The sequence below is a fragment of the Microcebus murinus genome, chromosome 16 (assembly GCF_040939455.1).
Source record: "Microcebus murinus isolate Inina chromosome 16, M.murinus_Inina_mat1.0, whole genome shotgun sequence".
NCBI classification, from domain to species: Eukaryota; Metazoa; Chordata; class Mammalia; order Primates; family Cheirogaleidae; genus Microcebus; species Microcebus murinus.
The window spans coordinates 40,971,492-41,090,618 of record NC_134119.1 but is presented as its reverse complement, the minus strand read 5'-3'; the positions used below and the strand labels follow the sequence as shown (position 1 = coordinate 41,090,618).

Below are 119,127 nucleotides of genomic sequence, written 5' to 3'. Positions count from 1 at the left end.
CTGTAGTCCCGGCTACTCAGGAATGCAGGAGGATCACTTGAGCCAAGGAGATTAAGGTTGCTGTGAGCTATGATGGCACCACTGTACTCCAGCCTGGGCAACAGAGAGAGACCCTGTCTCAAAAAATAAATAAAAATAAAAAGCAAATCAGAGCATTGAGCTACAGCTCCCTGTTAAGACTTTTTGGGTGACATTTGATTTCAGGTTATTGGGGTGGGGGCTTGAATATTTTGTGTTAGTGGGGTGGGTTTGAAGAATAGCTGGCTGATTGGGGGGAAAACCCACACTGAGGGGCTGGCAGGTTGGTGGGCAGAGATGCCGGGGTGATGTGGTGTGTTTTTAGGGCCCTGGGGTTTCTGCAGACGTCTCGACCCACTGGCTGGAGGCCCTCCATTGGGTAAGGTGTGTGGGCTCGCTTTCTTGCAGGAGGGACAGCAGCGTCGGTCCCACGGGGTACGTGACTGCTGAGTGCAGTGACCTCTTGGTGCCTCCATCTCACCATGAAGGTCGGTCCCAGTGGTGCGGGAGACCGACATAGGGCAAAAGGATGGCCGCTTGCTCAGAGGACGAGGGTTTCCACGGTCCCTCCCCTCACTGGAAGGGCAGCAGAAAGGGCCTGGGACCCTCTTGCTGGTCAGCTCCACCCCGTTGTCCTGTTGCCTGCTCCCTGTGCCCTGGGCACTGCCTGGCCACTTTCTGGCCCAGGGAAATGTGGATAATGAGGCCATTTTCTCATGTCCTCCCTCCCTCCCTCCACTCCTTCGCTTTCCTATCCTTCCTTTCCTTCTATCTTCTTCTCTCCTTACTTCTTTCTCTCCCACACCATGGGCGTTATACCAAGATTTGGGCATTTTAAGTAGCATATCTTATAGCTTGAATCAACAATTTTCTTGCAAATCGGCAGTTTTCTTTTGGAAGGAAGGAAACGAACCTTTTTGAGCACCTACGATGTGCCAGGCGCTGAGCTGGGCATCCCTCCCTGCACTGATGTTTTCTGGGACAGTCCTCAGAGCACCCCCAGCTCAGAAGCCCTGTGCCCCGAGAGCAGATGAGGCACCTGCAGGGGCTGTCTGCTGGCGACCAGAGAGAGAGGCCGGGAATCCTAAGTCCAGTCAAAAAAGCCCTGTATTTTCCTCTCTGTCCCCACCCTCCCTTCAAAAAGGAAAGAAACGGCCTCAGGTTTGACTGGGACCCTACTGAGGTAAGTATGAGACCAGGGCCGACTTCGAGGGATCCTCACGCCTCTGGCTCCTCTGACTGGCAGGGTTCAAGTGCCATCGGACCAGCTTGTGGGGCCCACAGAGGTCCTGTTCTTCGTCATCTGAAGCTCCGGTGCTTGGGCCAAGGCTGCAGCACGACAGTCTCCAAGTGGCACAGGGCGCAGCCTCCTAGGACCTCCAGCCCTGAGGGCTCGATCTGACACCGGAGGGCCGACTTGGTGCGGTCTCCTAGCACTTGCCACGTGGGAGAGAGAAGCTGGAAGGCGGTTGGTTTGCTTTCTCCACAGCTATCCGGGTTACGTAGACAATAAAAATGAGCATTCTTAGAAAGGAATATCCAAATGTTTGCCCGGAGCATCTGGCTTGTGGCCTATTTTGCACAGGGAATTGTGAACCAGCTAACGTTTTCTTTAGGGTCAGATTTTTTACTTTATTAAACAGAACTCTTTGGGTCGCAAGTGACAGAAACCTGGTTTAAATTGACTTCAGCAGAAAAAGGAATGTATTACCTGAAGAGTCTGGGGTTCCAGTTTCAGGGGTGGCCGGATCTAGTGCTTAAATAGTGTCATCGTCTCTTACCTTTCCATCTGTTAGCTCAAGTTTTCTGCATGGTTGCTTCTTAGATAGGCTCAGATAGAGGCCGGAAGACTCTGGACGCCTGCCCCACAGTGCAGTAGCTCAGCAGGAGGGTTTCTCTTTCAGCCTGAGATCATGGGCTGACTCTGGGGCCTGCTCTCAGTCACTCGCCATGTCCTGGGAGGTGTGGTGCCCTCTTGCCCCGGGTCTGAGCCATCTCCTGCCTCCCCTGACATGAGTGGAGAGAGCAGGGCAGCTGTCCCCCTGGCCTGGGAGGGATGGGAGGGTGGTTCCCCAGCAGAAAATCAAGGCATGCTGGCTAAGATAAGGCACAGCTGGCCAGGCATGGTGGCTCACGCCTGTGAACCTAACATTCTGGGAGGCTTAGGCGGGCGGATTGCTCAAGGTCAGGAGTTCAAAACCAGCCTAAGCAAGAGCAAGACCCCGTCTCTACTATAAATAGAAAGAAATTAATTGGCCAATTAATATATATAGAAAAAATTAGCCAGGCATGGTGGTGCATGCCCGTAGTCCCAGCTACTTGGGAGGCTGAGGCAGTAGGATTGCTTAAGCCCAGGAGATTGAGGTTGCTGTGAGCTAGGCTGATGCCATGGCACTCACTCTAGCCTGGGCAACAAAGTGAGACTCTGTCTCAAAAAAAAAAAAAAAAAAAAGATAAGGCACAGCTGCTGCCACAAGATTCCCAACAAATTCTGTGGCCTAAAGGAGAGAGAGGGTTTTCTTGTCCCGTGGCAGCTCCAGATTGGGTGGTTCTCCTCCATGCCACCAGTCGGGGACCCAGATTTCTCTCCCTGTGCTGCTCTGCCATGCCCTAAGACATTGTCAGTGTAGGCATGGTTGAAGCTGGGTTTCTGTGGGTCTCAGCTCATAGGGGAGTTCTTTGCTTTGATTTCTCCAGAAGCCAATTTTGAGGCAAGGGTTCAAGTTCAAGAAGATTGCTTAGGAGGTGATCCCAGGAAGCATCTGTAGGGGAGTGGGGAAGTGTGACAGGAAAGAATGAGCCAATAAAGCAAACAGAATCAAGGAAGTTATTGCTGTGGGCAACTGGAGCTTAATCCTCCCAGGGACCTCCAGGAGGCAGTATGGAACGTTCCTCGGTGTTATCCCACGGAGGGGCATAGGAAACTGTCCACTGAGTCCCCATCCATCATTGGTTGAGGGCTGCTGACACTGGGGCTCTTCCAGCTTGCCCTGTGCACCGGCTGAGCAGGCTCCTAGGGCCAGGAAAACCCCCAGACAGAGGTGCAGAGGTTAGCCATGAGCAACCTTCAGCAGATAGACCCGAAGGCTTATCAAACCCAGGCAGGTGATGACTGTATCAGGTACGGGTGTGGAAAGGTCATGCCCCCTACCTGAAGCTGCTAGCCAGCACGTGGCACATAGCCCCTCCACTCTCATTCCATGGAGAGGATTTAGCAGCATTCACCTGGGGGAGTGGAGAAAAGCAGCCCCAGCACATTTATGTGGCAGAATGGGGAAAGGCTTATTATGGTGGCCAACTCAAAGTCTCTAGGATGACAGGCAAAACCAACGGATTTCCACTCTAGCCTTTTGACCCACTCCTCTTCCCAGCCCCGTTGGCCTGTCCTGCTCTCAGCCAGTTTCCAGGAAATCCAGCTGACACGCCCAGGACCATGACTTAGGGCACCTGTTCTCAGGCTGGCAGCCCGGGAGCCCTGGGTCTGCGGGTAGCAGAACAGAGATCCATGAACTGCTGGCCTGTACTGCGTGCGCCCAGCAGTAGCTGCTTTGGGTTGGTGGGAGGTCAGTACCTGATCAGTGTGGAAACGCCGGTGCTCCTGCTAGTCGCAAGTGCCTACCAACCGTTCATTTTGGAGAAAGGAATCTGTCATCCATCGGTGTGGTTCAGACTGTTGATGTCTAAGGTTGGGTCCTAGACGCAGAGCCTGAGATAGGGACTCCAAGGTAAGTGAATCATTGAGGGGGGCTCTTGGGAGAAACCAATAAGGAGGTGAGGGAAGCCAGGTACAGCAGAGGAAGGAACTAGGCAAAGGTGTAGGGTCTGTGGAAGTCTAGCCTCAGCCTGAGCCTGGGGGTGCTCTGGAGTGTGACTGGCACCATAGAAGTTGTCCCCACCTTGAGACAAGGAGGCAGCCTAGTCGTCACCTGTGAGTGGACCTGGTGGGAGAGGCTATAACCACTAGGCATTCTCAGCTGCATCTGAGAGCCTTTTAGTAGCCACTGGTCTAAGCAGCAAGGGGGCCGGCTCACTCAGAGGTCAGGGAGAGAGAAGTCACAGGGACAGAGTCTTAGAGGTCCAAAGAGATTGAGGCCCACAGGCTCTGGCTTTTGATAAAGGACCTGCTTTAGGAGCTAAATGAGTGAATCACTTATTGCAAGCCATGTGGCGTTTTCAGAAGAAATAAAAAAATATATAAAAATGTATGCAAAGAAAACTCTTCTGTCCAAACCAGTCCCTTATCTGCCAAGCATCTCCTCTGCCCTTGTAGTTAAGCATATTATTAGCTTCTTCTGTAACTTTCCTGAGTTTCTTTACTCATATATAAGCAAATATGAATATGTGTATTCTTGCTCTCCACTGTTTCTTCTTAAATAAATTGCAATTAGCAGAGAGCATACTATACATACTGTTCAGCACCTTGCATTTTTTCTTTTAATAATGCATCTAGTATTTCTTTCCAGAACAATACAAAAAAGGTTCTCATTCTTCTTTACCGAGCGTGGTGTTGTATGGACGTACTGTAACTTAGGTTATCAGCCTCATATTGATGTTGTTTTCAATGCCATGCTACTATGGAGAATGCTGTAATGAGTAACTTCATGCATGTGTCATTTCACATATGTGCAAGCATATCTGTGGGAGAAATCCCCAGAAATGCAATTGTTAGAGCTAACAATTTCATACGATCAAGGGCCGTTTGTAGTTCCTTGTTCTGTGAACCGCCCATTTTTTCACTGGGGTGTTGGTCTTTTTTTCTGCCTAACTTCGAGAAGGTTTTTTTTGTTTTGTTTTGTTTTGTTTTTTGATATGTCAGGAAGTTTAGCCCTTCGTGATGTAAGTTGGTATCAACATTTCATAATGTTGATAGATACGGCCCAATGACCCTGCACGGAGATTGTACCAATTTGCAATGTGTGAAAGTGTCCAAATCCTCCTCATCGCTACCGACATTGTCTTGCTGTGGTTGGGAATTTTTGCCAATCCGATAGGGGAGAAATTGTTTTTCAGTTTAGTTTTTTTTTTTTTATTTGGAGACAGAGTCTCACTTTGTTGCCCAGGCTAGAGTGAGTGCCGTGGCGTCAGCCTAGCTCACAGCAACCTCAATCTCCTGGGCTCAAGCGATCCTCCTGCCTCAGCCTCCCAAGTAGCTGGGACTACAGGCATGCACCACCATGCCCGGCTAGTTTTTTCTATATATATCTTAGTTGGCCAATTAATTTCTTTCTATTTTTAGTAGAGACGGGGTCTCGCTTAGGCTGGTTTTGAACTCCCGACCTTGAGCAATCCACCCGCCTCAGCCTCCCAGAGAGCTAGCGTGAGCCACCGTGCCCGGCCTTCAGTTTAGTTTTATTCCACATTTCTCTTATTATATGTGAGAAAAAGAGAGTGAATGCCTTTTTATATGATTAAGGGCCATGTGTATAGTAGTCCCTTGGTAACTGAGGGAAATTGGTTCCAGAACCCCACTCAGATACCAAAATCTGTAGATGCTGAAATCCCTGATATAAAATTGCATAGTATTTGCATATGACCTATGCACATCCTCCTGTATGCTTTAAATTATCTCTAGATTATTCATATTACCTAAATACAATGTAATGCTATGTACATGGTTGTTATACTGTATTGTTTTTTCATTTGTATTTTTTTCAATTTTTGTTTTCAAATATTTTCAATCTATACGGAGGGCTGACTGTAGATCCTTTTTCTGCAAACTGCCTGTCTGTCCATTTCCCCACGGCGTTTCTGCCTACTTTCTTGGTCTTTTTTTCTGCCCAACTTCTAGGAATTCTTTGTTTCTTTGTTTTATCATATCAGGAAGTCTAGCCCTTTGTGATTTAAATTGCCGGTTTTCCTCCCAGATTGTCATTTATTTTTTGATTTGGCTCTTGCTGGAGTGTGTGTGTGTGTGTGTGTGCACATGCATGCATCTTTTTAAAATTTTTGTTTTGGCCAAGCAGAAGTTTTAGATTTTTAGGTAGTTCAAATTGATCGATCTATCACTTTCTTTCATGGCTGCTGGAGACTGAGTCGTAGTTTGAAAGGCCTTCCTACTCTGAGGTTCTGTCAGGATTCTGCCATGCTTTTCTCTAGGATTTGAATGGCTTCATTTTATCATGTAAAAATCTTTGATCTGTTTGGACTATTTCCTGGTGTGTAGTGGGAGGTATGGATCCAACTTTATCATTTTCCAGATGGCTGACAAGAGATTTTTTTTTTTTTTTTAACAGGGAGCTGATCCAAAACACACCAGAGAACGCTTTCTTCAGGAAAAGGTCGCATGCCTCAGCAGAAGGTGTTGCGAATTATAGTAAGGAGCGGTTTTCTTTAATTAGCAGTTTTCTTTAATTCATTTGTTCAACAATATTTCTCAAGTGCTCACTGTGTGCTGGGTACTTTTCTAGATACTGAGGTGCAAAAAAATAGACAAAGTTCCTGTCCCCCAAGGAGCTCACATTCTCTTGGGGGAAGACGGCCAATAAACAAATAAATACTATGTTAGATTCGATAGAGAAAAATTGAATGAGGTGTTCCAATTACTATGGCCGTGCAACTAATTGGGCCAAAACTTACGCGTTCTATGGGTCAGGGATTGGACAGGGCCTGGCAGAGTGACAGAGGGGACGGCTTTTCTGTGCCCCATCATGTCTGGGGCCTCAGCTGGAAGACTTGAAGGCAGGGCCTAGGATTCATCAGAATTCATCAGAGGGCATGCGCCTGGTGGTTAGTGGGGCTGTTGGCCGGGGGCCTGGATTCCTCTCCATGTGGACCTCCCCTCATAGTCTCTGCGCGTGGGTTAGTTTGGGCTCCAGCGACATTGTAGGTTATGAGGGAGAATGTCCTAAGCAGGAGAGTCAGGCAGAGCCTGTATCGTCACAGATGAAGAGCCAGCCTCTGGAGTCCTGCAGTGTCACTTCTGCCAGTTTACCTGTTAGAAGCGAGTTCCTAGCCGGGCGCGGTGGCTCATGCCTGTAATCCTAGCACTCTGGGAGGCCGAGGCCGGCGGATCGCTCAAGGTCAGGAGTTCAAAACCAGCCTGAGCAAGAGCGAGACTCCGTCTCTACTATAAATAGAAAGAAATTAATTGGCCAACTAAAAATATATAGAAAAATATAGCCGGGCATGGTGGCTCATGCCTGTATTCCCAGCTACTCGGGAGGCTGAGGCAGCAGGATTGCTCGAGCCCAGGAGTTTGAGGTGGCTGCGAGCTAGGCTGACGCCACAACACTCACTCACTCACATTGTAGCCTGGGCAACAATGTGAGACTGTCTCAAAAAAAAAAAAAAAAGAAGTGAGTTCCTAAGGCTGGTCTGTATTCAAGAGGGGGCAATTAAGACTCTTGATGGGAGGAGGGTTCTAGAAGAGCTTATGGACCATACGTATCTCTATGGCCATTTTTAGAAAATGCAAGTTGCCACATAAGGCAAGGAGGGCTGGGAGGAGGTGGAGGTGATGTTGTTGGAGATGGTGTCATTTTCTATCAGGGACCTGTGACCAGACAGAAGTCAGGAAGGAGCCTGTGGTTACCTGGGCGAGAGTTCTGGGCAGAGGGAACAGCAAAGGCCAAGGCCATGTGGAAGGAGGCGTGTGCTTGGCTTGTTGGAAGAGCACGAGGACTGAGTAGCTTATTCGGAGTGAGAGGAGATGGGGAGCGCGTGGACAAGGCCAGAGAGGCTACGGGGAGCAGATCGCTGCTGGAGGCTATCGTAAAGACTTTGGTTTTTCTTCTGAACGAATTGTGAAACCATGGAGGGTTTTGAGCAATAGTAACACTATCTCACTTATGTTTTAATGGGCGTGCTCTGGCTGCTGTGAACACAGATTTGGGAGTGAGAGACAAGGCTAGAAGTAGGAAACCAATTAGAAAGCTGCTGCAAAAATAAAGGTAGGACACAATGAATGCTGGGACCATGATGACAGCGAGGAGGTGGTGAGAAGTGGCCAGATGCTGGGTACGTCTTGTAAAATAGAGCTAACGTGGACTGGATATGAGTTAATGGACAGACTGTAAATCCTTATTTGTCTGGGGCAGTTCTGGTTTACATAATGAATTAAAGTCATCCAGGTATTGAGAAAAAGAGAGGAGTCAAGAATGAGTCCAGGCCAGGCGCGTTGGCTCACGCCTGTAATCCTAGCACTCTGGGAAGCCGAGGTGGGCAGATTGCTCGAGGTCAGGAGTTCGAAACCAGCCTGAGCAAGAGCAAGACCCCGTCTCTACTATAAATAGAAAGAAATTAATTGGTCAACTAATATATCTAGAAAAAATTAGCCGGGCATGGTGGCGCATGCCTGTAGTCCCAGCTACTCGGGAGGCTGAGGCAGGAGGATCGCTTGAGCCCAGGAGATTAAGGTTGCTGTGAGCTAGGCTGACGCCACGGCACTCACTCTAGCCTGGGCAACAAAGCAAGACTCTGTCTCAAAAAAAAAAAAAAAAAAAAAGAATGAGTCCAAAGGTTTTGCTCTGTGCAACTAGGATATTTGAGGTGCCATTACCTGAGATGGAACAACACGGAGGGGAGCTGGGATTGGGGAGGTGGAAATCCAGAGTAAGGCTCGTATTCGTTCAAGTCACTTATGAGACATGCCAGGGTGGAGATGGGCATCTGAGCCTTGCTGGGATGTAGAAGCCAGAAGCCATGGGGCTGGATGCCATGGTGCTTCCTGAGGACAGAGCCCTGGGCATGCCAGTGTAGAAGCAGGGGAGTTAGGGAGGAATCAAAGAGGGACAGTAAGAAGGAGCTGCCTGTGGGCAAGGAGGGAAGAGGTGGGAGTCAGTAGGGGTCCTCTCACTTGGAGCTGTGTTTTCCGTAACAGGGTAGGCGCCTGCTCTCATGGTGCTATTGTCTCATTGCTTTGAATGAGAATTTTTCTTAAATATGTGTACTTCCTCATCTTAAACAGAGGACAATGAACACAATTTGGTCTTTTAAAAGTATTGTAGGGGCCGGGCGCGGTGGCTCACGCCTGCAATCCTAGCACTCTGGAAGGCCGAGTGGGTGGATTGCTCGAGGTCAGGAGTTCAAAACCAGCCTGAGCAACAGCGAGATCCCAGCTCTACTATAAATAGAAAGAAATTAATTGGCCAGCTAATATATATATAGAAATAATTAGCCGGGCATGGTGGCGCATGCCTGTAGTCCCAGCTACTTGGGAGGCTGAGGCAGGAGGATCGCTTGAGCCCAGGAGTTTGAGGTTGCTGTGAGCTAGGCTGACGCCATGGCACTCACTCTAGCCTGGGCAACAAAGCGAGACTCTGTCTCAAAAAAAAAACCAGCCTGAGCAAAAGCAAGACCCCTGTCTCTACTAAAAATAGAAAGAAATTAATTGACAGGGCAGGTCCAGTGCTTCAGTAACGCCCACATCCCTTCCCGTGGCTGCAGGCTATGGCAGTCTGGCCCCTGCCCCCCCCCCCCCACCTGGTGGCTCACTCAGCTCCTGCCACAGTGGCTCCTTTCCTTTCCTCCCAACCCCCACTGCCCTCAAGGACGTCCCCACCTCAGGGCCTTTGCGTGCCCCTCATACTGTGTGGCCCACTCCTTCCCTTTGTTCAGGTCTCTGCTCAACTGTCACCCAGTCAGTGAGGCCTTCTGGGGGGCTGGCCCCAGGACTCGCATCAACTGGCAGAATGTGCCCGAAGTGCGGCTGTGCCACTTCCAGGCCTCGGCCTTGAGACAGCCTGGCAGCTTCCGCTTTTGAATTTCGGGAGCCCCGAGCTGCCATGTAAGAAGTCTGGCTACCCTGCTGGAAAGGCCACGTGGAAAGAGCCCGTGAGAGGCCACGTGGACCGGCCTCACCGAGAGGGAAAGGCGCTGAGACCACCTGGAGGGAGGGGCCCCGTGTCCCAACACCCAGCAGGCCCACCTTCCAGCCATCCCTGCCAGGACGCCAGACACGGGAACGAGCCACCCTGGACGTTCCAGCCCAGGCAAGGCCCAGATGACTGCAGCCCCAGGAAAAATCTGTGTGGAACAAAAGAACCACCTAGCTGAGCCCAAGTTAGTCCACAGGATCTTGAGAGATAGTAAAATGATTGTCACTTAGTTTTTTGTTTGTTCGTTTGAGATGAGGTCTCACTTTGTCACCCAGGCTGGAGTGCAGTGGCACGATCATTGCTCGGCACAGTCTTGAACACCTGGGCTCAAGCGATGCTCCCACCTCAGCCTCCTGAGTAGAGTTGGGACTATAGGTATGTGCCACCATTCCTGGCTAATTCTGATATTTTTTTTTCTAGAGACATGGTCTTGCTCTATTGCTCAGGCTGATCTTGAACTTCTGGCTTCCAGCGATCCTCCTGCCTCCACTTCCCAAAGTGAGCCACCACACCCTGCTAAGTCACTTAGTTTTGAGGTGGTTTGTCATGGAGCAGGAGGTAACAGGAACACCTGTCCTGACCATCCCAGCTCAAATTGCAGCCTCACTCTCTCACCATTTTCTGTCCTCTGCCGTGCCTTTCTGCAGAGCAATTAAAATTTCCTGACATTTATACACGTATTTGTTTATTGTCCACCTTTCCCACTGGACTGTAATCTCCATGGGGTGGGGAATTTTGTTTGTTCTGTTTCCTGCTTCATTCCTGGAGCTCAGGACAGTGCCTAGCTCAAAACAGGCACCCACTAAATATTTGTAGAATGAATGAATACATAAGTATCTAATCCTCTAAGATCAAAATAGCCTTGCTTTTAGAATGATCCTTTTCATCTGAGGAAAAAAACATCCAGTCCCCAGCTCCTAAGGAACTGCACGTGCCGTTCCCTGAGGTGCATCCAGCAACTGACCTTAGGCAAGAAAACCTACAGTTTGTGTTGAACTGTTACGTGAAAGACTGATTGGAAAAGTGAATGATGAACATTTACCAGTAAACAACACCTTTACACACATTCAGTTTTATATTTGGAGCATGCCCCGCATTCTTGCAGCGGGGACAAGCAGCCGCACTGGTGCAAGGTCAGCTGGAGGAAGGGTGGAGAACACCCCAGAACCGAGCAGGAGATGATGGGGGGACCCTGACCTAGCTGCTCAGGATCCCCAGGGCCCACCCTCTCCCTGCCCCGCTACGCCAATTCCCCTACGAGGGGCCGCCTGGCTTCGGAGTCCTGCCTTCCACACAGAGGGGCAGAGCTGTGTCGCCATCACGTCCGCACAGTTGCTATTTGGGTCCTCTCCTCTGTTCTGTCGGCCTGACATTTCCTCAGCCGCATCCAAGCCCAGTGTACCATTTTAGCTGACGTGGGTGTTTCGTGGGGACAGCAGATGGGCGGAATGACAAATAGCAGGATGGTGGGGCCGGCCGAGAAGTGCTTTTTCCTGTGTGGGAACGGTTGTCTGTGCACGTGGTCCGCAGCCGTCTAGACACGCTGTGGAGGCAGCAGCGAGTGCTAGGGCCCCGCCGGCCAGCGCGGACTTCCATTCCTTCTCTGCTGCTACCCGGCGGCTGCTACTCGACTGTCTGGGGGTCCCCGACAAGCAGAGCCACAGACAGGAGTTTCTTTGCCCCCAGGAGGCATGAGAACGTATTGGGGAAGTGAAACAAGGAAGAGAAGAAAGGGTGGCTGGTGAGCAGGTGACAGACAGCTGTGGGCTCCTGGGGTGCACGGGGCCCTCTGGGCGACTTGGCAGAATGTGCTGCAGCGCTGTCATCGGGTGACTCCGTTTTTCACTGGTTAAGGGTTGCCCCAGGTGGTAACTCCAAGGCACTTTGGCCTGACCTGCACCCAGACAAAACCTTCAGAAGGCAGAAATTCTCAGGTTCGTAGTAAGAAGCCATCATTGGGAACAGGGACTGCTAAGGGAATGGTCGTTTGCAACACTAACCTGTGCGTCTGCCGCATGCCAGGAGCCGAGGCAGGGCTGGGGCAGAGGACAGATAAAATTGGAGCCTTGCTCGGAGTCCAGTAGGGGTGGGGATGGGGGATGGGGGGGTGAATCTACCAGTGTTTCCCTGAAAATAAGACTTACTCATAAAATAAGCCCTAGCAGGACTTCTAAGCATTTGCGCAATAGAAGCCCTACCCCGAAAATAAGACCCAGTGATGGGCGTGGCCACGCAGCGGATCTGCACAACCCATGCATCTCGTCGCCGGGCAGTAAAGAAGACGAGCAGCCCTTCTCATCTGCCCCATGAGAGCTCTGTTGCTCGACATGAGAGACTGGGGCCAATGGTTCTAAAGGAAATAGAGTCGCAAGAAATTCAGGATGGAATTCAGGGTTTGGAGAGTTATGATGATGTTCCAGAAGAAGACGACTTAACTATATTTGAATAAATGTAGATTGTTGTACCGTACTTAAAAAAAATAAGACATCCCCTGAAAATAAGCCCTAGGGTGTCTTCTAGAGGAAAAGCAAATATAAGACCCTTTCTCATTTTTGGGGGAAACATGGTACGAGTAGTTGTGAAGCCCAAGGGCAGAGGCCCCGTCAAACATGACGGGAGGCACAAGGACCGCTTAGGGTTCCTAGGAAGCTTCTCAGAGCAGGGACCACGAGCCGTGTCCTGAGAGCCAGGGTTACACATGTGTAGCTAACAGTTCCCAGAGTCTCTCCACGCATATGGTGGCTGCCTTCTGTGATGTGGGACAGCTGGGACGCCTTGTCAGGGAGGTGCGTGGAATGGCTAACTAGGGAGCTGTCCCCGGGCATTCAGCAAAGAAAGCTACATCCGAAGTGGGGCGGAGGCCTCTCAGTCAATTGCACGTCTTCGGTGACCCCTGAGCTGCTGTGCTGGGAGCGAGGGTCAGCTGATGGCCCTGGTGACAAAGCAGAGGTCCTGGAACTGGAAGGTGGGTGGAGAGGCCGCCAGTCCTCTCCTTGCTAGGGTGCTACAGCTGGCTGGCTCCTGGAGGTCAGTATCGTCACTTCGTGATTGGTTCCGGGATGCCACCTTCCTCTACGCTCACCTCTTCCCGCCTAGCCTCAGGGAATGTCCTTACAGTGTGCTCTGTTGTTCAGTATTTTACAGATTACGAAGCACTGACACAGGGGCTCACAGTTTGTTCTTACAGGGACTCTGTGAGGCAGGTGAGATGTCGGTAACTGCAGTTTTCAATGGAGGAAACTGAGGCCTCCATATGTCAATGGGATGGGCCATACGGGATGGGCTCAGGGCTGCACGGACAGGACGTGGCAGGCCCTGAGGGACCACGCCATAGCCCCGTGTCCTGTGTGTGTCCCACTCTTCATGAGGGTGGAAAATTTTTACACAGGCAATTTTCTCCCTCTTGTTTCTGGTCCAGTTTCAGCGTTTCCTAAACAACTTGGATAATTTTATGTACTGTGCTGTGCCGCTCTAAATAACACTGGAGCACACAGTGAAAAAGTCCATCCTTTTTCTGTCTCTCTGAGTATATTGAGAAGAAAACCTCTGTAGGTAATAGCCTTTGTCACCCGCCTTTCACTCAAATACTCTCTTTTCATTGTATTTATTTTTACAGTTACCTTCTATCTAGGGCAAATGATAGCCATTTCCCATTGTAGTAGTGAGATAAGCTTATTTTTGAAACCAATTACTTTGAATAAAAAGACTGAGCCTCTTTAATGAAAAATATTGTATAAATAACACTGTAGGCTGGGTGCAGTGGCTCACACCTGTAATCCCAGCACTCTGAGAGGCTGAGGCAGGAGGATCATTTGAGCTCAGGAGTTCAAGGCCAGCCTGAGCAAGAGCAAGACCCTATCTCTACAAAAAACAGAAAAATTAGCCGGATATGGTGGTGCGAGCCGGTAGTCCCAGCTACTCAGGAGGTTGAGACAGAAGAACTGCTTGAGCTTGGGAGTTGGAGGTTGCAGTGAGCTATGATGATGCCACTGTGCTCTAGCCTGGGTGACAGAGGGAGATTGTCTTAAAAAAAACAAACAAAAATCTAAGTGGTCCTCAGATACGGCAAAAACAAAGATTTTTCGTGGCGCACTTACCCAATAGGGATTAAAGCTTTTCATTATGATAACAATAAAACAGCTACTATTGAGTATCTGTTATGTGCCAGGGACTTTAACTTTATTTCTAGCCTTTATAAAAACCCTGTGAAGCAGTTGTTATTTTGCCCATTTGCAGATGAGGAAACGGAGGCTCAAAAGCTTTAGGTGACTTGCCTGGGTCACGCTGTTAGTGTGGTAGGTTATTAAAGTGGCCCCGTTTCCTCTTCCCTGGATCCACACACATTTGCAATGTGATTTTTCAGCTCTTTTCAGCAGCAGGTGGAATTTATTTCTCCACCCCTCTCACTTGCCTTGGCCATGTGATCTGCTTTGGCGAATGGGACACCAGTAAACATGGCCTGAGCGGAGGCTTGTGAAGTGCTGTGCACTGGGGTTCCTTCTTTCACTGCTGCTGGGAACCCTTCTGCCACTGCTTCGTGAACAGGCCCAGGCTAGAGGACAAGAGTCACAGGCCCAGGCGTCTCCATGGCCTCAGCGGACACTGAGCCAACCAACCCTCAGAGATGTCAATGGGCCATCTTAGATCATCAAGCCCCAGCCAAGCCAGTCCAGCCCCTAAGTGCCCAGCTGAACCTCAGAATCATGAGAAATAAGTTTGAAAGCACCATTTTGGGGTGTTTTATTACACGGCAAAAGCTAGCTGATAGAGATAGTGAAGAGAAGAGCTAGGACTGGACCTGGACTGCTCTTCCTACAGTCTTTCCCATCTCAGCAGGTAACACTCACGCCCTAAACCTAGAAGTTGCCATCCATTTCTACGTCTACTCACCCAAACCATCAGGCAAAGCTCCCAAAATACTTGAATCTGCTTTCTTCCACAATACCTCACTACTCTTCTAGACTGGGAGTTGGCCAACCTTTTCCTGTAAAAGTGGATCTGGATAGTAAATATTTTGGGCTTTGCAGGCCACGTGGTCTCTGTTGCAGTTACTTAGCCCCGCCGGGATAGCACGAGAGCAGCCATGGACAATACGTAGGCAACTGGGGAATGCTGTTCCCTGATAAAACTCTATTTATGGATGCTGAAATTAGAATTTTTATAATTTTCATGTGCCATGAAAGATTCTACTTTTGATTTTGTTTCAAGCATTTAAAAATGTAAAAACAATTCTTAGCTCACAGACTACACAAAAACAGGCAGGAGGTGGGATTTGATCTGTGGGCCATAGTTTGCTGACCCTGATCTAGACTATTACAACAGCTGTCCAACCAGCCTCTGCCTTGACTCCTGCCCCTGCATTCTGCTCCCTTCTTGAAAGGGAATGGAAGGACTTTATTCCCCTGCATGGCCCTGCCTTTCCATCTTACTGAGGATAAAACACAAACTCCTTACCATGGTGTATTGTTTGGCATAACCTGGCTCTTCCACCTGCCCCCCATTCTGCAATTCCTTCCTCTTTCTCACTGCTCTCTGGCCACCCTGTCTTCTTTTGGCTCTTCCACGTAACAAGTTACTCTCTTTCCTCCCTTGGGGCCTCTGAAAGTGCTGAACCTCCTGCTGGAATATTCTTCCTGGGGCTCATTATGATGCTGGCTGCTTTTCATCCTTCGGCTTCCATCTTACACATACCCCTCAGAGGAGCCTTCTCTGACCACCCAGTCCAACATTGCGATTCCCACCCTGGGTCGGTGATTCTCTGTTTCTTCATGGCACATTTCCTTCCCTGCTAATTGTTTGCCCCTCCCTCCTCTAGACCATAAACTCCATATCTGTCTTACAGCCCCAGTGTCCTGCACAGATAATAATAAACAGTTTGTTGGGTGAAGGAATGAATTACCACCTGTCATGGGTAACTTTAGGTGTCAACTTGACTGGATTAATGGATACCCAGATAGCTGGTAAAGCATTATTTCAAGGTGTGTCCGTGCGGGTGTTTCTGGAAGAGATTGGCATTTGAATCGGTAAACTGAGTAAGGAAGAATCACCTTCACGGAAAGTGTGTGGCTGGGGGCCAGGATAGAACAAAAAAGCAGAGGAAAGGCAACTTTGCCCTCTCTCTCTTCTGGAGCAGGACACCCTTCCTCTCCTGCCCTTGCACATCAGAACTCCAGGTTTTCTGGCCTTCAGACTCTGGGACTTGCACCAGGGGCCCCCAGTGCTCTCAGGCTCTTGGCCTCAAACTGAGAGTTATCAGCTTCCCTGGTACTAGGACTTTGAACTTGTTCTGAGCCATGCTACCAGCTTTCCTGATTCCTAGCTTGCAACAGCGGGCCGTGGGACCTCTCAGCCTCCATAATTGTGTGGGCCAATTCCCCTAATAAATACCCTCTCATATATCTAGTTCTACATATCCTATTGGTTCTATCCCTTTGGAAAACTCTAATACACCATCCAACTCATGATGCCATGGATTTTTTCAGCGTCATATCCTTCCCTGTACTGCCTCACAAGTCCCATTTTGCAAGTCTGACTCTGTTAATTCTACACATACCTTTCAAATCACTGAACTTGCAAGTGAACCCACAGCCTCTTAGCAAAGAACTGACTAGCACTAACCGTGATTACTCTGGTTAGCCATTCTGACCCCCAGCTCTTTTTCTGCTATTCTGGGAAATGGCAGTTTCCTGTGTCCCTTTACTTATCTCTCTTAAAATGCTCTTCTATTAATACATGGCTTTTTCCTACTTCACTTTCTTGACTTTGAATTCAAGATGTACCCAATTCTTTCAGCCTGTGACCACCTGTGTCATGTCCTGTGGTTACTACTCAGGTGTTGGATTAAAAAGCAACAATACACACACATCTAACTGCTGATCATGGTAATGGAAAATGAAGCATTCATAGGTAGGATAGTTCATTTAACAAGCAGTATGTATGTACTGAATGTTTCACATTTGTCCAGCATTGTAGACATTTCCCATGAACTGGGGAGATGATAATATATATACGTCTGAAATGGTGAAGTAACAGAAAAAGGTAGAATACTATAATGAGAATCAAAGTGGTTGGTAAAGGCCGGGCGTGGTGGCTCAGGCCTATAATCCTAGCACTCTGGGAGGCCGAGGCAGGCAGATTGCTCGAGGTCAGGAGTTCGAAACCAGCCTGAGTGAGTCCTTGTCTCTACTAAAAATAGAAAGAAATTAATTGACCAACTAAAATATATATATACAAAAAATTAGCCAGGCATGGTGGCGCATGCCTGTAGTCCCAGCTACTCTTGAGGCTGAGGCAGTAGGATTGCTTGAACCTAGGAGATTGTGGTTGATGTGAGCTAGGCAGACGCCATGGCACTCACTCTAGCCTGGGCAACAAACTGAGAGCCTGTCTCACAAAAAAACAACAAAGTGGGTGGTAAAAACAAAGGCACCATAGGAGTTCAATGAAGGGTGGAGTCAGTTCCAAGGAGGAAGAAACTAATATTTGCCCAGTGCCTATTCCATGTTCAGCATTTGTCACACATTTTCCTATGTTAATTTTTCTAGAAACATTGAGGTCAGTACTATCCCCAAATTGCTAATGAGGAAACAGGCATAGAGAGGCGAAGTGACTCTCCTAGCATTGCAGAGCTGGGGTTTGAACCCACATCTGCCTGGCTCTGAGACTCCTCATTTCTATGCTCCACCATCTTGTTTCCGGTGGAGGAGGTTAGACTTGAGCTGGGCATCAGTAGGACTGGGGTTCGGGTCCAAGCACTTAGACAATTAAGATACGGCTGAACAAAGGGAGGAAGGGAAGTTATTTTAGGCAAAGGTATCTGCACAAACAGCAGCTTAGAAATGGGTGTGAGCCTGGTGCTGTGGGACAATTTAGATTGGCCTGAATGGCTGTTTCTAATCAACATTGACCTTTGCTTACTCTTAGACTTTTTTTTAACTTTCAATATCCCATTAATTTAGTGACAATATTATACTTACTTAAAGATGTTATATAACATTTCAGCAACATTGCTTTTTTCTTGAGAATTATTTTTATTTTATTATTATTTTTTATTTCAGCGTATTATGGGGGTACAAATATTTAGGTTACATGTGTTGCCTTTCCTCTCTTCCTCCCGGAGTCAGAGCTTCAAGCGTGTTCGTCCCCCAGATGGTACGCATCATATGTACGTATATACCCTTCCCCTTCTCCCCCCTCCCATCTGCCTGACGCCCAATAAATGTTATTCCTATATGTCCACTTAGGTGTTGATCAGTTAATACCAATTTGCTGGTGAGTACAGGTGGTGCTTATTTTTCCATTCTTGGGATACTTCACTTAGTAGAATGGGTTCCAGCTGTACCCAGGAAAATACAAAAGGTGCTATATCACGATTGTTTCTTATAGCTGAATAGTACTCCATGGTATACATATACCACATTTTATTAATCCACCCATGTATTGATGGGCATTTGGGTTGTTTCCACATCTTTGCAATTGTGATTTGTGCTGCTATAAACATTCGAGTGCAGGTGCCTTTTTCATAGAGTGTCTTTTGTTCTTTTGGGTAGATGCCCAGTAATGGGATTGCTGGATCAAATGGTAGATCTACTTGTATCACTTTAACGTATCTCCATATTGCTTTCCACAGAGGTTGCACTAGTTTGCAGTCCCACCAGCAGTGTAAGAGTGAGCAACATTGGTTTTTTTACACAATTACCTTTCATGAATATTTTTTGTACAGATCTTTAAAAATGTATCTGTCTTTGATGATTAATATCTAGCATTTTCACATCTCTTAAATCCTTTTAGACTATGAGTTTATTTATGTTATTTAATTATTTTTTGAGACAAAGTCTCACTCTGTTGCACAGGCTAGAGTGCTGTCCTGTCAGTGTAATTCACAGCAACCTCAAACTCATGGACTTAGGTGATCCTCCTGCCTCAGCCTCCCGGGTAGCTGGAACTACAGTGCTTGCCACCACACCCAGCTAATTTTTTGTTTTTATTTTCAGTTGTCCAGCTAATTTTTTCTATTTTTAGTAAAGATGAGGGGGTCTCACTCTTGCACAGGCTGGTTTCGAACTCCTGACCTCAAGCAATCCCATCTCAGCCTCCCAGAGTGCTAGGATTACAGGCGTGAGCCACCATGCTTGGCCTAGACTATGATTTTAGAAGTTTTCGAGCACAGTCCATGGCTGATTTGGAAAGACATTAATTGGGACTCTCAGAAGCACAGTCAGCTCAATCCTCTGTGATGGTTCACGTGACCAGCACCAATGTGCACATTACCATCTCTCCTGCTAGAGATTTAGCATGGCTCTGGGAAAGCCTGCTCTGGTTGGAGCTGCAGTCTCCTGCCAGTTTGATAAATGCTCTCTCACTCCTAATTTCTGCCACTCCACTTTTCTGAGCCAATGACCCAGATGCATTTGGCTGTAAGAGGCCTCACTGGATTGTGCAGATGGGTCTTTTGTCTTGGTCTTAGAGAAAAGGCTCTATGTCACTGTAATAGAAAAAGTGAGAAGAGCTGCCTGAAGACGGGGAGTAGATAATGGGAGAACTTTCACGTAGTTGACGTGATTGAAAGCTGACTAACATTAGTGACCATAATGCCCAAATTGCCCTCAGATACACGGAGGTCTGCCCATTTTTGGCTTCTGCTCCATAGCTGCAGTGCACTTCTCCTGCCACTAGATGGCAACCCCGTTTTAAAGCAGATTTCATCCAAGCAACAATGCTGTTCCCAGTAACAAATGAACTACTTTCATCCCATCAGTGGGGGAGGGAAATCTCAAAACTCTTGTGTTAGTGAGTACGTGGAAACTGAGGAAATTTCAGGCACCACCACTGGGAGTGTAAGTTGATATCACCATTTTGGAGAGGAATGTCACAGTCGTGTTCAAGCTGTGACCCAGCAGATACATCCAGGTTTGATCCCTTGGTAATGATGGTTCACATTCTGTTCCCACTATGTCAGGCACTGTTCTAAGTGCTTGCTTCATTTAATCCTCACAACTCTTAGAAGTAGATACTATTTTCCTCCAAATTACAAATGAGGAAATCACGGACAGAAAGGTCAGGTAATTTGTCCAAGGTTACAGAGCTAGTAGGTGGCAGAGCCCATGTGCCTTGTGTGCTGCTCTGTCTGTTCCAGCAAAGCACTGTTAACCTGACAGTCCATTCGCATGACAGTAAAATATGAGGGCATACCGCAGAACAGGTAAAAGTAACGCACTAGGTGTAGAAGTGGGCAACCTGGAGACAGCTCAGAAACAAATTCGGAGACCAAGTAAAATCTAAAAACACAGAAAGCAAAACTGTATCATTCATGGCAACCAGTACATGTAGTAAAACTATAAAAGGATACACAGTACATGGGGAAAAGTACACACCAAATTTATGATGGTGTTTGTCTCAGAGGAGAGGGAAATAGGATTAGGGAGACAAAGAAAAGGCCTTTGAAGTTTATTGGTGATGTTCTATTTATTTTATATCTATCTTTCGTTTTATCTATCTGTTCAGTAGAAAGGAAGTAGCTCAAACCCAAACCTAGAACAGGATTTTATGACTAGATCCTCACAAATGCATTACTCAAACTCCACAACTGTTACTGTTAAGGCAACATACAAGCCTATGGCTCAACCAGGGGCTTCTTCCCAGAGATTCTCTCAAGTTCCCTTCCATAGTATAAATAATTTAAATGATCAGTAGGTTAGACTTTCAGGAACAGCAAGTCTCTGCTTAACTTTTAAGCCTCTGCTGGAGGAAGAGAGGGATGGAGGAAGGAAGGGTGAGTGCTACCTTTTATTTAGCATTGATTGGCTTAAGACACAATGTTGCTCTTTAGCTACCAACTCCAAATAACTTGTTTCTTTAAAAATAGAAGTCCCAACTATCCCTTTTCTTTCTTTTTTTTTTTTAAGAGACAAAGTCTCACTCTCTTGCCCAGATTGGAGTGCAGTGATGCAATCATAGCTCACTGTACTCTAAAGTGATCCTCCCACCTCAACCTCAGGAGTAGCTAAGACTACAGGCACACACCTGGCTAATTGTGCTTCTTTTTCTTGTAGAGACGGGGTCTCCAACTCCTGGACTCAAGCAATCCTCCCGCCTGGGCTTCCTAAAATGCTGCGATAGGCTGGGCACGGTGGCTCACGCCTGTAATCCTAGCACTCTGGGAGGCTGAGGCCGGCAGATTGCTCCAGGTCAGGAGTTCGAAACCAGCCTGAGCAAGAGTGAGACCCCCGTCTCTACTAAAAATAGAAAGAAATTAATTGGCCAACTAATATATATAGAAAAACTTAGCCGGGCATGGTGGTGCATGCCTGTAATCCCAGCTACTCGGGAGGTTGAGGCAGCAGGATTGCTTGAGCCCAGGAGTTTGAGGTTGCTGTGAGCTAGGCTGACGCCACCGCACTCACTCTAGCCTGGGCAATAAAGTGAGACTCTGTCATAAAATAAAATAAAATAAAATGCTGCGATATCAGGCTTGAGCCACTATTCCTGGCCTATTTTTTTCTTAAAAAAAGATTTTTCCCCTAACTAATCCCTTGCTTCACTTTTTTGTTAGGATGGGAAGGTGAGAGCATAGGGTAGGTTATAATCAAATGTTTAATTGCTCAGGTGGAAAGCTGCAGTGATTAAAACAAATTACTCCTGTCTAACTCCTTTTAAGGCTGGTAGGCAAATTGGTTACCTAGAAACACACTGACTTATGTCTAAACCTCTTCCTATATTTACCTGGGTCAACACATATGAAACCATAGGTCATATGGTGACATGTTTTCCCAGAATTATAATAGATTTATAGAGGTTAATGTCCTTAGATTATCAGGCTCTGAGGAAGAGGCCAGGTGTGAGAGGGGGAAGCCATAATTGGGGGCAGAGTTGAAAATTGGTTTTTGTGTCAGCACAGAGCTTTTGTTAGATGTTAAATGCATTAATAAAGATGGGCAGAACTGCAGAGGAAAAGAGAATGCAGTTAGCTTTGAATCTAGTAGAGTGTCTCAAAACTAAAGACTATATTCTGCACTTCTGTGAGGAAGCCTCCTCAGAAGAGCAATATACACCTCCTTTTAAAAACATTTAATTAAGCCGGCTGCAGTGTCTCACCCCTGTAATCCTAGCACTCTGGGAGGCCAAGGAAGGAGGATCACTCAAGGCCAGGAGTTCCAGACCAGCCTGAGCAAAAGCGAGACCCCCTCTGTACAAAAAAAAAAAAAAAGAAAAGAAAAAGAAAGAAATTAGCTGAACAACTAAAAATATATAGAGAAGAAATTAGCCAGGCATGGGGGTGTATGCCTGTAGTCCCAGCTACTCGGGAAGCTGAGGCAGCAGAGTGAGACTCTGTCTCAAAAATAAAAAAAATTATAAATAAAAAGTTAATTATACTTAATTAGACTCTCTTCTTACTGTGAATCCTCAGTTTCATGTCACTGGAGTCTAATATGCCATATAGCACTCAGGGGAAGTGGTGGTACCTGATAATTAGTGATATACACCTCAATTCTTGAAAAATTTCAACTCATTTAGGAGTTCAAATTCGACTTTCTCCTCCTATGCCTCTGTAGTGACAGTATCTGTTTTTCCTTGATGTTTACCTCTCAGGAGATTGATACTTCTTCATTTGGTGAAATCTGAGGAGTATCAGGATTCTTATGAGAAAGTGGTGAGCTCTTGAGCAGTTCAAGAGAACCTGCCCGGGATTTACCTTCATTGTTCTCATACCAACCACATCTTCCTGGTCAGCTTCTTCTGAGGAAGTCTTCAGGTGACCGTTAGCTTAGGAGACTCATGGTACAAAGTGACAGGTCTGAGTTGAATTTGTATTAACACTAGAGAAGAACTCTATAAAAATGAAATTTTGCTGGGTCTAGTCTCCTAAATTCTAAGGGTTAGTGAGGCTTCCTCAGAGCAATGGGGCAAAATCTGTTAGTACAACTTTTAACTGTCTCACTTCATTTTTGACTTTGGAAATTACAGACTACAGGAATATATGCTGTTCAAAAAAACAAAACAAAACAAAAACCCCATATAAATTCAGAAGTATACAGAGTTAACACAAAGGTCCCCCTAATGTTCCTGCCTCCTATCCGAACCTTGCTTTCTTTGCCAGGTGACCATAGTGGAGAGCTTAGCAAGGACATCTTCTTTTATGCATTTACACAGAACACATACCAAAGCCACAAAGTCCATAGCTTGGGCACATAGTGATATCCCCATCTCTACAGAATAATAATAAGAAAAGCTGGTATAGTGTCATACACCTATACTCCTAGCTACTGGGTAGGCTAATAAGGTAGGAGAATCACTTAGGCCCAAGAATTTGAAGCTGCAGTGAGCTGACTGTACCACTGCACTCCAGCCTGGGCGACAAGATGAGACAAAAAACCCACAAACAATCAAACAAAAAAAAAACCTAAACCAAAACCAAAACACAAAGTCCAAACCTCTTGTAGGTTTATGAAATTATCCTATACACACACAAATGGAAATAAAAAGAAAACTAAAAGCCTCATTACTCATTTCTTATATTTTATTTCTCACAAATAATGGCTAATAAAAAAGTCATTTAGGCTGGGCGTGGAGGCTCACGCCTGTAATCCTAGCACTTTGGGAGGCCGAGGCGGGCGGATTGCTCAAGGTCAGGAGTTCGAAACCAGCCTGAGCGAGACCCTGTCTTTACCAAAAATAGAAATAAATTGACCAACTAAAAATATATATACAAAAAATTAGCCGGGCATGGTGGCACATGCCTATAATCCCAGCTACTCGGGAGGCTGAGGCAGTAGGATCGCTGAGCCCCGGAGATTGAGGTTGCTGTGAGCCAGGCTGACGCCACGGCACTCACTCTAGCCTGGGCAACAAAGTGAGACTCTGTCTCAAAAAAAAAAAAAAAAAAAAAAAAAAAGTCATTTAGCACCCTACTATTTTAAAGCAGCAACTTTAAAATAAATGCTAACAGACTCACTCCATAAAATAGGAAACCCTCCCTCAAGGCTATAATGGGCATTTATTTAAGTTTCCCAAACCAAATGATAACTAATAATTTTTATTATGTGTCAAACAGAAAACAATGGATATATTATTGTTCCCCTATAGCTGAAAACGTCTACATACAATAAATTTTCTCCATATACATGATCCTTTGACTCACGCCAGAAATAGCTACCAAAACACCTGTAATTATGATTTGCAAACATGGGTCTGGCTACTTCTGGGGGTTATTTGGTGGTATGCCAAGGCGTACTGCCAACGGCTTGGAATATGTCCATCTTTTCCAGACAGCAACATTTACGTGAGGCTGAATATTTATTTTTAAAAAAGGTCAAATTGTTAGTTGTTTTCCCCAACTGAAATATATAGACAACTCCAACATATGAAACAAGTTTTAGGAAGTTGCACTGGTAGTGGTAGTTGGCCAGTGTCTTCTCCTTCCACACACCCTAGGGCCGTGCGGCCTCTCTCCTCCCGGTGAACCCTGGGGACAGGCTTGGCACACTCAGCCTCACTGCCTTCCAATCTCAGTTCAAAGACTGGGCATCCTGCCCAGGACACAAAACGGTCTACCAAGGGAGCATAAGAGTCCCCAGCATGACCGCCCATCCCGCTTGCCCTCTTTTCAGGTAAATAATAGATGTAGAATAGTTGGTATGCTACGTGCTGAAGTCCAGCTCTTTAAATCTAGACTTTCCTGGCTTTTCAGATTTTTGGTAGCAATACATTTCAACAAATTAATACTTCTGTTTGCGTTAATGTAGCACTCAGACCCGGTGGCACCTATGCACGTTTTCAGATTACAGTAACCAGAAATCTTATCTTCCCAACTGCTGAATGTTCTCACACAGCATCTGCTCCCCCATCTCATTTCTGCATATTCTGATTCTTTTTCTTTTCTGTGTATTCTTCTAGTCGAAGAAGCCACTTGGCCCAGTACTGGGAACAAAGCTCCGCATCCATGAGATGTGAGTGGGCAGGTGATCCGTCTTTATAGGCCACCACAATTAAGCCACACTGAACCTGGAAGAAACAGAGGGCAATTCTAGTATTATTACAGTAGGTCCAGAGTTTAGGTTCATTTCCTTCTTACTCCAGGGCAAACTCAGTCAGTACAAAATAATCTACAGTAATATCTCCTAACTTAGAAATTAAGGTGGGTTGATGAAAGACTGCACTAGGACACATAGGAACACAAAGATGACAGATAAAAGAATGGACTGTGATCATTAAAGAACTATTTAAAAAAACAAAGCCCAGGAATAGGGGGGAAGATGCTTTTTAAAGTGGGAAGTGGACAAGGGGCAGAGTAAGCAGTGGGATAAAAATAGAGTGAAACCCCCAAGAACTTAAGTAGCTTTAAGCACTGAGCAAAGCTTTAAGTAAGTAGAGGCTCAGTGTCCTGACCTGAAAGCTGTAGTTGGCATCATGGTTCATGGCACCCATGTATGCCACAACTTGCAGTGGGTTGTCAAATGTATTTCGGATAAAAGGTTTTGGTTTCTCTGATGTCTTCCAATCAATCACACACAGCTTACCCCTAAAGAGAAAACAAACGAAGTCTTTGTAGATAATAGTTCAAACTGAAAAACTCTATTAGTATAACTCTCCTCTTACACATAAGTTTACTACTTGTCACCCAATGACCATTGCTTCTATTCTCTACTTTTTTTTTTTTTTAAGAGACAGGGTCTCACTATTTTGCCCAGTCTGGACTCAAACTCTTGGACTCAAGCATTCCTCCCACCACAGCGTCCTGAGTAGCTGGGACTACAGGCATGTATCACCACATCCAGCTCTCCATTATTTAAAATGGGTTTTACTGGCTGGGCGCGGTGGCTCACGCCTGTAATCCTAGCACTCTGGGAGGCCGAGGTGGGTGGATTGCTCGAGGTCAGGAGTTCAAAACCAGCCTGAGGAGTCAGGATCAAGATGGCGGACGAGAAACACCGCCAGAAAGAGTGTCTCTGCAGAAAAGACAGATTCTAGCAGAAATTAGAAAAAAGAAGCAAGAAGGCGAGCATACAGCAGACGAGGGCCAGAAGGAGGGTTACCTGAGACCCCGGGAGACTCCACGGGAGGAGGCTGCGGAGGAGAACTGGAGGCTGAGAGCGCCGGAGCAGCCCGGAGACCAGCGGGAAGGGTAGGTGGATAAATCACCTTTCCCCTCCCCTGCATTTGGGACTGCTGGTGGGCTTCCCAGCGGGTGGAGAGACCTGCGGACACCAGCCCAGAGACGGCCGCCCCCAGCTAGCGGTGAGCCTGTAGCGGACACGGCACCAGACTCCCAAATCCCTCGGGGCACCTCCGTGTGCACAGACCCGAGCCTCACGGCAGGCGCCATATTGCCTCCGCCTCCCCTCCGCCGACCCTACCTACGGCTGCCCAGAGAGACAATACAGCCACCAGCCGGAGGCACCTCCAGGGAACGGGACCTTCCCTTTTGGGACCCTACAGCTGACTAAGGGGAACTCAGACTGTGAGCGCCCTACCCGCCAGCCCTCCCAGGTGCTGCTAGCACAGTGTTCCCAGGAGAACGGTGCCGACTCAGAGGCTGAGAGACACAGACACAGCTTGGGCTCCCTGTGGGTGAATTGGGACCGGAACTCCTCTCTCTGGTGGGGATACAGTTTGAACTCTGGGACCCAGAGGTCGGACCTGCAGACCAGATCCCGGGCACCGAGGTCTAGCATTCCCCGGGGCACAGAAGGGATATTTGTGAACAGCCCGCTGAGGTGTGTGTGCCTCCAGGGGCAGATCAGCGTCCTAGAGGGCAACCCTCCCACCAAAGGGAGGCTGTGCGCCCAGCCCAGGCAGTGTTTCTGCGCAGGGAACCTCCCCGCCGGCATCACAATCCGGGGAGGACTGGTGGCGTGTGGTCTGGCCTGCTGGCAGAGGCCCAGGAGTAGCTGTGGAGTTGGGGAGGGTGGAAAGAAGCGAGGCCTGCTCCAGACTGCGGGTCTCAGACAGCCTCACCCCCACAAGCAGACTTTCTGGCTGAGCGGGACCATTCCAGCCCCGCCCTGACAGCTTTTCCTGGAAGGTGGAAGCAGAGAACAGAACTTTGACCCCTGCTAACTGCCTGAGGGCAGGCTTACCCAACTCAGCTCCGCCCATAACAAGAGCTGATAACAGGACACAAAATCAACAGCATAGCCTGTTCCTCCAAGCAAACGCCACCTACTGACAGGGACGGCATCTTGCACAGCCTTTCCACGGCACCCACTGACTCAATACACAGGGAGTGGTCCAATCTCACCCACAGACACCACCTAACGCCTCAGAAACTAAACAAGGTGTGTGAATACCCAAACAATAACCTAAAGGAAAGAAACAACAACTGTCGACATGGGAAGAAATCAGCGAAGGAACTCAGGAAATATGAAGAACCAAACGGAAAACACACCCCCAAAGAGGAGCACCAGCCCCCTAGAAACGGACACCAACCCAAATCAGGCAACCAAAATGACAGAAGAGGAATTTCGTATGTGGATCATAAGAACACTCACTGAGCTGCAACAACAACTCAATAACCAACACAAAGAAACCACAAAAAGCCTCCAGGATCTGGAAAAAGAAATGGACACAATGAAGAAAAGTTTAACCGAACTCCTAGAAATGAAGAATCAATTCAGGGAACTACAAAATACAGTGGAAAGTCTCAAGAACAGGGTAGATCAAACAGAAGAAATAATCTCAGAGATTGAAGAGAACACCCTCCAACTAAATAAAACCATCACAGAGATAGAGCAGAGAAACAAGAGAAAAGAGCACAGCCTACAAGAGCTGTGGGATTATGTGAAGAAACCTAATGTGAGGGTCATAGGGTTACCAGAAGGGGAAGAGGACAACAACTAAGGGTTGGACAAGCTATTTGAAGATATAATAGAGGAAAATTTCCCAGGCCTTGCTCAAAATCTCGATATATAAGTTCAAGAAGCTCAGAGGACCCCTGGGAGATTCAATGCAAACAGGAAGACGTCACGACATGCAGTCATCAGACTGACCAAAATATCAACTAAAGAGGCCCTTCTAAGAGCTGTAAGACAAAAGAAGCAAGTGACATACAAGGGAAAGCCAATTCGAATAACACCAGATTTCTCTAATGAGACTTTATAAGCAAGGAGAGACTGGGGCCCCATTCTCACTCTTCTGAAACAAAACAATGCCCACCCTAGAATCTTTTTCCCTGCAAAACTAAGCTTCATATATGAAGGAGAAATAAAGACATTCTCAGACAAGCAAAGTCTCAGAGAATTCACCAAGACAAGACCAGCCCTACAAGAAGTACTCAAAACAGTGTTACGCACGGAAAACCATAATAAAAACTTACGAATATAAAAACAACCAAAACCCAAAGATTAAAGGCCAGATAGTACAATGGCTCAAGAGAGAAATCAAAGCAACAACATCCAACCCAACAGAATGAACAGTAATTTACCTTACCTATCAGTTCTCTCAATAAATGTGAATGGCTTAAACTCTCCACTCAAGAGATATAGGTTGGCTGAATGGATAAGAAAATACAGGCCAAGTATATGCTGTCTTCAGGAAACACATCTAACCTGCAAGGATGCATATAGACTAAAAGTAAAAGGGTGGAGATCAGTATTCCAAGCAAGTGGAAGCCAAAAGAAGGCTGGTGTGGCAGTTCTAATTTCAGACGATTTAGTTTTTAAACCAACAAAAGTAGTGAAAGACAAAGAGGGTCATTATATAATGGTGAAGGGCACAGTTCAACAAGAAAAGATAACAATTTTAAATATATATGCACTCAACTTAGGTGCACCCAGATTCATAAAGCAAACTTTACTGGACCTAAGCAAATGGATTAATAGCAACTCCATAATCACCGGAGATTTCAACACCCCACTGACGGCACAAGACAGATCCTCCAAACAGAAAATTGATAAAGAAATAATGGACTTAAACAAAACTCTAGAACAATTGGGTCTGACTGACATTTACAGAACATTCTACCCAAAATCCACTGACTATACGTTCTTCTCATCAGCTCACGGGACATCTCTAAGATTGACCATATCCTAGGACACAAAGTAAACCTCAAGAAATTTATAAAAATAGAAATCATACCATGTATCTTCTCAGATCACAGTGGAATAAAAGTAAAAATCAACCGTAACAGAAACTCACATTTCTACACAAAAACATGGAAATTAAACAACCTCCTACTAAATGATTACTTCATAAATGAAGAAATCAAGATGGAAATTAAAAAATTCTATACTCCTACACTGCTGGTGGGACTGCAAATTAGTTCAACCTCTGTGCAAAGCAATATGGAGATACCTTAAAGCGATACAAGTGAATCTACCATTTGATCCAGCAATCCCATTGCTGGGCATCTATCCAAAAGATCCAATGACACTCTACAAAAAAGACACCTGCACTCAAATGTTTATAGCAGCACAATTCATAATTTCAAGGCTGTGGAAACAGCCCAAGTGCCCATCAATCCAAGAATGGATTAATAAAATGTGGTATATGTATACCATAGAGTACTATTCAGCTCTAAGAAACAATGGTGATATAGCACATCTTATATTTTCCTGGTTAGAGCTGGAACCCATACTATTAAGTGAAGTTTCCCAAGAATGGAAAAACAAGCACCACATATACTCACCAGCAAATTGGTATTAACTGAGTAGCACCTAAGTGGTCACATAGGTACTGCAGTAATAGGGTATTGGGCAGGGGGGAGGGGGGAGGGTATATACATATATAATGAGTGAGATGTGCACCATCTGGGAGATGGTCATGCTGGAGACTCAGACTTGTGGGGGGAGGGGGGAAATGGGCATTTATTGAAACCTTAAAATTTGTACCCCCATAATATGCCGAAAAAAAAAAAAACATAACAGTTCACAAGTACTTAGGAAATCAAAAGGACTCTGGGGAAATTATAATTCTAAAGGACCACTAATTCCTGTGGTATTTTTAGTTTCAACACTTAAAAAACGTTCTGTAAAGGAAATACAAGTCTATCTTAAAATAATTTTGAGATAAGTAACTAGTCTATAGCAAAAGTTAGTACTGTCATTTAGATGAATATACTAAAATGAGAAAACACAATTTTTTGTTAAACATTTTGCTGTCTTTAGAATCTATATCTAGTGTTTGTGAAGGGTGTTGGATATGTTTATTTTATTGTTTGAATATATTGTAATAGATTAAAACATGTTTTTATTATCATTTTCAAAAAAAAGAAAATGTAGTAAACAAAAAGTGGGACAACACTTTGTCTACTCTAGAAAAATGTAGAAGAAATAAAAACATCATAAGCCATAAAAAAAAAAAAAAAAAACCCAGCCTGAGCAAGAGCGAGACCCCGTCTCTACTATAAATAGGAAGAAATTAATTGGCCAACTAATATATATAGAAAAAATTAGCCGGCCATGGTGGCACATGCCTGTAGTCCCAGCTACTTGGGAGGCTGAGGCAACAGGATTGCTTGAGCCCAGGAGTTTGAGGTTGCTGTGAGCCAGGCTGACGCCATGGCACTCACTCCAGCCGGGAAACAACTTTTCTGCTGTTTAAGTCTTTAATCTTTCTCATAATTCCTTTGGATCTCCATGACCTCCTTTCATGTCACTATAGCTCTAGACAGAGTACAACTTATATAAGATCAATCTAGAGCAGCACTGTCTGAAAAAATAAAATTTGAGCCATGTCATTTTTTTTTTTTTTTTTTTTTTTTTGAGACAGACTCTTGCTTTGTTGCCCAGGCTAGAGTGAGTGCCATGGCGTCAGCCTAGCTCACAGCAACCTCAAACTCCTGGGCTCAAGCGATCCTACTGCCTCAGCCTCCCGAGTAGCTGGGACTAGAGGAATGCACCATCAACCCGGCTAATTTTTTGTATATATATTTTTAGTTGGTCAATTAATTTCTTTCTATTTTTAGTAGAGACGAAGTTTCGCTCAGGCTGGTTTTGAACTCCTAACCTCGAGCAATCCGCCCACCTCAGCCTCCCAGAGTGCTAGGATTACAGGTGTGAGCCACTAAGCTCAGCCTGAGCCATGTCATTTTAAGTTTTCTAGTAGCCATATAGAAAAAAAAAAAGAAACAGGTAAAATTTTAATATTTTACTCGACCCAACATATCTAAAATATTATCATTACAATATATAATCAATATAACAAGTTATTAATGGGATATTTTACATTTTTTGTACTAAGTCATTGAAATCCAGTTTGTGTATCAATATAGCACACCTGAGTTTGGACTGACCATATTCAAGTGCTCAATATCCATATGTGATTAGTGGCTACTCTATTGAACAGGGCAAGTCTATAGATAATTTTGTCTTTCTAATTGTTTTGTAATGTTGCTGAGTTTGACAATCTGCGTGAGTTAAGGGCCCCAGTTACTCCAGAGGCTGCTGTTCCTGATTCTTTCACTTGAATAAATGAAAATACCTTAAAAATAGATTTCTGCCGTAGACCACTGTTTATAGCAATGTAGTATAGTTGTAGCACTTAAAAATGTGAAAAAAATCTTAGTAGCATACTGAAAGCTGTAAAACATTAATGAAAGAAATTGAAGATGATACAAATAAATGTTAAGATATCCTGTGTTCACGGATTGGAAGAATTAATATTGTTAACATGTCCATATTACCCAAAGCAATCTACAGATTCAAATGCAATCTCTATCAAAATTCCAATGGCATTTTTCACAGAAATAGAAAAAAATCCTAAAACTCGTATGGAACCACAAAAGACTCCAAATAGCCAAAGCGATCCTGAGCAAAAAGAACAAAGCTAGAGGCATCACACTCCTTGATTTCAAAGTATAGTCACATACCGGTTAACAACGAGGATATATTCTGAGAATTGGGTTGTTAGGCAATTTCATTGTTGTCCAAATAACATAGAGTGCACTTACACAAACCTAGACAGTACAGCCTACCACACACTTACAAGCTATGGTAAAGCTTATTGCTTCTAGGCTACAAAATTGTATAGCATGTTACTGTACTGAATACTGTAGGCAACTGTAACCCAGTGGTAAGCATTTGTATATCTAAACACATCTAAGCTTAGAAATGGCATGGTAAAAATACAGTATAAAAGATAAAAAAAGGGCCGGGCGCGGTGGCTTACGCCTGTAATCCTAGCACTCTGGGAGGCCGAGGCGGGCGGATTGCTCGAGGTCAGGAGTTCGAAATCAGCCTGAGCAAGAGCGAGACCCCGCCTCTACTATAAATAGAAAGAAATTAATTGGCCAACTAATACATATAGAAAAAATTAGCCGGGCATGGTGGCGCATGCCTGTAGTCCCAGCTACTTGGGAGGCTGAGGCAGCAGGATCGCTTGAGCCCAGGAGTTTGAGGTTGCTGTGAACTAGGCTGACGCCACAGCACTCTAGCCTGGGCAACAAAGCGAGACTCTGTCTCAAAAAAAAAAAAAAAAAAAAAAAAAAAAGATAAAAAAAGGTATACCTATATAGGGCACTTACCATGAATGAAACCTGCAGGACTGGAGATTGCTCTAGTGAGTCAGAGAGTGATTGGTGAGTGAATGTGAAGGCCTAGGACATTACTGTACACTACTGTAGACTTTATAAACACTGTACACGTAGGCTACACTAAATTAAAAACCTATTTTTCTTTCTTTCTTTTTTTTTTTTTTTTGAGACAGAGTCTCACTTTGTTGCCCAAGTTAGAGTGAGTGCCGTGGCATGAGCCTAGCTCACAGCAACCTCAATCTCCTCTCCTGGGCTCAAGCAATCCTCCTGCCTCAGCCTCCCAAGTAGCTGGGACTATAGGCATACGCCACCATGCCTGCTAATTTTTTTGTATATATATTTTTAGTTGGTCAATTAATTTCTTTCTATTTATAGTAGAGACGGGGTCTTGCTCAGTCTGGTTTCAAACTCCCGACCTCGAGCAATCCGCCCGCCTCGGCCTATTTTTCTTTCTTTAATAAATTAATCTTTGCTTACTATAACTTTTTTTACTTTATAAAGTTTTTAATCTTTTTAACTTTTTTAGTCTTTTGTAATAATAGTTAAGTAAAACACACATAGTACATACATTGTAAATTAGTATAGCCATTTTGGAAAGGTTGCTCAAAAAAACTAAAAATAGAACTACTGTTTGATCCAGCAACCCACTTCTGGGTATCTAGACAAAGAAATTGAAAACAGTATGTTGAAGAGACATCTGCACTTTCATATTCATCAGTGGATAAAGAAAATGTGGTATATCTACAGAATGAAACACTATCCAGCTTTTAAAAACAAGAGAATTCTGTCATTTTTGACAACACCAGTGAACGTGGAGGATATTATGCTAAGTGAAATAAGGCAAGCACAGAAAGACAAGAACTTCATGATCTCACTTACATGTAGAATCTAAAGAAGAAGGCCGGGCACGGTGGATCACACCTGTAATCCTAGCACTCTGGGAGGCCGAGGCGGGCCGATTGCTCGAGGTCAGGAGTTCGAAACCAGCCTGAGCAAGAGGGAGACCCTGTCTCTACTATAAACAGAAAGAAATTAATTGGCCAACTAATATATATAGAAAAAATTAGCCAGGCATGGTGGCGCATGCCTATAGTCCCAGCTACTTGGGAGGCTGAGGCAGTAGGATTGCTTGAGCCCAGGAGTTTGAGGTTGCTGTGAGCCAGGCTGATGCCATGGCACACACTCTAGCCTGGGGAACAAAGTGAGACCCAGCCTCAAAAAAAAATAAAAATAAAAAATAAAGAAGCTGAACTCAGTAGAAGAGAGAGTAGAACGGTAGTTACTAGAGGCTTGGCGGGCAGGGGAGGAGAAAGGGGAGATGATGGTCAAAGGGTACAAATATTCAGTTAGGCAGGTGGAATAAGTTTTAGTGATCTGTTGCACAGCATAGTGACCACAGTTAATAATAATGGATTATATATATATATATACACACACATATATACACACATATATTTTTTTTGAGACAGAGTTTCACTCTGTTGCCCGGGCTAGAGTGCCATGGAGTCACCCTAGCTGACAGCAACCTCAAATTCCTGGGCTCCAGTAATCCTACTGCCTCAGCCTCCCGAGTAGCTGGGACTACAGACATGCGCCACTATGTCCGGCTAATATATATGTGTGTGTGTGTATTATTATTATTTTTTGGTTGTCCAGCTAATTTCTTTCAATTTTTTTAGTAGAGACGGGGTCTCATTCTTCCTTAGGCTGGTCTCAAACTCTTAAGCTCAAACAATCTACCCACCTCAGCCTCCCAGAGTGCTAGGATTACAGGCATGAGCCACCGCGCCCAGGCTGGACTGTATATTTTTAAACTACTAAAAGAGGCCAGGCATGGTCGCTCACGCCTATAATTCCAGCACTTTGGGAGTCCAAGGTGGAAGAATCACTTGAGTTCAGGAGTTCAAGACCAGTCTGGGCAACATAACGAGACCCCATCTCTAAAAAAATATTTTAAAAATTAGTTGGGCATGGTGGTGCACACCTATAGTCCCAACTACTCAGGAGGTTGAGGTGGCAGGATAACTGGAGCCTAGAAGTTACAGCGAGTAGGTTTTAAAAGCTCTCACCACCAAAAAGTGGTAAGTAGGTGAGGTATCAGGAATGTTAATTAGCTTGATTTAATCCTTCCACATGTGCACAAATATCAAAATATTATATCCCATAAATATATACAATTATTATTTGTCAATCAAAAAAAATTTTAAATTCTTAGTAGCATAAACTCAAAATTGCAATAGACAGTTTACAAATTGCTCTTAGGCAAATGAAAAGATGCTCAGCCTCCTTGCTTATGCAGATTAAAAATACAATGCTATCAAAATTACCAACATCGTGTTGTTAAAAGTGTTCACAAATCAGCACACTTACATCTTTTATAATTTAAAATGCACATACCCTTGACCCAGCAATTTCCCTTTTAGGTAAGTACTGGGAGAACAATGGCTTGATATCCTGGGTGTAAGTGAGAAATGCCTGGGAGATTTAAGAAGTATTCATGTCCAGGTCTACTTCAAACCAGTTGAATTTATTCCAACTACATTTATCATCCATCAAAATCAAAAAACAAATGCATCTGCCCAGAGAAGCTCTGTAGTATACAAGGAAGCACATTCACTGCAGCATTGTTTGTAATTGTGAAACATTTTGATAGAAATAACCTAAATGTTCCCAATAGGGAAATGGATATGGCTCAAAACAACACCAAACACCAGTCAAGAGGAGAGAAGTGGGGGCAAACATTAGTGCTAACATCTATTGAATAGATAATATGCTTTTTTTGTTGAGACAGTCTCACTCTATTGCCCGGGCTAGAGTGCCGTGGCATCAGCCTAGCTCACAGCAACCTCAAACTCCTGGGCTCAAGCATTCCTTCTGCCTCAGTCCCCCGAGTAGCAGGGACTACAGGCATGCACCACCATGCCTGGCTAATTTTTTCTATATATTTTTAGTTGACCAATTAATTTCTTTCTATTTTTAGTAGCATCAGGGGTCTCGCTCTTGGCTCAGGCTGGTTTTGAACTCCTGACCTTGAGCAATCCACCCGCCTCAGCCTCTCAGAATGCTAGGATTACAGGCATGAGCCCCCACACCCAGTGATAATATGCATTTTAAGTACTGTTCAGGGAATATCTCACAACCACCATATGAGATAAGTACTATCATTTGTCTTATCTTATAGATGAATAAACTGAGGTACACAGAGACTAAGTAACTAGCCTAAGCTTAGATGAAAAGCCAGAATCTTATCCTAGGCAGTCTGGCTCCTGAGCTCAGTATCTTAACAGCTTTGTGATACTGTGTGCCTAGAAATTTCTATATAATGTGACTCTCACAGTTCTGAGAGTAACAATACATAAGTGCTGTGTGCAGTATGTGTATTATACATAGTGTGGTGTGTGTTAAAGAGGGTAATAAATAGACTAAAAGGACATGGCACCAAATTTACAACAGTGAATGCCTTTGGCCAGGGGATTGGGAGAGAAGGGAGGAGGTGACTCAAGGAACTTGAGCTTAATTTGTAATGTTATATAAATTTTTTTTAAAAAAAGAAGCAAATATGACAGTGCTACTAACTAATAATTCTGGGTAATGGAAAATTATTAAACCAGAAAAGAATGTCGCAGATCTATATAAACTAATAAGGAAAGATGTCTAAAATACTCTAAGTGGAAAAAAGCAGGGTATAGCATCTGTGTTAAGAAGTATAGGTAGGGGACAAATGATTATACATACAGTTATAAAATATCTCAGGAACACAAAAACCTTCTAAACAGAAGTTAAAAGCAGAGGGGTGTGGGGGATTCACTTTTAATTGCTTGAATTAGCAAAGTGCATAATTATCCATTAAATTCCTTTTAAATTTCTAAAATGTTAAGTTTCAAAAATGTTCATATTGTCAATGTTGATGCTCTGATTTAAAGAACAAGAAAACAAATAAACAGCAGTGCTATGGACATATAATCCCTATGAAAAGCATATGGTGTCAGGAGCTTCTTGTAGGCCTTGGGTAGAAGTGATTGTATGGCTCCCTTGGTAATCTAAAGGGCAGCCCAAAACAGCCTATTACATTTCTTGGCACACAGGGCTCTTCTCAGATAGGAAGCTATTATGGCATAAAACTGATAGGTGGTTCTAAAATAGTTTCCAGACTAATAAATATTCTGTCAGTTTTCTTTAACTACAGCTCCAGGATTTATACACACAGATTTTTCTCCCTGTCCTGTTCTTGTTGCTCCCTTGCTTTATTTGTCATAGGGATACCTCCGGGTTACAGCTACCTTTGGAATCTGGAGTACTGGGAAAAACAGTAACACAGCAGCAATTTAAAAACCTGCAAATCCCAGGATGGTCAAACTGAAATGAAAAAAGAAAAGAAAAAAAAAAAAAAAAAACCGCAGGAAGCGTTAGTGAGTTCAGAGTTCCTATCCATGTCAACCATTGCTTGGAAGCCAGGAAAAGACGTGATTTTCAAAACCAACAGTTCATGATATAATCTTTAGGAAAACAGGAAAGAAAGAGCAGAAATTATGGATCATATGCCTGGTATCTTGCTTGGGAGGAAGGGAGGAAGCACACCAGGCTGGAAAACAGGCCATGCTAGGGATATTGAAAAGTATACCTTTTCTCCACCAAACAGTTTAATTTTGGAATATTGGTTGACAAGGATTGTGTGGCTCTTCCCCCTGTATCTGTCCTCACCTCCTGCCCCGTACCCAATTGTTTTACCTGTCACTTAGGTTTTGACTGGAAAGACATAGGGGCAGCAGTATCTACAGGCATTCCTTAAAGCAGGAGTTAAGAGGAAAACGTACATTTTGACAGGCATCTGTCCCGACCTGCACTAATTCACCTCCACACTGTGATGGAAACAATCTCATACTTACTGATATTCAGCCACACAGTCCAGCAGACCTATATACTTTAAGGTTTCATGTTGAACGGCACTTTCAAGAGCTCGAACTCCACTGACATCTTTCAGAATATGCTGGATGCTTTCGACATAACCAGATTTGAGATTTTCATCTGTCTCTTTTAAGTCTCTCTGGGGTGAAAGTATGCTTTCCAAGGCTTCATGGAACCGTTTCCCTTGTAAAAAGATGTCTGAAAAGAAAAGAGGGGAAAAGAGGCAGGAAACAACCACAGCTAGTACTGAAAAACAGATATCAAAAAACCTCTGGGCCGGGCGCAGTGGCTCACGCCTGTAATCCTAGCTCTCTGAGACGGGCGGATTGCTCAAGGTCAGGAGTTCAAAACCAGCCTGAGCAAGAGCGAGACCCTGTCTCTACTATAAATAGAAAGAAATTAATTGGCCAACTGATATATACATAAAAAATTAGCCAGGCATGGTGGCACATGCCTGTAGTCCCAGCTACTCGGGAGGCTGAGGCAGAAGGATCGCTTGAGCCCAGGAGTTTGAGGTTGCTGTGAGCTAGGCTGACGCCACGGCACCACGGCACTCACTCTAGCCCAGACAACAGAGCGAGACTCTGTCTCAAAAAAAACAAAAAAAAAACCTCTGAATTATAAAATCAAAAATCAAGTAAAATTATATCAATATATAATATATAAAAATATATTATATAATTATAAAAATTATATAGCATATAAAATGATAATAAAAAAGTTTAAATTACACAAGTTATTTTATTTTATTCTGAGACAGAGTCTTGCTTTGTTGCCCAGGCTAGAGTGAGTGCTCAGGCATCAGCCTAGCTCACAGCAACCTCAAACTCCTGGGCTCAAGTGATCCTCCTGCCTCAGCCTCCTGAGTAGCTGGGACTACAGGCATGTGCCACCATGCCCGGCTAATTTTTTCTATATATATTAGTTGGCCAATTAATTTCTTTCTATTTATAGTAGAGACAGAGTCTCGCTCTTGCTCAGGCTGGTTTCAAACTCCTGACCTTGAGCAATCCACCCACCTCTGCCTCCCAGAGTGCTAGGATTACAGGCGTGAGCCATCGCACCTGGCCAAATTACACAAGTTATTAAGTGACAACCCTAAGAAACCAAATTTTAGCCTTGTGTGAAACCTAAGGATGTACTTTTTTTTTTTTTTGTAAAAATATCTTCAACCTCAAGTACAGGAAATAAGCATGCACTTTGAAAACTAAAGGTATTAGAGTAGTTTAGACAATAAGATGCATTAAAATGAAGTATTTCTAGTAGAATTAGGCCAAAGCTACAACTAGATGTTATAGAACTAGGAGCTGTAAGACCATACCTAGTTTATGGTGCTATGTATTTATTCAATTTAATAAGTTAACTGGTTGTGATAAAAAAAAATCAATAGAAATGTAGGGAACTGTGCTTCCGTTTATGGTTCTTTTTTAACCACAACTTAATTATGAACATAGGTGGGAGAATCCATTTACTAATAGGATTAGTGACAAGCAAGGAATGAAAGTCAAGGCACATACAAATTAAAAACAATGAATTAGATATCGTGCGATTTGGAGGGAGAGAAAAATATGATATTCTTATGCACTTTATTTTATTTTTATTTATTTATTTATTTTGCTCTTTTTTTTTTAAGTGTTAGAACAGCCTGAGATGGTTGCTATGTCCTGAATTTCTTTCCTTTATATATTTTTAAGAAAAGGGAACACAGATTCAACAAATGCAAAAAATACTATATATTCACTTGTTTCTTGGTAAGGGAAGGAAAGGAACAGGGCACATTGTTACGAGGGCTAACCAGTGACCTCTGTGCTTTCAAAACATTATTTAATTTTCAAACACATCAACCTAGCAAGATAAGGGTCATTACCCCTATTTTAATGATTGAGGCCCTGTGGGCCTATGCAGTGCTGTTAACTGGCCTAAAAGCAAAACGCTGGACAGGCAGCCTGGCACCAGAATGTGTTCTTTCGAGTCCATCAGATTAAAGATGCAAACTCAGAGACTACCATTTAGATACACACAGAATCAGGGGAGGAAATACACATGCTTGGAGACAGATCCAGAAAAGGAGGAAAACAATGCATTTAATGAGGTAACATTAAACTATGTTACCTATGTCAAGTATTTTTTACAAAGATTTTGAAAAGTCAGTTATATCACTGGCAAAAAACTGAATCTCTTCTGGGAAATTACTTGAAGAGTTAAATGAAATTCAACTTAGGAACTAAGTTATTCTATTCCAGATTTACTTGGTTCAGTTGGAATCATTAACACATAAAATATCTACAAGAAATTTAAGACTGATAGAATTAAACCCTAGGGAAAAGTGCAATATTCATCTATAAAGTCGCTTCAAGAAGCAGAAGACAAACATGTTAAAAACAGGAAGCAAAAAAAAACTTGCTTTATCAACAGTGACATGCACACAGACAATTCATTTCTCACTGCAAACTTTACATCAGAAATGTCATTAGAAAATAAACATACATTTTTCCCATAGAGTATATTTTATTTTAGTTAAAAATAAAAGTTTGCAGTGAGCTATAATAAAGCTACTGGACTCTAACCCAGGTGACAGAGGTAGACCTTGTCTCCAAAAACAAATCAGTATAGCAAAAAAATTAAAAAACAAACACAGCCATATCCACTATGATCAACACAAATATAGATCAGAGTAAATCAGACTTTCTCATTCTTGCCAATTTTCAAAAGGTGAACTGCTGCTTAGGAAATTGCTCAGTGTTTGCAAGAATGCCAGCTCTGGGCACATCTTCTGGGCTTTGACAAGACCAGGAAGAAAGGAATTTATTGATCCAATATTTTTCAGCCTACCTCCCCAGACCTATTTAGTCAGTTATATGTTTTTTCTCTTTTTTTGGCCATGACTCTAATCTGTATGTGATTTTTCTCTTTATTTATTTACTTTTTTAAAGCAATTCTGCTCATTTCTTAAGGTTAACTGAGTTAACTGAGAGACACAGCACAGCCCTAATTTAGATCAACAAAGCTGACTCTATGAAAAAACAACCATAGTTTTTTCAAGGCCTGGGCTGTTAGGGCTCATTCACATTCCAAACAGAAATTCCTCTATCTATCTAGAGGGCCCCAGGCATAGGGGCATACTTCCTTACTTTGTGCTGAAAGCTACAGACCCTATGGTCCCACAAGTCCCAGCAGGCTTCTGCCTTTAAATTTTTTTTTTTTTTTTTTTTTTTGAGACAGAGTCTCACTTTGTTGCCCAGGCTAGAGTGAGTGCCGTGGCGTCAGCCTGGCTCATAGCAACCTCAAACTCCAGGGCTCAAGTGATCCTTCTGCCTCAGCCTCCCGAGTAGCTGGGACTACAGGCATGTGCCAATTAATTTCTTTCTATTTATAGTAGAGACAGGGTTTCGCTCTTGCTCAGATTGGTTTCGAAGTCCTGAGCTCAAAGGATCCCCACCCTCCTCGGCCTCCCAGAGAGCTAGGATTACAGGCGTGAGCCACCACACCTGGCCTGCCTTTACATTTCTTTTCAGTAATTTCACCTGTGACATTCCGGATATAAGGAAAATCAAAACAATTTATGAGAAAATTATCAATTCTAAATTCTAGTGGTAGAAATAAAAGCTACGATGTCATTAAAAGATTTTTATGCTGCTTGCTTAGAAAGTAGAGAATAAACTGCTGGGCATGGTGGCTCAAGCCTATACTCCTAGCACTCTGGTGGCTGAGGCAGGAGGATTACTTAAGCTAAGGGGTTCAAGACCAGCCTGAGCAAGAGACCCTGGCTCTACTAAAAACAGAAAAAAAAAAAAAAAACTTAGCTGGGCAACAAAAATAGAAAAAATTACCTAGGCATGGTGGCTCCTGCCTGTAGTCCCAGCTATTTGGGAGGCTGAGGCAGAAGGATTGCTTGAGTCCATGAGTTTGAGGTTGCTGTGAGCTAGGCCAATGACAGGGTACTCTAGCCTGGGCAAGGGTGAGACCCTTTGTCTCAAAAAAAAAAAAAAAAAAAAAAGAAAGGAACTATAGTTTGGTGGTCGTTACTAATTAACTATCCTAAGAAAGCAGTTAGCCCTTGCATGTTGTCCTTGGCCCATACAGCTGAGGAACATTATAAGGAGCTAAGTCCTAATCTTGACCATTTTTTGCCAAATCCAGTACCACCTATATATACTATTTTTTAAAAAAACATTTGACATGTTTAATATGTTACATTCTTACATACACAAATGCAATTTTTTTATGGTGCTTGAAAATAAGTACACTAATCTTAAAAATGCTTTATGTACCACTAGGGGTACATGTACTGCTCTCTGGGAAGCATGGGCTAAGGAATGATAGATGTAAAACTTAGCTTTAACTAAAGACAACCTATATAAGCCTTATGGGACCAGCTAATTCACCTGTATCAATGGTCTTTTTTTTTCCATAGAATCTGTTCTCCTCACTTGTCTAAGTTAGTAAATTAGAAGTTGAAGGCTAAAATTTATTCTCAGATCCTTATCAAGAGCATTTGATTATCTCAATTTACCAAGATCAAAATACAGATGATGTGTTCCGTTGCCAGGGTCTTTAAATTTATCAGTTTACACTCATAAGTAGAGCAATGAGTATTTATTTACTAAATTTGGAACAGAATTCTGTTTTCAGGTGACTTTTTCCCATAATCAAGGAAAACAAGCAATTCTAATATTAGGTTCGTAGCTTATAAAACAAATTAATTTTATGCATCATTTAGTCAAATTATTTGATCTCTGTGCTTCTTTCATCTGTAAAATGGGGATAATACTATCTGTGCTTCATAGGACTGTCATGAGGGTTAAGTGAGTTAATACACATAAAGTGCTATTTAATGCTAATTACCATTATTTGACAGTAATTCTTCACTAGTAAGTTTTAAAAAATACCTCATTCTTTTGACACCAGTGCTCAATAGTCTAGAAAATAGTGACTATACAGAAGTAGAATTGAATTACTTGAAGTATATTCTTTAAAGCCATTTTCTCCCAGTTCCAGAATCATTCGCTGTTTCCACCTCTCCAAATAGAAAATCTGTTGTTTTGTCATGGTCTCCTGAAGGATTCGGGTCACGCTCGGTACCACATTCCTTTGCAAAGGGATTTTCAAAGGAATGGAAAGATCGCTTGTATCTAGTTTAACATTTCTCTCTGGATTGAAGATAGGAAACCAATTTTGTGGAACTCTTGATTCCTCTTCTTGTTTTTGGGGTTTTTGCTTACTCACAGGTCCATATAGTAAAGCATCTTCATCGAACAGTGATTCTGGGGTGCGGGCAAGGCCTCTGAATGACAAGACAGACTGTACTAAATGAGAGTATTTTTCTTGGTCCACTTCTTCATATGGGTTCATTTTTTTGTTTCGGCCACATGAATAACAGGAAGTAGAGAAATGAACAAGGGCAGCTGGTTCCACTGAAAACCGCTTTGAACGTCTGAGCTGCCTGCAAATGGTCTGAAATGCCTTCATCTTTAGATTTGTTTTCACTTCTTTCTAGTCTTTTTGCAATGTCGAGGGCCTTTTTTATTTTTGTAATCCTATTAAAAAGAAAACCATCAAAGTGAAAGCCTTATCAGAATGATATCGCACATCAAAACTGTATTTCATAAACTTTTTGGACATAGCTATTTCCCAAAAAAGACTCTAATCAATACCTGAAGCACCAGCACTCACTAAATGCGAATTAGTAGACTGCTTGGAGCAAGACGTCCCCAATCTTTAATCTTAAGAAATGTGACGCCAAGGAAGGGAGGCCTGTGCGTGAGACACAGAACAAAACCAAGGAGTGGGTCCTATAGCTGCCATGGCAGTCACAGTTAACAACCGATTGGTAAACAGCAGGTTCTTTGCTAAATATTCTGTATAGATATTTCTCATTGATCCTCACACTCTTTAATGTAGGCACTATTATAACCCCGTTTTACAGATGAAGCTGGCAAGAGGCGGTCAGCAGGACCCACCTTCGCGATCCCCACAAAGTTGCCTCCCGCTCCGCCGTAGGTGTGGAGCCCTGGGTCGTACAGGACGGCCGTGGCCCCTGTACAGAGCGGGAGTATGGATTGGGGAAAAGACGGCTTAAATAGAAGCCTAGACTACAGAAGGGGTCGGTACCTCAAGAAACCACCAAGCTTCGCTTAACTCCCAGCGTATGAATCACCTCTCGGGACCCGTACTTTCATCCGTCCCGCGCTTTGGGCTTGAGTTACACTAGGCGTCCCGGCATGCACAGCGGCGCTCAGGCCGGAGGCCCTTGCTTGTTCCCCTCCGGGTATGTGCGATGGGTAGGGAGTCCCTCCCCTGAGGCGGAAGCGCGGACGCCTCCAAATCGCGCCCTTTTGTTCTCACGAGATCTTGTTACGTCACCGCTCGTCGCCATCTTGGACCCGGGTTGAGTAATAAATTATCCCGCGCTGAGGTGCGGTCTTTCTTGAGAAGCGCCTCATCAGGATAGTGTCGTGGCTCCGCGTCCCCGTAGCGGTCCTGCGAACTGCATCCTCCGCGTGGTGCGGAGCAAGGGTAGGCCCCGCGTTGCATCTTTGCCCGGCTCCAAGATGGACGGCAGCGGGGACGGGGAGGCCGCTCTGGGGGAGCACGTGGCGCCCTGCTCGCCAGCTCCCGGGGCTGCTGGGATGGTGGCGGAGTCCCGAGGCCTCCTGCCGCCGTCGGGCAGGGAGGCCAGCGGAGGCGGGGCTGTGGCCGCCCCTGAGAGGCGCCCTGGCGGCGGCGGTGCAGCCTCTTCTTTCCTCGCACAGCCAGGAGGCCCCTGCTCGAGTCCCGCGTCGCCATGGCCGCGGTTCCCGAGTTGCTGCAGCAGCAGGAGGAGGATCGCAACAAGGTGAGCTCCGTCCTCCCCGCCTCAGGCTCCAGGACTGGAGGCCCCGCCGAGCTCCTGGACCCCTACATTCTTCTCTTACCCTTGTGCAGGGCCCTGGCTGCTCGCGGGCTCCTCAACGCGGGAAGCACCCGCGAGACCCCGAGCATCCTGAGGGATTACATCCTTCTCGAAGGCTGCCTTAGGCAGCCCCTGCGCACCCTCCTATTTTGCTAAGGAGGGAACCAGGGACCGAGATTTTACTCAGAAGCCTTCACCCCGGTGCCCAGTACCGAGCGGACGCTCGGCCAGTCTCAGGCTAATCCCTGGGGAAACCAGAATGTGTTATATTAAACCTTTTTAAAACTTACTTTGGCATCGTGGTGTCTGGTAGGCGAAAGTGAAATCCACTTAACATGCAATAATCGACAGAGTTTGGGTTTTTGCCTCCAAAATTTCCTGCTCCCCCGCTTTGAGAAAACGGTCTTTTTGGCCCAAACAACTGAGGAAATTCCACCAAGTCAGCTATGTGAAGCATTTTTCTTAGAACTTCATAAATGCTAAACGCTCCTTTGTGGGATTTGTGTAATTTTTAGTAGGTGGTCAAATACTTGGCTATCTTGGTATTTATTTTTAAAGCTTGTCTATTTATGTAAGTTATCCTGAGGCCACGTATATCTTGAGGTCTAAAAGATTATTAGTGCAATAAACTGTGGTTATCATAGTCGATTAAAGATTCAGTGAGAAGTCTCCGTTCTTTTATTGGTCTTTTAAATTTAAAGTCTTGTTAGTTTTGCTGTGATACAGGTTGCAAGCCACAACCCTGTGTGCAGGATGTCGACATGTAAAATCTGAAAGTACAGGGCTGCCTAAAATTTAAGTAGCTTGGAACCATCTTAAAAATTTATACCTCTTTGAAAGTGAAAAGCACCATGATAGAATCTTCTAGTTATTAAAACGAAAGTTCCAAAGTGGCTAGACTGTTCCAACAAGAAAATCCGTTGTTTTGTTAGTTGCTGAAATAGAGTTTTATACATGGGCGATCTTGGTTGGGATATCTCTTTAAAAGTTGAAGTTTCTTACTAAAACTGAAGGTGAGAACTTGAGACTATTATTCTTTAGGTAGTTTCTCCCTAAAGTGTAGATACTGGGTAGGAATTTTGATAGCAGTTTGTTTTCTGGTGGATTCTTTTTTCTAGCTCTCTTGATCCAGAATCAGCTTCGTAAAAGGACTTGATTGCCTCAATCTACCTCCTTGTTTATTAGTACAGTATATTGCAACTGGTTTTTAGAATGATTTCCCCATCCTGACCCTCCAGGAAAATTGGAGGAAGGTTATGAAGGCTATTTCCTGCCTCCTAGTTTTAGAGGCTACCAGAACTTTGTCCTTATCTGTAGTGAAGAGGACTATGTAGCATTGTTTTCCTTCTGATTTTTTAAATTACATAAATAAGGAGATAAAAGTAAAATATTACCCTAACATGTGGCTTCATTTTATTTCTTCTCTGCTGATACTAATACTGTGCTGTGGTGGATCATATCTCTGGTTTTACAGTTAACCAAAAGAGTTTGGGTCAAGTATGAAATAATAAGAGGAGGCCAAGTCTTGGACAAACTCTTCTAGCTGTAATACAGTTTTATTAGTTAACTGAAGTCGTTTTCATTTCTACTTAAAATGTTTAAGTTTAAATGTTCTGATTATTTACTTTGGTTTGCGATTCTTATGAGGATGGGGTTAAGACCTGGCAGCAAGGTAGAAAGCATAATTGATTAAGATTTTGAATGCTAGTACAATACTCATTTTGACTAATTCTGCAAAACTGAAGAGAGCTGTGTCTGGTAGCAGGACACTTCCATTTTGTAACATCTTTTAGCCCAAGATGTTGGAGTTTCTCAGAAAACAGTTCCATGTTTGGTTTGGTTCTTATCTAGTCCTCTACTAATGGGAAAAATTGTATTTTGAACTTCAAATGTAGAAAACTTGGGTTTTACGAAGTCTGGCACCATTAGGTTCCACCTTTGTGGTACCTAAGAAACTGCCCTCTCTCATGTTGACAGGATGAGAGTTCTCATATGTCTGGGATTTTTAGTGGGTAGGCAGAAATCATTGGGGATTAGGCAGAAAGAACCTTGTTCTAAAAATAAGTTACCTCTATCTCCAGTCATCTTTTACTTTCTGGGTTCTACAGGCCGCCTCTTTCCCAAAAGTCATTAAATAGTTGGGCACTGTATTTAGGTACCCACTCACAAATTTACTGTGTGTCTTGGGGGTCTTTCTCTGGGGTTGAGTCATGTTCCCTTTAGTCTAACAAAACCTGTGGCGAATTGAGCACAACAGCATTGTTTGTAGGTGTTGGAGACCTGACTGCCTCCTGGGACTTTTCTTTGATTCTAAAGATTCTTTAGATTCCTCTGCTTTATGACTGTAAATGGACTGAAGTAAATTGAGCACATGGAAGGGAAAAGTCCTGCAAGGAGGTTGAAACCTGTTCTTACCTTTCCCAGCACTTGAAAAGGCTAGGTGGTAATCCTTCCCAGCATAGTGCAATTTTTTTTTTTTTTTTTTTTGAGACAGAGTCTCACTTTGTTGCCTAGGCTAGAATGAGTGCCGTGGCTGTCAGCCTAGCTCACAGCAACCTCAAACTCCTGGGCTCAAGCAATCCTTCTGCCTCAGCCTCCCAAGTGGCTGGGACTACAGGCATGGGCCACCATGCGCGGCTAATTTTTTCTATATATATTATTTTGCCAATTAATTTCTTTCTATTTGTAGTAGAGACGGGGTCTCGCTCTTGCTCAGGCTGGTTTCGAACTCCTGACCTCGAGCAATCCGCCCGGCTCGGCCTCCCAGAGAGCTAGGATTACAGGCGTGAGCCACAGCGCCCGGCCATAGTGCAATTTTTAATGAGGGGTTCTTCCTTGACAATAACAACCTGGCCTTAACTTTTACTAGTTGGTTACATGGGTTTTGTTAGATGGTGTCTGTCCTTCTCATACCCAGTCATTAACGTTATCACTTAAATGCTGCTGCTCTGTTTTGCAGGTAAAAAGATTTTTGTGGGTTTTTATGCTGATGGAAGCTGCCTCAAGGGGCACTGGTGTCTCTATCAGCTAGGATGAAAGAGTGTCCTGCAGTTTGTTAGCAAATCCAAATAACCAAATATCGTAGACTGAAGTTTTATGCTATACTCGTGATTTTTTTCTTTTTTAAAATAAGGAAGTATAACTTACCAAAGCTGCCCACACCTTGGTTCTGGTTCAGTAACTTGCACACAGTGTCTTAAGGTCCCCATTTGTGGAAACTACTTTAGCAGGTCGTGATCTGCTCACATTTTTTGGCTGTAGGTAGAAATGGCCAAGAGGCTATAAGGATTTTCTAGATTTTACTTTTAAGATCTAAATTCGTATTTGGTGAGATCTAGTGTTGACTAACTAATCTAGAGCTGTAGTTTAAAAGAGGGTTTCCCAATCTAAGCACTGTTGACATTTTGGGCCTGACCATTTTTTCTTCTTGGGGATTATCCTGTGCAATGTAGGGTGTTTAGCAACATTCCTGACCTCTATCAGCTGACCATCTCCTCCCTTCCTGTTGTTGGAATAGTCAAAAATATCTGCAGAGATTGTCAGAAATGTCCTGGGGGGCTGGTGGAGAGACTATGGTCCCTGTTTGAAAATCACTGGTTGACTTGTAATCCTAGCACTCTGGAAGGCCAAGGCAGGTGGATCGCTCAAGGTCAGCAGTTAGTTCGAAACCAGCCTGAGCAAGAGCAGAGACCCTGTGTCTACTAAAAATAGAAACAAATTAATTGGCCAGCCAAAAATATATAGAAAAAATTAGCCGGGCATAGTGGCTGTAGTCCAGGTACTCGGGAGGCTGAGGCAGAAGGATCACTTGAACCCAGAAGTTGGAGGTTGCTGTGGGCTAGGCTGACTCCATGGCACTCTAGCCAGGGCAACAGAGTGAGACTCTGTCTCAAAAAAAAAAAAAAGAAAGAAAGAAAGAAAATCACTGGTTGAAACTGACTTCTTTCTAAAATGGTGTGGTATGGGTGGGGTCAAGTTGTGGTATTATGCCAGTTACAAATTTTTCCAGGTCTGTGATCAATAATTTCTTGCCTAAAGAAATGCCACATGAAATAAGCATTGTTGAATATTTTACACCAATATTGAGGAACCTTATCAAGAGGAGATAAAAGGGTTTTCATCAGGGAGTTCTGGGCAGTCAGGGTTTTAAGGGGCAGCTGTGTACTTACTGTGCTTGTGAGTGAAGTGCCAGCTATGGACATAAGAAACCTGAGCTGCTTGTGCCACAGTACTTGTAAAGCATGGTGGGCTAGAATTGAAGTTCACTGAGAAACATGCTATTGAGAGGAACTTGATTTAAAATTCTGTTTTTATTATCAGAGCCTTGTTGCTTTAGCAAATTAGGTGAGAACAATTGTGTAGGTCGGGACCCTTGATTTCTCAAATGGCCAGTGGTCAAAGAAAGGTGCAGTAAAATTAGTATTTAGTGAAACAATGTAACTTAACGATCCCAATTTTTAGAAGAGACTTATTTCAGAGGTTTGTAAGGTTCTGCCTTTTCTTTTTTTTTTTTTTATTTTTTTCTTTTTTTTTTATTTTGGCATATTATGAGGGTACAGATTTTAAGGTTGCCTTTTCTTTTTGAAACTACAAAAGAAGATGGCTGCAGGATGTCTTGTCTCATGTGAATGTGGCAAACAGGCTTTTTTAAAAGCATAAATTGAGAAGTTCTTTGCATGATCTGACTTTCCCCCAAAACAATTTCTTTACCTTCGATACCTTATTATTTTCTGATAGGCCGTCAAGGTACTCTTTTATTTATTTATTTTATTTTTCTTTGATTATTTTTTTAATTTTTTTAAAGAGACGAGGTTTTGCTTGTTGCCCAGGTTAGGGTGCAGTGGTGCAATCATAGCTCACTGCAGCCTTTTTGTATAGATGGGGTCTCGTGTTTCCCAGGCTGGTCTCAACTCCTGGGCTTGAGCTCAAAGCAGTTGTCCTGCCTCAGCCTCCCAAAGTGCTGGGATGATAGGCATGAGCCCTCAAGCCCAGCCTCTGAGGTACTCTTAAGAAAAGATATCTCTCTTAAAAGAGAGACATGGAAAATAGTCTTAACTGTTCAACAACTCAGGGCAAACCATAAATAAGAAGGAAAGAAAGTGTTATTTGCAGTATGAGGGGTAGAGGGATGGGACTGAACTTAGAAATTGGGTCCTTGGCTTTTTTCCATTTTACATATTGGCATAACTTTTTCAGGCAGTCAGTCCTGTGTGGTCTGGAAAGAAAAGTGTAATTTTCTCAAAATAGCTGCTTATGTTAACCTGTGGTTTGCAGTTTTTGCCCAAAAAGTTCAGTTTCTGAAGGGCACACTCCTAAGCATTCTATGCAGGATAAATGGTGAAGAGTACAAATGCAGATGGCTCTGATTTCAGGGCTTTCACTTGATCTTTCAAGATGAGCACTACAAAGCTGAGACATTGTGCTGATAGGTACTAGGTGGCAGCTGGTGGGTGATAAAATGACCATTGGGGTTTGTTTTTGTTTTTTTAAAAGAGAGGTGTCATGTTGCTCAGGCTAACCTCTAACTTTGGAGCTCAGGTGGTCCTCCTCCCTCAGACTCTGGAGTAGTAGCTGGGATTACAGGTGTGTGCCACTACTCCCAGTTTAAAAGAACATCATGATCCTGTTTCCTCAAATACTCAACTCTTAGATCAGCCCCCATTTAATCAAGCTCTATTTTTTAACATTCTAAGTATCTTTTTAAAAACATGCTTAGTAGTAACCATCCTCCAAAGTAGAATGAGAGAAGTATGGAAACCCACATTTACTATAATAAGTATATACTGCTACTTTGTTTTTTTTTTTCATAAACAAGTTTTTTAACTTAAAGTAGAAACATTTTATGGGATTAAAAAATTCTTTGCAATTTCCACAAGTAATATTCAGCCTTCTGAGTGCTACACCTGAATGATCTGGAACATTTGCTATTTGCTGTACCTCAGACTCAAAACAAATGTCCAACCACAAAACAGCCTTCTCTCCATACTGCCATTTGTGCCTCAAACTGAGATGACCAGCAAGTTTAATTTCAGATAACTCTACCAATGTTGCAAAACCTCTTTCCATCTCAGGGTGATGATAAAGGGCAGGCCATGAATCTTCTTAAGTACCCTCATCCACATGAGTAATAAGGAACATGTCAGCTTTGTGGAGAACAGCTTGTCTGGTTGATATAGGAGGGAACTTTTGGGAGGGGCCTTCATGGAGTTCGATAGTGGGTGAAGGGCTTCAGTGCTAAATGAGGGTGATTGATGTTTCTGGTTTTCATCATGTGTTGGTGCTCTTTCCCTGTAGCAGTGGTGTGTTGATTCCCAATGGGATTTCTCTGCTAGGAGGTCTTTACAGATCATAGACAGCTTAACCTTTTTGCTTTATGAATTCATTTGAAAATAATTTAGGTGCCTAGTAATGAGATGAATTTAAGGCAGTAATTCAACTTAATCTCTCTGGTTCCTTGTTGAGATTCCACCAGTGCATGGACCTGCAGCCTTGTGAAATGATGATTCAGTTTATCCATTCGCTGAGTGCGCTGCACTGACCTCCTTCCAAGCCTCAGTTCCTGTTCTAGAAACTTGGGGCTACATAGCCTCCAAATGCCCTGCTCTCTGCAGTGTTCTACTGTCGACTGCTTGGGTCTTGGTAGACTATTGGTAAGGATGGTTGGTGTCAGCAGGGATAGGTCCCTCTGGGTCCCATCTCACAAAGATGAGTGGTGCAAATCTGATCACTTGCTGCAGCCCTTTGCCTAGCATTTTATTAAGCTTGTACCTGTGTGACTTTTATAGCTATTATCTATGATAGTAGACTGAGATCTTTTGGAAGTCCTTAGTTCTGTTGAGGACTGAGATATGATATTGCTGCCTGGATGAAAAGAAAGGGAGAACCAATTGGGGGAAGGGTGGTTGAGAGGGTATACCTGTAAAAGCAGAAATAATATATTGCTTATAAGTTAGTTCAGCTGTTTTTCTGGACCCATGCCACAATGAAAAGCTGGGATTGAATACAGATACTGGTTTGGTTATCTTCAGGATGGAAGAAAACAGTAGCAATTGAGAGCATCAGTCCCTAACGTTTTTGGCACCAGGGACTGGTTTCATGGAAGACAGTTTTTCCATGGACTAGGGTTGGAGTGTCGGTGGGATGGAGAGCTCAGGCAGTGATGCATGGCCCATTTACTAACAGGCCATGGACTGGTGCTGGGCCTCAGGATTGGGGGCTGCAGATTTAGAGTACCAATACTAGAACCATAAAAGCAGGGTTTGGGGAAGGATGCGGTATTAGAATTTCCTAGAGCACTTTTTCCTGTGAGTTAAAACAGTAACCAAGTAATACATGTAAATATGTATCCTGTAGGTCTTTAATATTTGCAAAAATTAATGCAAATCTTGAGTGTAGTGTAACATTTTTTTATTTCCTTGCTAATGAGTATTTAACCTAGCAAGGTGTGAATACCTTGCCAGCAGAAATTGTTTTGCTGTAATCAAAGTGAAAATCTGATCAAGGAGGCAGGGTTCTTGGCTCCATGCTGTGAACAGACCATTCATGGATGATTTGTTATATTGGCCCTCTCCCTGGGAGAAGTTTTCATTCCCTAGGCGGTAGGATGAAGGATAACAAAGCAAAAATCCTTAGAGGGGAGAGTAACAGTTTGAAGGAAGACATACTGTTGTAGCTTACTGGCTGAGTACATGTCTTCTGCTTCTGGAATGGCAACTAGAAGATTTTTAAATATATATAAGGTTACTGGGGAGGCTGGAGTAGGAGGATCCTTTGAGGTTGGGAGTTTGAGACCAGCCAATATATCAAGACCCTGTCTCTTAAAAATGTGTATGAGTAATCTTTTTTATCTGTAGTAGTTCCTTTGTGATATGTGAATAAACATGGAAATATAGGGGCAGGGCTAGTATCGTGTATTGCATAAACTTCTTACATCTTGAAATAGTTTTGTATTAACTGATTAAATAGATTTAAATAGTTATTCAACTAGCTCCCATCCTGGCAGATCGGAGTGACTGGAATTTTTTTTTTCCCTGTGTCTTGTCATTTTGGCTGCTGTCACCATAACAACTCAACATTAATTGCATTTTTGTATGCATTTTTTTTGTTCCCCTTATGGTTTTCAAATTTCAGAGAGTCTTGCCTTTTGTGTTGTGTAGTCACTAGGTGCCCTTTGCCATGTGAGCCATTAACCCTTTTGAAGAGGGAGCTTTGCTGGTGGTATTAAGTTTTGTGCCAAAGTGAAGCTGATGAACAGGTGAGAAAATGCATAGGGATCTCGTAACAGTTTTTCTCCTTTCAAGGAAGTGCCTTAGTTCTTTTGCCAAAAGCATTCAGATTTCTTAAAGCAGTTAAAAATGTGTCTTCTAAATGAAGCAATGCATGTTTGCCCCTTATTTCTTCTTACTGCAACAAGAGTAATTGTACTCTTTATTATAGGGATTGATTTGGTAGGACAAAAGTATGTTGGGAGCTGAACCTCCATCTAAAACTTTGGATATGTGATGCAGTGGTTTCTAGGGAAATCTGTAAAAGTCAGTTTTAAAACTTAAATCCATTCTGTGGCCCAAGTCAGAGACTCAGTGTTGACCATCAGGGCTAAGCAGTACTCTGTGCTTCAAGATTAGGGGATAGCGGTGGGTGAAAGGGGAAGAGTGCCACCTACTCCTTATATACTTTGGAGCCTGGGGTTTTATTTAGCAAGTACTATGGCATGGGACTGTGGGGTGTTGGTTTTGTTGTCAAAGCATAAAGAGGAATGCTGAACTTTTAATCATGCTTGGTGCTTCCGGAGTGGGGACACAAATGCTGACATAGGAGCTCTAAGCATTTCACAACTTTTTGCCAGTATTCTCTCAGATAATTCTTAAAGGCCAAAATACAGACTGTTGTGTGTTACTTGCTTATTTGGTGGTTAAGACTGTCATGTCAAGTGGTTGGATTTTTGTTTGAATCCCTTTGTAGGGTGAAATGTCCAGGCAAAAATGGCTGCTGGAGAAGCTGGGATGCTTGATACCCTGCTATAGAAGTAGTCTTTCAAAACCTAGTTGTTTTCTTTATTCCTTTGTGTCTTCATCACTCTCTTTTACTACAAAAATATTGCTATGCAGACCAGAAAGGAAGACAGATACAGTCTCGGGTATTATGTCTGCGTGATTGGGAATATGGGAAAAGAGACAAAACCAGAAGATTCAGTGGAATGAAAAGCGGCTAAAGCAGCTGGTAGCGTCCATTGTAGTGCTTACATGAACCTCATTTAACTGATTACATCTCCCTTGGGACCTCCCACCCTAATTCCAAAGGTAGCCCATGTGGAGTTTCAGGCTCATAGTTTGCTCAGCTTGCAGTGAGCTGAAGTGGAATTGTCAGCACATTAAGTTGGGAAGTACTAGAAACTGGGATTTCTGACTTTAGGAAATGGAATCTAAGGAATTGTGAAATACACCTTAGACTCATCCTATGAGTTGTCCCATCTCTCACTGATGTCCATTGTCACTTAACATCTGGTCCTCTTTATTCCTGTACTTGGACTTGCCTGACCCTGGCAGATAAGCATAAAATTGGTAGAATGGTCAGTGTTTCTTGGCAATCACATTTCAGTTTATATCTTGATATTTTTGAAGGCTATCTTTGCCCAGTGGTAACTTATCAGGAGGAGGAAGCTTTTATCAAGAAATATGCTAGAGCTACAGTTACAGTTAGAGTATCCCTGACCTTGAAGCTTTATCTTTCTTTGCAGAGATCTCATAAATGAACATGTAAAAATTAAGCCAAACAAGCAGATATTTCATAGGAGTCATAAATTCAGTTGGAAGGAAAAGTACTTAGTTGAGATGTCAGGACTATTGTTAAGCATAATGTAATCCTACTAAATAGCTGATATTTTTAATAAAACCAAGTTCTGGTGACAATTTGAAGCTTATTTCTTAGAAGAAAGCCATTGTTACAGGGCTACTTCGGTTCTCATAATTATTATTTTTTACTGATAGTGCTTACAGAAAAAGGGAAGTACTTAAAAACTTGTAAGATACAATGGGAGAGAGAAGTAATACTTGCATTTTTAATGAATATATTTAGTCTTTCTGTAGCTGATTGGGCTGTTTTGCAAGTTTTAGAGGTTGAATTCAACACTTTTTTTTTTTTTTTTTCCTCACTTTGTTGCCCAGGGTAGAGTGAGTGCCGTGGTGTCAGCTTAGCTCACAGCAACCTCAAACTCTTGGGCTCAAGGGATCCTACTGCCTCAGCCTCCCAAGTAGCTGGGACTATAGGCATATGCCACCATGCCCGGCTAATTTTTTCTATATATATTAGTTGGCCAATTAATTTCTTTCTATTTATAGTAGAGATGGGGTCTCGCTCTTGCTCAGGTTAGTTTTGAACTCCTGGACTCAAACGATCTGCCTGCCTCGGCCTCCCAGAGAGCTAGGATTACAGGCGTGAGCCACTGCGCCCAGCCTGAATTCAACACTTCTTAAGCTTTATTTTGCTTTTCTTTTTCGCTTTGTTTAGTTTCCTCCTTTTCTGCACTTAAACTTTATTTTGAAGAAAATAATACACAGGGAAATTTAAAAAATTTTTTTAGAGACAGGGTCTTGCTCTGGCCCAGGGTGGAGTGCAGTGGCATGATCATAGCTCACTTGTGACCTCGACCTTCTGGCCTCAAATATATTTCCTGCCTCAGCCACCCAAAATGCCAGAATTATAGGCGTGAACCACTGTGCCCAGCCTAGAAATTTAGTTATAGGGAAATACTTCATCCTCTTAACTCTAATCTTCACTTGAAATTTTCCCTGTGTTGAGTAATCTAGAGTTTATGACAATTTTACTTTAGTGCTGGTTACAGTATGAGGAGGAATGGAGAAACTACATGCTTCTTCATGAGTCCCTCATGCCTCTTGTGTCAGGCTTTAAAATAGGCCACCAACTTGTCTGCTTTAAGAATTAAGGACTTTACCTTGTTTTAAATTCAGTAGGAAAACCATTTTAACCAGTTTTCCCTGATAGCCCAGTTCCTATTGGTGCTTTCACTGTGTTCTTTCCATATACTTTAAAAGGATTTGTTTTGTTTTTGGGTTTTTTGGACTGGCAAAAATGGAGTTGGACATCTTTCCCTCTGAATTTCCAGCTCACAAAATCAGTTAATTTTCTTTCCAGGGCTGAGCTCACATTTGTCACTCATATGTAACCATAGTGAGATTAAAGCCATGTTTAGTTTTTGTAATTCACCCATCCTATCTAGATTTCTTAGCTTTTTGAAACAGTACCTGAACATAAATAGATCCACTCTTATTTATCACCCAGGATCTTACACTATGCATGATTGTTCTCTGTGCCACCCCCCAGGTTTTTCCTTTCAGATATTTGTGTGGTCTGGTTAATGCTTCTTAAATGTTCTTTGTATTATGACATTTATGTTAAAAATTCTGGATTTTATTCTGTCTAGTTCAAGCCTTAGTACTTGGCGAAATCTGTTTTTCATGTAGACGTAAAAATGCGCAATGTATACATGGCATTAGAATTAGAACAGTTGCTTTGTTCAGATTATAGGAATACTTCGGGTACACCTATGCATTTGAAGAGCAGTTTTCTCTCAGTTTCAGATAAGCTTAGAGATGTCTCATGACTTTGTTCTGTATGTAAGCTTTATCTGTAGACTTTATATATAAACTTCTTTTCAGTAACTACTTCCTATTTTTGGAAGGATAATTTTTAGGGCCAAGTGAATTTGAGACTAATACTCAAAAATGTATTTCAGCTGAGATCTGTGTCTGTGGACCTGAACATTGATCCTTCGCTTCAGATCGACATACCTGATGCTCTCAGTGAGAGAGATAAGGTTAAATTTACAGTGCACACCAAGGTAAGTGACAGAATGACTTTGCAATACAAACAGTGCTAGGTTGTATTAGCCTTATTAGTTACAGTGGATGAGAGAAGAGATTTCCTGAGCTGAAATGGTTGCTATTTATTTATAATGTAGCACTGTTGCTAACTGGGGGACCTCACTTATCAGTCTTACTTGCATAAGACAAGGGCTTCAGCATTTCTACTGTGGCAGAGCCCTAGGGTTGTAGGTATTGCAGATCTTATGTGTCTTGTACTCTGTTTCATGGGAAAGTGTACTAGGCAAGGTGAAGCAGTAGGTGGACCATCTACCTAGGCAGCTCACATCTTCCACCTTTGTTTTTAATTTGCATCTAAGGGAAATACCTGTCTGTGGCCTGTTTTTCATATTTACTAAGTTGGAAGGACCTCCCCCCACAGTTTTTTCCTTAATGCCTTGGTGGCTTGGTTAGCATACCTCAGTTATACAGGAGACTGTGTAAAGACTGTCCACGTGATTCTCTGCCTGGGTTAATCTGATCAAAGAAGGTGAAATAAGCATTCACTGGAATAAAAGGGAAGGCAAGGACAATTTCCAGAGCAGTAGTAAACTGTGGCTAAGATTTTTTTTAAACTGTAATATACTTTCTTTTTTGCTATAACTGGGGTAAGTTCAGACTTTTTCAGAAATAAAATTAGGGTTAACTTCCTGGAACTTAACTTTTTCTGATAGTCTCTTGCCTCTTTGGATGTTCATTGCAAGCTTCAGAAAGGTGAAGCTTTGTGAAAAGAATGCCTTAGAGACTAGGTTGAATCTTAGTTGAGGCTTTAATAGTAGCAAGGAGAGATCCTGTATTATTGCATTGTTCTTTATTGGATCTTATTGTGATGTTTTATTGAGAATTTTTCCGTTGTTCAGCCCAGGAAACCCGAGCCACCTAATCTAAAAGTAATGGTAACCAGTTAATTTCTCCCTCCTTTCTTTACAGACCACACTGCCTGCGTTTCAGAGCCCAGAGTTTTCTGTTACAAGGCAACATGAGGACTTTGTGTGGCTACATGACACTCTGATTGAAACAACAGACTATGCTGGCTTTATTGTGAGTACACTTTAGAAAAATCAAATAATTACCCTAGTTTTCTTCTACCTTGCTATTCATTTTGTTTAAAGAGACTTCTGCCCGCACCATAATGGATTATGAAAAGTCTGATTTCATCTGCCTACTAGGGTATTTGCTAACTCGGTTACTGGTAAAGTCTAAAATATGTGAAGAATATATTATAGCTATGAATTGAAACATAGTTCTGTACATCGTAAGAGGGTAAATAGTTTAATGATTTAAGTTATACCTACCCATAGGTTTGTTTTTTTTCCTCTGGTGTTTTCTTCCCGGTATGGTAGAATTGATTTCCAGGACACCTCAGTATTGGTGGTAGAAGAGATTTTTCAAGGAGTAAGGAGGGAGGCAGTTTTCAGTTAATTCTTGGCTGCTGGAACCAAGACTTGGGTGATTTTAAGGGAAATTGAAGTATGTCTTTATTGTCCTGCCAGGCATACTGAGGAGTCTGCCCAAATGATGATTGCTTAATAATTAAACAAAATTAGTACTGAAGCTTGTGTTTAGGAATGTTCTGTTCATTCATAATTAAAATCTTGATTATCCTTTGGAATTAGGAAATTCCTTTTGAAGCCTGGAAACTTCATAATCTTGATGGCTAATCATTAGTTTTTAGCATTGATGATACTAGTTTTGGGCCAATATTGAAGCAGTATAGACACTGCTGTGATCTACCACTTGTCTGTAACAGGTAAAGTGAGCAGGTGATTACAGTCAAAATGAGTGCCCGACTCTGAGGGGGACGCTTCTTTTAAATGGCTAGAAGGAATAAGGTTAAGAGAAAAATAGTATTTAGACAGCTCCGCTTGCATAGCTGCCTCCTGTGCACCAAAACTTACAGGAGTTGCATATGGCACAAACTAGAACATCACTGCTGGGCCTGGAGGCTTATGAGTTGCCTGCCTCTGCTGCAGATTCCACCTGCTCCTACAAAGCCCGACTTTGACAGCCCTCGAGAGAAGATGCAGAAATTGGGAGAGGGTGAAGGGTCTATGACCAAAGAAGAATTTGCCAAGATGAAACAAGAACTGGAAGCGTAAGTGCATTTTCTTAGTGGGCTTTATCTTTCAGTTATTTTTTGAGATGTGATTTTGCTATGTTGCTGAGGCTGGTCTTGAACTTCGGGGCCCAAGTGATCCTCCCACCTCAGCTTCCTGAGTAGCGGGGATCACAGGGCTATGTGTGCCACTGTGCCCACCCAGCCCTGTCTTTTGGAAAGTAGAATAATGGTGCTGTGTACAGAAATAAGTACAAGAACCTAATTAAAAGTATAGCTGTTAATTAGTTGCCTACTGTGTTTTATAAAACTACATTTTGCAGAGGTTAGGTGGGACATGGTCTTTATCTTTGTATATTGAGTTCAGAGGCCATTGACACTACTAGATAGACCTTTTTTACCCTAAAAAACTAGTCCATACTCACTAGGGAATGCTGGTCTGGCATAGTGAAGAAATAAACCTTTGTGTCTTTAGAAATTACTTTTTAAGCTGCTCATGATATACAGATTTTCTTTTGAAGTTTGGTTACTAGAATAGGAGAAACTAGATTGTAGCGAGTACAGTTACAAAGCAGCATTCTGAATAACCACATGGATGGCTTGAAAGAGGAAGTCTTACTAGCCTGAGCAAGAGTGGAACCTCACCTCTACAGAAAATAGGAAAATTAGCTGGGCGTGGTGGTGTGCACCTGTACTCCCACCTACTTGGGAGGCTGAGGCAGGAGGATCGCTTGAGCCCAGGAGTTGAGGCTGCAGTAAGCTATGATGACACCACTGTACTCCAGCCTTGGTGACGGAGGGAGAAGGCCCTGTCTCAAAAAGAAGTCCAGCTCTATAGGCAGCATATTAAAATCTGGTTGTCACTTAATTATTTCAAACAAAATTGGATTTTTAAAAAGTTTTTTGTTAAACCATCCTTGAACTTTTCTTTTCTTGGTTCAAAAACATTCACCCCTCCCCTCTTCCATCATCAGCTGCCCTGCCCAAGCCCATATTATCTAGGGCAGTGCTTACACTCCAGGCATTGAGTCATTTAGCACACACGTGAGTGCCTATCATGACCAGTTCTAGGGGTAAAGCACTGAACACAACACACCCAAGTTTCTACAGTTGGGAGGTTTAAAGTGATCTTTAAATGTCTAAATTGAGATACAGCTGCTTTATAATTTCTGCTAATTCCAAACTTTGTTAGAGTCACGCTGCACACATGGCGGCAGAATTAAAGGGATTTCATTGTTCTATAGAAACGAATGTTTTGTGGCTGCTAAATAATAGCAGTAATTGCATGGAGTTTTAGGGGCTCTCAAACTTGATCCATTAAATCCAGCTGTAACATCACTTTTCCTCCATTGGTTCATTCCACAGATTCCAAAATGGCAACTGCCTTATGCCTAACTAGATACCAGGTTATACCAAAATAGTTTTGATCTAGTTGCGTATTTCATGTAGTAGTGGCACCAGCAGAACCGTAGGGTTAGTGAGAGTGGTATTGGTCAGGTATTGAGCCATGCCAACTGAATGCTGTGTGTGTCTCTTTTCAGTGAATATCTCGCTGTCTTTAAGAAGACTGTATCCTCCCATGAAGTCTTTCTTCAGCGGCTTTCTTCTCACCCTGTTCTCAGTAAAGATCGCAACTTTCATGTTTTCCTAGAATATGATCAGGATGTAAGACATTTTAATTTCATTTCCATGATATAGTTAAAAATGTTTTAAGACTTTAACAAAATACTTTATACTTTTTGAAAAATAGTCTATAAGTTCTAAATTTCTTATACAGTGGAACCTCTTTAGATGCTCTTCCCCCCAGCCAATAGATTTATCGTGTGCCATTTTTGTGAAACTCTGCTTAAAGAAAATTTTGACTTTTTTACCCTTCCAAAGATTAGTTTTCTCACTCAGTTCTGTTGGGGTTTGTTAGAGTGAACGTAAATTGATCTTTTTTTATTTTATTTTTTTCTTTAAGAGAAAAGGGTATTTGCTCTCTCATCCAGGCTAGGGTGCGATGGTGTAATCAGCACTCTGCAGCCTTAAAATCTGGGCTCAAGCAATCTTCCCAAGTAGCTGGGATTACAGAGGTGTGCCACTGTCCCTAACTAATTTTTAAACTTTTTGTAGAGATGCGAACACGATCTGTTGCCCAGGCGGGTCTTGACCTCCTGGCTTCTGGTGATTCTCTTGCCTTAGCTTTCTTAGTTGCTGGGCTTACAGGCTTGAGCCATGGCACCTGGCTGTTTTCTTCCTGGCTACTGTTTTTGTAGAAAGGAGACTTGTATGTTTGTTTGTTTTTCTTGCTACTTAATATTATGTGAGAAAGCTCCAATTTAGAAATTTTTTCAGTGTCTTCTGTCTGGTGAAGCTAGACAGTGTGGATAGAACAGGACAATAATTCTACCAAGGATTTAAAAGCCACTAAGACAAAATGCCTAGACAGTTTTTCAAAATATCTCTTAAGTTAGCCTTTTAGAATGAGGTAGCCTATGTTTAGGAGGTTTTTCCTTATGTTTTAGATTTGGTGGTTAAGAGAGAATTAAAGGTATCTTATACATGTGCCTATACTAATAAAAAAGATTACTTGGAATGTTAATCATAATTTCTTTAAGAGAACCTGGGAAAATATGATAAAATGTTCTTTTGGAATTTTTTTTCCTTTAGCTCAGTGTTAGACGGAAAAATACCAAAGAGATGTTTGGTGGTTTTTTTAAAAGTGTAGTGAAAAGTGCTGATGAAGTCCTTTTTTCTGGAGTTAAGGTAAGTGGCTTTTGGCTGTTTGAGAAAATTCTTGATTTAGAGGAATAGGTGACCTTTTATGTCATTGGAAGAGACTATTTGTGATACAAATGGTTAACTTTTAAGAAGTGTAAGTTTTCTTCAAATTTTGGTCATTTTCATCTACTTACTCAGTTTTCACAAAGCACCTTGTTCATGATCCCCAGAGAGGTGGCAGGAACCTTTTGACACTTGTATCTTCATTTTTCTGTAAGGAGAGAGGTTAATTAATTTTTTTAAAAAAATAAGCTGTGAGATTGTTTTACGCCATTCTCCAGAACTACACTGTTCACTGTGGTGGCCACCAGCCAGAGGTGACAAGTGAATGCTTGGCATATAGCTTAGCTGGCACAATTAAGGAACTGAATTTGATTGATTGATTGATTGATTGATTGATTGATTGATTGACAGAGTCCGGCTCTGTTGCTTGGACTAGAGTGCCGTGGCATCAGCCTAGCTCACAGCAACCTCAAACTCCTGGGCTCAAGCAGTCCTTCTGCCTCAGCCTCCCGAGTAGCTGGGACTACAGGCATGTGCCACTATGCCCGGCTCATTTTTTCTATATATATGTATAGTGTGGTAAATGTTATTACAATTAATTTTACCTGTTTCTTTTTACCTCAGAGTGAGGTTACCAGAAAATGTTTAAATGGTACATGTGGCTCATACATTTCTATTGAATAGTGCTATTAATAGAAAATAAAAATGAATATGCAAGTCTCTCATTACCCTCATAGGTGTCATCTATTTCTTCACACCTCAGGCCTTCCCTTTCCTTTTTAACTAAGTTAGCTTTATTAATACCTGGTGTCTGGCTTTGCAAGTCTAGGACTTGAGTAGGGAATCCAGAATCCAGGTGCTAAGTAGAGAGGACATTGTCAGAAATTTGGAAACTTTTGGACTATTCTTGGCCCAGTTTAAGATACTTTGGACTGTCCTCTATCTATGTATTATGCAGTGGTCCCTAAACTTTTTGGCATGAGGGACCATTTTCATGGAAGACTATATCCGTGGACCAGGGGGCTGGGGGAGCGTAATTTGAGGATGATTCGAGCACATTAACATTTATTGTGCACTTTCTATTATTACATTGTAATATGTAATGAAATAATTATACAACTCACTATAGGTTGGGATTATGGGATGTTTGGCATCCATGGCCAGTGCCTATCAGATGTCAGTATTGCCTCCCAGTCTAAAACCAACCAGATTGGCTGGGGGAAACACCTACACACAGATGCAGGTATCCAAGGCTAGGTGGCAGGTTCCCACTTACAACCACTGCACTAGTGGTAGAAATTGCTGGGTCCTAGGGTACCAGGGTTTTATTGGCCATTGCCAATTGTCCTTCAAAATGGTTCCCTCTGTTGACAGTTCCTGCCAGCCCTTGATTTTTACCAGTCTTGGTTATGAAATAGTGTGTTATAAATTTGTGTAATTCTAATACAAAATATATATATTCACATTCTTGAATTGTCTAGTTCTTAAATTTCTTTTTTTCCTCCGTTTAGGAGGTAGATGACTTCTTTGAGCAAGAGAAGAACTTCCTTATTAATTATTACAATAGGATCAAGGATTCCTGTGTAAAAGCTGACAAAATGACCAGATCTCATAAAAGTAAGTACCATTCATTCCCTGGCTACTTAGAGCTTTGCTAATGTGTCTGGCTTTGTTCCTCTAAAAAGGACTATCCTTGTTTCTGCAGATGTTGCTGATGACTATATCCACACTGCAGCCTGCTTGCATAGCCTGGCTTTGGAAGAGCCCACGGTCATCAAAAAGTAAGTTTTTGTTGGAAAAGCATTTGCTATTACTTAATTGAAGTATACTTATGGTGCTGAGTGTATACTTGTAAGAATAATAAGTAATGGCTACATAGTTTCAGTTCTGCTTTGTAGATGAGATAGGAGATACAAGCTCATTAAGGAAAGTCTTCAGCTCTCACATCTTATATCCTCAGTACTTAAGACACTTCTAAGGCAGTAGGGGACTTAGAAAGCTCTTCTGTAGATGAACAAATTTGATAGCTGTTGCCAAAGCCTTTATTTCTGTCAAACTTAAATGTCTCAGTTTTAATTTTGGACTTGTCTTTGAGAGAAATTTACCTTTTATCTTTTGGCACTTTTGGTGCTTGTCATTTGCCTCATAGTGTCCTGGACTTTATTGGTTTGGTTGTGGTGGTCGTGAAAATACTATAATCACCTCAGTCTGATCTTGTACTTATTTTTATATATGTTTTTCACAGCTCTCCCTCCTGGGCATTTCTGGTGTAAGACAGTATTTTGCTTAATACCTAGGCTTGAAATAACAGGTGGTATTACTTCTGATTTGAAATTGAAAGTCAAGTTAACGGCAGAAGACAAATGAAGGCCGGGCGCTGTGGCTCACGCCTGTAATCCTAGCTCTTGGGAGGCCGAGGCGGGCGGATTGCTCAACGTCAGGAGTTGGAAACCAGCCTGAGCAAGAGTGAGACCCCGTCTCTACTATAAATAGAAAGAAATTAATTGGCCAACTGATATATATATAAAAAATTAGCCGGGCATGGTGGCGCATGCCTGTAGTCCCAGCTACCCGGGAGGCTGAGGCAGAAGGATCACTCGAGCCCAGGAGTTTGAGGTTGCTGTGAGCTAGGCTGACGCCACGGCACTCACTCTAGCCTGGGCAACAAAGCAAGACTCTGTCTCAAAAAAAAAAAAAAAAAAAAAAAAAGAAGACAAATGAAGCAGTAGCGTATTTTATAGCTGTGATGGCCACAGGGGTAGTTCGTTAGAACCTGACCTTGGTTAATACAGCATTGTGTCTGATAAGAATTATCCTGGTCACATGGCAAGATGACTAAAAGGCCACCAAGAGAGGTGCCACTGGGTGACACAGTGACCATTCTCTCTCTACTGTGCTAGGCCAGTTGGAATGAAAGCACTATTTTAAAGTGCTAAAGGCTAGGACTTCTGAGTTTATTCATTCATATCTTAGAGTGTTGATAAGATCATATTTCATAGTTTATTTAAAACCTTAAACCACAATTATGTGTATATTTTCAGGTACCTATTGAAGGTTGCTGAGCTATTTGAAAAACTTAGGGTAAGGATTTTTGTGTCAGTCTTTATAATACATATTTTATAATCTGTAGATTTCTGCCTTGATGGTGACCTTTACTTTTTTAAATAGAAAGTAGAGGGTCGAGTCTCATCAGATGAAGATTTAAAGCTGACAGAGCTTCTCCGATACTACATGCTCAACATAGAGGCTGCCAAGGTAAGACAAGAAGTTGTTTTATTTATTGGAGCAGTACAAGACCTTGCCATGAACAGAGAAGTTTCATGTTAGGAGATGTATTTTCTTTGTTTAAAAGGGAAGTTACTTTATCCTCAGGAGGAAGATAGGAATTTGTCAGGTGTGTTTGTGTAAATGATAGGCCTTTCTGTGGCATTGTATCTTTAAAGTTTATATTGTAGGCAGCACTGTAGGGGTTGTATGGAGTAATAGTTTTTGGCATTATAGGTTATTTGATGTGGATATAACATGCCAAAAGGGCTATTTCTGAGGCAGAAAAGGTTGGGGGGGTTGTGAGTTTTTATCGAATTATAGCTGTCTCTGTAGACTTTGAGCCATAATCCGTTACTTATGAAAAACTAGACTAAGCTATAAATAGAATATTTGGGAATTAAACATGCATTCTTAACTTTCTTAATTGCCCCAAACAAAATGTTTAAGTTAATTTTACATGAAATGTGCTAAATCAGGCAACATAAAATTAAGTAGGTAGTATTCTGTACCTTCTAAGGATATGTATAACAAGGGGAAATGTTATCAGAAAGTAAAAATACATTTTTCCCAAATAGTGTACTTTTTTTTTGTGGTTAATTTGCCGTTTGACATGGTTTTTTTTTTTTTGAGACAGAGTCTCGCTTTGTTGCCTAGGCTAGAGTGAGTGCCATGGCGTCAGCCTAGCTCACAGCAACCTCAATCTCCTGGCTCAAGCAATCCTTCTGCCTCAGCCTCCCAAGTAGCTGGGACTACAGGCATGCGCCACCATGCCCGGCTAATTTTTTTATATACATATATATATTAGTTGGCCAATTAATTTCTTTCTATTTATAGTAGAGACGGGGTCTCGCTCTTGCTCAGGCTGGTTTCGAACTCCTGACCTCGAGCAATCCGCCCAGCTCGGCCTCCCAGAGAGCTAGGATTACAGGCGTGAGCCACCACGCCCGGCCCGTTTGACATGTTTTATTAGTCTTATTTGGACCTTTTATTATGCATTTTAGATGTATAGTTTATATTCTCCTTTCATGGAATTAAGAGTTCACTTTAAATTTTTTAAGTATATATAAAAGTAGATAAGATAGTTTCACATGGCTTTAATTATTGTGCCAGTTTTTAAGAACTGCATAATCTATGCATCATAATTGCTAATTTTAGATACTGAGGTATCTTCTTTGCTTATAAGATTTAGGAAGAATCTTTATTTCAGATTAGATGGATCCCCAGGTTAGATTACCAGAAGCAGGGTTTGCAGAGAAGGGTTATATATTTCTTACTGTCACATTGCCCAGTCGTATAACTGCCCAGCAATAACTGTACATGTGTTTTGATATACAGTGTTTAGTTTTTTGAAATTACCTACAGTTATTGAATCAACTGGGAAAAAATTATTCTGTTTTTAACTCTATTGGAGTTTTCCCCTGGCCATATAAAGAATTCTGGGAAAAGCTCTCAACAGTGCTGCCAGAGTTGCTCATCCCTATTGAAGCTGGAGATTAAATAACAGTGGAAACGGGAGGTGTAAGGGTTGATTAGGTTCTTGCCATCTAACAATTTAGACAGTGTATTGGCATTGGGTACATGGTTAGACTGGTTTAGATATTTATTTAGTCCTCCAGTTCTCTGTAGTTTATGTTGTGCCTGTTAATTTCCTTCTCAGGATCTCTTATACAGACGCACCAAAGCCCTCATTGACTATGAGAACTCAAACAAAGCTCTGGATAAGGCCCGGTTAAAAAGCAGAGACGTCAAAATGGCTGAGGCACACCAGCAAGAATGCTGCCAGAAATTTGAACAGCTTTCTGAATCTGCAAAAGAAGGTCAAGCAGGGATATTCTTTTCTTTGGAAATAATTTCAAGCTTACAGAGGAAAAGTTGCACAAATAGTGCAAAAAACACCCATCTTCCTTCACCTGGCATCATCCAGTGTCAGCACTTTGCCCCCATCTACTGTATCAGTAATGTACTCCACTATAAGAACCAGTCGAGGATTTCATCTAGTTATCTTAGCTCTTAGTCCTTTACTCTGGAACAGTTCTTATTCATTTTATGTCTGATATGCTAATTGTGTTCATTGTTCCTGGGGTGTCTCTCTCCAGGCCCTCTTTGGCAGATGGAGCCAGGAAATGTAGGTGTGTGTGTACACGCACAGAGTTAGTTGCACACATACACAGGTTTCAGGGATGCTGAGACTATACTGACTTCCAGTCCATGTCCAGGATTCTTTCTTGCCTTCCTGTATTCCAGAGCAGGGGAGTTTTAAAATTCAGGTTAACTTTATTGGGAGGTGGTACACCATTTCCATTGAACATGAATGTAGTATGTAGTTTTTATTCTTCCTTTCTTTCCCTTTTATTTTTTTAAAGATAGGTTCTCACTGTCACCCAGGTTGGAGTGCAGTGGCCCAATCATAGTTTACTGCAACCTTGACCTTAGCCTCCCAGGTAGCTAGGACTATAGGCAGGCACCACCATGCCTGGCTTATTGCCTAGGCTGGTCTTGAACTCCTGGCCTCAAGCAATTCTCATGCCTCAGCCTCCTGAAATGCTAGAATTACAGAGCTACCACACCTGGCCATAATATGTAGTCTTTACCCTAGAGGATCTTGAGGATCTTTCGTGGGGATCGTTCTCAGAGGCCATGGAAGGTTGTAGAGCAAATGTTCAAATGTATCTCCCAGAATGTGAATGTAATAATAGTAGGACACTACACTTGACTCAACCCCTACTTCCCCCTAAATAAACAAGCCTTCATGAAAGTGGAAATCCCCATTTCATTTAGTTTTCTCAGGCATATTTTGTTTTTCCAATGATAGGAAAATCTAGGCATGTCTGGTAGTGTCCCTATGACACCAATGGTCTCTGTTTAGTAACATGCTTGAAAGCTACCTGGCGTGTCTAAACCTAGGCTTTCTGGGATTTGTCTTTAACTGTAAGGCACAGAGCTTCTCTTTATTGGAACTTGGCAATGTCATGCAGACGCACTGGGCTGTTTTTGGGTTTTTCCAAAGTAACCTTCATATACTGCCCCATTCTTAAATTATTATAGTTCTTTCTTTTTTTTTTTTTTTTTAAGAGCTAATAAGCTTATAAGGAAAAGTATGTACTTCAGAACTCTGAGTTGAAAGGTTATTATATAGGCCAATTTAGTGGCTCTTGACAGTTTTAGAGGAGATAAAAGAAAAACCACAAAAGTCAGAATGGTGCCAATTTAGGCCTAAACTACCTAAGCTATCCCCTTGTGTTGTTTGATTATATCCTCTATTCAAAATGTAAGCCTAGGTATACTATACTAAAAGTATAGTATTCTGTAGAATGCTGAGATTGCTAAGTATTAGCCTGTTTGCCTTTGGTATGAGTTCTTTCTAAGGTTTGTATCTGAGCTGACTATACGAGTTCAGTCAGTTTGAGGAACATAACACAAAAATGGTGGTGAGGGCAGGTATCACAGGAGATGGATATTAATGTGTATCTGTCTCCTGTGGTCCTGTGTACAGATGGCCTGGACCTATGTGCAGGTATAGAGGAAGAAGGGAGCTTATATTGACCTCTGGGAAGACCTGATTGACCTAGGATATCCAGGAGGTTGTCATTACAGTGTTAGCTCTATATACTTAACAAGGAGTGATGGCCAAAGTTTAAAAGTAAATCTGCACCGGGCGCGGTGGCTCACGCCTGTAATCCTAGCTCTCTGGGAGGCCGAGGCGGGCGGATTGCTCGAGGTCGGGAGTTCAAAACCAGCCTGAGCAAGAGCGAGACCCCGTCTCTACTATAAATAGAAAGAAACTAATTGGCCAACTAATATATATAGAAAAAATTAGCCGGGCATGGTGGCGCATGCCTGTAGTCCCAGCTACTTGGGAGGCTGAGACAGAAGGATCGCTTGAGCCCAGGAGTCTGAGGTTGCTGTGAGCTAGGCTGACGCCACGGCACTCACTCTAGCCTAGGCAACAAAGTGAGACTCTGTCTCAAAAAAAAAAAAAAAGTAAATCTGCAAGGCAGAACTTAATGTCACAAACCTAATAAAGGGATCAGAGGGAGTGCATTTTCTTGGCTTACTTTAATTTCCAATAGGTCATTAATCCTGAATCCTGAGAGTGGCAATAGGAAAAGAAAAGATAGAACAGGGACATGTCTTACAGATCATATCCAAAGTAAATCTATCTTAAACATGAGAGTAATGGCTTTTTCCCTTTTTATTTTTTAATTTTTAAAATATTTAATAAGTCATAATTGTGTTGCATTTAAGGAGTATAATGTGACTTAATATATGTATTATATAATGTGAGATGATTAGATAAAGCTAATCAACGTCTGTCTCCTCACTTAACATTTTTTGTGGTGTTAACATTTGAAATTTACCTGGTTAGTTTGAAATATACATGCCTTTTTTTTTTGTTTTGAGACAGAGTCTTGCTCTGTTACCTAGGCTAGAGTGCTGTGGCGTCAGCCTAGCTCATAGCAACCTCAAATTCCTGGGCTCAAGCGATCCTCCTGCCTTAGCCTCCCGAGTAGCTGGGACTACAAGGCATGCGCCACCATGCCCGGCTAATTTTTTCTATATATTTTTAGTTGGCTAATTAATTTCTTTCTATTTTTAGTAGAGACGGGGTCTCGCTCTTGCTCAGGTTGGTCTCAAACTCCTGACCTTCAATCCTCCTGCCTCCACCTCCCAGAATGTTAGGATTATAGACGTGAGGCACCACGCTGGCCTGAAATATACATTACTATTGACTGTAGTCATCCTGCTGTGTAACAGATCTCAAAACTGTCTAGCTGAAGCTTTATATCCTTTGAGCAGCAATTCTCTCTTTCCTGTACTTCTCTCACCACTGCCCCGCCCTACCCCCAACTTCTGGTGACCATCATTCTTCTCTCAATTTTGCCTTATTTTTTAGATTCCACCTATAAGTGAGATCATTCAATAGTTGTCTTTCTGTTCCTGGCTTATTTTACTTTGCAGTGTCTAGATTTATCTGTGTTGTCCCAGATGACAGACTTTTGTTCTTTTTAAAGGCTGAATACTATTGTGTATCTATTAATATACCACATTTTCTTTATCCATTGATGAACATTTACATTTATTTTAATAACTTGGCTGTTGTGAACATGGGAATGCTTTGACATACTGGCTTCCCCGTTCCTTTGAGTATATTCCCAGAACAGGGATTTCTGGATCATATGGTAGTTCTGTTTTCCATAATGGCTGTGTTAACTTCATCTTATTGATAAAATCCATTCTAAAGATGTGAGGTTATAATCTTATTGTGGTTAATTTGCATTTCTCTAGTCCTTAGTGATGCTGAACATTTTCATAGGCCTGTTAGCCACTTTTGAGAAGAGTTGTCACCCTGTTTTCAAAAACCAGTGGTGAAGTGAAGTGTGTCTGGCTCACCACCACCCCTCCTTCAACCCTGTCCTCCGTCATCAGCACCTGTGCTGCTCATCACATGTTCCCCAAGTAGTCAGCTGCCATTCTCCCAGTAACGATGCTTGCTGATTGGGTGCTGTTGTCTACTTAAAAGCAATGACATCCACATTACCAAAGTGAGCATAAGATATTTAGTATGTGTCGCAGTCGCAGAGATAATGTGAGAAAATAATGATTGTACGTGAAACCTTTGGAGATTATTTGTTAGGAATATTTGAAAGTTAAAAGTGAATATAAGACTTGTTCTTGGATTTGTAAACTTTAACTATTTCTTCCTATAGAACTGGTAAATTTCAAACGGAAGAGAGTGGCAGCATTTAGAAAGAATCTAATCGAGATGTCTGAACTGGAAATAAAGCATGCCAGAGTAAGTGGGGGGGGGTTGGTTGTTAGTGGTTATTGTTGGTTTTTGTTTTTTTTTTTTCTTAAATTAATCCAACTTGTTAGGGGTTCCCCCCTAAATTTTTATCCCAGTGTCATCAAACAGTGGGGTTACCCCATGCTATTAATACTTGTAGAGGAAGGCAATAATGGGAGTATTTTTGCTACAGCAAACCATAAATTCACATCTTGAAATACTTTCTTGAGAGGAGCATTGTTAGTGGAGGCTGCCCTGCCTGACTCTTTAAGGCCTTTGCAGGCCACTCTCTGAAGAACCCAGTTTATCAATAAGCTCTTCAATATCTTGCTTTCTTGGAAACCGTTTTTCAAAGAAATTGCTTTCTGGTTTGCTAAGTGTATTCTGATAATCCTGTTGTAGCTCAGAAACAGTGGAGAGCAAGTGTGCTCTGCTAGGGATCTCTTAGGAATGTGGTGCTTCCCACACTCAGTTTCTGGGGGTGGTTTCAGGACTCAGCTTGGCCCTAGAGTGCAACCTCGTTCAGGGCAGCTAAGTCAGTCCTCAGACCTGAGAGGCCACAGGAGGGAATTGTCACTGGCTTTCAGCTTTGATTAAAGTAGGAAGACTTAAAACATTGTTACGTATTTTGGAAAATCCTTTGTTTTGACTAGAACATAGATGTGTTTATAGTTACTTGCCTTTTGAAGTTAATGTGAGGACTTTATAAAGCAATTTTTGCAGGTTCCTGTATGAATATTATTTATAATCTCATATGTAATCTTACCCATGACTGATTTTTAGTAACCAGTCTTTCTAAGGCCTTCAACTTCATAGAACACTTTTTTTTTTTTTTTTTTTTTTTGAGACAGAGCCTTGCTCTGTCACCCAGGCTAGAGTGCTGTGGCATCAACCTAGCTCACAGTGACCTCAAATTTCCTGGGCTCAAGCAGTTGTCCTGCCTCAGCCTCCCAAGTAGCTGGGGCCACAGGCGTGTGCTACAATGCCCAGCTAATTAGTAGAGATGGAGTCTCTTGCTCAGCAACTCCTGATCTTAAGCAATCCCCCCACCTTGGCCTCTCAGAGTGCTAGGATTACAGGAATGAGCCACCACACCTGGCCAGAACAACTTGTTTATATAGCGTTTAGGTTAAGACTTTAAGCAGGGCTGACATAATCACATTTGGGAGGAAACAGGTAAGGGCAAAGGTGCTGTAGCTCTTTCGCTGGGAGCCTCTCCCAGCAACAAACAGCCCAGACCCACAGAGACAACTCTTCCAGCATGACCTAGGGATGAGGGGCAGGTTGCAGCCAACTGAGATTTAATGAAGGAAGAGTAGTGTCAGCCTAGTCTGGCTGGTGACAGATCTCTGTTCAGAAAAGCCATGGCTGTGTCTGTGGACTTGTGTTGTATTCTTTTTTTTTTTTTTGAGACAGAGTCTCGCTTTGTTGTCCAGGCTAGAGTGAGTGCCGTGGCGTCAGCCTAGCTCACAGCAACCTCAAACTCCTGGGCTAGAGTGATCCTTCTGCCTCAGCCTCCCAAGTAGCTGGGACTACAGGCATGCGCCACTATGCCCGGCTAATTTTATATATATATATCAGTTGGCCAATTAATTTCTTTCTATTTATAGTAGAGACGGGGTCTCGCTCTTGCTCAGGCTGGTTTTGAACTCCTGACCTTGAGCAATCCGCCCGCCTCGGCCTCCCAAGAGCTAGGATTACAGGCGTGAGCCACAGCGCCCGGCCTTGTGTTGTATTCTTACAGCTATATAGCAAATCTTAGACTCGAGTGATTCATTGGTCTACCTTGACTTTCTTTTTCCAGAACAATGTCTCCCTCTTGCAGAGCTGCATTGACTTGTTCAAGAACAACTGATCTGCCTTTACTCTGAAGGAAGGAAATGAATGTGAAAGAAAGCCAAGCATCACTTGCACTTAAATCATTACCACGGAAGACTTACTAGTTTTGACTTTAGTTTAAAATTATGTGAATAAATATTTTGATTTCTAAAAATCTTAACACTTAACCATGTTGGTTTAAAAATTTTTATTGCATGCTCCTTGGACGTAACTAATCTTTTCCTTATGCATTTAATACCTCAAAGTGAGCAGAATCTAAATACTGAGTTTTTCTATAGTTTGTCTTTAGTTACTAAGGAAGGGTGTAGGAGACATGTGCCTTTTGGAAACAAGTAGAAGCAGTCACCTGGCCCGTGTTTGTCTCATGTTTTGTGTGCCCATGTCCCTACTAATTGTCAGGGAGGTGCCAGTTACAACAAATAGCTACTTTGTCACAGGTAAGACATTCCATTCCTTAATATTTTTTTTGCCCTAATACTCCCATTACCTCAAGTGTTTGTACTATAACAACAACAAGAAAATCTCATATCTTTATACACTGTTTGCAGCTCCATTTTTATAGTTGGGATATAAATACTTGAAGGGGGGAAGAGATGTATCTAAGGCTATATAGAGAAAAAAATAATGGGGCCTCCTTTAGAAGATAGCCACTTCACCAATAAGAAAGATGTGAACTCCCTCCCTAATGATAGTGGGAGATACATGTGTTTGGGCTTTTGTTTTTTATAAAGCATATAATAAAATAATAAATCATGCTACCATTTGAGTGTTTTTATGGAAAACAAGGCCAGGGCAGGGTGTGCCATAAATGTAGTTGCACTAAGCCTTGGCTGTGGTGAGAGGGCTTCAGTGTCTTGCTCAGCATCCTAGGGGCCTTTGTTCTAATCTTAACATTTTTCGACACTACAGGCCTTTTTGAGAAGTTCCCTACATCTGGGATTGTCTATTTGCTCCTGACTTGATTGAGGTTTGTGGTTTTTGCCAGGGACTTTAACATGGGGATTCTGTGTCCTCAGGAAGTGTGTGTCTTGAGACTTAAGGTGGTGTCTGCCACATTTTCTGTAGTGTGAGGTTTACTAGTTACATGCATAATAAGTAACTCATGGGAAGATCCTTTGAGACTGTTAAAAGCATTTTACCCGCCACTTTTAGCATGTGTTATAACCAGTTATAACTGGTATGAGGGTTGCAAAATCGATTTTCAAACCAATTTTCTTATAGTTAACTGGTCTTGATGTCTTTCCTCCCCAGCTAGTTACAGGCAGCTGAAGCTTAACTATGTGCATTCTACCCTCAGGGCACAGGCGTAGTTGGGAAACATGGTGCAGGGAATGAGGGAATTTTTTTTTTTTTTTTTTTTTTTTTTTTTTTTTTTTTTTGAGACAGAGTCTCACTTTTTGTTGCCCAGGCTAGAGTGAGTGCCGTGGCGTCAGCCTAGCTCACAGCAACCTCAAACTCCTGGGCTCAAGCGATCCTCCTGCCTCAGCCTCCCGAGTAGCTGGGACTACAGGCATGCACCACCATGCCCGGCTAATTTTTTGTATATATACTTTTAGTTGGTCAATTAATTTCTTTCTATTTTTTTAGTAGAGACGGGGTCTCGCTCAGGCTGGTTTCGAACTCCCGACCTTGAGCAATCCGCCCGCCTCGGCCTCCCAGAGTGCTAGGATTACAGGCGTGAGAATGAGGGAATTTAAACTCAGCAGTTGTAGCTTCAGTGAGGGCTCCTAATCACATCTCTGTCCGCCTCTCTACCTGTCACCTCCATACTGCCTGTCACCTCCATACTGGCCGTGATGGGGGACTTGGTGTAGGCTCTGAGTAGATCTGGTGTTCCTGATGCCAGATACCTGTGCCGTAGCTGCTTGAGCAGCAGGTGTGATCAGAGGAGCTCTGGTGATTGGCCTTGGGGCCTTGGTGGCCCCATGAGGGTAGATCTGAGGGGAGGCAGGTTCTGAACAGGCCTCAGCAAGAGGAGCTTTGCGAGAGTGGGGACAGGCTTAGGTCACACTTGGAGAAGTGTTCTGTTGGAATCTGGGCCACTTCAGGATGTGGGGGAGTTTTTTGTTTTGCCTTCTAGCTTAATGCTTCAGTGTTCTGTGCTATGTTTTGAAAGTCTTAATAGGTAGCAATCCTCTAGGAAAACCCATGTGGGGGTGCATGAGTCCTGTTCCTTGGAGGGTTCAAGAAGCAGGAAATGAAGGCAGTGGGAAGTGGTTTAGAGGGAGTCTAGCCTAGAGAGGCTATGACTTGCCCAGGTCATGCAGCTAGGAGAATTGTGTTCCAGCACACACAACCCACAATTCACAGGTAATGCATCTTCCCCAAAGAAAAATGAGTTGGTGATAAGTGAGGGAAGACCACCTCCTGGGCTCTAAAGCCTTTGTAGAAAGTTGAGGATACATGGGGTCACTTGTAATGACAAAGCAAAAGCGGTGGGCCAGCTCGCGTCCCCACAAGTTCATTTGTTCCACCCCCATTTTTGAGTCTGTTTCCTGGACATTTGCCTTGCATGCCTTTTGGGGTTGTGAGTTTTTTCTGGAGATGCCCAGGCTCAGCTCTGTGCAGGGCACTTTCTTTCAGAGGTGTTTTCAGCAGAGGAGTTGAGTGGCATGCACCATCAGCCTTCCTCCTATGGGTGGCAGAGGCCACCCAGCACAGCCAGCCACCCACCGCTTGGGCCTCTCCACAGCTGAGGGGTAGCCAGGCGTTCCGCAGAGCTGCTGTTTGTCAGCTTGCAGCTAATGTGCCCACGGTAGCAGGAAGAGAAATGTTGTGCTACTTCAAGTAATTCTGGATGGTGTCTTCCTAGACTGGCCAGTCCCCTCCAGAATTCCTGTAGGCCTCACATTCGAGGGGACCCAAGACACAACCTCCATTGCTGAGGCCATTCTGTCCCAGAACTCCCATCTGGATGTGATGTCAAACAGTTGTGAGGTGATGGGGCTTCAGAGCTGGGCCGTGTGACGTGCCTAGAAGGTGGCTGGTTATAAACGTCAGACAGCTGGGGGCCGTCAGGTCCAGGGATACCCTCCTACATACACTCCCCAGCCCCTCAGCACACACATACACACGGTCTCTCTTGTCTGGGTGGGCCTCCCAGACTCTGTCCTTACTGGAGTTTTGGTTTGTCACCATTCAAAGGCATTGACTTTTTTCATTCTTAATCTTCATGTCCAACTATAATAGTAATACATACGTGCAGGGAATTCAAATAATATAAAAATGAATAAACTAGAAAGTAAAAGTCCCCTATTTTGCCACGTCTCATAAGTAACAATTGTTAAATGTCAGATTTTTTTTCCTATCCACATGATATGTGTATTTTACAGAAAATGATTCAAGATGACAGAGTTGCGGTTAGTTTCTAGAGGTTTCTGGTTGTTGACTATCTCTCCCTTTGGAATGGTCTCCATGGAGATACACAGGGTAGCTTTCCAGACGCCCCAAAGCAGCTCTGTGCATCTTTGTCCTTCCACTGCAGGTTCCCACCAAGCCCCTTGCAGACAGACAAAGCTATCGCCCTCTCCAACCTCCTTCCCTCCCTTTAGCATCCATCCCCTCACCCCCAAAGTTTTCCTTTGCTGGAAGGTGTGAATGATTTGGGAGCTATTTAGGAGAATTTTTTTTTTTTGAGACAGTCTCGCTTGTTGCCCAGGCTAGAGTGAGTGCCGTGGCGTCAGCCTAGCTCACAGCAACCTCAAACTCCTGGGCTCAAGCAATCCTTTTGCCTCAGCCTCCCGAGTAGCTGGGACTACAGGCATACCCCACCATGCCCAGCTAATTTTCTATATATATATTAGTTGGCCAATTAATTTCTTCCTATTTATAGTAGAGACGGGGGTCTCGCTCTTGCTCAGGCTGCTTTCGAACTCCTGATCTTGAGCAATCTGCCCGCCTCCCAGAGTGCTAGGATTACAGGCGTGAGCCACCACGCCCGGCCTGGAGAATTTTAATTTTTACCAATTAGAGATTGCTTTGTAATACATGCCCTACAAAACTCCTTTAAAGCTTAGTAAATTGTGAGACCTGTAATATTCAAAACACTCATGAGAAGAGCCCACAATCCTAGGTCACAGCCACTTATTTTTGATGATTGCCTGTGGGCTCTTACCAAAGTGCATTAGTTCATGGGTTGCACCCACAGCTAAAGAAAGTGCCTATTTGAAGGGATTTTTTTTAGCATCAATCAAAGGGTAGGGATTTGGGGGATTCAGGGTATGGAGTTCCCACTGAAGCTTGCTGCAAGGATGATGTGGCGGAAGACTGGCCAGCTGCTTATGTTTCAGGAACTGTTTATTACTGGACTTATGTTTTAACGCCACATTGCAGATCCTTTCCTGTCCTGATGGGGTTTGGAGATACAATGAAGGTCATGGTGTTTGCCCTGTTCCCTCCACATTGCAAAACCACAAGAGGGGAAGATTCATGCTCCCAATGGTCACAGTGCTACTGGGGTGTTAGACCTGTGTGTGTGTCAGTTATTCTGATTCAGGCCTGATCCCCATAGCCCTGCCCAGGTTAGGCAGGCTTCTAAGAAGCAGTTGAGCTCTTGCTTGAAGGTGGAAACTCCAAGCTAGCGCCAGCCTTAAAGATTTCAGCTGGACCCAGCTACTGCTCCCTGGGCCTGTCAGCTGCTTACATTTGTTGTATCATGAGCCCACAATTTGGTTCTGTGGACAGGTGAGTGGCGGGCATTTACCTGGGGGCAGAAAACGTGGCAGGAATAGGAGGAATACCTGAAAAGGACCTGAAGGGGAGGCGAAGAAGGGAGCAGGAGCGAAAGATAGCCTGCAAACAGCCCTAGTGAAGCAACTTCCTTCGGTGAAGCTGATCTTGGCCGGCTCAGTGAATGCCTGAGAAGACAGGAAATCCCCAGCCTGCAGCGGGAGGAAAACATTGGAAACGCCTGCTGCGAATCCCAACAGGGCTTGTACTATGTGGTTTTCTAAAGTCTGGTTTGTCTGCAGCGCTTTTGACCCCTTTTGAACTGTCTGTTAAAGCGCTTGTGGTGGGACAGGGGTGGGGGGAATGAAACTGACTTGCCCCAGAGTTGGGCTGGAGGTGAGGCCAAGTGAGTTGCTACTTGGTAGGGGCCTTGGGGGCAGCCAGGAGGGAAGGGGGGGCCCAGAGGCTGGGATTGGCAAGCCAGTTCCTCCACTACCAAGTACTCAGGTGGGGTCTGATTTCAGCCTAGCTCAGGGCTAGGTACAACCTGAGCAACCTCCCAGGAGGACATTTACCACTTAGGTTTTGTTTGGACACAGCAGCCAAAGGGGTCTTTTTGAGTCACATTGTGATCCTTTGCAAATATCCTGTGTGACTCCTCATAAAAGCCCAAGTCCCCCCTACAGCTACAAGGCCCTCCCTGATGTGATGCCCCCCCACCTCCAAGAATATATTTTCCAAAGGTGTCAAATTTGAATTTCAGATAACAAATACTTCTTTAGTATAACATGTCCCATGGAATATTTGGGATACACTTATATTAAAAAAATTATTTGTCAATTATTTAAAATTCAAATTTCACTGGATGTCCTGCATTTCTATTTGCCAAGTCTGGCAATTCTGTGTTAAGCTCCTGGAATGTGGCTAGTACAAGTGAGGAAGCAGGTGAGTTTTACACTTTAATTAGTTTACATTTAAACAGCCACACCTGCCTAGTGGCTACTGTATAGGACAGATCTCCCCCTAAGACGTTCCCGGCTTCCTAGCTGAAGCCCCAAGCGTAATAAAAAAAGTGGTTTTGTGCACTGTGGGGTGGTTCAGCAAGTGTAACTGAAACTTCCCTGACCTCTCTGACCTTGTCTCCTTGTGCCCACTCCCTCCCTCATTCTACTCCTGCCACACCGCCTCCCTTTGCACCAGTTGCAGTTGTCCCTGTGCCTGGAATGTTCCCACCCCTCTACCCACAAAGATTCTGGTTTCAGTGGTACAGGGTACAGCCCAGATGTTAGTAGTTTAAAAAATTCACCTGGTGATTTTGATAGGGTTAAGGGTTAAAAACCACTTGTAGTTGGAGTGCAGTCTTTGCCTATGAGCCCAGGGTTCTCATCAGCCCCATTTTACAGATGAGGAAAGTGAGGCTCTGAGAGGCTAGGCCAGGTGCTCTGTCAAAGGGTGAGAATCGTTATATCTGGGACTATCTGGGTCCTCCCCTTGCGGTGAGGGGACAGGTTCAACAGAGATCTAGGCCTGGGATTGGCCCTCTGAGCTTTGGAGGTGCCTTCAGTTCCCCAGGAGGTAGAGAACAGAAAAACCTCCCCCCAGGCCTTTCCTCCCCCTGGGCAGCTGGGCCTCTTTCCATGGCTAATTGGGCTGATCAAAGGCTATCCTGCCGCCCTCTCCCCCTCTGTCATTTGCTCACTGTCCTTCTCTTTAATTTTACTGCCTCAGCAGTTTCCCATGGGCTCTGTTCCCACCGGCAGGCTCCTCCCTGGCTTAATGAAAGGGGCAGCTTTGCTGCAGACCCCCACGGGGTGGAAAGGGGTGTTGGCAAGGGTTTTAGAATAGGGGGCAACAACCCCTCCCATCCACCAAGTGCCACTCTTAAGTATTCTTGGGGACACTTCTTGAGAAAGGGCATTACAAGGAGTGAGCAGGCAGCAGCCACGCAGACCTTGGGTGTGGGACATCTGGCTCCGGTTGTAGCCGCTCTTGTATTACTGCCTGTGTTGTGGTCTAACTTCTTTTGCTCATTTTCCTCAGTCTTGTTTCCCCAACTGGATTGTGGCTCCTTTGGGGTCAGGACTCTGATGTGTTTGAAGCGCTGGTGTGAGGTGGGGAGATTTGGTCTGAGCACAGAAGGCCGGTGAAGCTTGTGAAGGACGCTGGCCCCCTGAGAGACAACCGGAGTGTCAGTCCCACCTCAGAGGAGGACAGTAGCTGAGACTAGCCAGAGGGGCTGTAAGGATGGGGGGGAGTAAGTCATCCATCCTCAGTAAGTGCTTCAAAAACATGACCTTGGTGTTCTGTTACAGTCCCTGCCCATATTCTGGCTGCACCGTGCACACAGTAGACCCTCAGTCCATGCTGTCTGTACCTTTGCATGTGGAGCCCCATTTCTGCAGAAGAGTTCATACCTCAAGACTTCCACGGTGTAGCCAGAGGTGACAGTTGTGGCCTTTCTAGGCAGCTCTCCTGCGATGGCTCAGATGCTGCTCTCTTGGAGCTAGTGGCTCTCTGAAAGCTCTGGCCTTTTGCTCAGGTGCCTGTGTGGCCAAAGCCCCTCAGCCAGGTGGGCTTGGAAAAGTCAGTCCCCAGCCTGAAGGGGGTGGGGACTGCCCCCTTCCCACTCCTAGCTGGCCTCCTCTGCTGAAATGCCCCCCTAGAGCGTCATCCTCTGCGTTCTGTCCCCTGGGGCTGGGGCCATGCCGGTCACCAGGATCAGCAATGCTGTTCTCTGTTGTCCCCAGGGCCCTGTCCTATCAGGCCACCTGCAGCTCCTTCCTGCACACCCAGTAGCGTCCTACCTCAGGATCTGACCGACTGCAGGGGCATCCCTGACCGCAGGGACGGGCTCTACCAGGCATGGAATGCCCAGAGTTGGTGCTCTGGGCATGACGCTCACCCAGCAAGGGACAGGAGCTGGTGGTCCTTGCACTCGTGCCCCACAGAGTGAATTGGATATGGGTCCTCACAGTCCTGCAGAGATCTCCTCTCACCTGCATACTCGCCTCCTGGGGCCGCCTCCCCATGAAGTGCTTCTGCCCAAATCCTCCTACTCAGCAGTCACAGGTGACTCCCAGAGGTCCTGGCTGTGCAGGTTCCTCTCAAATTACAGACGGTTTCCCCTGAGGCGCCCGGGAGGTAGGGTGGGATGCTGAGCTGGAGGCAGGCAGGTGCAGAGGGGGCTGCTGGGTGAGGCCATCTAGGGGGACTCTCCTCCTTGTCTTCCTCAGTCCTCCTGACACACTGAGAGTCAGAGGACCCTGGCCAAGGTGTAACAGTCCCTATTGTGTGTTTTCCCTTTGGTGGCTTCACATGAAATGATGTTTCTTTTTCTTTTAGACAGTCTCACTCTGTCCGGGCTAGAGTGCTGTAGCGTCATCCTAGCTCACAGCAACCTCAAACTCCTGGGCTCAAGTGATCCTTCTGCCTCAGCCTCCCAAGTAGCTGGGATTACAGGCATGCGCCACCATGCCTGGCTAATTTTTTCTATATATTTTTAGTTGACCCATTAATTCCTTTCTATTTATAGTAGAGATGGGGTCTCGCTCTTGCTCAGGCTGGTCTCAAACTCCTGAGCTCAAGTGATCCTCCTGCCTCAGCCTCCCAGAGTGCTAGGATTACAGGCGTGAGCCACTGTGCCTGTCCATGGAATGATGTTAACAGTCAATTTAACGAGGCGCTGGGGTTGCCAGAGGCTTCCCGCTGCAGGGAGGGCTTTTGCTCTCTCCACATGAGGGACAATTCATGCCTCAGTGCAGGTTGGGAGAAGAAAAGGCCCAGTCCCAGGTCCCCTGAGTGGGCCTGGCAGGGCCCTTGGCAGTGGGAGGCGGCATCTCTGTCCAGTGGTCTGAGGCAAAGGCTCCTACTTCCTGGTACCGGTCCCTCAGGCTCAGTGTCCTTGTCTGAAGAATAAGGTGAGGTGTGGGGCCCGCAGACACCACTGGGAGACCGAGGGAAAGGAGGACCAAGCAGGGAGGGGTGGAAGTGCAGTGACCACTGAGATTCAGGGAGTGAGGGCACCGAGCGAGGCAGGCAGGTGGGGGGACGCCTGGAACTCGTGTCCTCAGGGTTGCACACGCCAGCAGGCTGGACTCACCGGGATGCAAGATGAACTCATTCATTCTGCACATCTGTGAGCCCCGACTAGGCACTGGGCACTGAGGGTCTCGGTGGACAAAATTGACATGATCCTCGCCCATGGAGTTTACATTCCAATGTGTGTGTTAGGGAAAGAAAGACAAGAAACACACACACACACACACATCAAGAGGCGAGGTGATGAGTGCAAGGGCAAGATGTATATGAGGGAAAGTGACAGGTGTAGGGCTGTTATTTTACATGGACTGGCCAAATGCTAAAAAAAAAACCCTATTTACAAGGACAGCCCAGATTCAAATAGAGGGACAATAAACTCCTTTTTTTTTGGAGAGAGCGTCTCACTCTGCTGCCTGGGCTAGAGTACAATGTCATCAGCCTAGCTCACAGCAACCTCAAACTCCTGGGGTCAAGTGATCCTTCTGCCTCAGCCTTCCGAGTAGCTGGGACTACAGGCATGCACCACCATGCCCGGCTAATTTTTTCTATATATTTTTAGTTTGCCAATTAATTTGTTTCTATTTTTTAGTAGAGACAGGGTCGTTCTTGCTCAGGCTGGTTTTAAACTCCTGACCTTGAGCGATCCGCCTGCCTCAGCCTCCCAGAGTGCTAGGATTACAGGCGTGAGCCACCACGCCCGGCCTAGCCTTGCTTTTAGAATGATCCTTTTCCTCTAAGGAAAAACACATCCAGTCCCCAGCTCCTAAGGAACCGCACGTGCTGTTCCCTGAGGTGCATCCTGCAACTGACCTTAGGCAAGAAAACCCACAGTTTGTGTTGAACTGTTACGTGAAAGACTGATTGGAAAAGTGAATGATGAACATTTACCAGTAAACAACACCTTTAAACACATTCAGTGTTATATTTGGAGCATGCCCCGCATTCTTGCAGCGGGGACAAGCAGCCGCACTGGTGCAAGGTCAGCTGGAGGAAGGGTGGAGAACACCCCAGAACTGAGCAGGAGATGATGGGGGGACCCTGACCTAGCTGCTCAGGATCCCCAGGGCCCACCCTCTCCCTGCCCCGCTCACGCCAATTCCCCTACGAGGGGCCGCCTGGCTTTGGAGTCCTGCCTTCCACGCAGAGGGGCAGAGCTGTGTCGCCACCACGTCCGCACAGTTGCTATTTGGGTCCTCTCCTCTGTTCTGTCGGCCTGACATTTCCTCAGCCGCATCCAAGCCCAGTGTACCATTTTAGCTGACGTGGGTGTTTCGTGGGGACAGCAGATGGGCGGAATGACAAATAGCAGGATGGTGGGGCCAGCCGAGAAGTGCTTTTTCCTGTGTGGGACCGGTTGGCTGTGCACGTGGTCCGAAGCCGTCTAGACACGCTGTGGAGGCAACAGCGAGTGCTAGGGCCTCGCCGGCCAGCGCAGACTTCCATTCCTTCTCTGCTGCTAAGCATCCGGTGTGCACAGCCCGGGGGCTGCTACTCTACTGTCTGGGGGTCCCCGACAAACAGAACCGAGACACTAGTTTCTTTGCCCCCAGGAGGCATGAGAACATAGTGGGGAAGTGAAACAAGGAAGAGAAGAAAGACAAAACAGGGTGGCTGGTGAGCAGGTGACAGCTGTGGGATCCTGGGGTGCACGGGGCCCACTGGGCAACCCGGCAGAACATGCCCGGGCGCTGTCCTGTGCTGGTCATCGGCTGACTCCAGTTTTTCACTGGTTAAGGGTTGCCCCAGGTGTTAATTCCATGGGAATTTGGTCTGACCTGCACCCAGACAAAATATTCAGGCAGAAATTCTCAGGTTCCTAGTAAGAAGCCATCATTGGGAACAGGGACTGCTAAGGGAATGGTCATTTGCAACACTAACCTGTGTGCCTGCCACACACCAGGAGCTGAGGCAGCGCTGGGGCAGAGGACAGATAAAGTTGGAGCCTTGTTCGGAGTCCAGCGGGGGTGGGTGGGTGGGGGGTTGGATATACAAGTAGTTGTGAAGCCCGAGGGCAGATGTCCCCATCAAATGCAACGGAAGGCACAAGGCTCAGGGTTCCTAGGAAGCTCAGAGCAGGGACCACGAGCCGGGTCCTGGGACCCAGGGTTACACATGTGTAGCTAACAGTTCCCAGAGTCTCTCCACGCATACGGTGGTTGCCTTCCGTGATGTGGGACGGCTGGACGCCTTGTCAGGGAGGTGCGTGGAATCGCTAACTAGGGAGCTGTCCCCGGGCATTCAGCAAAGAAAGCTACATCCGAAGTGGGGCGGAGGCCTCTCAGTCAATTGCACGTCTTCGGGTGACCCCTGAGCTGCCGTGCTGGGAGTGAGGGTGAGCTGATGGCCCTGGTGACAAAGCAGAGGTCCTGGAACTGGAAGGTGGGTGGAGAGGCCGCCAGTCCTCTCCTTGCTAGGGTGCTACAGCTGGCTGGCTCCTGGAGGTCAGTATCGTCACTTCGTGATTGGTTCTGGAGCCACCTTCCTCTACGCTCACCTTCCTCTACGCTCACCTCTTCCCGCCTAGCCTCAGGGAATGTCCTTTTATTCAGTATTTTACAGATTACGAAGCACTGACACAGGGGCTCAGTTTGTTCTTACAGGGATTCCGTGAGGCAGGTAAGATGTCCGTAACTGCAGTGGGGGGTATTTTTTTTTTTTTTTTTGCTTTCTTTTGTTTTGAGACACAGTCTCACTGTGTTGCCTGGGCTAGAGTGCCGTGGCATCAGCCTAGCTCACAGCAACCTCAAACTCCTGGGCTTATGTGATCCTCCTGCCTCAGTCTCCCAAGTAGCTTGGACTACAGTGCTTGCCACCACACCTGGACAATTTTTTGTTTTTATTTTCAGTTATCCAGCTAATTTTTTCTATATTTAGTCAAGATGGGGTTCTCACTCTTGCTCAGGCTGGTCTTGAACTCATGACCTCAAGCAATCCCACTTGAGCCTCCCAGAGTGCTAAGATTATAGGTGTGAGCCACCACGCTTGGCCTAGACTATGATTTTAGAAGTCTTCAAGAAGATAGTCCATGGCTAATTTGGAAAGACATTAATTGGGACTCTCATAAGTAGACTTGGCTGAATCCACTGTGGTGGTTCACGTGACCAGCACCAATGTGCGCATTACCATCTCTCCCGCTAGAGATTTAGCATGGCTCTGGGAAAGCCTGCTCTGGTTGGAGCTGCAGTCTCCTGCCAGTTTGATAAACGCTCTCTCACTCCTAATTTCTGCCACTCCACTTTTCTGAGCCAATGACCCAGATGCATTTGGCTGTAAGAGGCCTCACTGGACTGTGCAGATTGTGCCTTTTGTCTTGGTCTTAGAGAAAATGCTCCATGTCACTATAGTAGAAAAAGTGAGAAGTACAAGCTGCCTGAAAACAGGGAGTAGATAATGGGAGAACTTTCACGTAGTTGACATGATTGAAAGCTGACTAACATTAGTGACCATAATGCCCAAATTGCCCTCAGATACACGAAGCCCATTTTTGGCTTCTGCTCCATAGCTGCAGTGCACTTCTCCTGCCACTAGATGGCAACCCCGTTTTAAAGCAGATTCCGTCCAAGCAACAATGCTGTTCCCAGTAACAAATGAACTACTTTCATCCCATCAGTGGGGGAGGGAAATCTCAAAACTCTTGTGTTAGTGAGTTCGTGGGAACTGAGGAAATTTCAGGCACCACCACTGGGAGTGTAAGTTGATATCACCATTTTGGAGAGGAATGTCACAGTCGTGTTCAAGCTGTGACCCAGCAGATACGTCCAGGTTTGATCCCTTGGTAATGATGGTTCACATTCTGTTCCCACTATGTCAGGCACTGTTCTAAGTGCTTGCTTCATTTAATCCTCACAACTCTTAGAAGTAGATACTATTTTCCTCCAAATTACAAATGAGGAAATCACGGACAGAAAGGTCAGGTAACTTGTCCAAGGTTGCAGAGCTAGTAGGTGGCAGAGCCCATGTGCCTTGTGTGCTGCTCTGTCTGTTCCAGCAAAGCACTGTTAACCTGACAGTCCATTCGCATGACAGTAAAATATGAGGGCATACCGCAGAACAGGTAAAAGTAACGCACTAGGTGTAGAAGTGGGCAACCTGGAGACAGCTCAAAAACAAATTCGGAGACCAAGTAAAATCGAAAAACACAAAAAGCAAAATTGTTATCATTCATGGCAACCAGTACATGTAGTAAAACTATAAAAGGATACACAGTACACAGGGAAAAGTACACACCAAATTTATGATGGTGTTTGTCTCAGGGGAGAGGGAAATAGGATTAGGGAGACAAAGAAAAGGGCTTTTAAGTTTATCAGTGATGGTCTATTCATTTTATCTATCTTTTTTTTTTGAGACAGAGTCTTCCTCTGATGCCCGGACTAGAGTGCCGTGGCGTCAGCCTTGTTCACAGCAACCTCAAACTCCTGGGCTCAAGCGATCCTGCTGCCTCAGCCTCCGGAGTAGCTGGGACTACAGGCATGTGCCACCATGCCCAGCTAATTTTTTCTATATATTTTTAGTTGTCCAGCTAATTTCTTTCTATTTTTAGTAGAGACAGGGTCTCACTCTTGCTCAGGCTGGTCTCAAACTCCTGACCACAAGCGATCCTCGCCTTGGCCTCCCAGAGTGCTAGGATTACAGCATGAGCCTCCACGCCCGGCCTATTTTATCTATCTGTTCAGTAGAAAGAAAGTAGCTCAAACCTGAACCCAGAACAGCATTTTATAACTAGATCCTCACAAATGCATTACTCAAACTCCACAACTGTTACTGTTAAGGCAACATACAAACCTATGGCTCAACCAGGGGCTTCAACCCAGAGATTCTCTCAAGTTCCCTTCCACAGTATAAATAATTTAAATGATCAGTAAGTTAGACTTTCAGGAACAGCACATTGCTGCTTAACTTTTAAGCCCCTGCTGGAGGAAGGAAGGGTGAGTTCTGCCTTTTATTTAGCATTGATTGGTTTTTTTTTTTTGAGACAGAGTCTCGCTTTGTTGCCTAGGCTAGAGTGAGTGCCATGGCGTCAGCCTAGCTCACAGCAACCTCAAACTCCTGGGCTCAAGCAATCCTTCTGTCTCAGCCTCCCAAGTAGCTGGGACTACAGGCATTCGCCACCATGCCCGGCTAATTTTTTCTATATATATTAGTTGGCCAATTAGTTTCTTTCTATTTATAGTAGAGACGGGTCTCGCTCTTGCTCAGGCTGGTTTCGAACTCCTGACCTCGAGCAATCCGCCCGCCTCGGCCTCCCAGAGAGCTAGGATTACAGGCGTGAGCCACCGCGCCCGGCCCATTGATTGGTTTAAGACAGTGTTTCTCTTTAGGTACCAGCTCCAAAGTTGTTTCTTTAAAAATACAAGTCCCAACTATCCCCTTTCTTTCTTTCTATTTTTTTTTTTTTTAAGAAACAAGGTCTTTACAATCAAGGTGTCAGCTGGAAATATAAATTAAAAAAAAAAGAAACAAGGTCTCAGGCCTGGCACAGAGGCTCATGCCTGTAATCCTAGCACTCTGGGAGGCCGAGGTGGGCGGATCGTTTGAGCTCAGGAGTTCCAGACCAGCCTGAGCAAAAGTGAGAGAGACCCCATCTCTACTAAAAATAGAAAGAAATCAAGTGAACAACTAAAAATATATAGAAAAAATTAGCCTGGCATGGTGGTGCATGCCTGTAGTCCCAGCTACTCAGGAGATGAAGCAGAAGGATTGCTTGAGCCCAGGACTTTGAGGTTGCTGTGAGCTAGGCCAACGCATGGCACTCTAGCCTGGGCAATAGAGTGAGACTCTGTCTCAAAAATAAAAAATTAATTATACTTAATTACAAGCTCTTCTTACTGTGAATCCTCAGTTTCGTGTTACTGAAGTCTAATATGCCATATAGCACTCAGGGGAAGCAGTGGTACCTGATAATTAGTGATATACACCTCAATTCTTGAAAAATTTCAACTCATTTAGGAGCTCAAATTCGACTTTCTCCTCCTATGCCTCTGTAGTGACAGTATCTGTTTTTCCTTGACGTTTACCTCTCAGGAGATTGATACTTCTTCATTTGGTGAAATCTGAGGAGTATCAGGATTCTTATGAGAAAGTGGTGAGCTCTTGAGCAGTTCAAGAGAACCTGCCCGGGATTTACCTTCATTGTTCTCATACCAACCACATCTTCCTGGTCAGCTGCTTCTGAGGAAGTCTTCAGGAGACCCTTAGCTTAGGAGACTCATGGTACAAAGTGACAGGTCTGAGTTGAATTTGTATTAACACTAGAGAACAACTCTATTAAAATGAAATTTTGTTGGGTCTAGTCTCCTAATTTCTAAGGATTAGTGAGGCTTATCAGAGCAACAGGGTAAAATATGTTAGTACAACTTTTAACTGTCTCACTTCATTTTTGACTTTGGAAATTACAGACTACAGGAATATATGATGCTCAAAAAAACCCCAAAAAAACCAAAAACACACACACACATAAATTCAGAAGTATACAGAGTTAATACAAAGGTCTCCCTAATGTTCCTGCCTCCTATCTGAACCTTGCTTTCTTTGCCAGGTGACGATGGTTGAGCAAGCTTAGCGAGGACACTTATGCATTTACACAGAACACATACCAAAGCCACTGGGTCAGTGGTAAAATTTTGAATTTAAAAGCAAGTCCATAGCCTGGGCACAGAGTGAGACCCCCATTTCTACAGGAAAAAAAAAAAGAAAATTTGCCAGTATAGTATCACACACCTATAGTCCTAGCTACTGGGTAGGCTAATAAAGTAGATGAATCACTTAGGCTCAAGAGTTTGAAGCTGCAGTGGGCTATGATTGCACCACTGCACTCCAGCCTGGATGACAGAATGAGATTAAAAACAAAAAAACAAAACCAAAACCAAACCAAAAGTCCAAACCATTTCTAGGTTTATGAAATTATCCTATAAACACACAAATTGAAATAAAAAGAAACAAAACTAAAAGCTTCATTACACATTCCTTATATTTTATTTCTCACAAATAATGGCTAATAAAAAGTGACAGCAAAAAAGACACCTGCACTCGAATGTTTATAGCAGCACAATTCATAATTGCAAGGCTGTGGAAACAGCCCAAGTGCCCATCAATCCAAGAATGGATTAATAAAATGTGGTATATGTATACCATGGAGTACTATTCAGCTCTAAGAAACAACGGTGATATAGCACATCTTATATTTTCCTGGTTAGAGCTGGAACCCATACTACTAAGTGAAGTATCCCAAGATTGGAAACACAAGCACCACATATATTCACCAGCAAACTGGTATTAACTGAGCAGCACCTAAGTGGACACATAGGTGCTACAGTAATAGGGTATTGGGGAGGGGGGAAGGTAGAGAGGGGTGGGTATATACATACATAATGAGTGACATGTGCACCATCTGAGCAATGGTCATGCTGGAAACTCAGACTTGTGGGGGGAGGGGGGAAAGGGCATTTATTGAAACCTTAAAATCTGTACCCCCATAATATGCCGAAATAAAAGAAATTAAAAAAAAAAAAAAAAGTGACAGTAGTAGCACCCTATATTTTAAAGCAGCAACTTTACCTTAAATGCTAACAGAGTCACTCCATAAAACAGGAAACCCTCCTTCAAGGCTATAATGGACATTTATTTAAGTTTCCCAAACCAAATGACAACGAATAATTTTTATTACCTATCAAAACACCAAAACAATGGATATTATTATTTCCCTATAGCTAAAAAATTCTACAAATGATAAATGTTCTCCATATACATGATCCTTTGACTCTCGCCAGAAATAGCTACTAAAACACCTGTAATTATGATTTGCAAACATGGGTCTGGCTACTTCTGGGGGTTATTTGGTGGTATGCCAAGGCGTACTGCCAATGCCTTGGAATATGTCCATCTTTTCCAGACAGCAACATTTACATGAGGCTGAATATTTATTTTTAAAAAAGGTCAAATTGTTAGTTGTTTTCCCCAACTGAAATATATAGACAACTCCAACAAGTTTTAGGAAGTTGCACTGGTAGTGGTAGTTGGCCAGTGTCTTCTCCTTCCACACACCCTAGGGCCGTGTGGCCTCTCTCCTCCCGGTGAACCCTGGGGACAGGCTTGGCACACCCAGCCTCACTGCCTTCCAATCTCAGTTCAAAGACTGGGCATCCTGCCCAGGACACAAAACGGTCTACCAAGGGAGCATAAGAGTCCCCAGCATGACCGCCCATCCCGCTTGCCCTCTTTTCAGGTAAATAATAGATGTAGAATAGTTGGTATGCTACGTGCTGAAGTCCAGCTCTTTAAATCTAGACTTTCCTGGCTTTTCAGATTTTTGGTAGCAATACATTTCAACAAATTAACACTTCTGTGTGCGTTAATGTAGCACTCAGACCCGGTGGCACCTATGCACGTTTTCAGATTACAGTAACCAGCAATCTTATCTTCCCAACTGCTGAATGTTCTCACACAGCATCTGCTCCCCCATCTCATTTCTGCATATTCTGATTCTTTTTCTTTTCTGTGTATTCTTCTAGTCGAAGAAGCCACTTGGCCCAGTACTGGGAACAAAGCTCCGCATCCATGAGATGTGAGTGGGCAGGTGATCCGTCTTTATAGGCCACCACAATTAAGCCACACTGAACCTGGAAGAAACAGAGGGCAATTCTAGTATTGTTACAGTAGGTCCAGAGTTTAGGTTCATTTCCTTCTTACTCCAGGGCAAACTCAGTCAGTACAAAATAATCTACAGTAATATCTCCTAACTTAGAAATTAAGGTGGGTTGATGAAAGACTGCACTAGGACACATAGGAACACACAGATGAGAGATAAGAGAATGGATTGAGATCATAAAAGAACTATTAAAAAAAAAAAAGCCCAGGAATAGGGGGGACGATGCTTTTTTTTTTTTTTGAGAGAGTCTCACTTTGTCGCCCAGGCTAGAGTGAGTGCCGTGGCATCAGCCTAGCTCACAGCAACCTCAAACTCCTGGGCTCAAGCAATCCTCCTGCCTCAGCCTCCTGAGTAGCTGGGACTATAAGCATGCGCCACCATGCCCAGCTAATTTTTTGTATATATATATTTTAGTTGGTCAATTAATTTCTTTCTGTTTATAGTAGAGACGGGGGTCTCCCTCTTGCTCAGGCTGGTTTAGAACTCCTGACCTCGACCAATCCGCCCACCTCAGCCTCCGAGAGTGCTAGGATTACAGGCATGAGCCACCGCGCCAGGCTGGGAAGATGCTTTTTAAAGTGGGAGATGGACAAGAGGTAGAGTAAGCAGTGGGATAAAAATAGAGTAAAAACCCCAAGAACTTAAGTAGCTTTAAGCACTGAGCAAAGCTTAAAGTAGAGACTCCGTGTCCTGACCTGAAAGCTGTAGTTGGCATCATGGTTCATGGCACCCATGTATGCCACAACTTGCAGTGGGTTGTCAAATGTATTTCGGATAAAAGGTTTTGGTTTCTCTGATGTCTTCCAATCAATCACACACAGCTTACCCCTAAAGAGAAACCAAACGAAGTTTTTGTAGATAATAGTTCAAACTGAAAAACTCTATTAGGTTAACTCTCCTTTTATGCATAAGTTTACTGCTTGTCACCCAATGATCATTGCTTTTGTTCTCCACTTTTTTTGTTTTTTTTTTTTTGTTTTTTGACATAGGGTCTCACTATTTTGCCCCGGCTGGACTTGAACTCCTGGACTCAAGCATTCCTCCCACCACAGCCTCCTGAGTAGCTGGGACTACAGGTATGTACCACCAGATCCAGCTCTCTACTTTTTATTTTTATTTTTTTGAGACAGAGTCTCACTTTGTTACCCAGGCTAGAGTGAGTGCTGTGGCATCAGCCTAGCTCACAGCAGCCTCAATCTCCTGGGCTCAAGCATCCTACTGCCTCAGCCTCCCAAGTAGCTGGGACTACAGGCATGTGCTACCATGCCTGGCTAATTTTTTCTGTATATATTAGTTGGCCAATTAATTTCTTTGTATTTATAGTGGAGAAGGGGTCTTGCTCTTGCTCAGGCTAGTTTCAAACTCCTGACCCCGAGCAATCCACCCACCTTGGCCTCCCAGAGTGCTAGGATTACAGGCATGAGCCACCGTGCCTGGCCTGGAAGACTTAATATCGTTAACATGTCCATACTACCCAAAGCAATCTACAGATTCAATGCAATCCCTATCAAAATTCCAATGGCATTTTTCACAGATAGAAAAAAAAAATCCTAAAAATCGTATGGAACCACAAAAGACCCCAAATAGCCAAAGCAATCTTGAGCAAAAAGAACAAAGCTAGAGGCATCACACTCCTTGATTTCAAAGTACAGCCACATACCGGTTAACAACGAGGATATGTTCTGAGAATTGGGTTGTTAGGCAATTTCATCGTTGTCCAAATAACATAGAGTGCACTTACACAAACCTGGACGGCACAGCCTACCACACACTTAGGCGCTATGGTACAGCCTATTGCTCCTGGGCTACAAAATTGTGCGGCATGTTACTACACTGAATACTGTAGGCAACTGTAACACAATGGTAAGTATTTGTATATCTAAACACATCTAAGCATAGAAACGGCATGGTAAAATACAGTATAAAAGATAAAACCTATATAGGGCACTTACCGTGAATGAAACCTGCAGGACTAGAGATTGCTGTAGTGAGTCAGTGAGTGAGTGGTGAGTGAATGTGAAGGCCTAGGACATTACTGTACACTACTGTAGACTTTATAAACACTGTACACTTAGGCTACAGTAAATTAAAAAAACAATTTTTCTTTCTTTAATAATAAATTAACCTTTGCTTACTATAACTTTTTTACTTTTTTGTAATAATACTTAAGTAAAACACACATTATACAACTATATGAAAATATTTTTTCTTTATATGCTTATTCAATAAGCTTTTTTCTATTTTTAAAATTATTTACTTTTCAAACTTTTTTGTTAAAATTAAGACACAAGACACTTAGCCTAGGTCTACACAGGGTCAGGATCAGTGTAAATACAAAAATCAGTTAACAGTCACTGATTATCAAATATTATGTACTGTAATGTACATTATTGTCTGTGCTATATTTTTATATGATTGGCAGTGCAGTAGGTCTGTTTGTACCAGCATAACCCTAAACACATAAGTAATAAGTTATGCTATGGTTGAAATCACTAGGCATTAGGAATTTCTCGGCTCCATTATAATTTTATGGGACCACTGTTGTCTATGTGATCTACGGCTGACTGAAACATTGTTATGCGACACATGACTGTGTATCATAAAGGTACTGTAATCAAATACCATGTTATCAGCATAAAAACAGACACATATACCAATGGAACAGGATGGGGAGCATGTATTTACAGTCAATTTTTTAACAAAGGAAAGCTGGATATCCACTTACAGAAGAATGAAATTTGACCCTTATCTCACACCACATACAAAAATCAACTCAAGGGCTGGGCACGGTGGCTCATGCCTGTAATCCTAGCACACTGGGAGGCCGAGGCGGGCGGATTGCTCAAGGTCAGGAGTTCAAAACCAGCCTGAGCGAGACCCTGTCTCTACCAAAAATAGAAAGAAATTAATCGACCAACTAAAAATATATATACAAAAAATTAGCTGGGCATGGTGGTGCATGCCTGTAGTCCCAGCCACTCGGGAGACTGAGGCAGAAGGATTGCTTGAGTCCAGGAGATTGAGGTTGCTGTGAGCTAGGCTGATGCCATGGCACTCACTCTAGCCTGGGCAACAAAGTGAGACTCTGTCTCAAAAAAAAAAATCAACTCAAAATTAAAGACTTAAATGTAAGACCTGGACCTGTAAAACTACTGGAAGAAAATGGGGAAAAGCTCTGCAACACTAATCTGGGCAATGATTTTCCAGATAGAACCCCCAAAGCACAGGTAACAAAAGCAAAAATAGACAAATGAAATGCATCAAATTAAAAGGCTTCTGCATGGCAAAGGAAACAATTAAGAATGAAGAGACAACACATGAAATGGGAGAAAATATTTGGAAACCATACATTTGATAAGGAACTCAGACAACTAAATAGCAAGAATACAACCCAATTTAAAAATGGGCAGCAGGGCATGGTGACACTAGCCTGTTGTTCCAGCTACTTAAGAGGCTTCGGTGACAGAGGACTGCTTGAGGCCAGGAGTTTGAGGCTGTAGTGTGCCATGATTGTGCCTGTGAATAGCCACTGCCATTAATATGGTTAACATGTCCATACTACCCAAAGCAGTATGTGGATATCTGTTAGAATAGTTATTACTTTTTAGTTTCTTTTTTTTTTTTTTTTTTTTTGAGACAGAGTCTCACTTTGTTGTCCAGGCTAGAGTGAGTGCCGTGGCGTCAGCCTAGCTCACAGCAACCTCAAACTCCTGGGCTCGAGTGATCCTTCTGCCTCAGCCTCCCGAGTAGCTGGGACTACAGGCATGCGCCACCATGCCCGGCTAATTTTTTATATATATATCAGTTGGCCAATTAATTTCTTTCTATTTATAGTAGAGACGGGGTCTCGCTCTTGCTCAGGCTGGTTTTGAACTCCTGACCTTGAGCAATCCGCCCGCCTCGGCCTCCCAGAGAGCTAGGATTACAGGCGTGAGCCACAGCGCCCGGCCAGAATAGTTATTACTTTTTAAAAAAGACAAAAGATAATAAGTGTTGGCAAGGATGTAGAGAAAAGGGAACCCTGGTACACTGTTGGTGGGAATGTAAATTAGTATAGCCATTTTGGAAAAGACTATGGAGGTTGCTCAAAAAACTAAAAATAGAACTACTGTTTGATCTAGCAATCCCACTTCTGGATATATAGCCAAAGAAATTGAAAACCCTATGTTGATGAGACATCTGCACTCTCATATTCATCAATGGATAAAGAAAATGGTGTATACATACAGAATGAAACACTATCCAGCCTTTAAAAACAATGGAATTCTGGCGTTTTTGACAACATGGGTGAACATGGAGGACATTATGCTAAGTGAAATAAGGCAAGCACAGAACGACAAAAACTTCAAGATCTCACTTATATATAGAATCTAAAAAAGCTGAACTCAGTAGCAGAGCCAGTATGATGGTAGTTACTAGAGGCTTGGTGGGCAGGGGAGAAGAAAGGGGAGATGATGGTCAAAGGGTACATATATTCAGTTAGGCAGGTGGAGTAAGTTTTAGTGATCTGTTGCATAGCATAGTGACCACAGTTAGTAATAATGGACTGTATATTTCTAAACCACTAAAAGAGGCTAGACATGGTGGCTCACGCCTATAATCCCAGCACTTTGGGAGGCCAAAGTGGAAGAATCACTTGAGCTCCCGAGTTCAAGACCAGTCTGGGCAACAAACCAAGACCCTGTCCCTAAAAAAAATTTTTTTAAACTTAGTTGGATGTGGTGGTGCACACCTGTAGTCCCAGCTACTCAGGAGGCTGAGATGGCAGGATCACTGGGGCCTAGACGTTACAGTGAGTAGGTTTTAAAAGCTCTCACCACCAAAAAGTGGTAAGTAGGTGAGGTGACAGGTATGTTAATTAGCTTGACTTAATCCTTCTACATGTAAACATATATCAAAATATTATATCCCATAAATATATGCAATTATTATTTGTCAATCAAAAAAAATTTTAAATTTTTAGTAGCATAAACTCAAAATTGCAATAGACAGTTTACAAATTGCTCTTAGGCAAATGAAAAGATGCTCAGCCTCCTCACTTACACAGACTGAAAATACAATGCTATCAAAATTACCAACATCTTGTTAAAGGTGTTCACAAATCAGCACACTCACATCTTTTATAATTTAAAATGCACATACTCTTGACCCAGCAATTTCCCTTCTAGGTAAGCACTGGGAGAACAATGGCTTGATATCCTGGGTGTAAGTGAGAAATGCCTGGGAGATTTAAGAAGTATTCGTGTCCAGGTCTACTTCAAACCAGTTCAATTTATTCCAACTACATTTATCGCCCATCCAAATCAATAAACAAATGCATCTGCCCAGAGAAGCTCTGTAGTATACAAGGAAGCATATTGACTGCAGCATTGTTTGTAATTGTGAAACATTTTGATAGAAATAACCTAAATGTTCCCAATAGGGAAATGGATATGGCTCATTCAAAGGAATACCACACACCAGTCAAGAGGAGAGAAGTGGGTCCAAACAGTAGAGCTAACACCTATTCAATAGATAGTATACATTTTAAAACATCTATTGAATAGATAATATGCATTTTAAGCACTGTCCAGGGAATATCTCATTTGATCTTCACAACCACCCTATGAGATAGGTACTATCATTTGTCTTATTTTACAGATGAATAACCTGAGGTACAGAAAGATCAAGTAACTAGCCTAAGCTTAGATGAAAAGCCAGAATCTTATCCTAGGCAGTCTGGCTCCTGAGCTCAGTACCTTAACAGCTTTGTGATACTGTGTGCCTACAGATTTCTACATATTGTGACTCTCACAGTTCTGAGAGTAACAATACATAAGTGCTGTGTGCAGTATGTGTATTATACATAGTGTGGTGTGTGTTAAAGAGGGTAATAAATAGACTAAAAGGACATGGCACCAAATTTACAACAGTGAATGCCTTTGGCCAGGGGATTGGGAGAGAAGGGAGGAGGTGACTCAAGGAAGTTGAGCTTAATTTGTAAGGTATTAATTTTTTTTAAAAAAAGAAGCAAATATGACAGTGTTATTAACTAATAACTCTGGGTAATAGAAAATTATTAAAACAGAAAAGAATGTTACAGATCTATATAAACTAATAAGGAAAGATGTCTAAAATACTCTAAGTGGAAAAAAGCAGGGTATAGCATCTGTGTTAAGAAGTATAGGTGGGGAACAAATGATTATACATACAGTTATAAAATATCTCAGGAACACAAAAACCTTCTAAACAGAAGTTAAAAGCAGAGGGGTGTGGGGGATTCACTTTTAATTGCTTGAATTAGCAAAGTGCATACATTATCCATTAAATTTCTTTTAAATTTCTAAAATGTTAAGTTTCAAAAATGTTCATATTGTCAATGTTGATGCTCTGATTTAAAGAACAAAAAAAACAAATAAACAGCAGTGCTATGGACATATAATCCCTATGAAAAGCATATGGTGTCAGGAGCTTCTTGTAGGCCTTGGGTAGAAGTGATTGTATGGCTCCCTTGGTAATCTAAAGGGCAGCCCAAAACAGCCTATTACATTTCTTGGCACACAGGGCTCTTCTCAGATAGGAAGCTATTATGGCATAAAACTGATAGGTGGTTCTAAAATAGTTTCCAGACTAATAAATATTCTGTCAGTTTTCTTTAACTACAGCTCCAGGATTTATACACACAGATTTTTCTCCCCATCCTGTTCTTGTTGCTCCCTTGCTTTATTTGTCATAGGGACACCTCCGGGTTACAGCTACCCTTGGAATCTGGAGTACTGGGAAAAACAGTAGCACAGCAGCAAATTAAAAAATTGCAAGTCCCAGGATGCTCAAACTGAAATGAAGAAAGAAAAGAAAAGAAAAAAAAAAAACACTGCAGGAAGCGTTAGTGAGTTCAGAGTTCCTATCCATGTCAACCATTGCCTGGAAGCCAGGAAAAGACGTGATTTTCAAAACCAACAGTTCATGATACAATCTTTAGGAAAACAGGAAAGAAAGAGCAGAAATTATGGATCATATGCCTGGTATCTTGCTTGGGAGGAAGGGAGGAAGCACACCAGGCTGGAAAACAGGCCATGCTAGGGATATTGAAAAGTATACCTTTTCTCCACCAAACAGTTTAATTTTGGAATATTGGTTGACAAGGATTGTGTGGCTCTTCCCCCTGTATCTGTCCTCACCTCCTGCCCCGTACCCAATTGTTTTACCTGTCACTTAGGTTTTGACTGGAAAGACACAGGGGCAGCAGTATCTACAGGCATTCCTTAAAGCAGGAGTTAAGAGGAAAACGTACATTTTGACAGGCATCTGTCCCGACCTGCACTAATTCACCTCCATACTGTGATGGAAATAATCTCATACTTACTGATACTGAGCCACACAGTCCAGCAGACCTATATACTTTAAGGTTTCATGTTGAACGGCACTTTCAAGAGCTCGAACTCCACTGATATCTTTCAGAATATGCTGGACGCTTTCGACATAACCAGATTTGAGATTTTCATCTGTCTCTTTTAAGTCTCTCTGGGGTGAAAGTATCCTTTCCAAGGCTTCATGGAACCGTTTCCCTTGTAAAAAGATGTCTGAAAAGAAAAGAGTGGAAAAGAAGGGGGAAAAAAAGCCAAACAGAGCTAGTACTAAAAAACAGATATCAAAAAAACCTCTGAATATAAAATTAAAATTTTTAGGTAAAATTATATAAATATATAATAATATATAAACAATTATAAAGATTATATAGTTTATAAAAATGATAATAAAGAAAAAACGTTTGAATTACACAAGCTATTGACAACCCCTAAGAAACCAAAATTTAGCCTTTGTGAAACCTAAGCACTCTTTGAAATCTAAAGGTATTAGAGTAGTTTAGACAAGATGCATTAACATGAAGTATTTCTACTAGAATTAGGCCAAAGCTACAACTAGATGTTATAGATCTAGGAGCTGTAAGATCACACCTAGTTTATGGTTTAAATATCTAATTTAATAAGTTAACTGGTTGTGATAAAAAAAATCAATAGAAATGTAGAGAACTGTGCTTCTCTTTATGGTTCTTTTTTAACCACAACTTAATTACAAACATAGGTGGGAGAATCCTTTTACTAATAGGATTAGTGATAAGCAAGGAATGAAAGTCAAGGCACATACAAATTAAAAACAATGCATTAGATATCACGATTTGGAGTGAGAGGAAAATATGATATTCTTCTGCACTTTTTTTAAAATGTTAGAACGGCCTGAGATGGTTGCTGTGCCCTCAATTTTTTTCCTTTATACATTTCTAAGAAAAGGGAACACAAACAGATTCAATAAATGCAAAAAATACTATATATTCACTTGTTTCTTGGTAAGGGAAGGAAAGGAACGGGACACATTGTTACGCTAACCAGTGGCCTCAGTGCTTTCAAAACATTATTTAATTTTCAAACACATCAACCTAGCAAGAGAAGGATCATTACCCCTATTTTAATGAATTAGGCCCTGTGGGCTTATGCAGCGCTGTTAATGGGCCTAAAAGCAAAACGCTGGACAGGCAGCCTGGCACCAGAATGTGTTGTTTCCAGTCCAACACACATTAGAGCAAAGATGCAAACTCAGACACTAACATTTAGATACACACAGAATCAGAGGAGGAAGCACACATGCTTAGAGACAGACCCATAAAAAAGGAGGAAAACAATGCATTTAATGAGGTAATATTAAACCATATTACCTATGTCAAGTATTTTTTACAAAGATTTTGAAAAGTCAGTTATATCACTGGCAAAAAACTGAATCTCTTCTGGGAAATTACTTGAAGAGTTAAATAAAATTCAACTTAGGAACTAAGTCATTCTATTCCAGATTTACTTGGTTCAGTTGGAATCATTAACACATAAAATATCTACAAGAAATTTAAGACTGATAGAATTAAACCCTAGGGAAAAGTGCAATATTCATCTATAAAGTCGCTTCAAGAAGCAGAAGACAAACATGTTAAAAACAGGAAGCAAAAAAGTTTTTTTATCAACTGACATGCACAGACAATTCATTTCCCACTACAAACTTTACATTAGAAAATAAACATACATTTTCCTATAGTGTAATTTTATTTTAGTTAAAAATAAAAGGTTGCAGTGAGCTATAATGAAGCCACTGCACTCTACCCCAGGTGACAGAGGGAGACCCTGTGTCCAAAAAGAATCAGTATAGGAAAAAAGTTAAAAAATAAACCTAGCCCTGTCCACTATGATCAACACAAATACAGATCAGAGTAAATCAGACTTTCTCATTCTTGCCAATCTTCAAAAGGTGAACTGCTGCTTGGGAAACTGCTCAGGATTTAGAAGAATGCCAGCTCTGGGCACATCTTCTGGCCTTTGACAAGACCAGGAAAAAAGGAATTTATTGATCCAATATTTTTCAGGTTACCTCTCCTGACCTATTAACCAATTTAGTCAGTTATATGTTTTTTCTCTTTTTTTGGCCATGACTCTAATCTGTGATTGTTCCCTTTATTTACTTTTTTAAAGCGATTCTGCTCATTTCTTAAGGTTAACTCAGTTAATTGAGAGACAGGGCACAGCCCTAATCTAGATCAACAAAGTTGACTCTATGAAAAAGCAACGCAGTTTTCTCAGGGCCTGGGCTATTAGGGCTCACTCACATTCCAAGCAGAAATTCCTCTATCGATCTAGAGGGCCTCGGGCATATTTCCTTTGTGCTAAAATCTAGAGACCCTATGGTCCCACATGTCCCAGCAGGCTTCTGCCTTTACATTTCTTTTCAGTAATTTCACCTGTGACATTCCAGATTTAAGGAAAAGCAAAACAATTTATGAGGAAATTATCAATTCTAAATTCTAGTGGTAGGAATAAAAGCTACGATGCCATTAAAAGGTTTTTATGCTGCTTGCTTAGAAAGTAGAGAATAAAGAGCTGGGCATAGTGGCTCAAGCCTATAATCCTATAAGCATTCTGGGAGGCTGAGGCATGAGGATAGCTTGAGCCTAGAGGTACAAGACCAGCCTGAACAAGAAGAGTGAAACCCTGGCTCTCCAAAAAAAGAAGAAAAAAAATTAGCTGAGCAACTAAAAATAGAAAAAATTAGCTTGGCATGGTGGCTTGTGCCTGCAGTCCCAGCTATTCTGGAGACTGAGGCAGAAGGATCCCTTGAGCCCATGAGTTTGAGGCTGCTGTGAGCTAGGCCAATGCCAGGGCACTCTAGCCTGGGCAAGAGTGAGACTCTTTGTCTCAAAAAAAAAAAAAAGTATAGTTTGGTGGTTGTTACTAATCCTTAAAAGCCAATTAGCCCTTGCATGTTGTCCTTGGCCCATTCAGCTGAGGAACATTATAAGGAGCTAAGTCCTAACCTTGACCATTTTTACCACATCCTATACCACCTACATATATTATTTTTTAAAAAAAATTTGACATGTTTAATATGTTACATTCTTACATGCAGTTTTGTTTAAGGTGCTTGAAAATAAGTACACTAGTCTTAAAATGAAAACAGAAATGTTTTATGTACCACTAGGGGTACATGTACTGCTCTCTGGGAAGCATGGGCTAAGGAATGATAGATGTAAAACTTAGCTTTAACTAAAGACACCTATATAGGCCTTATGGGATCAGCTAATTCACCTGTATCAATGGTCTTTTTTTAAAAATAGAATCTCTTCTCCTCACTTGTCTAAGTTAGTAAATTAGAAGTTGAAGGCTGAAATTTATTCTCAGATCCTTATCAAGAGCATTTGATTATCTCAATTTACCAAGATCTAAATACAGATGATGTGTTCTGTTGCCAGGGTCTTTAAATTTATCAGTTTACACTCATAAGTAGAGCAATGCGTATTTATTTACTAAATTCAGAACAGAATTCGTAGCAAAAAACCAGAATTCTGTTTTCAGGTGACTTTTTTCCATAATCAAGAAAAACAAGCAATTCTAATATTAATTTTGTAGCTTATAAAACAAATTCATTTTATGCATCATTTAATCAAATTATTTGATCTCTGTGCTTCTTTCATCTGTAAAATGGGGATAATACTATCTGTGCTTCATAGGACTGTCATGAGGGTTAAGTGAGTTAATACACATAAAGTGCTATTTAATGCTAATTACCATTATTTGAAAGCAATTCTTCACTAGTAAGTTTTAAAAAATACCTCATACTTTTGACACCAGTGTTCAATATTCTAGAAAATAGTGACTATACGGAACTAGAATTTAATTACTTGAAGTATATTCTTTAAAGCCATTTTCTCCCAGTTCCAGAATCATTCGCTGTTTCCACCTCTCCAAATAGAAAATCTGTTGTTTTGTCATGGTCTCCTGAAGGATTCGGGTCACGCTCGGTACCACATTCCTTTGCAAAGGGATTTTCAAAGGAATTGAAACATCGCTTGTATCTGGTTTAACATTTCTCTCTGGATTGAAGATAGGAAACCAATTTTGTGGAACTCTTGATTCCTCTTGTTGTTTTGGGGGTTTTTGCTTACTCACAGGTCCATATAGTAAAGCATCTTCATCGAACAGTGATTCTGGGGTGCGGGCAAGGCCTCTGAATGACAAGACAGACTGTACTACATGAGAGTATTTTTCTTGGTCCACTTCTTCATATGGGTTCATTTTTTTGTTTCGGCCACATGAATAACAGGAAGTAGAGAAATGCACAAGGGCAGCTGGTTCCACTGAAAACCGCTTTGAACGTCTGAGCTGCCTGCAAATGGTCTGAAATGCCTTCATCTTTAGATTTGTTTTCACTTCTTTCTAGTCTTTTTGCAATGTCGAGGACTGTTTTTTATTTTTGTAATCCTATTAAAGAGAAAACCATCAAAGTGAAAGCCATATCAGAATGATATCGCACATCAAAACTGTATTTCATAAATTTTTTGGACATAGCTATTTTCCAAGATTCTCATCAATACTGGAAGCACCAGCACTTATTAAATGCGAATTAGGTCACGCCTGTAATCCTAGCTCTTGGGAGGCCGAGGCGGGCGGATTGCTCAAGGTCAGGAGTTCAAAACCAGCCTGAGCAAGAGCGAGACCCCGTCTCTACTATAAATAGAAAGAAATTAATTGGCCAACTGATATATATATATAAAAATTAGCCGGGCATGGTGGCGCATGCCTGTAGTCCCAGCTACCCGGGAGGCTGAGGCAGAAGGATCACTCGAGCCCAGGAGTTTGAGGTTGCTGTGAGCTAGGCTGACGCCACGGCACTCACTCTAGCCTGGGCAACAAAGCGAGACTCTGTCTCAAAAAAAAAAAAAAAAAATGCGAATTAGTAGACTGCTTGGGGCAAGACGTCCCCAATCTTTAATCTTAAGAAATGTGACGCCAAGGAAGGGAGGCCTGTGCGTGAGACACAGAACAAAACCAAGGAGTGGGTCCTATAGCTGCCATGGCAGTCACAGTTAACAACCGATCGGTAAACAGCAGGTTCTTTGCTAAATATTCTGTATAGATATTTCTCATTGATCCTCACACTCTTTAATGTAGGCACTATTATAACCCCGTTTTACAGACGGAGCTGGCAAGAGGCGGTCAGCAGGACCCACCTTCGCGATCCCCACAAAGTTGCCTCCCGCTCCGCCGTAGGTGTGGAGCCCTGGGTCGTACAGGACGGCCGTGGCCCCTGTACAGAGCGGGAGTATGGATTGGGGAAAAGACGGCTTAAATAGAAGCCTAGACTACAGCAGGGGTCGGTACCTCAAGAAACCACCAAGCTTCGCTTAACTCCCAGCGTATGAATCACCTCTCGGGACCCGTACTTTCATCCGTCCCGCGCTTTGGGCTTGAGTAACACAAGGCGTCCCGGCATGCACTGCGGCGCTCAGGCTGGAGGCCCTTGCTTGTTCCCCTGTGGGTTTGCGCGATGGGTAGGGAGTCCCTCAGGCGGAAGCGCGGACGCCTCCAAATCGCGCCCTTTTGTTCTCACGAGATCTTGAATGTCACCGCTCATCGCCATCTTGGACCCGGGTTGAATAATAAATTATCCCGCGCTGAAGCGCGGTCTTCCTCGAGAAGCGCCTCATCAGGATAGTGTCGTGGCTTTGCGTCCCCGTAGCGGTCCTGCTATCGGCGTTCTCCGCATGGTGCGGAGCAAGGGTAGGCCCCGCGTTGCATCTTTGCCCGGCTCCAAGATGGACGGCAGCGGGGACGGGGAGGCCGCTCTGGGGGAGCACGTGGCGCCCTGCTCGCCAGCTCCCGGGCTGCTGGGATGGTGGCGGAGTCCTGAGGCCTCCTGCCGCCGTCGGGCGGGGAGGCCAACGGAGGCGGGGCTGTGGCCGCCCCTGAGAGGCGCCCTGGCGGCGGCGGTGCCGCCTCTTCCTTCCTCGCACAGCCAGGAGGCCCCTGCTCGAGTCCCGCGTCGCCATGGCCGCGGTTCCCGAGTTGCTGCAGCAGCAGGAGGAGGATCGCAACAAGGTGAGCTCCGTCCTCCCCGCCTCAGGCTCCAGGACTGGAGGCCCCGCCAAGCTCCTGGACCCCTACATTCTCCTGCCCTTGTGCAGGGCCCTGGCTGCTCGCGGGCTCCTCAAACGCGGGAAGCACCCGCGAGACCCCGAGCATCCTGCGGGATTACATCCTTCCCGAAGGCTGCCTCAGGCAGCCCCTGCGCACCCTCCTATTTTGCTAAGGAGGGAACCAGGGACCGAGATTTTACTCAGAAGCCTTCACCCCGGTGCCCAGTACCGAACGGACGCTCGGCCAGTCTCAGGCTAATCCCTGGGGAAACCAGAATGTGTTATATTAAACCCTCTTAAAACTTACTTTGGCATCGTGGTGTCTGGTAGGCGAAAGTGAAATCCGCTTAGCATGCAATAATCCACAGTTTGCGTTTTTGCCTCCAAAATTTCCTGCTCCCCCGCTTTGAGAAAACGATATTTTTGGTCCAAACAACTGGGGAAATTCCACCAAGTCATCTACTTGAAGCATTTTTCTTAGAATTTCATAAATGTTAAACGCGTCTTTGTAGGAGTTGTGTAATTTTTAGTAGGTGGTCAAATACTTACTTAACTTGGTATTCATTTTTAAAGCTTGTCTATTTATGTAAGTTATCCTGAGGCCACATATATCTAAAAGTTTATTCGTGCAGTAAACCGTGGTTACGATTGGGCGTATTGGTTCAGGCCTGTAATCGTAGCACTCTGGGAGGCCAAGATGGGCAGATCGCTCAAGGTCAGGAGTTCGAAACTAGTCAGAGCAAGAGGGAGACCCCCGTCTCTACTAAAAATGGAAATTAAGTGGCCAACTAAAAATATATAGAAAAAATTGGTCGGGCATGGTTGGGCATGCCTGTAGTCCCAGCTGCTTGGGAGGCTGAGGCAGGATTGCTTGAGCCCAGGAGTTCAGGGCACTCTAGCCCTGGCAACAGAGTGAGACTCTGTCTCAGAAAAATAAATAAATAAATAAACTGTGGTTACCATAGTCGATTAAAGATTTAGTGACAAGTCTTCGTTCTTTTATTGGTCCTTTAAATTTAAAGTCTTGTTAGTTTTGCTATGATACAATTTGTGAGCCACAACCCTATGTGCAGAATCATCAACATGAAAGTAATTTTTTTGACAGAAAAATTAAAATCTAAAAGTACAGGGCCGTCTCAAATTTAAGTAACTTGGAACCATCTTAAAAATTTACATCTTTTTCAAAGTCAAAAGCACCATGATAGAAACTTCATCTAGTCGGTAAAAACCGAAGTTCCAAAGTGGCTAGACTATTCCAACAAGAAAATCATTGTTTTGTTAGTTGCTGAAATAGTTTTGTACATGGGCGATCTTGGTTGGGATATCTCTTCAAAAGTTGGACATTTTTTACTAAAACTGAAGGTGAGAACTTGAGACTACTATTCTTTAGGTAGTTTTTTTTTAATCTTTTTTTTCCAGACCTGACAGTTGGGTACATCTTTAGGTAGTTTTCTCCATAAAGTGTAGATACTGGATAGGAATTTAATAGCAATTTGTTTTTCTTATTTTCTGGTGTATTCTTCCTTCTAGCTCTCTTATTCCAGAATCAGCTACATACAAGCACTTGATTTTTCTCAACCTGCCTCCTTATTTATTTATTATATTTATTTTTTATTTTTTTGAGACAGAGTCTCACTTTGTTGTCCAGGCTAGAGTGAGTGCCATGGCGTCAGCCTGGCTCACAGCAACCTCAGACTCCTGGGCTCAGCAATCCTACTGCCTCAGCCTCCCAGATAGCTGGGACTACAGGCATGCGCCACCATGCCCGGCTAATTTTTTATATATATATTTTTAGTTGGTCAATTAATTTCTTTCTATTTTTGGTAGAGACGGGGTCTCGCTCAGGCTGGTTTTGAACTCCTGACCTTGAGCAACCTGCCCGCCTCGGCCTCCCAAAGTGCTAAGATTACAGGCATGAGCCACCGTACCCGGCCTTCCTTATTTATTATATTGGGTTTTTTTGTTTGTTTGTTTTTGTGTGTGTTTTTTTGACACAGAGTCTCACTCTTTTGCCTGGGCTTATGATTTGGAACAGAACTCACAGATCTGTTATGACCAGAAGCTTAATTAAAATCAGAGTCACTGAAATTCATTCTGCTCACCACTTGCCCCCTGTGTAGGGGCTTCACAGTTCCTAGAGGAGAGGAAGAAGAGCCACCAGTCAAATAGTTACCAGCACCTCCACCCAGGACATTTTCAGAGGTGGGTGGAGGTCAGGATCCTGGAACTGGAAGGATGAGCCTGTAAAAGCTTTCATTTTTGCTGTTGTTTGGATGGTTTTCCTGTCCAAATTGTAACCCAACATCATGCCAGTACTTTCCCTCTGTAGAATAAATTATTGTCCTTGTTCAAATGGAGAAACTGAGGCAGAGAACGCTAACATGGATGGGCATTGTGTGCCTCCATATGTGATACCCCAAGAAGGACACCACATCGCCTGGATAGTATTTCCATCGAGAATGGATAACTTGGATCTAATCGTGAAGAGATTCCAGACAAGGCCGGGCGCTGTGGCTCACGCCTGTAATCCTAGCTCTTGGGAGGCCGAGGCGGGCGGATTGCTCAAGGTCAGGAGTTCAAAACCAGCCTGAGCAAGAGCGAGACCCCGTCTCTACTATAAAATAGAAAGAAATTAATTGGCCAACTGATATATATATAAAAAAAAAAAAAATTAGCCGGGCATGGTGGCGCATGCCTGTAGTCCCAGCTACTCGGGAGGCTGAGGCAGAAGGATCACTCGAGCCCAGGAGTTTGAGGTTGCTGTGAGCTAGGCTGACGCCACGGCACTCACTCTAGCCTGGACAACAAAGCGAGACTCTGTCTCAAAAAAAAAAAAAAAAAAAAAAGAGATTCCAGACAAATGCCAAAAGAGGTATGTTCGATTAAAAGAAAAGTTTGGTTGTATTCTTCAAAAATTTCAATGTCCTAAAAGACAAAGGATATTACCGAGTGAATTGATAAAATGGAATACTCAGGGTAGAATAGCTAAAAGTATATTTTATCAAAGTTGATTTTAATGAAGTTGGTAACTTTAGTATGATCATGTAAGATAATTCCCCAATTAAGAAATACTCATTGGCTGGGTGCGGTGGCTCACTCCTATAATCTTAGCACTCCGGTAGGCTGAGGCGGGCAGGTCTTTTTTGAGCTCAGGAGTTTGAGACTGGCCTGAGCAAGAGTAAGCCTCCGTCTCTACTAAAAATACCGTGTTTACCTGAAAATAAGACAGGGTCTTATATTTATTTTTCCTCAAGAAGTACGGTACAACAATCTACATTTATTCAAATATAGTTAAGTCATCTTCTGGAACATCATCATAACTCTCCAAACCCCAAATTCCTTCCTGAATTTCTTGCGACTCTATTTCCTTTAGAACCATTGGCCCCAGTCTCTCATGTTGAACAATAGAGCTCTTGGGGCAGATGAGAAAGGCTGCTCCACAAAATGCATGAATTACGCAGATATGCTGCATAGCCACGCCTATCACTAGGTCTTATTTTGGGGGTAGGGCTTATTTTTGGGGAAACACCGTAAGAAGAAATTAGCTGGACAACTAAAAATATATAGAAAAAATTAGCCGGGCATGGTGGCGCATACCTGTAGTCCCAGCTACTCTGGAGGCTGAGGCAGAAGGATTGCTTGAGCCCAGGAGTTTGAGGTTGCTGTGAGCTAGGCTGATGCCAGGACCCTACAGCCCGGGCAACAGAGTGAGAGTGTGTCTCAAAAAAATTTTTTTTTCAAAACATGAGAGAGAGGAGACAGAAAGAGGGAGATGCTAGGCAATTGGAGTAAATTCTTAAATAAGTGAGTCTGGGTAAATGGTATACAGATAATCTTTGTATTATTCTTAGTCTTAGATCTTTGAAATTATTTCCAAATAATAGTTTAAAGATAGTTAAAGGCAACCTATCTAATGGTCTATGTGCCTCAACTTTTATTTTTCTGTCTTATAATTTTTCATATATGTCAGGAGGAGAATAAGTTTAACTCTTCTCAAAAGTTTTACACTTTTCAAAATGCCTATAGGTATTAGTCATTATTTTGAACAGTTAAAGGAATTTCCATCAATACATGTAAGTTTTCTCCTGCTTGGTTGAAAATATTGAAGCAAAAAGAAAGACTTTTGGGGAAAATTGGTTACTTGCAGGGAAAGAGACAATAATTCCACCATGACTGTGTTATTTACAGTATTCAGACTTCTCCTTTGTATTTACTTGTTAAAAAAATCTTTCTTTCGGCTGGGAGCGGTGGCCTGAAGCCTGTAATCCTAGCACTCTGGGAGGCTGAGTTGGGCGGATTGCTTGAGGTCAAGAGTTTAAAACCAGCCTGAGCAAGACCAAGACCCTGTCTCTACTATAAATAGAAATTAATTGGCCAACTAATATATATATAGAAAAAGTTAGCCAGATGTGATAGCGCATGCCTGTAGTCCCAGCTACTTGGGAGGCTGAGGCAGAAGGATTGCTTGAGCCCAGGAGTTTGAGGTTGCTATGAGCTATAGGCTGCTGCCACGACACTCACTCTAGCCTGGGCAACAAAGTGAGACTCTGTCTCAAAAAAAAAAAATCTTTCTTTCTGTTTGGATTCAGGAGGTTGAAGGAGCTTGGAGTGACAGATTAGTGAAGACAGGACTGGAAAAGTTTTTGAACAGTACTTAACCGTCTCCTTCTATATCCCCCCTCCCAGTGCCAATGAGCTGTCTAAATAATAGCCAGCCAGTCCTAGACTCTTTGTGGATTAACTTTGTCCTCTTTTACACCATCTCCATACAAAGTATTATGTATTTGTATTATATATCTTATTGCCTGTCCCCTCTACTAGAATGTGAGTTTTATGAGGGCAGGGGTTTTTGACAGCTTTGTTCATTACTGTATTCTCAGTGCTCCTAATAATGCCTGGCTTATAGTTGTCCCTTAATATAAGTATTTGTGGGGTGAATGAATTTAGAATAGATGGAAGGCTAGAACCTCATCAAATCACCAGAATTAATTCCAACCAGGTTAAATAGTGGAAATTTTTAAAAGACCACAACAAAGTCAATGAAGTTAAGTAACTTTTGCCCTTGTGGAGGAGATAAGAGAGTTTAAGTTTAATAATAATAGCCAACGTTTATTTTCCATGTACTGTGTGCCAGGCCCTGTGCTCAGTGCTTCATATATTCAACATTGACAATGTGGATACTAACACAGCTCTCACATTATTGATGGGGAAACTGAGGCTCTAAAAAGGCATGTGATTGCCCAGTTATATAACTTCTATTAAGCTAAATGTGTTAGGGCTGGGATTCATTCAAGCCCAGGTCTTTCTGATGCCAGTGTTGAAGTTTTGTGCTCTGTCCAGTACTACACCACTAATCCTCAGTGTGCAGGTAAATGAAGAGAATTTCCCTTATGATAAGATAAGATGTGTAGCCTGTTGATACAATAAGCAAATCCTAATGGAGAAAAAAATTAGAAGCAACTATTCAGGGCATAAAATAGACAGCATCCTTTACCTAGGATCTATAAATTTCTAGATCTACCGATTTGTGCTCTTAAGCTAACAATGGATTTAACAGAATTTTAGTTGCAAGAATTTTACCAATGACACGTTTTCCTAAGGAGGAGAAACTACAAATATTCAGATGTCTTATGATGAATGGGAAAATATCTATGAGAACTATGATTAAAGCCTTTCTAGTAACTTGGAATTAAGAAAGCGTAGCTCTCTTTAAATAAATTATGCTAAAAAATCTCCTCCAAAAATATGCCAAATTCCTGATTATTTTCTACCTTTAAAATGAATGTTATAGAGACCCGTAACCACATTTTGTATATCTTTTATCTGTTTTGTTTTTTGTTTTTTTTTTAAGGGCCTACAAGTTGATTTGTCTCACAGCTCCTTTTAAGGTCTATCCAAAGGACTTGGCCAAAACTTTGATTTTAATATCTTGTTACAAGTTTTTAATAAAAAAGTCAAGACAGAAGAGTGATGTCAGAAGGATTATAGAACAGGAAGTCCCAGCCCTCATTGCCCTCCCCCAGAAATAACAATTTAACAACCATCCATGGATAAAAATAACTTTATAAGAGCTTTAGAGTCTAGTTGACAGATTCCAGCACCCTAGTGGACCACAAAACCCAAGATCAGTCACATTGAACAGGGTAAAAAGAATAGTTTTACCTTACTCATATCATCCCTTCCCCAAACCCAAACAGCTCAGTGCCAAGAGAGATTCCCCCAGCCTGAGATTTCTGCAGGGGAAAGAAAGCAAAGTGAAGGACTGGCTTCCTTAGTCTTTGGGGGTAATGCCCAGGAGCATTGTTTCACTGCACTAAGAATGCTGAGGAAATGTCACTTTTTGATCATGTAGGGACAGCTAAGGTTAAAGATCAGGGCAGGGGCTCACACAACCAGCATGCGGAACTTAACAACCAACGTGTTTGCCCTCGTAGACAGTCCCTATGCATACCTGCAGACAGCACCTCATATGCCTCAGGAGCTGGTACTTCATGTTCCCCAGCAGATGGCATCATTTTGAGAGATGTTTCCAATCTTAAGATTTCCCTTTCAAGAGAGAGTGAGAAGAGTGGGTTGGGCATATCCATAGGAAAGTTTTGAGAGACCCCTAACATCTCTAGCCAGTCTGTCTAGTGAGAATCTTTCTCTTTTACCACATCACACCTGTTAGGACAGCTATTATCGAAAAGGCAAAAGATAAAACTGTAGGCAAGTATGTGGAGAAAAAGGAACTCTTCTTTTTTACTTCGCTTTGTTGCCCAGGCTAGAGTGAGTGCTGTGGTGTCAGCCTAGCTCACAGCAACCTCAAACTCCTGGGCAATCCTGCTGCCTCAGCCTCCAGAGTAGCTGGGACTACAGGCATGCGCCACCATGCCCAGCTAATTTTTTTCTATATATATTAGTTGGCCAATTAATTTCTTTCTATTTATAGTAGAGACGGGGTCTTGCTCTTGCTCAGGCTGGTTTCGAACTCCTGACCTCAAGCAATCCTCCTGCCTCAGCCTCCCAGAGAGCTAGGATTACAGGCGTGAGCCACTGTGCCCGGCCAAAAAGGAACTCTTATATATACTGTTGTGGGTATGTAAATTGGTGCAACCACTATAAAAAACAGTATGGAGGTTTAACTTTTTGAGTTAAAAAACTTTTTGAGTTTTTTAACTCAAAAAGTTAAAAACATAACTGCCATATATGATCCAGCAATCCCACTTCTTGGTATATATCCAAAGAAATTGAAATCAGGATCTTGAAGAAATATCTTTACTCCCATGTTCATTGTAGCGTTAATCGCCATAGCTAAGATGTGCAAACAACCTAAAGATCCATTGATGGATGAATGGATAAAGATGATGTGGTATATACATGAAATGGACTATTACTCAGCCTTCAAAAAGAAGGAAGTTTTATTTTTTGAGACAGTCTCCCTTTGTTGCCCAGGCTAGAGTGAGTGCTGTGGCGTCAGCCTAGCTCATGGCGACCTCAAACTCCTGGGCTCAAGCGGTCCTCTTGCCTCAGCCTCCCGAGTAGCTGGGGCTACAGGCATGCGCTACCATGCCCAGCTAAGTGTTTCTATATATGTTAGTTGGCCAATTAATTTCTTTCTATTTATAGTAGAGACGGGGTCTAGCTTTTGCTCAGGCTGGTTTCGAACTCCTGACCTCGAGCAATCCACCTGCCTCAGCCTCCCAGAATGCTAGGATTACAGTGTGAGCCACCTCGCCCAGCCAAGAAGGAAATCTTGCCATTTACAACATGATTAACCCAGGGACATTATGTTTAGTGAAATAAGCCAGATGCAGAAAGATGAATACTACATGATCTCACTTAAATGTGGAATCTAAAATATTCAGACTCATAGATGCAGAGTAGAATGGTGGTTGTCGGGGGCTAGGGAAGGATAAAGTGGGACATTAGTCAAAGGGTATACAAGATGTATACAAAGGGTATACAAGGTATACAAGGGTATACAGTTATACGAGATGAATACATCTTAGAGATCTGTTTTACAGCACGGTGCCTCTAGTTAGCAATACTGTATTTGCTAAGATGGTAGATCTTGTATTAAGTGATTTTTATCACACCTCAAATAATAAAAAAAGAAGGCTGGTGGAAACTTTTGGAGGTGATGAATATCTTTATGGCCAATAGTTAACACTGGTTTATTTCTCTCCAAAGTCATGTTGTATACATTAAATATGTATAGCATTTTTGTATGTCAGGTATATATTAATAAACTGTTTTGATGAGTCATTAGATAACAAGGCTGATATGATGTCAGTTTTGTAAAAACACTTCTTATTCATATCTATGCACATAATCAAAGATAGAATAGCATTCACCAATATAGTAGAATTATCAGAAATATTTCATTTTCTTTTTTGTGCCTTTTTGCATTTTAAGAATTTTATAAGCTGAATTCGAATTATCTTTTAAGGGAAGGCAACACATTTAAAAATTTTTTTTCAGCCGGCACGGTGGCTCATGCCTATAATCCTAGCACTCTGGGAGGCTGAGGTGGGAGAATTGCTCAAGGTCAGGAGTTCGAGACCAGCCTGAGCAAGAGCAAGACCCCGTCTCTACTACAAATGGAAAGAAATTAATTGGCCAACTGAAAATACATAGAAAAAATTAGCCAGGTATGGTTGTGCATGCCTATAGTCCCAGGTACTTGGGAGGCTGAGGCAGCAGGATTGCTTGAGCCCAGGAGTTTGAGGTTGCTGTGAGCTAGGCTGACGCCATGGCACTCTAGCCCAAGTAACAGAGTTGAGACTCTGTCTCAAAAAAACAATAAAAAATTTTTTCAGCAAAAGGAAAACATGAGGTAGGAGACAGACACCTTTTGACAGAGCCAAGGCTCAGCTTAGGCATGTGTCTATTGATGGGTGGGCAGAGGGCAAGGAGGAATAAGTAGAAGGTAAATTATGAAGAAATTCTATAAGCACTTTCTCTTCACACACCTCTTTCCCTATTTATATCTCTTGATCTCTAGGAAGAAAAAAATCTTCCTGACAACATATTTCAACATATTCTGATGTATGGTCAGCATCGTGAAGCTATGTATACCTCTACTCATGATGTCCTTCTCTGTGGTGTTACTGTCTGTGCTGGGAGCATTGAAGAAACACTATGGTAGGTGGTGATGTTGGTGGGGACCAAGGGAGAGGGGCTGTGCTTTTTCCAGGACACGTGAGGACATACTGTGTATGCCATATTTGACTCAGATCCACCTTGGCAGGATCACTCATTGGAGAATCAGACAACTTTGTATGCACAGAGATCCAAAAAATTTCCATGTTGAGGTTCTTTAATGCTGCTTCTTCTAACCTTGAAAATAGTAATATGTATTTGCCAACTTTTGTATCTATTCCATAACCTATGAGGATATATTTTCCAATGTTAGTCTATCTTTGAGGGGGGCTGCCAATATAGAGCTATCGTATTTTTTCATACTTCTAGAAATTCTGTTCCCTCACTGTGTTTTCTTTGATGCATACCAAATGGGTATTTCTTAATATATATCCTTCATTTTAGTGGTAGGATTTTTCAGAATGTAAGAAGATAGAAAAGAAGCACGAGATGGGTTCTCACTGGGTCAAAGTTGGAGATCATATCATAAGAATCAAGGGAGGGGCCGGGCGCGGTGGCTCACGCCTGTAATCCTAACACTCTGGGAGGCCGAGGCGGGTGGATCGCTCGAGGTCAGGAATTCGAAACCAGCCTGAGCAAGAGCGAGACCCTGTCTCTACTAAACATGGAAATTAATTGGCCAACTAAAAATACATAGAAAAAATTAGCTGGGCATGATGGCGCATGCCTGTAGTTCTAGCTATTCGGGAGGCTGAGGCAGAAGGATTGCTTGAGCCCAGGAGTTTGAGGTTGCTGTGAGCTAGGCTGATGCCATGGCACTCACTCTAGCCTGGGCAACAAAGTGAGACTCTGTCTCAAAAAAGAAAAAAGAATCAATCCGGGGGCTAAGAAAACTGAGTGAGTTACGAATTTGGAGAGAGGATGAGTTATTAAAGGCAGGGTCAACAAGTAGGGGGAAAAAGGTGGAGAATCTGCTCCTTTCCTTGACCTAGCTTCCCCCACTGTGAAACAGGCATTGTAAGGAGGCTAGAGGATATGTCAGGCTCTGAGAGCTCCTGTTATGTAAGTGTAGATTTTATAGGAGGGCACACGAATGCTGAAGAGTATACTGAGTCCTAACTCTGGGGTGTTCAGAAAGGGCCCGGAGGCCTGCAACACTGATACAACTTGTGGGAGCCAAGGAGACAAAGGTCAGTGAAGATGCAATGGGATCAGTGAAAATGTAATGACTGGAATTTAAGGAGGTTCATAAAGGGAATTTTCTCAAGGCAGATAGATACTTTGGGGACTTGGGGCTCAAATTCTAGCAGGAGCTCTTATTAAGAAGGTCTTCTCAGGCCGGGCGCAGTGGCTCACGCCTGTAATCCTAGCACTCTGGGAGGCTGAGGATTGCTCGAGGTCAGGAGTTCGAAACCAGCCTGAGCAAAAGCGAGACCCTATCTCTACTATAAATAGAAATTAATTGGCCAACTAATATGTAGAAAAAAATTAGCCAGGTATGGTGGCGCATGCCTGTAGTCCCAGCTACTCTGGAGACTGAGGCAGTAGGATTGCTTGAGCCCAGGAGTTTGAGGTTGCTGTGAGCTAGGCTGACGCCATGGGACTCACTCTAGCCTGGGCAACAAAGTAAGACACTGTCTCAAAAAAAAAAAAAAGGACTTCTCTTCCCATGTTTTGCTGTGTGGCCGCCTCTCTTACCATATCATCTCAATTTCAGGAGGTGAACTATTAATTGAGGAGTGCTGGGGATATCCAAGGTGGAAGAATATACCAGGAAGTGTTCTAGAACCTTGAATTGTGAAGAGAAATCAAAAGTGCTGCTGGACCTATTGTGGAAACATTTGCTGGGAAAATGATGTCAGCTGTGAGAAAAGCACTTCATGATGTGTGTCTTCACTGATTTTCATTCTCTTATCAGAGGCTGGTAGTCCTCAACAGAAGACTGAGTTACTCCAAATCCTAGGCACAAAAATAGCAGAAGACAATGTACCTCACACGTGGAAATTCACTGGCAAATAAACCAAGATACCAGCTTGGACCCCAGTGATTGGTTCTTTCATTATATAATCAATATCCATGCTGTCCTCTCAGCAGTTTGCTAGTTTCCTAACTTAGTCCAGATTTTTGGCCACTGCTTCCATAGTCAGACCTTTCCATGAGCTGTTGCCTTAGCCAGGCCCAAAGCCTCTACTGTTCCATGGACCAATAACCTGCCTACTCAGAAATGGGCAACTCCTGTTGTTACATTCATGTATTCTAGTCCTGTTATCTGGTGCATATGGGCACTACTAAGCTTGAGGATGAATGCTTATGTCTCAGAGTTCCCTAGCCTCTAAACATCTAACCTTTTTCTTTTATAGAAATCTTTGGCAGGATTGCAAAAACCCTAACTCCCCACTGTCCCTCCACCTGTGTAGGCTGAAAGACATTTAAGAGGCCTCAGAAGAGTACTGTGTGGCTACTTTTAGGAACATCAGACTATTCTTACTGAGGGCTGGGAATAAGCAACCTTTGCCAAACAAACTCATTTACCAAAACTGGGTCTTAGGCTTTTTTTCCCCCCACACTCTATCCCACTACCCTTGATTACCCTTATTACAACTCCCGATATTGTTCTCATTCTGCAGTATATATAAGCTGCTGACTTGCTATTCTGTGTGGTAACCTTAAAACTGATAGGGTAATTTCATGGGCTTCGCAGAATAGAAGTTTATTTCTCACATGCCATAGTAATGTGGGGAATTGGCAAGTAGCCCTTTCATTCAGTTTTTCAGATAGCTATTACCTGGTAAATTTATTTTTCATAGCAGTATGTGTAAAGAATTATTTTTATTTTATTTATTTTTTTCTCCACCTTTCCCCCCTGTGTAAACAATTTTAAAACTAGGTTTCACATGTAGAAGATTAAGCTAGGCCTGGTGTGATGGCTCTTGCCTATAATCCTAGCACTTTGGGAGGCCAAGGTGGACAGATCGTTTGAAAGAATAGCCTGAACAAGAGTGAGACCCCCTGCCTTTATTAAAAAAATAGAAATTAGCTGGACAGCTAAAAATATATATATATAAAATTAGCTGGGTATGGTGGTGCATGCCTATAGTCCCAGCTACTCAGGAGGCTGAGGTAGAAGGATTGCTTGGGTGCAGGAGTTTGAGGTTGCTGTGAGCTAGGCTGATGCCATGGCACTCTGCCCTGGTCAACAGAGTGAAACTATCTCAAAAAGCAAACAAAAAACCAAGCGAGTAACTGGTAGATGATTGGAGTCAGGTTTCTAGCTTTTGGAAAAAATAGATAAGCTGACCTCAATAGCCACAGGTGCCAGGCCTGCCTGGCAGACTCACTCTTTGGGTCTGCTCTAACACCAGGTCAACTCCAGAGGCCCCAGGCTGTAAACAGGACCCAGTGCCAGATAATCCCCAGTGTCCCTGGGCTCCAGCGCCCCCCCCCCCCCACCAAGGCTAGGCTAACTCCAAGGCCATCATCTCTGGACCTCCCCTGGCACCAGGCTGGCCCTGATGGCCTCAGGCTTCACGTCCACCCCTGTGCCAGGCCACAACCACTGGCTTAAACACCAGGTAGGTACCCATAGATAAAGGCTCTAGGCCTGTCCAGTGCCAGACCTTCTCTGCAGCCCAACGCCCCCAGTCAACCCAAGGTCCGGTCCTGTCTCAGTAGACCAAATAGCTAGAGCAAACCCCTACATGCCCAGGCTCCAGGACAACCCCAGTGGCTCCCGGCACCAGGCCAGTGCCCACGATCCAAGGCTCTATATCAGCCTCAGCACCAGGCTGCTCCCAGGCTTTAGGTCAGTCCCCATGGCTCCAAGCTCCAGCAGACCCAGAGTACAGGCCCACCCCAGTAGACCCCAGTGCTAAGCCAGACCCCATGGACTGAGGCTCATAGAATACCCCTTCAGACCCAGGTTCCAAGATAGCCCCAGTACACACAAGCTCCAGACACAACCCAACAGTCCTACGTGCCAACCCCCAACCAGAATTTGGCCACTCTTGACAGACTCAAGACCCACCCAAGAACCAGGTTGGCTACTGTGGACTCAGGCATCATTCCAGCTTCCATGGATATAGGCACCAGTCTTACGGACTTAGACTCCAGGCCCAATCTTATAGACCAAATCAATAGGTTTATGCCAGTGGATTGAGACTTCAAGCCCCAACCCTGTGGATCCAAGCACTAGGCTTAGCCACCTGTTTACCCAGGTATCAGGCCAGCCTGCGTAAGGATTCTAACAGCAAGCTCACCCTTGGACTATGCCAGATAGCCTGTTGATAATCTCTGGACAGGCTGACTGATGAAGGGCTTTTCTAGATAAAACCAGTCTGCAAAGACTGTAGTAAGTCCCTACTTCTTTAAATGCACAGACATCAACATAAAGCAAAAAGGGAAAAAAAGGGGCGGGGGGTAACACTACCAAGAGAACAAAATAATCTCCCAGTAGCTGACACCAAAGAAATGGAAATATATGAACTGCCTCACAAATAATTCAAAATTAAGGAATTTTGTTTTAAGGGAAGCTCAGCAAACTTCAGGAAAACAGAAGTGAGCAAAGCCAAAGTCTAGCCTTTTCTAGTCATGTCGTATCTTCTCACTCTCTTGTGGCCTTAGGCGTCACCTGCCTTCCCTGGGACTCATTATTCTTTATGTCTTTAGACATAGTAATCTGAACTTCACAAGGAGATTGGGGAGCATGGGATGGGGGTGCACCAAGGCTAAGGAGAGGAGAGCAGTCTCTTGGGGTCTCCCACTCTGCCCCAGGTTATACTCTCCACCTAGCTCATGCTTAACAGGTCCTTCTGACTCCAGGGTGAGGAGTGTTCTTAGCCCTGGGAAATGCTGCATATGAACAGTTTCTCCCCCTGGGAGTACTGGTTCAGTGAGCACAGTGACAAGGGGCTGTGCCTCCTCGGGGTTGCAGGGGTTTGTGTGCCAAAGAGAGAGAGACTAGAGAAGCATAACCAGGGAGAGAGATCAGAGACTGGGGCCCAAGAAGGGCAGGGCATCTGTGGGGGCTGCACTGGGTTCTCAATGATCACAAACAGTGGGAATAAAAAAAGCCAGAGTCAGCTGGGCCCAGTGGCTCACGCCTGTAATCCTAGCACTCTGGGAGGCCAACGCAGGAGGATCGCTCAAGGTCAGGAGTTGGAAATGAGTCTGAGCAAGACCGAGACTCTGTCTCTACTAAAAATAGAAAGAAATTATCTGGACAACTAAAAATATACAGAAAGAATTAGCCAGGCATGGTGGTGCATTACCCAGGTACTCGGGAGGCAGAAGCAGGAGGATCGCTTGAGCCCAGGAGTTTGAGGTCACTGTGAACTAGGCTGACACCATGGCACTCTAGCCCGGGCAGCAGAGTGAGACTCTGTCTAAAAAAAATAAAATTAAAAAATAAAGCCAGAGTCCCTGGGCATTTGTTCTGGTTTATTTGACATGGACAAGGAGTTCAAATAGTGGAGAGATTGGCCTTCCTGTTGGCATCCTTGTGCCTGTGATACGGGGTCTTCCTGCTTCAGACATGGGCAAAGTCCCTGAATACGGAGGTGTGGGGAGTAGGGTGCACAGCCCAGCCCATTCCCCCACTCACAGGGTGCTTAGGCAAACATTGCTGCAAAAGGTTGAACAGCATGTTATTTGCTTGACATTCGTTGTGAGATTCACAGAGGCATTTGCGCAGATACAATGCAGGCCATTTATCACAGACTTTGATTTCTGGGGAAAGCTCCATTTCTGAAAAGGAGCAGAAGAGTGGGGAATGAAAGCAGGTGCCTAGAGGGGACCCTTCTCAAGCATAAAGCTCTTCCAGGACCCCAGGACCAAGAGCTCATTCATGACATTCCTGGACTTTTCAGAGAACAACCTCCTGCCCATCTCCAAATCCTAGTGATTGGTAACATCTTAAATCCTCTCTCCCCGCCTTCCCCTTAGCTCCCAAAGGCCTCAATGTCTGGACTTCGTAATCTCCTTTATACATTTGCCTCCAAGACACTATCTCTCCTATTGGTCATGGCCTGGGTGGGGTCACCCCCATAGAATCTATACTCTGATCCTGAGAGCTCAAAGAAGGCTGAGACATCTTCCAAACCTTCCCTCACTCTCAGAATCTGCAGAGTCCAGGGAGGAAGGTGAACTTGCCTCTTGCCCCTGTCTCCTGTCCTCACCTGCCCCTTCACTAGTTCCCCTCCCACCACCACCTCCTGGTCCTTCTAATGATAAGTTTAACTTTCCCTGTACACCCCTGATTTCATTTGCTCTATACCTTACTTTCTACACCAATGCCCATTTCTACACCTACACATACCCCATAACCATCTCCAGATGTTTACTTCTCACAAATGCGTGTACATTAAAGAATAATTAGCTAGTTTTCTCATCATATTCTCAGCCCTGATGCACCTTTCACTTCAGCATGTACCATGGGTCTCTGGACTTTTGGAATGGACAAGAAAAGATGCAGGTTTCCCCTTCTCTCCCGTTACTATTCCCAGAGCTGGGTAAAGGGGCTGGAGGACTATGGGGACAGCCCGGAGTCTGCACAGCGCTGTCGTCAGAGCTGGATGTGCAGAAAGGTACCAACTCCCAGGTCCTCCTCAGAGTGGCCAGAGCTCCTCATTGCCCCCTCCCCAGATCCCCCCAACCCCTGCCAGCCCATCACCTACTGTGTGTAGTCTGCATCCTCTTCTGGCTGCGGCTACAGTGTCCTCCCTGGGCCTGCAGCAGCAGCACCCAGAGAAGCAGGACAGGCAGCAGAGCCTGCGGCAGCATGACTCGGACCACAGCGTGAGCCCCAAGTCTTGCCAGGATGCCAGCAAAGGGAAGGAAAGAAAGAGATGATCCTCAGCTCCTCTCTGTCTCCCCTGGGCAAGCTGGGGCAGCGCAAGACTGTCCTTGCTTCCTTCCCTTCATGTGTCCCTTACCCTGTCTTCCTCGGTGTGGGATAGGGCTTCTGCAAGAATGACGCCTCCTCTCATGTAACCAACCCTTGATTCTTGCTGACAGCATTTTTCTTCTCTGAAATACATCATTTATTTCTGCTTTTTTTTTGAGACAGAGTCTTGCTTTGTTGCCCAAGCTAGAGTGAGTGCCGTGGCATCAGCCTAGCTCACAGCAACCTCAAACTCCTGGGCTCAAGCAATTCTTCTGCCTCAGCCTCCCGAGTAGCTAGGACTACAGGCATGCCCCACCATGCCTGGCTCATTTTTTCTATATATATTAGTTGGCCAATTAATTTCTTTCGATTTATAGTAGAGATGGGGTCTCGCTCTTGCTCAGGCTGGTTTCAAACTCCTGACCTCGAGCAATCCTCCCGCCTTGGCCTCCCAGATGCTAGGATTACAGGCGTGAGCCACCACGCCTGGCCTGCTTTCTAATTACCAATATTTTACAGAAAACAAAAAATATGAATTTTTGATAAAAGAACTGTTAGAATTAACCCATGTTTCATTGCATTATCTTTTAGTTTCTCCAATATGTAATACAAACAATCCTTTGTTTTCTCACATTTTTGAATCACCCATCTTTTGTTATCTATTTTCTGCCACCCTCATTTAATTATGCAAATATTT

At 43.4% G+C, this 119,127-nt stretch overlaps 3 protein-coding genes, 1 long non-coding RNA gene, 1 other non-coding gene and 1 pseudogene across 6 annotated transcripts; 3 read left to right on the top strand and 3 right to left on the bottom strand.

The window, feature by feature from the left end:
• Positions 1-18,034: 18,034 nt before the first annotated feature.
• LOC105880386 (mitochondrial genome maintenance exonuclease 1-like) lies at positions 18,035-43,581 on the bottom strand. 2 transcript variants are annotated; one of them, XM_020281758.2, is made up of 5 exons: positions 43,315-43,581; positions 42,162-42,740; positions 37,185-37,401; positions 25,218-25,350; positions 18,035-24,833 (listed from the first exon to the last, which is right to left on the bottom strand). In XM_020281758.2, exons 2-5 carry the CDS (start codon positions 42,670-42,672, stop codon positions 24,678-24,680), a joined length of 1,017 nt encoding a protein of 338 aa, XP_020137347.2. In that variant the 5' UTR covers positions 42,673-42,740; positions 43,315-43,581; the 3' UTR covers positions 18,035-24,677. The 2 variants fall into 2 exon arrangements, with proteins under 2 accessions (XP_020137347.2, XP_020137348.2); XM_020281759.2 differs by lacking the exon at positions 43,315-43,581 and adding an exon at positions 43,164-43,307.
• Positions 43,582-43,852: 271 nt separating this feature from the next.
• LOC105879710 (sorting nexin-5) lies at positions 43,853-71,854 on the top strand. The gene is made up of 13 exons (XM_012780143.2): positions 43,853-44,038; positions 55,848-55,952; positions 56,905-57,015; positions 57,948-58,069; positions 59,572-59,695; positions 60,683-60,778; positions 62,308-62,413; positions 62,502-62,577; positions 63,838-63,877; positions 63,965-64,051; positions 65,721-65,880; positions 69,772-69,857; positions 71,653-71,854. Exons 1-13 carry the CDS (start codon positions 43,988-43,990, stop codon positions 71,701-71,703), a joined length of 1,215 nt encoding a protein of 404 aa, XP_012635597.1. The 5' UTR covers positions 43,853-43,987; the 3' UTR covers positions 71,704-71,854.
• On the top strand, positions 50,587-50,823 carry LOC142861513 (small nucleolar RNA SNORD17). Its single transcript, XR_012912738.1, has one exon. It is a non-coding gene; the product is annotated as a small nucleolar RNA SNORD17 (small nucleolar RNA).
• Positions 71,855-87,368: 15,514 nt separating the features above from the next.
• LOC105879724 (mitochondrial genome maintenance exonuclease 1-like) lies at positions 87,369-102,260 on the bottom strand. Its single transcript, XM_020281896.2, has 5 exons — positions 101,712-102,260; positions 100,232-100,811; positions 96,383-96,599; positions 89,733-89,865; positions 87,369-89,008 (listed from the first exon to the last, which is right to left on the bottom strand). Exons 2-5 carry the CDS (start codon positions 100,740-100,742, stop codon positions 88,853-88,855), a joined length of 1,017 nt encoding a protein of 338 aa, XP_020137485.2. The 5' UTR covers positions 100,743-100,811; positions 101,712-102,260; the 3' UTR covers positions 87,369-88,852.
• A 1-nt stretch (position 102,261) lies between these two features.
• LOC142876898 (uncharacterized) lies at positions 102,262-113,588 on the top strand. Its single transcript, XR_012923751.1, has 3 exons — positions 102,262-102,428; positions 111,453-111,592; positions 113,268-113,588. It is a non-coding gene; the product is annotated as an uncharacterized LOC142876898 (long non-coding RNA).
• Positions 113,589-117,145: 3,557 nt separating this feature from the next.
• LOC105880429 (WAP four-disulfide core domain protein 10A-like) lies at positions 117,146-118,327 on the bottom strand (annotated as a pseudogene).
• Positions 118,328-119,127: the final 800 nt, after the last annotated feature.

Coding starts and splice junctions, on each gene's coding strand:
- LOC105880386 (XM_020281758.2), bottom strand. CDS start 42,672: ATGAAGGCATTTCAGACCATTTGCAGGCAGCTCAGACGTTCAAAGCGG. Junction 37,402..42,161: donor CTTTAAAGAATATACTTCAA/GTAATTCAATTC, acceptor TTTTCTTTTCAG/ACATCTTTTTACAAGGGAAA. Junction 25,351..37,184: donor GACTGTGTGGCTGAATATCA/GTAAGTATGAGA, acceptor TTTTCTCTTTAG/GGGTAAGCTGTGTGTGATTG.
- LOC105879710 (XM_012780143.2), top strand. CDS start 43,988: ATGGCCGCGGTTCCCGAGTTGCTGCAGCAGCAGGAGGAGGATCGCAAC. Junction 59,696..60,682: donor TCCTAGAATATGATCAGGAT/GTAAGACATTTT, acceptor TTTTTCCTTTAG/CTCAGTGTTAGACGGAAAAA. Junction 60,779..62,307: donor TCCTTTTTTCTGGAGTTAAG/GTAAGTGGCTTT, acceptor TCCTCCGTTTAG/GAGGTAGATGACTTCTTTGA.
- LOC105879724 (XM_020281896.2), bottom strand. CDS start 100,742: ATGAAGGCATTTCAGACCATTTGCAGGCAGCTCAGACGTTCAAAGCGG. Junction 96,600..100,231: donor CTTTAAAGAATATACTTCAA/GTAATTAAATTC, acceptor TTTTCTTTTCAG/ACATCTTTTTACAAGGGAAA. Junction 89,009..89,732: donor ATGCCAACTACAGCTTTCAG/GTCAGGACACGG, acceptor TGTTTCTTCCAG/GTTCAGTGTGGCTTAATTGT.